The following is a 144,179-nucleotide window of genomic DNA, read 5'->3' on the forward strand; positions in this document are numbered from 1 at the left end:
TATTCATTTTACATAAGAAACACTTCTCTAGGAATCTCTGGGTCCTCCAGTGCAACTCTATGGTCAACATATTTCAGATGTCAACCATAGAATTATGCTGGAGGACCTACAAATGCCTAGAGGAGTGTTTTTTCTAGTAACCTCGATGTGCTCCAGCACAACTCTATGGTTAATTTACAGCAGAATTGTGCTGGAGGACTTAGATTCTTAGAGAACATATTAATCAAAACCACAAATAATCAAAGTCACAAAAGTCAAAGCCACAAATGTGGAGGGATAACTGCTTATATTGCTGGGAGGGTGGAAAGGAAAGGTTGTAAAATGAATTGTACTTTAGGATAACTCAAACTGACGTTTACCAGGTGTATTTGACTTCCACGTTTCCCAGACAATCATCATTATGGGCTTTGTATTGCAGCTGGGAAAAAAAAATCTAAGTTGAAAGAAGGGAATGTTCAAAGGACAAAAAAAATTCTTTTGAAGGAGCCAACAACAAAATTGGCCACTACATTCAGCTGTGACAATCACCACGTCATGCTCTACAAAGCCCCTGATATGTACCTAAACTAATTTTTTAAATAGCAAGATAACTTAGCTAATTAAATGATTTCATTAACTGGTGTTGATGGCAATGGATTAGTTCCCAAATTTCTAGCACTGAACATTATAAATTTTCAAACATAATTTTCTAAGTTCTGTTTCAAAGTGCCAAGAGAGTTTCCATTTGTTTTGGATATGACTTTAGCTGAGTGGTTCCCAACCTGTGGGTTGGGACCCCTTTGGGGGTCGAATGACCCTTTCATGGGGGTCGCCTAAAACCATTGGAAAACACCTATTTAATTACAGTTATGAAGTAGCAATGAAAATAATTTCATGGGTTTGGGTCACCACAACATGAGGAACTGTATTAAAGGGTCGTGGCATTAGGAAGGTTGGGAACCACTGCTTTAGCTAGTCATATTTATACCCAGGGCTGAAAGGTGATGTGAAAAGCAGTTACATCTTTACATAATAACTAAGCTTTCCAAACTCACTGTCTGTGGGGAGTTCTTCTACCAAACCCCATGTTATGAGGTTCTCACCAGTTGGCTTTGTATTTAATTACAACTACTTCCATACTACTTGACTGACAATATAAGCATCCAGCAGTTTGTGGGTGTATGGGGGGAAAAACACAAAAGGATCTAAAAAGTGTGGGATTGTCCAGCAATTAAGCCTGATCTGATTTAAAGTTTCTACTCTTGCTACAGACTGTGGAATGATGCACACCAGGACCACAAAAATGACAAAAAAGGTTTATTGATTGATGAAAAACTAGATCTAGAATTAGGACAAACTAAGTTTTGAGCATCATTGTAATATTAGTTTCCAGCCTCTCTTCTTTACACTAGAAGTACAACAGATTGAATATTCAGATTGTTAGTCAATCAAACTTTACTTCCAACCCCCTCCCAAAACTGCATAGTTAAGCAGTAATACAAATATACATTTCTGCAAAACCCTGAAGACTTTTTTTTGCTTTGCTTTGTATTGCAAGTGTAATCACCTGCACTGGTCAGACTCTGAATTTCTTTTTCCTTTTCTTCCAGCCTGTAAAAAAAATGGGGGTGGGGGAATAACAGGAAACATGTTATCAAAAATTAAGTGTCAATAAACAAAGCATTTTCCCTGTGAACAGGGTGGTTTCACAGAAGTACTGACAGTTTTTCTTTACTGCTACCTCCCACAAAAGCTGATGAAGAAGGAAGCCACTCCTTCAAAGAATGAATGGACTCTCTCTGCAGGGCTTTTGGAGACAGCAGAAGACAGACATTTGTAAAAGTGGAAGACAAAAAGAATCATCCGTGTTTTCCTCAGATTTGCACAGGAAAGATTAATATTTTTACAAACAGCTTTGTCAGAAAGCGGAGGAGCATTCATTGGATTAGAGAAGACTCAGTATTTGGCAGGTTGGCAAGTCAACTCATGGAAGCTTCAGCAGGATTTATATTACCCTCAGATACTTGGGTGGCTAGGTACTGTCCATTCATCAGCAGAATGGGGAAGGAGTGGTTTGAAGCAGTTCCATCTTCTCAATGCATCGTCTCTCAAACCTGCTCTAGAGAACAGGGAGTCTCCTCACATCAGATATTGCGTGTGAGTGTTGAAAAAAAGACTACAGTGAGGAGAAGGAACTGCTAATGTCTGCATTCTGATTATGGATGCCTTCCATCAGCAAAGGAAACCCCAACCACATTTTAGTGTAAATTATTGTATACATAAACACAAAATTTAACAGTGAATATAGATTAAGATCATTGAGAAAAAAATCAATATAGGGCCAAAACGGCCTGTTAAAGCCTGCTTCTGGGTATCTCAGGAGCACAGTATTTACATGGTCCATGCTCCAAAGGTGCCCAGAAGCCTCCTGGAAGCCAACCAGCTGCTCAGACATGGTGGCTTCAACACGCTCCAACGGTGTGGCGTTTCCACACTGCACACTGCTGGAACATCTTAAAGCCGCCCTGGGGCATCTTCAGCAGGGATGTCTCTTCCGGCCCATAGTTCAGGGACACAAAACATTCATTATGTGCTGAATGACATTCAGTATACAGTACACAAGAGAAATAGTTTTAAAGTATGCTTTAAAAGTACATTTTCAGAACACACAAAATACCCAAAATTATTTTTGAATCAGAATGTAAGATTTCTTTGGATCAATTCTGATCCTGAGGAGGTTCAGTAAAGAAAAATCTCCTGTAATCTCCAACTCAATTTTGGGCAATTCTCTCTCTTCCCAGCAATTCCCATAGTCCAGCCTATGGTGCTGAAGAGGACACCTGTGGCTTCTCAAAGGCACAAAGGTGGCTAGAAAGAAGTGATGGGGCAAAAACAAACAAACAAACAAACAAAAACAACAACCAACCATTCTTAACTGTCCCCCCTAGTCCCTCACTTTAGGATCTAATATTTTACATTAATTATTTTGGACAATTGTAAGTTACCTGATATTTTGTTAACTCTGCTTGGAGTAATTTCACTTTAGATCTTTCTTGTTCCAGTGCAGCATGAAGACTGGTAACCTAAAAAAGAAATATTAAACAGTCACCTTGGTCTGAGAAAGGTTTTAAATTATTAATAAATGTGATATTTTAAAGAGAATTAAAAACTACATGTCCCATTCAAAGCGTTAAAGGAAAAAGTAATGTTTTGTCTCAAAATTACAGGCTGATGAGATAAATGCTCACAGAAGTAATATGATACACTGTCACACATGGTACAAGTTATCACAATATTCTGACAATTACTGAAAGTCAAATAAAAAATAAAGATTTTAGCTGTCTTTTCTCCTAAAGGATTCAATCGTTCAATCCGTATCTTCAGAAAACTGCAGCAGTCTCTGCAAGCTGACACTAAAGTACTAGAGAAGAAGTGAGTCTTGCAAAAGAAACACCCAAAATGAAACTCTGAACATACACTTGTGTGCCTAAACAAAATTCCCTGTTTTCCTAAATGTTCTGAATCCATTGTAGATATGGATTTTACTCTAATCTTCTCACACCTGAATAACAATTCTTTAAACATAAGTAATGAGACATCTAAAAACAACAACCCGTTGTTGTTGTTGTTGTTGTTGTCTTGAGCTTGAGATTTCAGTACTGGAGACAGTTTAGCAGAAGTTAAATAGTTTCCCAAGAATGCCATATATGAACAAGATTACCTTGCTGGATGAAATTAAATGGCTGTTTAAGCCAGGGCTGTTTAACATCTACCTTCTTTTAACTAAGAAAGGATTTGCCCTCTATTAAACATAGCAGACCATTGCATTATATTTTCACCTCCTCCTATCTGTTTCAAATAGGTATGGGTGGGATACAGAAGGCCCACAAAAAAATGGATCCTCTCTCGTCCCCCCCCCCCAGGAAAAATAGGGGGGGAAACTAGACTATCAAAATATTTTATTTTAGAATGATGAATAAGTATTTAAGACAAGATATTCACATGTTTATTGCCTCAAAATTATTTCTAAAAACTTTTAAAGAGAAAAACATCTATGTAAACTATATACAGTATCAGATTATTAAAACTTCTGGCCATCATTTCCTTTTCCCAGTTCTATTAATGGGAATTACACTCATCCCTCCACATTTGTGGCTTTGACTTTTGTGGATTTGATTATTCATAGATTTTATTAATATGATTTCTCTAGAATAGCTAGGTCATCCAGTGCAACTCTGTGATCAACTTTAACCAAAAGGCACACTGAATGACCTTGAGATTCCTAGAGAGAACACTCCGCTAGGTCTTTGTAGCTCCTCCAGCACAAATCTATGGTCAATGTCTGGCAGATGTTGACCACAGAGTTGCACTGGAGGACCTAGAGATTCCTAGAGGTGTTCTCTCAAGTAAAAACTTTGTCTCCAAGAGCAGCACCCAGATAAACCTATAAACATCCATAAAAAAAGAGAACAATGAAGACGACAACTTTTGCACCTGAGATTAGGAAATCAGAAGCACAGACATTCAATTATTTTTCTGTGTACCTGGACAAGAACTTGCCTTTCAAATAAATATTAACCTCAATATGCTGCTAGCTCAGGAGGAAAAAAGCCTCATATGTTGGGTGCAAGTGAGTAGGCAAAATGAGTTGGAGAGCTTTAAAAATTAGGTAAAGCTAATTAAAAAGTACCACTATATCTATTTGTTTTATAAGGATGCTTTAATGTTAAGATTCTGATTACTAGGAAGTCAGTATCTTTAAAGTTACCCAGGATCCGTGAGCAGTAGGATCTACAGATACATTGCTTTATGAGGTAGTTCATCTGAAGTTCACTCTGCAGGCTTCTCTTCAATGTGAATTACACAACCTATCCATTTTAATAAAAGCTAAATATATACTACTGCTTTTCTATTTTCTTTGCAATATTCAAATTTTATAAAATATCACAGCATGGATCAGAAAGAGAATGGAGACATCAATACTGCAAAAAGTAGTAAAAAGGTTATAAAAGATAGGATAAATTTTTAAAATAAAAGTGGTTTTGTCATTATATATAATATGTTAGATTTTAAGCAGAATCTAATATATATAACGACAAACTAATTTTTGTTAAAAAAATATCCCATCTTTTTGTTTTGTGTTTTTTTTTTGTTTTTTTTTTATATACCGCTATTCCAAAGATCATAGTGGTGAACAGCAAGTAAGCTAATTAGCAAGTAAGCTAATTTGCCCCCAACAGTCTGGGTACTCATTTTAGCGACCTCGGAAGGATGCAAGCCTGAGTCGAGCTTGGGCCCTTTTGCTGGTCTTGAACTCGCAACCTTGTGGTTTCGAGTTTATGGCTGCAGTACAGGCATTTAACCACTGCGCCACCAGGGCTCCTTTTAATTCATGTGAACATTCAAGGCAGCTAATATCAAGCAGAGAAATTAGATTGTCATGCCTCCAGAGCATCTTTGATGTTCTTGAGACATATATTTAGTTAAGATTATATTAGGTTTTCTATGTATTAGTTTAAGAGGAAAATACAGATCTATAGCTTTAAGAAAGACAAGGATTGTGGGAAATCCCAGGGTCTCTTACTGTCTCCCTCTAGTTATTTTCAGTGTGTAGTAAGATTTCAGCCAAGTCAGACCTGGAGAGAGTATTTTCCTTTGACAAAAAGATAAGTCCACAAAAGAAGAAAGATAGTCCTCAGAAGAAGAAAGATAGAATCCATCAAGAAGAGAGCAAGGTATTTAGGAAGGACTATTGAGAAAGAAGAAATCAGTTTTGTGTTTTTTGTGTTATAACCAGTAAAGCTTTTGGAAACTTAAGAAATTTGTGGACAAGTCTTTTGTTCTGGCTGTGATCCCGAGAGCCAGAGGCCTTACTACACCCAAAGTCCATAGCATTGCTCTTGGGACAAAACATAGATTATTAATATCTGTATGAAGCTAGAATTTGTTTCTTGAGTTGCTACTTCTTTTCTTGAACTTTGCTGACTGAATATTAACTGAAAATTTGATTAATCTAGAAGCAAAGTGAAAGCCAGTTTCTAAAAATTCCCCTATCCTTGTTGCAATCTCCTACATATCTCATATTTCGGTCTCAGGAGCAGCCTCTAGCTGGCTATGGTAGAAGGAGCTAGAGGGGAAGTCCTGTTCCATAAAAAGAATTTGCATTTATTCCAACCTATATGTCCTGGTTATTATGATCTGAAGCAGAATTTTAAAAATTACAAAATCTTTACCTGTAAAGTCAGCTCATTCTTAATACTCTGAGATTCATCAACTTGAAGTAGTATTTCGGCTTTATCTTTCACTACAATATTAAAACAATGAAAAGATTAAACTCCTTTCAGTATCTTTAAAAATGAGGTAGGTGGGTATATCAAGCCACGAGCAATAGCAATAGCAAGTACATTTCTATACCGCTTACCAGTGCACTTAAGCACTCCCTAAGTGGTTTACAAAGTGTAAGCTAACTGCTCCCAACAGTCTGGGTACTCATTTTAGCGACCTCGAAAGGATGCAAGCCGGAGTCAAGCTTGAGCCCTTTTGCTGGTACTGAACTCGCAACCTTATGGTTTGTGAGTGAGTGGCTGCAGTACAGGCATTTAACCACTGTGCCACCAGGGCTCCTAGCAGAAAACGAAACATAGCCGGTGAGCTGTATTCAGCTTAATATATTTAAATATTTGCTTGTTGGCTCTCAGCTTGCCACAAGGCAATGTGGAACACATAAAACACTTTTTAAAAACTAATCAAAACTAAAAATAAACAGTTTTAGAATGCACACACAATTAAAACAGTCCCCAAATCCCTACTTTTAGGGACCAAAGGACTTACAAAACAGTGCAGTCTTGGTTACCCACTGAATGCACACAAAAGACTGAACTAGACTGATTTCCACAACCAAAGTGCAACCGGACCCCCCTAGCATACTTAAGCGTACAACACGATCTCCACTGGGATACTCAAATTCCAGGCAGACGCATGCAGGTTAAGTATGCCCTCTATGTAACCTGGTAAAAGCTATTTAGGGGATAATAAACTGAAGCAAAGTGAAAGCCAGTGCAATTAGTACACGACTAGTGACACCTACATTCAAGCTTTTCATGGCCTCCTTGACATCAAATGCAGAAGAGGAATAATGCTGAGTATTACCAGTATAGTGATGACTGCTAACCAAAAAACTCTGGATGACCTCCCCCAACACCATATAGATGTTAAAAAACACAGGAGGCAGGCGTGAGGGCTGTGGAACCCCATAGACTATTGGAAAGAAGGCTGAAGAACAATCCATAAGCACTACATTTTGGTAACACTGTAGTGCTGCAACCATTGCAAAACCGTGCTCGTAACTTCTGTATCAGCCAACCAGCTCAGAAGAATACCACTACCAATGTTATCAAATGAGAGGTCCAGCAAAACCAACAGCAGCATACACATCCCATCTAGTTCCTGACAGAGAGCATCTATCAAGGTGACCAAAGCTGTTCCTGTCCCATTACCAGGTATAAACCTAGAGTGGAAAGATTTGTTTCTTTCACAAAAGCCACAAGTTGTGCTGTCGACACTAGCTTTAAGACCTTACTGAGAAAGGATAGGCTAGCCAGTTTCAAATCTGGGGTGGCTGAGTCCAGTGAAGGTCTTATAACTGCCTCATTTGGATGAGCTGGAATATATTTTTTTTTCCAAAAAAGTATTTACATTGTACACTACCTAATCATGTGCCATTCCCTGACAGATCTAAAAAGCCAATATCACCATGGGTCTAAAAGTGGTTGACCATATCCAAGCAATCTGTCAAAATCCTAAAGCCAAAGAAACTAAAACGCATCTGACAAAAGTGGACAAGTCTATGCTTCAATTGCCACTTCAGAATCTATCCTCAATGTGGAGTCCAAGTTTGAATGGAATGGAGTTATTTTGTCCCCAAAATGTTTTGTAAATTCATCACAGTGGGTTTTGGAGGGCTTCTCAGTTCTCTGAGGTGTAGGATGTTGTAGCTTTTGACAATACGGAAGAACCACACTGGATGAAATTGTGTTAAACAACAAATACAAGCAGTGAGATAGGCTATAAAATGGGCTCCAACTAGTGTTTGACTGGAATTATCTTGAGTCTAAATAGAGCAGCCAATAATTTGTTGGCTCAATGACTCAGATGTTTCATAGACCTACCACATAAAACTCAACAAACATGTCTATTTAATTATTTCCCACACCCTTGTAAATAGATTTAATTATTGTAACAGATTTTTAAAAATAATCTTAAATATATTTTAAAAACACAAAATGGTACTTACTTTCACCTTCTTGTAACATTTTCAACAGTTGTGCATTTCGTGCTTTTACTTCTTTATACTTTGCCTAAATGTTTTCAAAAATCAAACACAAGTGGTTCATTTAACCTATCTTGTTTCAACGTTAAAGTTATACAGCAAAAAACTATGCCTGAATTCTCTACAGGAAGTCCCAATGTGATCAAAGGCAATTACTCCTCAGTAAATGTATCAAGGATTACAGCCTCAAAGTTTTATGTTCATTTAACAACCAGTGTGATACACTGTCATATAAATTATACTTCAAACTCCCATTTTTGGAGGTGGTGGTATGTGAATGGCTTTTACAACTGGCGGTGAGCAAAGCAGAAAGAAGAGAAAGTAATACATATTCCAATTTTAAGTCTGGCTCGCAATGCAACAAACAAGGTGTTCAACACAGAATTCATCTCAGCAGCATTTATAAATAAAACAAAATATAGTAAGATATTTGAGCACACAGAATGTCCATGGCTCCTCACTTTCCCACACAGTGGGGCAAAAAAGTATTTAGTCACCCACCAATTGTTCAAGTTCTCTCACTTAAAAAGATGAGAGAGGCCTGTAATTGACATCATAGGTAGACCTCAACTATGAGAGACAAAATGAAAAAACAAATCCAGACAATCACATTGTCTGATTTGGAAAGAATTTATTTGCAAATTATGGCATTTGCATCTTTCTGTAATGTGTAGTATCTGGTTAACTTCCGATTTTTCTGTGATGCAAACAGATCTATCTGAAATGGATCTAATACAGTGGGCCCTTTTCTTACGCGGGGATCCATTCTGGACACCCCCCCCCACGTAAGAGAAAAAACGCAGACGCTCAAGCCCCATAACAAGTAATGGGGCTCATGAGCCTTTCATCCGGCGTGGCTTCCAGCATATGGTGGAAGTTGCGTATGACGCGGGTGCACTGTAACTGATTCGACTGGTTGAATATGCCTGTGTGTAGAGTCCATTCTCTTGGGTGTATGTAGTGACTACTGAGGTAGTATGCCTTTGCATTCATCTTCCCTGGAATAAACTGAGCTATTATTGACGAGACATGTCGTTCTGCCCTTTGAAAGTTTGGTTGCTTCTTCCATTAGGGCGTATGACCTCAACCCTCCCTGTTTGTTCAGATAAGATTTCACTGTGATGTTGTCTATTTCTATCAATACATGTTGCATATATACTAGATGTTGGAAGCTTTGGAGTGCTAATCTCATTGCTTTTAGTTCTAGGAAGTTTATGTTCTGTTACTTATCTATGTTCGTCCACAGTCCTGTGTTGATTGCAGGGTGCTCCCCATCCTTCTAAGCTCGCATCCATAATTATCAAAGGTACTTCTTTGTTCAGATTTATATCTTTGGTCTACCACTTCATTTCTTGTTTTACTATTGGTGGTACATAAATTAAGACAGTCTCCCCCCCACCCCCCATGGCATGTTGATGTGGTCTCAGTAGTAATTGTAGAGATTTGGTGTGAAAATAGCCCTAGTTCACTAACTGGATTGATGAAATTATTATTCCCATTGTTTTGGCTAGCCACATTATATCCGCTTTCCTGGGTTGTATTAGTAGTTTTGTTTGCTTTTTTATTTTGATCTTTCTATCTGATGACAAACTCACAATTTCCTTTACAGTATTCTATTTTTGTTCCCAAATGTTTTATCATCATTTTTGGTTGTAACTGATTTTTCTTCTAGTTTATGTAAAAAAACCCATGTTTGTTCAATGTTTGAGTTGCCATTCCTACATTTGTTTTCAGTTGTGAGTATGACTCTGCAGCCAAGAATATATTGTCCAAATATGGATGGATTTGTAAACTTTGAGTCCTGAGATGTGCTATTATTCAAACTAACACTTTGGTAAACACTCTTGGGGCTGATGCTAAACCAAACAGGAGGGTTTTGAATTGGTAGTGGTTCCCTGGTAAGCAAAAATCAGATATTTCTTGCTTTCCACTGCCATGGAAATGTGTAAATGCCTTCTGAACATCTATGGAAACTATGTATGACTTCAGTCTCCAACTTTCTTTGATTGTGCGTAACATTTCTATTTTGAATTTGTAATATTTTAGATACCTGTTTAAATATTTCAAATTCAATACTGGTCAATATGTGCTGTTGGATTTGGGCATCGTGAAAAACACGGAATATACGCCTTTGAATTCTTGGTCTTTTGGTACTCGTTCTATGGCGTGCATTTTTATCAAATGATTTATTTTGTTTTGAATTATTATGCATTTGTCTTTTAAATATAATTTTATAAGTGAAATTTTAATTATTAACTATTGTATGCGATTGCTGTTTGTTGATGTTTGATCAATTGATCGTAATAAAATGAATTATGCATTTGCTTTTTTCTTTTGGCTCTGGGGAAGGTGGGTATCTTGATCTTGGTTTTCTGTTGAATATTATTTTGTAGCCTGTTGTTACTACCTGAAGTACCCACTGATCGGTGGTTGTTTTTTTACCACTGATTTGCATATCTGAGTAATCTTCCCCCTACTGCCAATTGTGAATTGTCAATATTGATTTCTAGGATGCCTTGTGGTGTTGACCTCCTCTTTTTTATTCTGTCTGATATCAGTACTTTGTTTACTAAATCCATTTCCAATCCTGAACCACGGGTATCACTGACCTCTGTATTGTGACTATTTTGGAATTGTTCTTGTGCCTCGGAAGAAATTATATGAATTATTAGTATTTTTGAATGCTCGTATGTCCATTCTCTTTTGTAATTGGCATTACACGTTTTTTGTTTTTGCTTTCAACAAGAATTTTTTCTAGTGCTTTTTCTCCAAAATGTACGTCTCCAACGTAAGGAAAATATGCCAAGTTATGAGATTTGCTATTGGCATACCAGTGCTTAAGCCAAAGTGATCTTCTAATTATTGTCATTGCTGTTATGCTGCAAGCAGCAAAAGCAGTGGTGTCATGGCCGGCATCTGCTATGTATTGTAGAACTGTGGCTATCCTATCTAATGCTTTATACAAAGCCGTCAGCTATACGTCACTGGTACTCTTTATATCTTGTATCCACATGACTCCAGCTCTCGCAGACAATTCCTCAATACTGAATCTGCCCTTTTTTCATCAATGTCTTTTAGAGTAGTGTCCCCTTCCTTTGGGGCAATTGCTCCAGAGATCAAAGCAGCAATTAGCATGTCCACAAGGGGCACTTTTAACATGTTCATACCTTCATTTTGTAAAGAATACAATCTTTGACTGTAACCTATGAATTTTTTTGATTGAAAAGAGGAATTCCATTCTGCCTCAAATCTTTAAATATTTCTGGCTTTCATGGGAATTTCTTCCCTTTGTATCTTTTGTTTTTGGATTAATTTTGCTATGTTTCTATTTGAAGATTTCTTTTCCTGTGAGTTTTCTTTGTTGTCATGTTGTAAGCCTAAAGTCTGAAATACTCTTTTGAGCAGATGTTTAAACTTTTCTATGGGCAACAACCTTTCTGCAATTAGCTGTTGTTCCTCATCTCAGCGCCTGAGGAGTCATATTCCTCCACTTCTTGTTGTTCATACTCTTCTGCTGTTATGTCATCATCAGAATTTAAGTATGATTCCTTCATATATTCTCTATTGTTGCCATGCTGCTCATCATTTAACTCTTAATCAAGTATGAGTTTTGTTTTCTTGGTATGCTTTTTCCTACTTTGATGTTCCATATCAATTTCTATTGGTCTTTTTTCATTTTTGTTACCTTTGTTGGTATTGACATTTGACTCTTCTTGCTGACCCATGGTATTCATTTCAAACATATTTGCTATTCTGCTTTGACTGTAACTTGTATTAAATTAGAAATATTCAATGACATGTATCTGTGCTCTTAACGTATTAAAAATTTCATTTGCTTGAATACTTATAATCAGCCCTTCTTATCCACGGATTTTTTATCCACAGATTCAAGCATCCACAGCTTGAAAACATTCAAAAAAGGTATAAATTTCAAACAGAAAACCTTGATTTTCCATTTTATATAAGGGAAACCATTTTGCTATGCCACTGTATTTAACGGGACTTGAGCATCCACTAATTTTGTTATCCACAGGGGATTCTGGAACCAAACCCCAGTGGATAACAAGGACCCACTGTATACTGTGTCTGATCTGCTGTTTTTCCCTTCTGTCAGTTGCACATTGCTAGCACTAGGGGTAGTGTTTAACAAGTTACCAAGCAAAGCTGACTGTTTGCTCTGGTAACTCTCCTCATGTTCTTTAGACCTCATTTCCTGAGTGCCTGTCATTTTGGATTGGCATTGTTTTGTTTCTTCTGTTTTTTAGCAACTGATTTTTTTTTGTTTTTCTCCTTTCTCTGCTGTGGTTTCTTCATTTCAGTCAGCGCTGGCTCAGCTGATGGAGCACGTGATCCGTCAACACCCCTAATGCAGTGAAATAGGTGTCCGCCCTAAGATTCAGCAGTAACTGAGCTTTCAGCTTACCTAAGACCTTTTGTCTTATAGGCTGCATTGAAACTGCCGTTAATTTTGGCATAGTCTCCTCTTCAGATTCATTTGTTTTATTGGGGGAGGAACCCTAGCATCCACCGGGACTCATTTCCTCTGCCTTGAAAGCCACTTGTGTCAGTAGAGTGGCCATTCACTTTCAGTTTCTTTTGTGTATCATTTTTGGAGTAGCTTTCACTTGACAACATAAATATTCTTTTCAATCCTTCTTGCCTATTATCTCTAGTTGTTATTATAGCCCTATGTCTAAGTAACTTTCCTAATTGTTAAATCCTTTCTTGCCCTAGTTAAATGACTCTTTTGCTGGCCATCACAAAGCATCAGTTCAACTTGTATTTTAGTTAAAATTAGTAAGTTGCTTGTTATTCAGTAAAAAGAATACATACCTCCCATTGAATGATCACACTCTTTAATTGGTGGATTTCTGCATCTTTCTTTTCAAGTTCCAACTTTAGTCTTTCTATTCTTCCATCTTTCAGAAAAAAATCCTCCAAAAGAAATACCATACAAGTAAGGATGAATCACATACACAGAATTGAAAGAAATGTAAACCATGATTCAAAATATTTTCAAATATAAAAATGTATAAAAGAACCCTTGATTTTTAAATTAATTAAACAGAGTAAGTTTGTGTCTAACAGAATAAACCAAAAGTTCCATCAAGAAAAAGAAGCCAAGGTTTGTTCTTGAGCCAGTATTCTACTCATAGAATACTACTTGGGATGCATCACATTGATAAATCACTAAGTTAGGGACTTCCGGATACGATGGGGAGGCGGCTGGTGGAGCGTTTGCTCGCCCAACTCCATCACTCCCATGGCTATTGCTATGGTTTTTTTTCAAAATAGGGAAGATTTGGATCCATTTGGGGCTCGTCGGGGGCTCACCAGAATTCTTGTCCAACACCTACAAGTCCACTTGGCAAGTTGGTGAGTGGAAAGGGGTGGAACATATAAGTGGGGAGACTGTGTTAAAATTAATAAAAATTAATATAAGAAAATTTGGGAGTTTTGTACAAGCACAATCTTCTGAATATCTATCTGAAACATCTATTTGTGGCTATACTATCCAAGAACAATCAGAAGAGAATTGCAGGACATCACAGATAACAAAGCACTGTAAACCACTTATCTTTGTGGGGTTTATATTTTGAAGGGGTGAATAAAATGATAAGCTATTACTTTGCTTTATTGTGAATTTAAAATAACCTGTCCCACCCCCCCCACCCACCCCCGGCCACTGAGCTCGGATCCCAGAATAGCTTACATAATATTACTAAAAATGTGGTTGTGACACCAAAGAAAATCGGTTGGGAACAGAAGAAAAGCAAATCCAAGTAGCATCATTAGCTACATAATTATTCTGCAAGACTCTTCTCAGGCTTGGAGAAATGTTGTGGCTTTTTGAATTCATAAGTTTGTTTCATTTTCCCTTTGACTACCCAATTTTGTCTTATTCAACTGCATTCTTCAAGATAATCATGTACTGTACAACCCTCATATCTCAGGATTGGCACCTGTGGTTTCACTTACTCTTGTCCATAAAAATAAGGTCTCTTGAGGCATCTGGAGGTTCAGCCTTTGTCACAAATATAAGGTTCACCATTACTCACAATTTTCACTATCAGCAGTAAGTTTGGGAACATATCCCCGCTGATATGGCAGTTGTACTGTACATAATTCATTTAAGAATTTCTGTTTAGAATCACAGAGTTGAAAGAGACCTCAAGGACCATCCAGTCCAATCCCCTGCCATGCAGAAATACACAATCAAAGCACTTCCAACAGATGACTATCCAGCCTGTTTAAAAACCTTCAAAGAAGGAGACTCCACCACACTCTATGGCAGCAGATTCCACTATCCAACAGTACTTAATGTCATGAAGTTATTCCTAATGTTTAGATGGAATCTCTTTTCTTATAGTCTGAATCCATTGCTCTGGGTCCTAGTCTCTGGAGCAGCAGAAAACAAGCTTGCTCCATCTCAACATGACATCCTACAAACATTTAAACCTGGCTACCAAGTCATCCCTTAACCTGCTCTTCTCCAGGTTAAACATACCCAGCTCCCTAAGCTGCTCCTCATAAGGCATGGTTTCCAGACCTTTCACCATTTTGGTCAATCTCCTTGGGACACCCTCCAGCAATTCACACCCTCCTTGTATTGTGGTGCCCAGAACTGGTTTAACATACCTGTGGGTGGTCACATGATGTGCTGTTATCCATTCCATTGTCTGTAATATGTTCTCTTCTTTTTTCTCTAACAAGTATTTTATGCACATCATCTTCCAGTCTAGTGAAGAATTCACCATCGTGCAATACAGTATGTGAGCCCAATTCCTGTCAAGAAACTTATTCTTAATCTCCAATAAAAATAATTAAACAGCTGAACAATAAATAAATAAGATAGTTTTCCTGTTTTTCTTTCCAAAATGATAAGTCCCTCTCCCTTGAAGACATCTAAACATGAAATATAACTTTCATTAAAGTTTAACAGCATATCTTTCAACACATAAACCAGTATCTACTATTAGCCACTACTTATAAAGGTTTTAGTTGTGTTTGAACATTATGGTAAATCAATGTTATCAAATACGTTATAGCAAGTCTTTGACTCAAGATCTCCTTACTCCTCCTCTGGCATGAAACTGATGACAGATAACAGTAGAGATGGCCTCCCCAAAAGGAGTTGGAGCATGTGGTGGTCTCTCAACTCCAGTGGTTCCTGGATGAGATGGATTATCTAGATCTATATCAGACTGGTTTCAGGCCTCGCTGTGGGACAGAAAAAGCTTTGGCCATCTTGGTGGATGACCTATGCAGGGAACTGGATGGGGGGGTGTCTTTGTTGGTTCTGCTGGATCTCTCAGCAGCCTTTGATACCATGGACCATTCTGAGTCACCTCTCTGGGATGGGGCTTGGAGGTAATGTTTTATAGTGGCTCCATTCTTTCTTGCAGGAGTGTTCTCAGAAGGTGGTGCTGGGAGGTTCCTGTTTGACTCTTTGGCCATTGGCCTGTGGGGACTGTAGGGTTCAGTCATGTACCCTATGCCTTTTAACATCAACATGAAACTGCTGGGAGAGGTTGTCCTGAGTTCTGGAGTAAGGTATCACCTGTATGCTGATTATATCCAGCTTTATCACTCCTTTTCACCTAATTCTAAGGAAGCTGTTCTGTCCTAAACCGGTGTCTGGCCACTGTAACGGACTTGTAATGAGGGCAAACAAGTTGAAGCTTAATCTAGACAAGACAGATGTGCTCCTGGTCAGTCGAAAGACAGATCCGGGAATAGTGATTCAGCCTGTGCTAGATGGGATTACACTCCCCCTGAAAACTCAGGTTTTTAGTTTGGGGGTACCTCTGGATTCAGCACTGAGCCTGGAAGACCAGGTTTCGGCAGTAACCAGGAGTGCATTTACACAGTTAAAACAAGTGAGCCAACTGCATCCGTTCCTCAAGAGGTCAGATCTGGCCAAAGTGGTACATGCCTTGGTTACATCCTGTTTGAATTACTATAATGTGCTCCATGTGGGGTTGCCTCTGAAAACTGCTCAGAAACTTCAGTTGGCCCAAAGAGCTATAACCAGGTTAACTGGAGCTGGCTACAAGGAGCATACAATTCCTTGTTGCGACAGCTCCACCGGCTGCCAGACTGCTTCCGAGCACAATTCAAAGTGCTGGTTTTGACATTTAAAACCCTATACAGCTTGGGTCCAGGTTAACTGAAGGACCGTATCTCCCTTATGAACCCACTAGGGTACTGAGATCATCGGGAGAGGCCCTTCTCTCTGTCACACCACCTTCCCAGGTTCATTTGGTGGAACAAGAGAGAGGGCTTTCTCAGTGGCTACTCCCAAACTTTGGAATTCCATCCCTAGAGAGGCCAGGATGGCTCCATCCCTGCTATCTTTGGCAGCAGATAGACATTCTTTGGCTGTCAGGCCTTTTCAAGCCAATAAGGACTGAATTTTAAATGATGTGCAATTTAAATTTTAAGGTTGGTATTTTAACACGTTAATTTCAATTTATAATTGTCTTAATTCTTAAAATTGTTTAATTGGTTTTTTTAAAATTTTATATTTATATATTTTTATGTTGTACTGTTTTTAAACAAAATAAAGAAGAAGAACAAAAGGTTAGAGAATACTACTTACGTAACCCAAAACAGAAAAAGATACCAACAGAGGAAGGCTGCCAGGACAAAATAAACCAAGGAGAAATAGAGATACTCCAGAGTCAACAAAGTAAAGACATAAATCAAGAATTAACAACTAATCTCAGTCAGAAAGAGAATCAAGAGTTAAATGATAATGAGGAGAACAAAGAAAGTGATAAAGAAAATGACGACAGTAGCGAGGAGGAGACCATTCTAGATAAAAACGATACTAAAAAGTCAGACTCAGAAGAAAACGTACAATTAGAAAATGAATAACAACCTGAAAATCATCTCATGGAATATCAAAGGTATAAATAGATTGGAAAAAAGGAAAAAAGTATTCCATTATTTAGAAACTTTAAAAACAGATATATCATGTCTCCAGGAGACACATATTAAAAAAGGTGAAACGCATTTTTTGAATAACCCTAAATTAGGACAACATTTTGTATCAGCCTTTGAAAAAAGAAAAAAAGGGGTGGTATTATATCTAAAAGCTAATTTAGAAGCAATAGAGGTATTAAATGATAAAAACGGTCATTATATAGGGGTTATAATAAATATGCAAGAACAAAAAACTTTAGTTTTGGGTATATACGCACCCAACGAGAAAAAAGATAAATTTTACCAGAAGTTATTGAACAAAATTAAGGAAATTGCTTTTGATAATGCCATTTTAATGGGCGATTGGAACGGGGTCACTGAACCTCAATTGGATAGACTCTCTAAAAAAAACAATCAAACTTAAACAAGGAAAACTGCCAAAATCATATTTTGATCTAATTGATTTTTGTAATGTATGTGATATATGGAGAATTAAAAATCCGTCAGCCAGAGAGTATACCTTTTTCTCCAGCCCACACAACTCGTGGGCCAGGATAGATTTTTTTCTAATCTCACCTATATTCAGTTCTAGAGTTAAACAAGTTGATATATTGCCTAACATTATGTCAGATCATAAGCCAATTATTATGGAAATATGCCTGGGCAGTAAAAAATACAATTGGAGATTGAATGACATATTGTTAAATGACGAAAAGGTCATTTTAGAAGCAAAAACTGAATTGAAGAATTATTTCAAGGATAATCTGAATAATGAAGTTAAAACCCATGTAGTTTGGGATGCAATGAAACCAGTCATAAGAGGTTTTTACATCAAAAAAGGAGCAGAAAGGAAAAAGGAAAAGAACAAAGAACTGGCAGAATTACAAGAACAACTAAAAAATAAAGAGAAACAGTTACAAACTACAGGGGAAAATAAAGATCTTGTGAAAGATATTAAATTAATAAGGAGTCAGATTGCTTTGCTGTTGGTAGAGCAATTAAATAAAAAAATGAAATATGCAAAGCAAAGATATTTTGAATCGGCCAATAAACCAGGCAAATTTTTAGCCTATAGACTAAGAAAACAAACTCAAAAAAGACAAATATTGAAGATAAATTATAATGGAAATACATATAGTAAGCAAACGGAAATTAATCAAATTTTTGTTAATTATTATAGTCATCTGTTTAGACAATCCCATATTGATGAAATAAAAGTTCAAAATTATTTGGGAAAAAAAAGTATTCCTAAAATTTCAGAAGAACAAAAACAGGCATTAAATAGAGAAATAACTCTCCAAGAAATTAGAGATGCAATACACCAATCCAAAAGAGGCAAGGCTACAGGCCCGGATGGGCTCCCAGCAGAGTTTTACAAAATTTTCACAGAAGAATTGATAAATCCATTATAATTGTCTTAATTCTTAAAATTGTTTAATTGGTTTTTTTAAAATTTTATATTTATATATTTTTATGTTGTACTGTTTTTAAACTGCATTGTTTTTAAGTTGCTGTTCGCTGCCTCCCTATACTGGGAGAAAGGTGGGATATAAGAAAACAAAATACTACTGATGCTGCTGTTAATGGAATAGTGTGGACAAAGGGAGAATGATTCTGACACTGGCTGCACACAATGCCTGTGCTGTATTGGCTTTGGTCTATACAAACTTTCCTGGGCTACAGAAGCTCAAACCTGGTCTTTCATCCAAGTGTCAAATGCAAAATGAATCCTGAAGTTTGTGCCTGGGTCAACATGGTGCCATCTGCCCCACAGCTTCTTCCACTTGCTATGTTCCATGGTATCATTTAACTTAGGGTGGGGGGTCATGAGCAAATGGGGTGGGGGGTCATCCGGCCACACACACTGGAATAACTTTCTTCACCCCGGGTTCAGCATGTTGTCCTAGCCCAAACCTGTTGTTAGGCTTATCTGTGGGCTTTGGTTGTGTGTGCGTGCGTGTATTTTAAGAAACAGTTCTATAATAGATCAGTCAAATGAAGTTGTCTTGGCTGAAACAAACCATTGCCTGTCAAATTGGGATAGAATACTAAATAGTAGTTAATGTAAAACAGAGGCAACAGCTTCTTAACTGTTCACAGCTGCGGCAGTAGGAGAATATGGAGTGCATGAGTGTAAAGAGAGACCAGGCTCATTCTGTTAAGACACAATAGATGGTTTCATAGTTTGGCTTAAGCCTGCATGGCAACCAGGTACCAATCCTTGTCTGGTTGAAATACTTTCATTGCCCTCTCAGCAAAGAAAACAAAGCTGTTTTGGTAATGTTCTTACTATCATGTAGAGTGAGGATACCATAAAGATTTAGTCCCCCCTCCTTAGGATGTCACCATGCAGCCACCCTGACTGACAATGTAGTTCTATATTGTAGTTCTGGGTTTTAATATTTGTAAACTTTTTAATATAATTTTAATTGATGATATGTGTTATTGATTTGTTTTATTGTCTCACATTTTTGTTTTGTGTTGTACACTGCTTTGATCAAATTTGGAAAAGCGGTTTATAAATAATAATAATAATAATAATAATAATAATTATTATTATTATTATTATTATTATTATTATTATTATTATTATAATATAGCCATTACATTTACCACTAGTACCCTATGATCCAAGCAGAGGGAGACATTTATCTCTCTATGGAAATATGAGGCAAACTCTTCCCCTGCTGAGCCCATGGGCAGCTGGTGATGCTCCCTGCTGTATGTCCTGATTAGTGATGAGCACAAAATCATTCTAAAACTAAGTCACATAACAAAGGAAAAAGAAATGGTTGTTAGATTAGGTAGTTAACACAAGATCAAAAGGAGAACACATCCTTCATGAGCACATTTTTTCTCTCTAGAAATATGTAGAGCACAGCTTTTGCTGGAGGTGCTGTAACACAGAGATATTATTCATTTAAAAACCCCACAGGTGCTGCCTTTATTTTAATAGTCCAAACCACTAATTTACAACATGGTTACTAACGCCTGAGTATTCTACAATCTAGCTCCATGCCTGCCCACATAAGGCCACAAAACAGAACCATGAGCATGAATTCATGTCACTTACCTGAAACAATACACAGCAATGCTTGTAATACATGTCAAAAATATGCATGTGCTCATTAGGAGATAAAGTTATTCTGAATAATAAACAGAATAGCTGTATCATTTAATCTATATATTTTTTAAGTTCTCTTTGTTGTTTAATCAAGTACTTACCTCCTGCTTTTTGGGAAGGTGATCTGAAAAATTAAAATGAGATTACTAATTATATTTCATTGCTTTATTTCTGTATAAAAACATGAAATAATGATTTCAAATATTTAGTGTGGCACATTTCTCTAAATGATAAAGTAAGATCGCCTAAGCAGAAATTTGCATCCTTTTTTCTGATCTCAAAGCAACACAGATCTAAACAACTGCTACAGGTGCGAAGTATAACATTTCCTTCTTAGAGCATGATGCTGAGATGTGAAACTGGAGATTGATGAAACTGGTTTAGGTATTTTTCAGTTTGGGATTTGGTCTGAATTTAAAATAGAACTGGTTTGGTTATCCAGGAGACTTAGGCCTGAAACAGATGGGCCAAAAGCACCGCCTTCAGGCCAATCCGGGGGTCTGCCATTCAGACGACATACTGTATGCTCCGATTGGGCTGAAGCTGCGCAGCGGCTGCCTGAGGTGGTCCAAACCCAGCCGCAAAAGCAGTGCAAAAAAGTGCTCCTTGTTGATGATCTGTTGTGAACAGCAGCGGCAGCCAGTCTCTGGACCATAGCATCTGGTTGCTATGGTACCGCGCTGCTCAGGGTGCGCTTGCGGTTGGAGCACCCAGAGGCTGCTCCAAGCCACCCGGCCTTAGTTACAGTTTCTCCAAATGACACATATTTTTGTCCTGTGACTCTTTGGAGCAAGATCTAATGGTTCATAGAAACATTTACTACAGAATAATAACAACAAAATTCCATACCTATGCTGGCATCACATTGAAAATCTTTTAAAGACACTGTTAGAGGCTTGTCTTTTCCCTGCTGATTTTTCCTTTTCTCTTTCTTATGCACAGTCTTTGATGGAGGAGAAGCATTTTCAACATGTTCATATTCCTGTAAAGGATTACATGTTTATTCATCTGTCTTTAACTTGAAATGGTAATCACAAATGAATCAGTAAATCAACTGAATAGAAACAAAATGCTTAAGAATGTAAGAATACAAGGAGTATCATCCTAGATCAAATTTAAAGCCTATCTGGTCCAAGATTCTGTACACATAAGTCACCTCTGGGAAGCCCACCAGAGCTAGCTTGTGAAATGTATCTAATGGCCACCATGTCAAGCATGGGCCTGTGGCAAATTATTTCTGACTGTTATTTTATTTGAGCTATCTAATACAACTCCAAGATCCCTTTTTTGGTCTGTCACTGCCATCAGTTAACACACGAAACCTGGATTTTTATCTCAATATGGATTCCTTTACATTTGCTTTCACTGAAGTTCTTATACCATTTTAATACCCATTGTTCTAGGCAGGTTACAGACCGCCCGTATGGGGCGGTGTGCACCCACCACTTTCCCCGCTGTATCGGGGCCTCAGCTGCCAGACCGGCAGCCTCTGAGGCCCTGATCCACTGCTTTCCAGGCTGCAGGGAAGCTGCAAAAGGCCGCTTCCTCACGGTCTGGAAAGGGGTGTCCTTGGGGCTTCAAGCCCCAAGGACACCTGGCGATGGCGGGGAGGAGGAGAAAGGTAACGTCCCTACCATCAGGTGACGTTAGAAAGTACTCATTCCGACACAGATCCTTATGGGACCTCTTCTCACATCCAATCACTATGGGAACTGCCAATTTATATCTAGTTGCTTTCTATTCTATTTCTATTAAACAATTTCCATCTTTTAAGATGACCACTCCTCTTATCCAAAGCTAACAATTTTGCTCAGGTGAGGAATTTTGGTGGGGAACTTTCTCCAACACTGTAGGAGATTCAAGTGAGTGATCTACCAGATCATTCATGTTTATACAGTGCACATGCGTCATACGCAGGCGCGCTATACGCAGCTTTGAGCCTAAGCTCAAAGCTGCAAGGGAGCACGCGGGGCGGCACATCCAATTGACATGAATGGGGTGTGCACCTGTGGCACGCGTGTACCACCACATGCACAAGCCCCATTCATGCAAATGGGTCTTGAGCATGCATGGAATTCAGCTTATGCAGGGTGTGTGTGTGTGTGTGTGTGTGTCCCGAAATGAATCCCCCGCATAAGCTGAGGGCGCACTGTATAACATAATATTTGTAATAATATTTATTTACTTATACCCCGCTCTTCAGCCAAAAGGCTATCAGAGCGGCTTACAAATTGTTAATTGGACATTTCCCTGCCCTCAGGCTTTTTTCCCTTATATTTTAGATCATTTCATTACTTCCAAAGGACATTCTCATGCTATCAAAGCTGTATATAACTACATTACTTACATTTGTTTGCAGAAGCATAAAAGTAGAACCTAAGTAATATTTGCAAGAAAAACAAATGGAAATCTTAACCTCTGTTTCCATTTTTTGCATATTAGGTGTTGCTTTTTACCCTATCTCACAGCTTTCCCCCCTTTTGTTTAGCTGGGAAAATGAAAAACATTTTTAAATACACAACTTCAAAATATTTCCTGTAGATTAATAAAATATCTGATCTTCTAACAGATCCAGGAATTGATAAGAACATTTGCTGTATTTTGATAATAATAAAAGCAGGAAATACCTTTCTATGTTCTTCATATTCCAGTTTGCTTAGAAGTAAAGCTTTCTCAAGATCTGCTTCAAACATTTCAGAAGTCAGCTGAAGAAACAGCAGGGAAGTATAGACCTTGTTAGAGGCTTTTATTTAAACACAATCTTAATATAACATATCAGAAACTTATTTTTAGCTGTGCTTTGGTTAGGTAATTTTCCACCTTTCTTGCTCTACACTGAAAATCAACAGAGTAAAAGAAATCAAGACATGTGCAAAATGCTGGTAGAATGATAATTAAGAAGACTTAGGCTCCTGTCAACTCAGTCTACAAAGCAGTCATCTTGTGCAAATAGCATACATGTGTTATATAAAACTTTTCTTGCCACCAATGACACATACTGTCCCAACAGTCAGCCTACATAGACTAGCAACTGCAAAAATTAGCAATAGCAAGTACGTTTATATACTGCTTACCAATGTACTAAGCGGTTTACAAAGTGTAATCTAATTGCCCCCAACAAGCTGGGAACATTTAACTGCTGTGGCACCAGGGCTCCAAAAATTCTGCTTAAGATTTGTATCCTTTCCCCAACAGAAAAAATGATCCATACTGCTACTCAAATCTGAAAAGATGGCTAGAACTCAGAAAGCTTTCCAAGCCAATCTGATGTTTAATGAAATGTTCCCCTCCATTTATCTGGAAATCCAACTGTTCAGCCTGACAGCTGTTTTAAAGAAACTATCCTTGGAAAACTGGACTAGAATCCAGAAGCCCACTACTATAAAAGACAATTAGAGTAATACAGTCCATTTTTGGGAGATGGTCTTTTGTTCCTGGGCTGTTTTTCTGAGTGGAGATTAAAAGGAGAGATTTCTTGGAAAATCCTCCTTAGCTCAGATTAAAATCTCCTCTGATGGAGTCATAACACTTGCCTCCCAATTGAGTCTAGCATCATCAAGATCTCAAAGCTCTTTTCTGGTCCAGTATTTCTACTACTTAGAACATGATAAGACATTTAACTAAGCATTTTAGTAGCTGCTTACAGATATATCTGGAGTGTGGTAATACTTACCTATTTTCACTACACTCTTGAATAACTTGTTATCCTTTGACTTTTTAAGTACTGTATTATTTTAGTAGAATATAGTTATTAAGTAAGGCATTGTTTGAAATTATCTTTGTTATTGTTTACTGGTTTATAAAAATAAAGCATCCTGCTACATAAAGTATCTTGTCTAACATTCATGAGTTGTGACAAGAATGAGCTCTGTATATCTGCATAATTTCAGGAAAAGGAACAAGAGTTATTCATTGATTTTGTTCCTCTTGGGCCAAAAGAAGTGGCTTCTAGCTGCTTTGGAGGTGTGGAGTTAAAACGATGCATGCCTCCAAAGCGGCCTACAGCTGCAGCAACACCACGCTCCAGTCCTTTTTATCAGAGCAAAAAGGAGTTAGGCTAATCTGGCTACTGGCAGTGTGGGTTGGGACCAGCGACATCAGGCTGCTTTTGGGGCAAGCCATGCAGTCACCATGGTCCCAATCCATTTGGGGCTAGAGTGGACTCGGACCACTCCTTCCCGCTCATCTGCTCTGGCCCTCTCTGAACACTTTGATCTTTTGTTCCTAATATTGTAATCCTAAGAGAGTAAGTCTTGCTCAGGATCTTTATCGGTTATAGCCTAATCTTATGTATATTTGTGTAGAAGTTACTCCTAGCATGTTTCATAGGGCTTTTTTTTTTTTAGACAAAGGCACACAGTTCTGTGCCTTCAGGTTCAGGTTGCAATCATGTACCAATTTATGCAGATGTAAGGCCAAATAAAATAAATGAGATTCACGTCTGATATAGGATTGCACTTTTACATTGTCTGTCCTACAATGTATACAGAACCACAGTGATGAAAAGTAATCACACATGCTTCTTGTAAGATCTTGAACTCAACCACGAAATACTACCTGTTCATCTCTCTGTCTCCACTCTTGCCAGTTTTCTTCCTGAGAGTCTTTTTGTGATGAATTGTTCAATGCCTGTTCAGGCTGAGACAAACCGGCTCCATGGGAAGTTTTCTGAGGAATTTTTTTAAATGCAAGATTTCTGAGCTACAAAGAAAAACAACCAAAATTTTCATTCTGTGATATGCTAAATTATACACACCGTAACATATAGTAACAACCATGTTGCTTCCATATAAATTGCAGTATTTTTGATACTTTGGTAAGAAATACTAATTTACAATACATACAGACTAAAAGAGATAGGCTATGATTTGTTTATTTAAAATTGTGACAGGATACCTTATAGAGTCTTTTCTTCCCATGGCAGTTTCCAATATTCATTGTCTAAAATCAGTGTTAAGTCTAAAACATCATACAAGCACCAGGGATGGGGAGCTAACAGTAACAATTACAAAATGTATTTGGCTCAGCAAATACACGTTATTTGCACTTTAGACTACTGAAGCAAGGCTAAGAACATTCTGGCTTCCACCAGTGGCCAGAGGGAAAAAAGATCTTAAGATATTTGCATCACTTTTGTACAAGTAAGAACGCTTATAAGGGAGTGTCTGACTCAAACTGCTGAAGTATTACATTAAAATACTTCATTTTGTTCTGGCAATTTCAATTTCCCTTCTCTTTTTAGTAAGTAAACTTGAAGGCAGAATTGTGTCTCATCTTCATTTAGATACGATGTCTGCTTTCAGAATTTCTGACAGTAAGATTTATGCCTCATGCTAAACATATCTAAAGCCCCTTCCAAACATTGCTGGAATCTCACTTATCTTGTATCTTGTATGGTTATATATGACACGCCTCATCATTGTTTGCCATCTCCTTTTATGTGCATATGCAGCAGGCACAACTTCATATTAAACATAAATGTCATTCTTACCTCATTTGCCTCACTCTGCTGCTGTTCCTTCTTCTTCCTCCTCTTTTCTTTTTTCTTCTCATTTGTAGATGACTTGCTGCCTGACATTTGAGACTTTCCACCACTTCGAATACTTCTTCCTTTTCCAGATTCTGAGTCAGATCCGCTGCCACTGTCAACTTGTAAAAGAGCAAACCTAGATGCTGTAGTAGGCACAGAACTAATTACTGCGGAGGCCATTTTCCTAATAGAGGTGTACTGACACGGACCGCTCAATCAAGGTGTTTCCTGAAAAATTAAAGCAATATAAAAAGAAGTTAAGAAGAAGAAGAAGAGCATTGTTACATTAAAATTACTTCTGGTTTAAACTCTGACAGAAGTTTATAAAATACAACTGAGCCAGTGTAGGGTGGTGGTATTAGTGGTGGGTTATGATTCTGGAGACCAGGGCTCAATTCCCAGCTCAGCCATGAAACCTACTGGGTGACTGGGCAAGTCACAGTCTCTCAACCTCTGGGGAAGGCAATGGCAAGCCTCCTCTGAACAAAGCAGTGGTCCCCCAACTGACCACCCCTTCAAGGGATTTTGGACTTCAGCTCCCAGAATCCCAGGCTATTGGCCAACATGGCTGAGGCTTCTTCCAGCTCAAGTCCAAAATCTCTGAAAGGGATCAGTTTGGGGACCACTGCACTAAAGTGAGGATAGTCCAAGCAAATTGCATCTGAGGAAGTAAACTGGACTCTAAAGGAATGCTCCTGCTGCCCCCCTCTTCCTTCCAGTGAGTCTCAAAGGAGCCACAAGGTCTCTATAGACACTACACTGAGGATAGTCCAAACTAAATGCATCTGAGGAAGTGGACTGGGGCGGAAGGGAAGCTCCTGCTGCCCACCTCTTCCTTCCAGTTAGTCTTAAGGGGAGCCACAGAATCTTTCTACGTACTAAACTGAGGACGGTGCAAGCCAAAGGCACCTGAGGAGCCTCAGGGAAAGCTGCTGCTGCTGCCTTCTTCCAGTTAGTCTTAAAGGGGCCACAAGATCTAAAGTGCGGAGGACGGTCCTTTCCTTCACTCTCAAAGCAAAGCTCCTCCGACAGCCCCCAGAATCCCACAGCCTCCAGCCCGCCTTCCTTCCCAGCCAGACCTCCCCTGGGCCTCTGCGCCAACCCTCCCTCCCTCCCTCTCTTCCCCTCGGAGCCAGGGCCCTCACCGCCTCGGCCTCGGCCTCGGGCTCCTCAGGGGCGGAGGAGGGCCAGGGGCTGCGAGGGGGCCGTTAAGAGGCGCGCGCGGGAGTCAGGAGGGACGGGGCGCGAGGAGGGACAAAACACCGGAGACAGGCCCTGCTTGCTTCCCCTCAACGGCGAAGGCGCGCGCACGGGCAGAGTTTGTTTATCTCTCTTTCGGGCGGCCGCGCTGGAGAGGGAGGGAGATTGGGCACGTGGTCAGCGCATGCGCATGCGCGGCGCAGGGGACGTTTGTGACGTAGGATCCGAGGTGGAGGGGGGAAGAGGAGGCAGAGCAAGCAGCAACACTGAGGGCTATTAGGACAAGGATGGTACTCATCAGGCTGGAGAGGAAGGGCCTGGGAGGCATAAGCCCAGAGAGGGCGACTTGTGTTGTTGTTGTGCCTCCAAGTCTGGCTTTGGCTGCATCCACACTGGAGAAATAACCCGGTTTGGCCCCGCTTTAACTCTTTGTGTGGCTCAAGGCTATGGAATTCTGGGAGCTGGAGTAAACTCCGACTCCCAGAATTCCATAGCCCTGAGCCGGACAAAGAGCTAAAGCGGGGCCAAACCGGGTTATTTCTCCAGTGTGGATGCAGCCTTTATTGCTGTGTCCTTGATTGCAAGTCCTTTCCAACTTAGTGGGTGACGCAAAAGCAGACTTGTCCCAGGCTTTTCTTGGCAGGTTTTCCTCAGAGCTGGGTTTGCCATTGCCTTCCCCTGAGGCTGAGAGAGTGTGCCTTTGCCCGAGGATACCCAGTGGCCCAGCTGGGAACTTTGCCCTGGTCTCCAGAGTCCTATAGTCCAGCGCTCAGACCACTTGGGCGACCCTCTCACTCTTTTTCCTTAGGGAGCATTTGCCTTTGCTGCTCAGAGGCTGAGAGAGTGTGACTTGCAAGAAGAAGAGCCCTCCCTCCAGTCCATCTTCCTTGGTCCAGGCCTCAGAAGAAGAGAAGAACCACTGGACCTGATCCCCTTCCCCATCACCATTCCCTTCTCCTTTTGTGTCATGTCTTTTTAGATTGTAAGCTGAGGGCAGGGAACCTTCTGAATAACTATCTGAGAGCCTTTAAGGCTGAAGAGTGGAGTACAAATACCATAAATATATACATTTGCCCAGGAATACCCAATGGGTTGCGTTGGTCCTCAGAGTCACAATCCAACACAGAAACAACCACACCACCCGGGCTTTCTATTTGTGTGACACATCTGCTGGGAGTCCCTCTCCTACGCACCCATTAAAAATGAAAGTAGTTGTCTCCAGTTGTGTTTCTGGCAGCCCTGGTTCCTCCTAAGCACATCAGATGGCCCTTCAGAGCACAGCTACAAGAAGCTCTGTGGCAAATGGTGCAACCAGACTTGGCCAAAAGCATGTTCAGTGCCTGACATACTCAGAGGTGAAAGGAAACAGCAGTGAGCTAAAGTAGAGAGGAGCAGGACCCTGTCACAGCAAGGCAAAAATGGATCAGAGCCATGGCAAACAACTTTATATGTGTATCAATCCATTCTGATTAAAACTAACAATGGTTACACCTAATAACTTTTTGGTAAACAAAGGCAATATGGGCTGAGGAGTAAGTGAACAAAGTGTGTGTGCATATCAAATTTGTATATCTGGTTGAGAGAAAGAGACAATACATTGCCCTACAAGGCTGTCCCCGACTCCTTATAGCAGTGAATATTTATTTTACACCAGGATTATTTTATGAAGTAGTGTTCTGATTTACACTTATGTGGCTCACTTTGACTATACAGACATTCAGTTACACACCAGGATAATTGGTTGTTGACATTAATGGGGGCAACTGGACTAAGCACCTACATGTATATCATGCAAGCCATTTAGCTTCCTGAAAGACAATGATTTCTCACAGAAATAAATATGCCTATTCTGACAATTATTTTGCAATAAATCTAAAGACATTGCTCTCCAGGAAAAGGAAGACTCACTGATTACAAATACGTTTTGTGTGCGATTGGGACTTGTATTCAATAGGATTGTTAGGAAACAAGTATTTTCTTCTTAAGCACTTTAGTCATGTTTTGTTTTACCTTTTTTGATGGCTGTGCCTGACATTCTTCATCAGGACTAAAGTCAAGAAGTAATTCCACATAAATAGGCATGGATTGAAAAAGGGTTTAATTTTTTTTTAAATTGGTAATGCTGTTACAAAAAACTTATCACAATGCATACAGTGTTTTTATCTGAAGCAGGAGTGGGGGAAGTGGGCCCCTAAAGATTTTCTATAGTTGCCCAGGCTTGTACTATTCCCCCTCCCAACTTTTTTTATCTACTAAAAACATGGATTAAAAAATAAGGCCCCATAAGGCTGAAACCATGGAGTTGTCGCTCCTGGAATCTTCCAGGAACAGTGGCTTAGAACTTTCAACGCTTCAAATCTGCAGAGAACGCCCAAGATCCATATCAGTCACTTGTGGTTTGGGGTTTTTAAGTGTTTTGAGAACAATGCAGGTCTGGGGAGGCAAAAAAAGATGACCCCATGCCTGCCAGAGTTACTCACTGCTGATGTGAGAACTCCATATTGCTCCGCCTACAGTTTTAGATTCAATCACAATGTGAGAAAATGACCCACCAGATGTACCATCATGTAAAAGGACAGGTTTTCTGCAGCTGAAGAATCACCAGAAATACCTCTTTTAATTGCCCTCATTATTTGCTCTAATAAATACGCCTAATAAGTTGAAAACTTCAGCTATTTCAAAACATGGCATCCAGATTTATTACTGGAACATTCAGGACTGGTCACATTACACCAATATTAAAATAAATATATTTTAAATTGCATTTAACTGATGTGGTGTGACTGTAAATTGTTGTGTTCCCCCGCCTGGATCCATGGGGAGGGGCGGCTAGGAAATAATGATAATAATAATCAATCAATGCTGATTGATTGATGATAATAATAATAACAGTGATAATAATATATGTATAGTATGGATTGCTTATGCAGACAAAGGAAGTATTACCAGAACCAGCCCCTATATTCTTTGGACTATAGCTGATAAAATGGGGAAATACTTTCAAAGTCAGAAATAATCCATGCTTATTCTTTAAATAAAATAATAAATTCTAAATGCTATAAAGGCAAAAGTCAGTTTTGCTTCAACCCTTTATAATATCACTGTGCCAGTAAGCATCACACGTTCCTATATGCACATGATATATTATCTACTGCATGTGGTACAGCAGCTAGAAATGAGAGATGATCATAGCTGCCTGAAATGAACAAGGAAATTTCAAAGATTAGTAACTACTTTCAAAAGGTTACAGGGTTAATTATATATCATTTGATTTTCTAGGCATTTCAGTGGAATCTGCAGGAACAGAATTTATACCAATTGCAAGGCCTGAGAGCCTAGAGGAAAGCTCAGACGCAGGGATGTGACGCAGTTCTTTGCGAGAAAGTTTTACTGTGGTTGCTCCTTGAAGCTGGGTCATAGTCTCTCTTGCATGAGAACGACAGATTCCTTGTGAATGAAATTTTGCAAAGTGTTGTACTTTTCCTGCTTCCGCTTCCCGACTACTGGATGTATTGGGTACAAGTTCTACAGCTTCTTCTTGAAATGGGTGTGAATTTTGCTGTTCTAAACTATCTGTTGGGTGGTTTGCTCCTTTGAATTTTCCAACTGATTTGGCTGGCCACCCAAGTTCTTCTGATAAAACACTCGATTCTTCTTGGTTTGGCGTACCATCACAAAAACCTAAAAAGAAATAGTCAAACAGTTGGCTTAGATACTTTGGGATAACTATTTGGGGGTATTGTCTTCTGTTACATATCCCGTATATACTCAACTATAAGTTGACCTATTTTGGGGTATTGTCTTCTGTTACATATACCGTATATACTCGACTATAAGTTGACCTCATGTATAAGTCGAGGGCAGGTTTTGGGGTAAATTATGGATTTTGATATGACCCTTGGATAAGTCAAGGGCAAACCTTACTGATGTGCAACAAAGGATCTAAATGATGAAGCAAAGGAAAACAATGCCAAAAGAATACAAAATTCTGGCAGGCATAACTTTTGGCTCACACTAAAGGCTAAATGGAAGAGAGAGTAGATGGAGGTCAGTGCTTCCAGGACAGATTCCACTCTTGCCTTTCACCAGGGGATGGTTCCCTTTTACTAAGTGTTAAAGTAGAGTATTTACACTGACCTGTGGACAAGTCGATCTAAGTTTTTGGGGGTCAATTTTTTGACTCAAATTTCTAGACATATTTATAAGTATATACAGTAGTTAGTCTGTTATTTGGTTCAAATGTTGAAATTATTTTTTAAATACCCAAATATACTGATTTTTTTTTAAAAAAATGAAAAGGATTAATAAAATGCAATGGCCTGGGTCTGGAGTTACACTCCTCTGCAAATGGGAAGGGCTCCAATGTAGTAGAAGTTCTGCAGGTGGGCAATGCACTGGGTAGAGAGATTACTCTCACCCATTTCTCTGAAGAATGCCAATGGCATCCCCCATCCTGTTCCAGGGAGTACAGTGAAAACTTCCTCTCCTCATGACCTTGGGCAAGTCACATGCTCTCAGCCTCAGAGGAAGGCAATGACAAACCTCTTCAGAACGAATCTTGCAAAGAAAACCCCTTTGTTTTCGCCTTAGATTCTGTAAGTAGGAAACGACTTGAAGGCACAAAGGAAGAACAACAACAATTTCCTTTAGTGAGAACTTTAGATGTAAGTTAGAACTGCACCAGAAAAGATACATCTTTTTAAATAAATAAAGGATAACACTGCCTTACCAATACTAAAGTGGTTATATCAGAACTTATTTAAGAAAACATACACAGAGCCAGCATGTTGTAGTAATTTGAGTCCTGGACTACAACTGGCAACCAGAGTCCAAATCCCCACTCAGTCATGGAAGCTCATTGGGTGACCTTAAGCATGTCACAAGCTCAGCCTCAGAAGAAGGCAAAGGCAAGCCCCCCACCCCCTGAACAAAACTTGCCAAGTGAACCTCATTATGGCCTGTTACAGACTGCCAAAATAAAGCTGCTTCGGGTCTCTTTGGAGGTATGCTATTTAAATGATGCATTGGTCCTAAGAGTCTGGAGGTTGCGCCAAAGCCACACTCCATTCCTAAGCACTGGAGTGCAGCTTTGGTACAGCTTCCGGATTCTTAGGACCCACGCATCATTTAAATAGCATACCTCCAAAGAGACCCGAAGCAGCTTTATTTTGGCAGTCTGTAACAGGCCTATAGGTTCATCTTAGGGTTGCCAGTTGGAGACAACTTGAAGGTACACGACAACTCAAAACATCACCATAATATAAAGAAAAGATGGCTAATGTACCTACTATAATGACCATATTTTAAAAACATCAGACCAATACATTCTATTACACATTTAGCTATGTATGGCTTATAAATGTAATACTCATACATTTATTTGGTGTCTGAGGATGATGTACTGATTCTCCAACCAGTTCTTTTAATTTCTTCTTTAATTCTCTGCTTGTTTTCTTGTAGAAGAACAAGTCTCTTTCCAATTGTTGGACTTTTGCCTCATAACCTTTAAGAGTTTCTGAAATACTTTCACTATCATGTTCTAGAAAGACAAATCTAATGTTAGATTCAGCATTGGTCTCCAGTTTCAGTTTCATTCTATAACACAAAAGCAATATCAGTGTAATCTGCATTTCAGTTGCAGTTTTTCTTGAACTCTGAGCATTAAGTGATGTATTCAAATATTTAAATGTAATAATGGTACTCTAGTGGAAATTTTCCAGAAAGATGGCCACCATTTGTACAGATTAAAATAGTCATAAATCAATTTAAGTAGTCTACTTAAATTGTGAGAATGAATGGGGGAAACCATAATTATTGAATTAGTACAATACCAAGAAATTGTCCTAGAATCCACACCTCATAGTAAGGGTTGAACAAACACAAAGAGAAGACAGTGAAATCACCAAATTTGAAAATGCCTTAAGAAATTATCAAGCAATATCTAAAAAGGTACAGTATCACAGAACATACTTGGTGGGATCCACATTTGCACTTCTACAAAATATAGAAGAACCCAGCAAGAGCTGTTGCTGGAGGAAGAAGGAGATTATCATTGGCTTTGTCTCCTTAGCCTTTTGCTCTTTACAACACTGTTTCACATTTTATTTGTAAATACATGACTGGCCCAGCCTTTGTATGCATACCTGAATCTGAGCAGTAATGGAGATGAGCCTCTTCTTTGTATTCATGCTCAGATGTTAGATTAATATTTCAGATGAAGTGACTATATAACTGTTTCAAAACGAAGAGTATTAAAACATCAGAACAACAGTTTCCTACAGTGGCAACCCAGATGTCACCAAAATCAAATACCTTTGCAGTGAAGTAGTATTAATTGCATCTTTTGTTCATGCTCTTTTTGTTGGAGGGTCAGACGCCTGTCACACTGCAGCATAAGATGTTCATGTGCTGACTCAAGTCCTCTTACTATGTTTTCTTGTTCCATTACCCTCATTCTATGTTCTTCAGCCTGAAGTTGCAATTTACGCTCACTCTCACGAAGGCTAACAACCTAAAGAAGCAAGTTTTTTGTTTTTGGGAAATCAAAACATTCCTAACAATGAAAACTAAAAATGTGGCATGTCAAAACCATTAAAAATGTGAAACAATTGTATTTTACTATGCTATCAGCATAGAAAGCCAATTCGTTATATCCTTAAGCTTAAAAAGATCAATTGGCAAGACATCCTGTGTCACATACTTTGACTGGATGTCAGAGGAGCTATCTATTTCTTTACAAACACAATAGGAAGCAGTGACATCACTGGTGGAGTGCAGGAGCTATGGCCTGCACCAGGTAATACCCAGAAGAGGAGTGAAACCATGTTGGGCCCCCCTCCTCCTAAGGTGCAGGAGAGGTGCATGCACCCTTGCCACCTGCTCCATTCTTGGGCTTCCTCCCAGAGGAGAAAGCCAGGGAACGGAAGAGCAGAGGGGTGCACTGGGTGACACCATAGTTAGTGATGCCACTAATAGGAAACATCTTTTATAAACACCACCACAGATTCCATAGCTCTCTAAGTTTTAACATATAATAACCAGAAACTCAAGATGTTTGAGTTTAACAATGCTGTATCTCATGAGATCCGTTACATTACCATCTGAAACAGCTTCAAAAAAGCTGTTAAGGTGGATCTCTTCCAGCAGGCCTTTCCTGAATTGATAACTGGCCACTAAATAAGCTGAACCTGTTATTCCCTGATTTCTGCAATAGCCATTGTTGATTTGTTATTATTTTAAGGTATATTTTAATCTGTAAACTGTTTAATTGTATTTTAGGGGTGGGTGGGTTATTGGGGTACAGGACTGTGTATTTTAACGTGTAAGCCACCACAGTTGTGTTGCACAGAGTCAGGATATAAATAATAATAATAATATTGAGAGGTAATCCTTTGTCACTATAAATTAATAGAGGAGATAAATGCATGTCTATTTGTACCCTCATGGTCTCCCTCTGAAGCTGAGAAAGTATGACTTGCCTAAGGTCACCCTGTGGTTTTATATCACTGAGCGAGGATTTGAACCCTGTTCTACAAAGTCATAGTGCAATGCTCACATCACTATACCACTGGCTCGCTATGTGCTATAGTGGTTTGAGCACTAGACTATGTCTTTGGAGATTAGGGTTCAATTCCCTGCTCATCCATAAAACCCACTGGGTGATCTTGGGGAAGTCACCTCTCAGCCTCAAGGGAAGGTAGTGACAAACCTCCTATGAACAAACCTTGCCAAGAAAACTCCTTGATAGGGTTGCGTTAGGCTTTGCCATAAGTTGGAAACAACTTGAAGGCACACATCAACAACAAATGCCCTGTTCAGAATTACAATTCTACACAACTCATTTTTACCATCAGAAAGCATCATAACAAAATGCATTAGTCAGTTGTTCTGTGCTAACAAAAAAAGAGAACCAAAAGATTTTGCTCTCCGGAACACTGCTCTGACAACATACCTTATTAAAATACTTTAAAAGAATTGCTCGCAGCTCAGAATTAGACAAGGAAACCAACTTTCCCATCACACTGGCATCACTGTGTGAAATGATTTCAGACGAAGCTCTGACTGAGTTCTGATGGTTTTGAATACTTTCATTCTTATAAGCTATGGCTGCTTCCAAAGTTTCAATCCCTTCTTCAAGCTGGAACAGAAAATGTTCCTCCTGAAAAAAGAATAAAGATAATGAAATCAATAGCTCAGGGGAAAGCTTCCAAAGAGGATGCGTTGTAAATTGCCATTGTCTTATCAGAACGTATCAATATCTATATCCCAAACATAATAATTAAGGATCAAACTAAGTGTACAAGATTCTATGTATGATAATCTGACTAATACTCTTTTTCTTGAAGGAAACACTGGATATATTCTACAGTATAAGACACTATCATACAAACACTTGATGCACTAAAATCCATCAATGATACCTCTATTGGCCAACCAAAATGCACAATATACTTGTTGCAAGCTTCTGAAGCTCCATGGGAGTCTTCATTAGGCAAGATTACAAACCAAACAAGAAGGAAAAAAAACAATTGAAGATGTTAGTCAGATTGCCTGCATGTTGTTTCAGTCCTTAGTAAAGATGGTATGCTCAGAAGGATATCTTTTGCAGGCAGGCTCCTTCTCCTTCTGGCCATGCTGGCAATAGGGAAATTTTCAAAGTCCATAATAATTAAACCATTCTGTTGCTTCATCGCTTAGATTTATTTATTTATTTATTTATTTATTTATTTAAAAAGGAACCAAACATCACACCAATAATGACAAGACAGCACTGGGGGGTGGGGAATGACATCTCCCCAAAAATGGGGAGGGATGGTAAACACCCCTCTGCCATTAGTCCCTCCCCTCCAGAATGCTGAGATTCCAACTTGTCATTCTCATTTGCTCAACAAGCTTGGGAATCGCATTTTTTCAAAAGAACCTCCTTTTAACTAGTGTCTGGAAAAACCAGTTCATTCTCTGAAGATGCCAGCTGGCTACATAGCCCAAAAAACTCACAAAAAACTATGGATGCTGGCCATGAAAGCCTTCAACTTCACAGTTCTTTTGCCTTTGCCTCGCTTCATCATGACAGATTCGATCACATCGCGACAGGAACCGGTTTCAAATGGGAACTAGGGTCATTTAATTCGCTCAGTAATCCGATTCTTTTTATAGTGGGAATGGGACCATAGAGTCATAGTATAATAACAACAACAACAACAACAGTTTAACCAGTTTCTTCAACTGAGTTGAAGACTATATTGTTCAGGAAAGTGTTCTCAGGCATGGTGTGATTGTTTATACAACTGTTATCTGAGATCTGATATTTGATTTGATATTTGATCTTTTTAATTTATTGTCTGCTTTTTTATCTAATTTTATCTTGTATTATTATCTATTGTTTTATATGTATTTTGTAGAATGTACGCTATTGGCAGGTTTCATTTTTATTGATTTTATTTTTTGTATGTACAGCATTGTGTAAAAATACAGCGCTATATAAATAAAGTATTACAATAATAGTAATAATAATAATAATAGTCAGTGTGAAGTGGTAAGGTTGGCACAAAGGGTTCACTCAAATGTACTGAATGCTCCTTCAGCCTATCAGAGAATGAGCTGTCCAAAAGTCAAAAGCTTTAAAGTCATTGTTCTAGCTGAACCCTAAACATCAGGATGAATAACATCATCTTATTACTCTTCCTCATAGAACCCCAGAAGTTCCCATCTTATAGCAGTATGAAGAAAAAAAAAATCTCCTTCAGTTTTCATAGCCAAGTGCTTCTTTTATTAAACTCTTTTATCAGATAAAACGCTTCCTCATTCTTCTAAAGCTGGGGGTGACTGAGGTCCAAAACACACCGCAGAAACAATCCAGTTTGAGACCGCTTTAAACTGCCCTGGCTCAATGCTAGGGAATTCTGGTAGTTTTGTGAGACATTTTGTCTTCTCTATCAGAGCGTTCTGGTGCCACAATAAACTACAGTTCCCAGGATTCCCTAACAGGGATTCAGGGCACTTAAAGTAGTCTCAAACTAGATTATTTCTGCAGTGTGTTTTGTAACCAAGGCGCTTTACAGAGCGCCCAAAAAGGGTGCTCTGCCGGCGCCCGTGTTTGCTGCGCGAGCGAGACGCAGCGGACAGACCGCATGGCTCCCCCGCGCAGCAAAAAGAACCAGCTAAAAACGGGTTCTTGTGGTGCAGTTGTGACGCCGCAAGGCGCCAATGGCACACTTGCAGCATCACAACCATGCCGCGACGTGCGGACGCTAAGCATCTGTCACGTCAAAATGGCACCATAGGCGCCACCATTTTTACGCCCCCAGTACGTACTAGGGGTGAGGCCTGATTGGATGCTGCATCCTCGGCCAACCCCTAGTACGTACTGGGGGTGGAGCAAAAGCCCGTCTATAACGGGTCCAAGATGACTAAATTGAGGCTTTTGTATTTTGGACCTGAGAGGCTACAAGGAATGCAGGGACACCTCTTTGACGATCTACCTTTCATGTCCATGGGTCCCAATGATTGTAAGAAATGGGGCAGAGTCATACAAATCCACAGGTGCTCACTGTCCATGTTCTAGTACAGTCGGCCCTTCTTATATGCGGATTTGCCATCCACGGATTTGAGCATCCGCGCATGGCAAACCTGGAAGTTGTCCCGAATGGCGGCCCCTCTCCACCCCTCCTCTTTCCCTCCCTCCCTTCCTGCCTCTTTCCTTACCAACTTAGCCTTTCGGAGAGGAGGCGTGGAGGGCAGCAGCGCCCTGCACCTTCACCCGGCCTCCTCGCCGCCGCGGAAGGGCCAGGTATCAGTACTGGGGGCCTCTTGGCCTCCCAACACCGGTATCCGGCCCTTCTGCGGCGGTGGAAGCATGGAGGCCGGATGCCGGCGCTAGAGGCCTTGAAGGCCTCCACAGCGCCTCTGCCTCATCGCCGCCACCGCGGGAAAGGCCCGGTGCTATTGGGGGCCAAGAGGCCTCCAGCACCACCATCAGGCCCTTCCACGGCGGCGATGGAAGCCTGTCTGCTTCTGGGCACAATACAAGGTGTTGGTTATCACCTATAAAGCCCTAAATGGCTTGGGCCCAGTGTACTTGGAGGACCGCCTCTCCCCATATAATCCGCCCTGCACTCTCAGATCGGTCGGGAAGCAATTCTTAAGGTTCCCAAGACGAGATATACCTCATCTTCCCAAAGGGCATTTTCTGTCTCCGCCCCGCAGACCTGGAACTCCCTTCCTGACGAGCTCCGCTCTGTCACCTCCCTCGACCTGTTTAGGAAGAAACTTAAGACCTATCTCTTCCAACAAGCATTCCCCCATGTGCCTTGACATCTGTTATTCTCCCCCGTTATACAGTTGCTTATCCAACTAGTTTGTTTCTTTGGTTTTATTCTTGTGAATTTTACTGTGTTTTATTATTGGGATGTTTTTATGATGTTTTTATATTGTATGTTTTTATATTGTTCATTGTTTATATTTATGTTGTACCCCGCTTTGATCATTTTTTTGGAAAAGCGGGTTATAAATAAACAGTATTGTTACCATTATTATTATTATTACCCGGCTTTTCCTGCGGCGGCGGCAAGGCCAAGCAGTCACGCTGGAGGCCTCCCAAGCCTGAAAAGTAAGTAAGAGGAAGGCAGGGAGGAGGGAAGGGAGGGAGGGAAGGGAGGAGGGGAGGGGAGGCCAGGGACTTTTGTTCCCAATGGCGGAGAACAAATGGGACTTGAGCATACGTGGATTTTGGTATATGCGGGGGGGTGTGTGTGTCCAGAACGGATCCCCCGTGTATACCAAGGGCCCACTGTATATGCTTTGGCTCGTACTGGAACAGAAATGTGAATGTCAGGCAGCTATATTTTTGAAAAGAAGGAGGAATGTAGGTCTGAACCTCATTGGTTTCTCTTCACTTGTACTATGGGGTCAGTTTAAAAAGAAGCAATACCTGATTGCTAGCAAATAATTGTATTTATTGCTATTAGAATATTACAGCTGTAATGAGTGGCTTCAATAAGAATGCAGAGTCTGCTGTCTTCAAATAACAAGAGAATGTGCTCTCAGATGGCAAACTTGGAATTCACTTCCCATAGAGAAAACGGGGTGCACTCTACTGCAGGGACTTCAAACTGCCCCCCCCCCCATATTATAAGCTATTAGAAGTTATAAGTGCAATTTAAATTGCTACCAATCCAACCTGGATGAACTAATGTTCTCTAAAAAATATTTTTTGAAATGAATTTTTAATTTCTATTTCAGCAGCTCCAAAAATCATTTATTTTAATAATCTACATATATTTTTCTATTAACAGTGGGTACAAGACAAGATCACAAAATGTAAATACATAAGTCTGAACACTAAAGCAAGCATCATCTAAGCCACTGTATTCCCCATCACTTACTATGCATGGATGCGACAGCTGGACAATTAAAAAAAAAACCAACAGGAAGAAAATCAATTCATTTGAAATGCGGTGATGGTGAAGAGTACTGAGAATACCATGGATGACCAAGAGGACTAACAAATGGGTTCTAGAATAAATCAAGACTGAATTCTCTCTGGAAGCCAAGATCCAAAACACACTGCAGAAATAATGCAGTTTGAGACCACTTTAACTGCCCTAGCTCAATGCTATGGGATCCTGGGAACAGCAGTTTTGTGAGACATTTAGCCTTCTCTGTCAAATAATAATAAACTACAATTCCCAGGATTCCCCAGCACTGAGCAAGAGCAGCTAAAGCAGTCTCAAACTGGATTATTTCTACAGTGTATTTTGTATCCAAGATGACTAAACTGAGGATTTTGTATTTTGGCCACATCATGAGGAAAAATGAATCATTAGAAAAGACATACCAAGAAAGGTGAAAGTCAGCAGAAAGAGAGGAATACTGCATGCTAGATGGATGGATTCAATCAGGGAGGTCATGCACCTGAGCCTACAGGACCTGAGCAAAGAGGAGGAGGACAGGGGACTTGGAGATGTCTAATCAACAGGCTCGCCATGAATCGAGATTGACTCAAGGGCAGTTAATAGTCACAATACTTGTGGTTATCTAATGTATAATTACTTACATCTGGTGACAATACTCTGCCATTCTTCAGTTTCTCATCAACACTGCTCCTTCTTTTCAGGAGCTGATCCCTCTCCTTCTCTAGAGCCTGAACTTCTTCAAAAATCTTGTCATGCTCATTAGTGGAGCTGCTCTGAAGCTGCATATTTTTGTCACATAATTCCTGATCCAGCAAGTTCAACCGACTTGATAATTTCAAAATATCTTTACTGAGAGCCTACAAAACCACAAATGAAAATACAATCCCTTTCAGGAAAATGCCATCCTTAAACATCCCAACGCGCACGCATACATCAAAGTTCACTGAGCATTGGTTCCAGATATAATTAGTCATATAATTGTCTCACTGAAATCAAGTCAATTATATTTCCATGAGACAATGGTACAATCAGCTTTATCTAGATCAGCAAACTTTGCAACTTAAGGACAACTACCTTAGTGTGATCCACCATCATACTAATAACATTGTAAGGACATCCATTATATGTTTTATTTTCATTTGTATTTATTCTTGCAGCTGTAGAGAAAATAAAAAGTAAGTACAGATACAAGAGCAGTCAATAACAGATGGATCCAATTATTTTCAGAAAACCAGAATTTCACGTTATGAAACCAGTAAAAGAAATGTTTCAAAGACAAGCAGCCTGAGCCTCAAACTTTTGACCACAGCAGCATATTGGCAATTTCCTTCTATGTTTCTAAATTCGGCTGTTAATCAGTAGCCTGGAATACGGCAAGAACAAAAGTACCTGGCTGGATCGGAGTTTTTTAATTTCTAAATGGCTCTTCTCTTGTATCAGTGCTTCCTTCTTAGAAATTATAGCTTCTCTTCTTTTCAAAACTTCTTCCAATTGAGCTAACTCTTGACGTTGATGCAAAACATTCTCTACCTCTTCATCTAGCCATTTCTTTTTCTCTTCTAATTTCTGTGCCAAGAACAAAAAGATGTACAAGGTTAGAATAAATTCATAAATACATCTTCAGGTCCCATCATTATACTACCTTTTTGTGGTGATGGAACTGAATACTCTTGTAAGGCAAGAGGCTATGCTGATGGCAGTACTGTTGCTGGCATGGTCTCCAATGTCAGTCAAGTTTTTGATGAGGAGCCAGACAAAATGTGCCAAACAACAGCAATAACAAAGCAAGTAATTTTCTATATGCTTATCAATGAACTAATACTCCCTATGCGGTTTACAATGTGTAAGCCAATTGCCTCTAACAAACTGGGTACTCATTTTACTGACCTACAGAAGGATGGAAGGCTGAGTAGATCTTGGAGCCTTCCTATAAATCTAATTTACAACTTTGTGGTTGCAGTGCCAGCATTTAATCACTGTGCCATCAGGGCTCTTTGTGCAGCAGCATTAGTGTGTGTGTGTGGGGGGGGGAACTGGTGGAAGATCTCTCAGAGACAACTACAGTGGTACTATAGCTAACACTTATTAGTACTGCACAGAAGGAGCCACTAGTAAAACACTTTTGAATGTCATTACCATGGAAACCCTATGATGAAACACTCCAAAATGAAACAAGAAATAGTGCCAGAAGATGAGACTTCCAGGTCAGAAGGCACTCAACGAGTTACTGAGGATGACTGGAGGAAATGCATGGGTAGAGATGTGGCTAATGACACAACTGGATTTAAGCCAAAAGGACAGTCACCTGTTGATGTGCTCAGAAAAGAAAGCAAAGTTTGAAGCTGCACAATGCACAATAATAGTAAAACTGAATGTAAGAAGCCTGAATCAGGGGAAGTCACACATAGTAAAACAAGAAATGAAACATATACACATTGCAATATTTGCGGTGAAAGAGCTAAACTGGACAGGAATGGGTCATTTTGAATCAGATAATTGCATAGTGTTTTGATCAGGAAATGAAAATCTAAGAAAGAAATGGGGTTGTATTAATAATGAGGAGAGATGTAACAAAAGCAGTCAGGGAATATAATGCAAATCTGAACAAATTATGTCAGGGAAAAGCCATCAGTACAACCACGATTCAAGTTTATGCTCCAGCTACACAAGCAGAATAGAAAGACGTTGGAATAGCCTGCTGGAGTCCAGGAGTAAACTGATCACATACCAAAACAGGACATGTTGATAATCAAAGGCAACTGAAATGCAAAATTAGGAAACAGATCAAAACCATTGCTGGAAAACTTGACCTAAGATTTTTTTTAAACTGTTGGAAAATTTGACCTAGGATGAAGAAGGAGAGCGAACAAATATCTCCCTGGCATACACACCAACAAATATTGCCAAGAAAATCCCTTGATAGATTTTATCTTAGGGTCACCATAAGGTAGAAACGAGTTGAAGGCATGTGACAACAATAACTTTTTGACTGTTAGCACTGCCTGAAAGCACCCTCACTGCCAGTTAAGCAGGTACAATACTGGAGTCTCAGGTACTGAGTAATGTTTAACTAAATCATCCGATAGTGAGGAATGTAAATATTGTAGAAAAAAAAGATATAAATTCCTTTTGCATACAAAATATTTAATTGAACTGTGACAGACAAAAAGGAACCATATTTTACATTTAATCTTATATATAGAAAAAGACGACAAATCTAACGCATCTCTATGATTAACAAAATATAAGTCATATTCACAGGGTCACCATGAATCAAGGTTGACTCGAAGGTGATTAACAACAGCAAAATGCACTCTATGAATCATCTCTCAGAGTTATTACTAGTGGCCCTAGCCATTAACTGATCATTTTAAAAATGTGTACTGAAAAACATAATTGTAGAAACAAAGGTACTAATAAAAAGATTCAGTTTCTTCTTATATTTTTGTCAGTGAATGAAACATTTTCCTTCTGTTTGGAATGCTGAGATCCTGCCTGGCCGAGTCAGCATGAAGGGTAAAGCCAGACGTAATGGATTGTGTTTTCAGCCTTACTGACGATGAAATGTTTTCCTTGATTTGCACAATTTAAAAAACTGGACCTCTTGAGCAAACCAATTACCAGTAGTTAATTTATTGATCTGTATGCTTTACCTTTAAAAAGCTGCAACTCTTGAACATACAAATTAGTTAGTTTCTATCACCAGGCTTTAAAAATTAGCTACCTGTAGTTGCTGTGGGGTTTCATGTGAGTTTTTCTTTTTAATTGCAGCAATTTCTTCATCTTTTAGTTTTAAAATTTTTGCCTGTTGTTCTGTCTTTTGTTGAAGCTCCTGTAAGTAAAGAAAAACATTTTAATATGTGTTACTGGAAAGATCAGCTATGCTATAAGATTAAAAATTTTGAGAATAAAAACTAAATTTTAGTTGCAAGAAATAGTTGTAAGATTGGAAGGCAGGATCCAGCACTAAATCTCTGCAACATAACACACGATTCCCCACAAGGCTGAGATAAAATTTAAACAGGGACCTCCTAGTTTCATTGATGCTCTTAACTACTAAAACAACATCAATATATCACTATTCTTGATTTTAAATATGAAATAATAGAAGGATAATTCCCATAATTATGTAATACTGCCAGTAAAGGACAAAGAATTAATTGGTTTTCCAAGTTCATCAAGAAGTGAAGCAGAAAAGAACTCTCTTGCCTTGATCTGCAGCTGATCCTTCTGAATTTCTTCCTCCAAGCTTTTCTTTTTTTCACTCTCCTCTTGCAATCTTTTCTGTAATTGGGCTTGTTGGTTTTTCATATGACTGACATTCTGTTCTACTTCAAAAACACGTTTCTCATTCTGGGTAGATAACAGTGCTAGTTTCTTGGTGTCCTGCTGTTTTTTCTGCAAGACCTACAGATCATAGTTTAGGCCATATTGTTATACTATTATTTTGTTGTTTGCACTGGTCAACTTTACAATTATGTTTTGGTTTTATTGTGATTTTTATCTATGGACTTATTGCATTTGTGAGCCACACTGAGCATACATTTTTCTGGCTATATATGTTGTTATAAACAAAACAAGGAGACAAAACGTAAAGAATCAAACAAGTCTTCTGATAAAAAGTTATTACTGTGTAAATTGCAACAGGGGAAGGTTTAAACCTCCCCTACACATGTAGTGACCCTGACCCAGATTAGGGCCCTATATGCTTATGTGTGAGTAAAGGAGAGGAGGAAAATACAACTACAGTAACTATACGCTATTTATTGACATATCACATAGTTTACCACTTACATACACCAATCTTCCAGTTTATATTAGCAATAGCAAGTACATTTCTATAAAGCTTAACAGTGTACTTAAACACTTTCTAAGTGGTTTACAATGTGTAAGCTAATTGCCTCCAACAAGCTGGGTGCTCATTTTAGCAACCTTGGGAGGATGCCAGACTGAGTCAACCCAGAGCCCCTGGCTGATTTAATCATGTCACAGTAGCTGGGCAATGTAATACGTTTTATTATAAGAGGTCACTATCACTATTACTACTGGTTAGCTGTACATGTTCTACTAAAAGTAAAGGGTTACAAGTACCTGCACTTTTAGCTTGGCTGCATCCATCTTTTTCCTAAATTCTTTCTGTAACCTAGCTTTTTCAGCAATGTCTCTTAGCTCTTTGTTCTCTAGCTCCTGCAACTGCTTTTGTGTTTCAGCTAAATCAGTTTTGGCCTGGTCTGCTTCATGTTCCAGTTGTGCTATTTTCAGCGAATACTGTTTGCTTACAGATTGAGCATCATTACCTTGAAGAAAAGATTTTTTTTAAAAAAGGAGACTTATTATTTGTAGCTTTCCACACTGTAACATCTTCTTAAAACTATCCATAATCATTCAGAAGTAATCATTTAAAGTAAGCCTCAATCTCCCCCCTCCCATGCACACAATTTTCCTCTAAACTGCTCCAGGTGATGTCTCCTCGTTCCCAATTTTATTCTCACTTCCTGTGAAATGTAGCTTAGCTTGAAAGAGAATAAACAGCACAGTCACCCAATAAAGTTTCATGGCTGAATGGGAATCTAAAGCCATTTCTACAAACTTAATGTGATATAGATCCTGTTAAAGCCCCCTTCGCTTTAAGCTGTCTCTCTGAATTTTTCATTATTTATATAGAAGTAGACTAAATTTTTAAATTTGTTTTTGGCCCTATTACAACTTATAATTGTATAAAGCATGAATTCACAAAATCTCGTTACCTGTTTTCACCAGTTCTTTAATAAGTTCTTCCTTCATTCTGATATTAAGTGTAAGTTCACTCATTTTTTGCTTAGCAGCAATAAGTTTTAGCTCTGAATGCTTTAACTTCTGCATATTTAAAATCTGACTTTTCTGGATCCATTCAATATCAGCGGAGCCTTGAACGAAAATGTAATGGTTTAGAGAACATTTAGCACCTTCCTAAACTAAAAGAGATGAAACCTAACTTTTTATAATGCAGTATAACAGAAGAGTTCATGTACAGCCTGATCAACATGGTAATTAAGCACAATTTCACAGATTGACTGGCCACTGACCAAACTATGTTCAAAGTAAGGCACAAAACTGTCATAAGCCTACTTAATAATGGCTTGGTACAGATGTGAGGGAAGCGCCGTACTCGAGCCAAAACTAGGGTTTGGGAGTGCACAGTGTTTGCACACTCCCAAACCCTAGCATGTAACAGCGGCGCCGTCATGGCAGTCTCCCCTCCACACTGTGATGTACAGCGTCCAGATGTTGCTGGCAGGAAGTGGCATCATCCTTTCCTGTTTGTAGAACCGCAAAAAAGAAGCCACTCTAGGCAGCTTCTTTTTGGCAGTGCATCGGTGCTGCAGGATCAACTCAGGGCAAAGACAGGAGGCACAGAACCGCCTGTCTGTCAAGCCCCAATATCAGGCTACTATATGAGATACCCCATTTCATGCTGTCTGGCACTGACAGCAATTTTCCTTATTGACTGTATCATATATACAATCATCAGATGACATGTTCATGTGCAGTACCTTCCATGGCTTCATGTAAATTTGCACATTTTGAGTGTTTATGCTCATTTAGTCATGCAGCTTTGCTGTGCTGCAAATTATACTCAAGATACACTGAATTTTAGTAAATTAGTTGTAAATAACAGTACAGGACTGCAAGCAAATGGTGTAATTCTATCCATTAATATCAGTAGCAGAAGGACAGGTTGCTTACCTGTAATGGTATTTCTTTGAGTGGTCATCTGCGAATTCACACAAATGGGTTAATTTGTGCCTGTGCAGTTATCTTCGGAGCCTCAGAGCTATTAGAAGTGTTTTGGCAGTAGCCCCACCCACTCCCCAACTGCCCTATTGGGCCAGTTTCCCGACTAAACCCTCAGTTCCATGGACGCCAAGCAGCATCTCAGAACCAAGGAGAGGCATGGCATGACTGTGCGGCGAGGATGGGCAGGATTTGTGTGAATTTGCAGATGATCACTTGAAGAAATACCTTTACAGGTAAGCAACCTGTCCTTCCTCTTTGTGGTCTCTGCAAATCACACAAATGGGTTAGACTGACAAGCTTCAGTCAGTGGAGGAGAGCGTGCCATGCCACACAAGAAAGGCACATTAATCCCAAACAAAATTATCATTTGTGAAGCCAAGCCCAAGGGCACGCAACATGGGAATGAACAGTCCTACTGATATGATGGCTCTACAGTCTAGTGGAAAAACTAGCACTGAGACGTAGTGGTAACAGTCACCAATGCAGGTGAAACATTACCACTGGCAGAAAAACAGGCTTGCCAGGTAACCATATGTTGCACAGACTGTAGGTGAACCTTAGTGGTCCATAATCAACAGCAGGTATAAACCAAGGCCAGGGCAAACCCTTGACCTAGATAGGATAGGGTTGTTGATAATGGAGACTATGCCAAAGCTATCAAATAGGTAAGTGGCATGAAAACGAAGGAAGCTCATTACTGTAAGATAGCAAGATAGAAAGACGGCAAGCAAGAAGGTCTGGTATACAAACACTGTCTAATCTGAAAGGTAAACTGAAGTCAACATGAAGGCAAAAGGCTTGCAACAATGTGAGGTTGTACAGGTCGAGACATTGGTACCCAAGAAAGAGGGGCTTACAAAGCCCTCAAATTTGAAGGTGAGTCATTCAAGGAATCTTGAAAATAATAAAAAGGGCAGTGACCTGATAAAGCCTCTTGAAGCCATGATTTGGAGACTATGGCATTGACAGACACAGCCTAGAATGCTAAGTAGTCTAGGGCTAAATGTCCTCTTTAACAGAGTATAAAATAGACAATCTGTGCTCAGCAATTAGATGGTTGGGAAGTCCATTCATAGAGAGAGAAAGCCTAATGACATCAAACTGGAGAAGAGCTCCAGTAACAATTTTTGGAACAGCGGTGGACATCAAAGAGGAGGATTATTAGCTCATCCACTCACAACAAATTTCTGACAAGAAAGAATTAAGAAGATTGCAAGATTCAATTGTTGTGACAAACAAGACATGCTGTATCTGAGCATAATGCTTCAGGCTATCAGCATGAAGCATGTAGATCCTGGCTGAAATGACAAGAAAAATCAAAGTGGTTGGTGTGATGCCAATAAGACTAGTCAGCACACTGTCAGGTTGTAAGAAATCCCTGTGGGGACGATATCCCATGACACAATGTCCTGTAGAAAGAAAGTTGTATCAAAGATATCATGACATGGCAGGAACAGCCAGAACTGATAGGCAAACAGTATAGCAGGAGTGAGATGTTATCAATCCATCATGAATGGGGTGTGGGAACAAAAGTTTTCGGAGCTGTGGAGATGGATTAGATTTCAAGCATCACGAAGTCTAATTCCTAGTCAGGTGGTGCAAAACACCACGCAATATGAGAGAAATTGTCATAGCGTTATCTCTAATGCTTAAGAGGTATGCCTCTAGCTGTATCATTAATCCACAGCAGCATGCCAGAATGAGCAGAAGGGCCAGGAAACCATATAACAGTGTCTCAAAATCCCTTATCATGAAGGTCCACGGCATGTAATGAAGCATGAGGTACACATGACAGGACATAACAATTAGGGGGAGCCCAGGATTCCCTTTACAGGACAGAACCCCTGGGAGATTTGCAGAATGCATAGTGAGCCTTGTCGAGGTTGTAGGTGGAGGTCTGAAGTATTGCCACCTAATCCCATTGATGCCTTGGACCAGAGGGGAGGCGGCGGCCCCAGCCCCTTTGGCTGTTGAGAACAGTTGATCGCAGCCACAAAATCAACCAGGTGGCGGCGAGGAGCATGCAGTGGTACCAATACCCACAGGTAGAAGCGGAGAAGTTGGAGAAGGCCCCGGCCCTTTCCCCTTCTCCTCGCGGGTGCCTTCGTTGGCACCTGTGAGGAGAAGGGAAGGGGAGGCGGCAGCCCCAGCCCCTTCTCGCGGGTGCTGCTAGCACTGGCACCCGCGGGGAAAAAGGGAGGAGGGGGAGGCAGGGGGAATCCCAACCTGGCGACCCCCAAGAAAGGTTCGAGGGACCCCCAAAGGGGTCGCGGCCCCCAGGTTGGGAACCCCTGGTATAGAGGAAGCAAACTAATTTACGAGCACACCAACTGAGGGGAGAGGCTGTTCAATTTAAAAAGTTGCCTCAGAAAAAGACAGGGCCTTGCCAAATGCGAAGGCGAGGCAAACTGCTGTTAAAACAACTTTACCTCAGAGTTTAAATTTACATTTAAGTATGCAATTCTCTTAAGAAATTGTAGCGCTTGTTTTAAAATATGAACATTGATGTTAAAAAATTACTACCAAAACACAGACTGTTCCTGTCAAAAAGAATGTTAAAGTCTGACAGGAAAATGGGTCTCTGAAGAGTTCCCAGATGCTGCTAGTGCAGTGGACAAAAGGAACTGAGGGTTTAGGCAGAGACCGGCCCAATAGGGCAGTTGGGGAGGGGCTACTGCCAAAACGCCTCTAATATCTCCAAGAAGGTACCAAAGCCAAGAGCACAGGCGCAGAATAACCCATCTGTGTGATTCGCAGAGACCACGAAGAAGAACTCCTATTACATTTTTAAAAGACTGATGATAAAGGAAGATACCTCTTGTAACTCCAAATTGCAATACACTTATATCACAACATGGGCATGGCATTAGGAGATTTGCAGTGCCATCTCCCTGCAAGACACCAAGTTGGAATAGGCTGATGTAGAGAAATGTAGGACTTTGGTTAGCATGTACGTGGAGTTTTGTTCCACCAGGAGCTGGTAGAAGGCATGTACAATATTATACATTGCAAGACATCTCATAAGTGAGCATCAATGATCTATACTTTTTGTATCTGATTTTTATATGGGTTTCTTGTAATATTCCATATAATTTTGCTTGTCTGTTATATACTAATTTTATTTTTAGTCCACCCTGAACTAGGAAAGGGAGGACAGCAGTGTCACAAAACAAAAAGTATATAATAGTTATGTGTTCTGTGAAGACTAAAAGACATTTGTATACCAGTATAAATGTTATGTTGCTTGTTGTTGCGTGCCTTCAAGTAGTTTCTGATTTATGGGGTTTTTCTTGGCAAGAGTTGTTCAGAGGATGTTTGCCATTGCTTTTTCCTGAGGCTGAGAGCATATGGTTTGCCCAAGGTCACCCAGTGGGTTTCATGGCCAAGCTGGGAATCAAACACTGGTATCCAAAGTCATAGCGCAACACTTAAACCACTGTGCCACACAATCTTATTAACTAATTGAACATTTACTTTAACAGCTAATTGAACAGATATGTTCTGAACCACCTTGGATACCACATTGAGTGAAAGGTGGGAGAACAAATTTCCACAAGGCATGTCCTACACTTCTATCTGGACCAGAGTTACTCTGTTATAAGATGATCACATAAAGTAGACACACAGTACTGTATTTTATATTGTAGCATCAACTGACGTTTCCTTACTTGTAACAGTTTCCATCTGTGAGATATTTATGTTTTGTAAATAGGAACTCTGTTGCAGTTCTCTTTGTTGAATTGCTAAAGAGTGAGTTGCCTGCTTTCGTGTCCATGTACGGTTTAAGGAACATCTAAAAAAAATTAAACAGCATACATAAATGTTTTTAAGTCCTAGAAACAACTGTGACTTTAAGACCTCTGTCATACACTCAATGGTCCCCTCCCCTGCATCTGCCAAGTAGGATGGAACCTCTAGAGATCATCTAAGCTGCAACCACCCACTGATTTTCACCCATGTGACCCAATAACTCAGTGGGAAGTTACTTTGGGTTAAATGTGCATTTCTCACCTCTGACTCTGCAGAGACTTTCCTACCCACACTCTTGTGGGAGCTGAGACTGAGCAAGACAAGCAAAAGTGTATGAAAGAGAGGAGGTTTGTAAAAGAAGCTTCATTCTAAGCAACAATCTACATTAGGAAAAAGGTATCTCATCCATGAGAGGCATACTTAGAAGAAGCTACAAAGTTGCAGAAAAGTCCAGGTCGTATGCAGCTGGGAGTCAAAATAAATATAGTTTCCCTAATGTACTTAGCTAAAACATTTTTCCTGAACAAAAAAGGAAAGAAACACTATGTTTGTTTAGAAATAAAGATCATAAATTAAATACAGATTAGGGAAAGCAATTTAAGGTTAAGAATAGGAAGTAACAAAGGAATCTGAATGGGTGAGTATTTTATATATGTTTTCTGTAAATTATATTTCCTTTTTCACCCTTTCTTCTTTTTCTTTTCTTTCTTCTTTATTTTCCTTTTCTTTCTTTCTTTCTTTCTTTGCTTTTCTCTCTTCCCCCCTTCTCTTCTTTTGTGTTTAGGTCTATGTTAAGAATTTTATGTCTTTTCTGTGATTAAGAATGTATATATGTGTTTTTAAATGCATTAATAAAAATATTTTTAAAAATAAAACATTTTTTCTATTCTACTCATGATACAGATGGAATTTGGAGTCCTCAATGCTCATGGGGGAGCTGAAAGTCCAGTCTTGACAGCTTCCCTCTTTGTTCAACTCTCTCCTTGTGGTCTTGCTGGGAAGGATCTCAAAGCTTGGCATGTCATCTCACTGATCTCATTGGGACATTGTCTCTCATAGTCTCTATAACTCTTCTATGATGCAACTAAATGCATCTAAACACTATCACATCATTAAACCTTTGTTTACCTGGATGGAAGCCTATACCCCTCAGCTGTGTTGCCCAGATAATAGGGAGAGCCCCTTATCACAACCTAAAGTATCTTAGGTTTAAAGATGAGCAGAGGGATGTTTTTATGAAATGCTATAATATTAAATACAAAGAAAGATCTCTGGAAATCCCACTGAATAACACTGTAGCAAACCCGCACACAACTTAATTTCAAGTGCTGAAAGAGCTAACAATGCCAGTCCTATTTATGCAAAAATATCTTTCTTAGTACCAATACTAGTCTAATGCTAGTAACACCAATTGTAGATGAGACTTATTATCGCTTATTTTAATACTGACATATCATGTATTTCAAGTCCAAATTGGTTGAAGAACAGAATAAATATGACCAAATAAACAGAATAAATATGACCAAAGATGTACCTAAATTGGGGTCTCTTTCTATTCCTGTCATTTTTTTCATCTTCGTCACTGTGATCAGAGAAGCAGCAATGAAGAACTTCATCTTGCTCTTCTATGTGATCCAACATGATCTGACTGCGAGTCTGAAATCCAGCCATTACTCTGTTTAAAGAATATGTAGGAGGACTTGTGTGTACCTTTAAAGTAATAAAAAGAAACTATTAACTCTGAAATTTTAATTACATTTATAACCCAACTTTTTATTACATTTCTATTACATTTGAATCCTATTTTAGAGGAGTTCAGAGCCAGCTGTATAGAGTTCACTTTGCTCACTCATTTCACCTTCCCAATGACTTTGAGTATAAGGTATATTACCACACTAAAAGAATATTAAAAGAGTACGACAGCTTTACTGGAAAAGATGGGACTAGAAAAGGATTAACACACTTAGGAACCGTACACAGGCCAAAATAAAGCTGCTTCAGGTCACTTTGGAGGTCTTAAGAGGCCAGAAGCTGTGCCAAAGCTGTGCTCCAGTCCTTTGGCGCCAGGCTTTGGCACAGCTTCTGGCCTCTTAGGACGCATGCATCATTTAAACAGCATACCACCAAAGTGACCCAAAGCAGCTTTATTTTGGCCTGTCTGTATGGGCTCTCAGTTAGCTACCAGATGAGATAGAAAATCTAGTGTCTTCCCCTGTTTCCTGAATGCAGTGGGAGAAGTCATCCATTCCAGGAAGCTTTTCTAAACTGAAGATGAAGCTGCAAATTTACATCCTGCTACAAACCTCTAAAATAAGACTGGTGTAGTTTCATTCAACAGATGATAAGACTCACTTACTATGGCAGAAGATGGACACTTTTGTACAATACTTGCAATAAATAAGAAAAGGAGGAAAAATATTCATCTCTACCTTTCGAGAGTTCAGACTCACTGCTGGATTAATGGACTGCACCAAACGTTTAGTGAGTGGGACACTGAATGGCCTCATAGCACATGTTATAGCAGGTGGTCCATCCCCACAAGCACCACTGGAAGCAGAAACTTTTTCCATTTTCTCTAATCTGTCATTTAGCTCATCAATTATAAGCTGTTGCTCCACCATTTTCTCATTCTTGGAAAAAGAAGAGTTTGCAATTATTAATTGCTGGAAGATTACAACATTGAATAAAAGATGCCCTCAATAACTCTGCAGATACTTTTTAAAGCATCTGATATTATTGGCACTTATACACATTAGAGCTTTTCCTTTTACTCATTTCAGTTCAGCAGAAAACTTTAAAATTGGTTTAACAACTATCTACAGTCAGAGTTAGTAGAATGGAAATGAATTTTGCTGTTGTTGTTGCTGTATGCCTTCAAATCATTTCTGAGTTATGACATTCTAAAGAGAACCTGTCACAGAGTTTTCTTGGCAAGATTTGTTCAGACAGGGGTTGCCATTGCCTTCCTCTCAGGCTGAGAGAATGTGACTTGCCCAAGGTCACCCAGTTGGTTTGCATGGCTGAGTGAGGATTCAAACTCTAGTCTCCAGAGCCATAGTCCAGCACGCAAACCACTACAGCACTCTGGCTCTGAATGAACTATATCACACAACTATATCACACAAAATTTAAGGAAAGCATTGCAGTTAATTGCCTTTGAGGAAAGCAAGAACTCTGTAGCCTTAACAACACAAGGAGAAGCTGATCTAAGAATTTTTAATCAACTTTTAAAATTACACTGTGAGCCTAAATACCCCAAAGGCACCAGATCCTGTCTGATCTTGGATGTTAAGCAGGGTCAGCCCTGGTTAGTACTTGAATGACCATCAATGAACACCAGGTGTTGTAGGCTATATTTCAGAGGAAGGAACTTACAAAATCACCTCTGAGTATTCCTTGCCTAAGAAAACCCTATGAAATTCAACAGGTGACTTGAAGGCACATACAGACAGAATTTTTAGAACTGTTCATATACATTTCACAGGAGACCTACCTAAGTGCTACTGATGTGGTCTTTGTGTAATATTAGAGTCAGAAACTAAACTAATTCAGCCCTAAAAATAAATGGATTTATAGAGTACTAGTCTGACACAACTTAATTAAATCCTACATGCACTTACATGGGGGCAAATGTCAATGGGACTTCATTTCAAACGAAGAGGCATTGGGTTGTGCTATATTTAAACTATAAGAGCAACTGCTTAAATGTCATTTTACACTGACTTATGAAAGTAACCTGAACAAAGTGGTTACCTGTAGTCTATTTGTATCCTGTGCCTCCTGTAGTGACTGCAGATATTCTTGATTTTCGTTTATCAGCATCTGTATTTGATCTTGCAGTATTTTTATCTCGAGTTCTTTCTCACTAAAAACTTCTTCATCTGCAGCAAGAGCCTGCTAGATAATAAAGTACAGTGCACAGGTGGAGGGGAGGGGAGAGGAGGGTAAATCACTGCAGACTGGAACTTGAGAGCAATTGAACTAATTATCTCATTAAATACATGGGTCCTGTTTTATCATCTTAATGGAAATGTCAAAAATTAAAGATACAATATATACAGAGCATAAAATACAAATTGTTACAAGACTGATAAACTATTATTTAGTCAGCTAAAATCAAGGACAGAGAAGCTACTTTAAAGGGGAGAATGCTTAAGTCTTTGTTGTTACTGTACTTTTGTTATGCAGGGAACACTGTATAATCAAAGCTGTTCTTTTTAAAGAAAAATCTCCTGCAAGGTAATCAAAATTGGCTCAAAAAACAGCTGTGTGTTTCACATGTGATTTTGGATGGGAAGGCTGCAATGACAACAGAAAGCCATGACTGGAATGAAAAATGAGTTGTTCTTTATAAGATGTGTGTCAAGAGCTCTTTTCAGCAGTGAAGCCTGACAAGCCATGTATGACCTAGCAGAAACAGATGATCAAGAGAGTTCCCCTCTGACTTCCTCTGGTGTAATACTTCTGCTGACAATTTTTTATTTCTCAGGAGCAGGACTGTGAGGAAATAATAATTAATTAATAATTTTTTATTTATATACCGCTATTCCAAAGATCATAGCGGTGAACAGCAAGTAAGCTAATTAGCAAGTAAGCTAATTTGCCCCCAACAGTCTGGGTACTCATTTTAGCGACCTCAGAAGGATGCAAGCCTGAGTCGAGCTTGGGCCCTTTTGCTGGTCTTGAACTCGCAACCTTGTGGTTTCGAGTGAATGGCTGCAGTACAGGCATTTAACCACTGCGCCACCAGGGCTCCTTTCTCTAATCACAGCATGTATTTTATCTGTGAGCTGCATTGGGTCCCTTTCTGGGAGAAAGGCAACAGAGAAATGAAACCAAACAAACAAATATATATCACTGAATCATAAGCTTGCAGTGAAGTAAGAACAAAAGAACAAACTTTTTAAAAAATCGCACCGAGATAAGCAACTGTGATTTCATTAATTATCGATAAATATTACAGTCATTAACCTGCTTGTTAGTATCAAAAAGACAACTTGCTCTCTTGACCCTTGCCCTTCATGGCTAGCTATCCAGGGGGGAGAAACAACAAGGATGCTTCTAAGATATATAATCAATGCATCTCTCAGGGAAGACCAATTACCAGCTTGTTTAAAAGAAGCGGTGGTAAAACTGCTTCTGAAAAAGCCTTCCCTAGATCCCCTGGATAAAAATAACTATAGGCCATTCTCCCATCTTCCTTTTTTGAGCAAGGTGATAGAGAAAGCAGGTGCCACTCAACTCCAAGTAGACTTGGATGAAACCAATTATCTAGATCAATTTAAAACCGGCTTTAGGACAGGATATGGAGTTGAGACTGCTATGGTTGCCTTAGTTGATTATCTCCATCTGGGTATCGACAGGGGAAGTGTGATCCTGTTGGTACTCTTGGAACTCTCAGTGGCCTTTGATACCATTGACCACAATATCCTTCTGGAACGCTTGGGAGATTTGGAAATCGGGGGCACTGCGTTGCAGTGGTTCCAGTCCTATCTCTCAAACAGATTCCAGTTGGTGATGCTTGGGGACAGCTGCTCCACTAAGAGGGAGCTTAAACCTGGTGTCTCTCAAGGTGCCATTCTGTCCCCAATGCTATTTAATATTTATATAAAGCTGCTGGGAGAGATCATCCAGAGACATAGAGTGGGGTGTTATCAATACGCTGATGACACCCAAATATACTTCTCCATGCCTCGAACTGCTGCAGTGACTAAGAATGGAATCTCTGCTCTGAATGAATGTCTTAAAGCGGTAATGGATGAGGAAAAACAAACTAAAATTGAATCCAGATAACACAGATGTACTCCTGTACGGAATCCAAATCTGGGTATGGAGATATGTCCACCTGTCTTAGACCTGGTCACACTTCCCCTAAAGGACTGTGTTCGCTGGTTGGGAGTACTCCTGGTCTTGTCGCTCCAGTTGACAGCCCAGATAGATGTGACGGCCAGGAGTGCCAGCCGCGACCCTAACTGGAACTGGGGGACCTAGAAATGGTGGTACATGCGCTGGTAACCTCTCGACTGGTCTTCTGTAATGTGCTCTACATGGAGCTACCCTTGTAGCTAGAGCAGAAACTTCAACTGATCCAAAATATGGAAGCCAGACCGGTCGCAGGAAAATCCAGAGGCGACCATATAACACCTATTCTAAAATCTCTCCACTGACTGCCAATCAGTTTCCGGGCACAGTACAAGGTGTTGGTAATAATTTTTGAAGCCCTTCATGGCTTAGATCCAGCTTACTTGCGGGAGCACCTTCCTCCATACAATCCACCGCACACACTCAGGTCCTCTGAGAAACCTACCAGAGCCAAAGAAGAATAGACTAGCTGCAGTTACCCAGAGGATCTTTTCATCTGCCACTCCCAAACTGTGGAACGACCTGCTGGAGGAGATCCGTCATATTATGACTCTTGATGCCTTTAAAAAAGTAATCAAGATGGATCTCTTCCTGCAGACCTTCCCTGACTGACCGTCCCATAATGTTGATATGGCCACCCTGTCTGCCCCAGGATGTCTTGTGTTCATCATATTTAATTTAATAATTTAACTGTAATTATAGTTATGTTTTAAGTTCTAAATAAGTGGGTAAGGGGATGATATGATTTTTTACTTATGTTTGTTTTATAACTGTTATTGTCTGATTTTATGGTTGTAACTCGCTTCGATCCTTCGAGGAGAGGCAGGCTATAAATACAATTATTATTATTATTATTATTATTATTATTATTATTACTATTATTAATCAAGAGCCCAACTGATGTGGTGAAGCAAAACAGCAACATGTTTTCAGCACAAGATTTAAGATTTTGAAGAAGATGCTATAGGCTGATAAAGATGAGTATTTTGTACAGCGTTTCATACAGATAGATAATATCACATTGATTCACATACATAAAAAAGTTTGTACAAGAGAAGGAGACATCCCATGATGTGTGAGCAAAATGGAAGCCCACACAATGGATTTTCCTTCACCCCGTCTCCCTCTCCCTTCCCCTTGATCCATTTGAAAATCTCCAAAAAAGAGGGGGAGGGAGGATGTACCAAATGTCTTGAGTGTTTCAGAGGGTTATACTGGAGAGGAAGAGTTGAGTGGGAAAGAAATAGGAACCTGGCACAACCCTGAAAAATTCCTCCACTGAATCTATAACAATTATGAGATCTGCTCAATATAAGCACCAATTGGCAGAGTATGGACGATAAGCAACTAACAATGCAGTTCTGCAATTCAGCTTTCACTGACCCCACAGCACACAATCTAGTAGTGCTTCACACATTATCCTAATGAACAAAATTTTGCTTCTGTCATCTAGCACATTTGATTTGCTGTTTTAATGAATGAGCAGTGTATAGTAGATATGCAATTTATGGAAGATTCCTGACAGGAGAATTAAGGATTAAGACAATTTTTCATGTCTACTTTTTCTATACTCTCATCACTTCCACTGCATTTGAAGTAAATACCTGATACTTTTTCAGCTCTCTCTTCAGTTGAAGGATTGTGATATGATATGGTCCTTCTTGGTTTCCATTTCCACTATTTATCTGAGGAATAGCTGGAGCCTCCCTTCTGAGTTCCTGAGCTGCAGAGAGCCAATCTTGCAGTCTGTCATGTTGACTTTTTGACAGACTGGCAATATTTTTTAGTTCAGCAAGGAAAATATAGGCTTCTTCTACACAATTTCTGTAGTTGTAACTTTCTATTTGAAGCTGAGCAAGTTGCTCTTCAAGAGAACGGATTTTGCTTCTCTCCTGAGACAAATCTTGGGACACTTGATTGCTAGCGTTCGGTCCGTTAACCTGCTGGTTTTGCAATGCTTCTCGAAGCAACTTGATTGTAAATTCCATTTCATCAATGCGATCCCAATCTGGGTTGTAGTTGACAATAGGTTTGTTTCTAATATTTTTGGCTCTGTTGGCATATTTAATAGAATTGAGTGACTCATCAAAATCAGAAGATGATGGGCTAATACAGGTTATCATGACTGTCTTGGCATTGCCTCCTAAGGAGTCCTTAAGAATACGTGTAATTTTAGCATCTCTATATGGAATATGTGCACTTTTTCTCCTTGGATCTCCAAGTGCACTTATCACATTTCCCAGAGCCAGTAAGCCACTGTTTATTTGAATTGATTCCTTGAACCTTTCACCAGTGTTCCCAGTTTTTGTTACTCTTTCTGAACCAGCAAGATCCACAAAGTGGAACTTGGATGCAATTAGCTGGCTTGAACTTCGTGATAAATCTTGTTCAGAGTCTGTGTCTTTCTGAGTCTGCACAGGTTGCCGTTGTTGACAAATGCTGATAGTAAAAACAGCATGAGATCGGCTGGAATGCTCATTCATTTGCGTCATGCCTGTATGTCGAGCAGCATTTCCAGTTTCTAACAGGCTCATCACTTCATCCACACTTTCAACTTGGCAATCTTTGGCACCAACAATTACTTGGAAAGAAAAAAATCAAGCCAGAAGAAAACGGTGAACATAAAATTGTCAGCTAAATGTAATGGGCTATTTAAAAATATAATTAGTTATTACTCAATTAAGACAGGATTCAGAAAATGAAATAAGATATTGGAAAGTATATAGTTATTTTTTAATTATAAACAATACTATTCCAAGTGTCACAGAAGATGGTATTTGCAAGGTGATATGTATATACACACATAGTGTGAAAATAACATGCTTTGAAATGAAAGGTTCCAGGTTCAACCTCTGGCATCTTCAGGGAGGTCTGGAGAAAACTCTGGTCTGAAACCCTAGGACAGCAGATGCCAGCCAGTATAAATAATACTGAGCTGAGTGAGCCAATGATATGAGTGAGTATGAGATAGCACCCCATGTTGAACATTATTATTTTATAATACTGATGGCAAAAAATAAAAAAAAATCATACCAGAATCAGCATAGGGGAAGCTGACAGTTCTTAATTTATTACAGTTAAGTAGCATTACAATTTCAATGATCTTACAATACTCCTCTATGAAGTACTACAACTGGAAAAACTTTTTAAAGCTGAAAATGGTTACTGGGGTAGTGATGCATAACATGCAAACACATTCCCAAGGATTACAAGTATACATTTGTCTAAATTTGCACCAAGACAAAAATAATAGTATCTCCAAATGAATGTTATAATTTTAAAACACAATTATATTGGCAACAGACCATTCAGAGCATATATACTATGCAACCGTTTTTTTTAATATTTTCAATACACATTTTTAAAATTGCTTATTGACAAGTAACAAACACATACTTTATGTTCAAATTCGTATTTATACCTGTATTGCCTTTTTCATCTTCTCTAATGTGCAGATCTTTCATAGTTGTTTCCAGTTCTAATAGATCTCTGACTTCTTCTTTGTAGACCTCTATGTAAGAAACTTTCACAGTGAAGTCAACATTATGGTTTTCAAAAATAATTTGAAATATTTCCTGGATCGCACGTGGAATTATACCTCTCTCTTCCTCTGCAACTAAAGCTAAAATGTAAACAAGAATGTGAACCAAGCACACAGCTCAAATCTACAACATAGACATACCAAAAAAGGAGTACGAAAGCCCTTAATATAATAGATCAGGGGCATGAAACTGAGGTTACCCAAGGTTGCACAAGTCAAGCACACTACTAGAAATATAAATTTGGTTACTGCTTGGAATAAGGCTTGATACCAAATCATCAAACATGACACAGATATCATGCTATCCAACTTCATGCTGGCAGAAGAGAATCTGCAGAAACTGATTTCCTCCCCCTTTATTCTACCAGCAATCCTAACATCTTCCCAAAAAGCCCCTCTTAGAAGACATCTAAAGAGTGAGGAGCAGCGGTATGAAGATCACACCTTCTGCAAACAAAAGATCCAGTTGCTGAAGACACTTTTGCCTGTTTCTTTTTTTCCAGAAAGATCCCCTGCTACTCCTTAAACCCTTATGCCACAAATGACCCCATTCCAGAGGATCCCCCAACCTTCAAGGTATATTTTCTGGGGGGGTTCCTGGGACTGTTTCTTGAAATACTTTAGTAATAGTGCACTAGTAGATACTGCATACAGTGAGTTGGTGCTTGAATATAACTTCATAATTAATATATTGGACAGTTGTCTCTCTGTATCCATGGATATTATTTTTTAATCCACGGATTCAAGAATCCACATCTTAAAAATCTTCAGAAAATATATAAATTCCAAAATTCCTTGATTTTGCTATTTTATATAAGGGACACCATTTTACTATGCCACTGTGTTTAATGGGATGTAAGCATTCATGGATTTTGGTATCCATGGGGGGTGCTGTTCCTAGAACCAAACCCCAGCAGATACCAAGAGCCCATTGAACTACAAAGCTGTATTTGAGCACCATTTTCTAGTCAATCCTTCAGCAGATTTCATGCATCCATTATTCCATCCCACAGATGTGAAACAGGTGCATAAGAGAATATGTTGCACATTCCTCCTTTGACAGAGGGCAACCACCAATATGAATATCACTACTATCCAAAGGCAGTAAATAGTTGTTCTTGTTAGGATCCTTAAACATAGACCCACAAACTCTACAGCAAAATGCCAAATTATGCAATCAGGCAACCAATTTGCAGTCCTAAAACTAGATAATTCCAAAGAAATCCTCCACTAAATTAATATTGAATAACTTTAGATAATTACATCTGGAATCTAAATAACACATATCAATTATTTTCAACACATACAAGTATTATACAAGAGCATTAGTATTATTACTACCCACTTGCTAAGTTTCAGTTCTGTAGCCTAAACTATCAGAAATAGAAAACAATATTTAGAGCAAAGGAAAAGAAAAAGTGTTGCTTTAGTACAGGATTAGGAGTTGGGCATCCCTCCAAATGGTGTTGGACTGCAACTCCCCACAGTTCTAGCCAGTATGGTGAGGAATGCTGAGAGCTGATATTACAGTTTAATGCTTTTATCAAGAAAACTGTATCAATATAACAAGAAAGCATACATCTTTAAAGACATACCAACATGGCCTCCTCCGATGGTGTAAGTCTTCCCAGAGCTTGTCTGTCCGTAGGCAAAAACAGTAGCGTTATATCCTTCTATCAGAGATGCCACTAATGGCTTAATGCATGTTGTGTACACTTCATCTTGGGTTGAATATTTGTCAAAAACAAAATCAAAAGTGAAAACACGGTCCTTTCCAATGATAATCTGTTGAGTATTTGGGATTAATCTCACACATGCTTGATGGTTGTGAAGTATTTCTTTTGAAAGCAAAGGTCTTATTCTCACTGCTACTTTAACTGGAACTTCTTCCATTGCAGTTTGCATGTGATTTCTTGTTTCACTTTGAGAGATTTCCTTGTATTTCTTTCTTCATGTTCTCAGTCTTCAGCATTTCAGGTATCATCTATATGAGGCAAAGACTATCATTTTAGAAACTATTCTTCACTTAGTTACAGAGTATTGCTTAATAAAGATTACTCTTCACAAATTACAATAAATTGACCTGACATATTTTCCCATTTTATACTGAAGCATTTCAGTCTTAATTCCCACCACAGATCTATGTGCAATGATTTTAACTTAGCCACCCAAGTGATTTGAGATTTTCTATTCAAGAGAGTATTCCTCTCAATCTCTTCTGAGTTCTCTCAAACTCAAAAGGATTTCAACTCACTTCTCAACTTACACTACTTTCTGGTATACACAAACTGCAACAAAAAAGAAGGGGCAAATCTCAGAAGGTTATGGTCCATTCCTGAAAGAACTACCAAGATATAGTTACATGTTTCATTCAAAAGCTATTAATATAAAGATCAGAAAGCAGTCACAATAGCATTATTGTATTGTGTGGGAAGGGGTTGCAAAGGAGTCAGGGACATCTGCTATACACTGTTTGTAATGTCACTAGTGACAGATGATGCAATTCTGTCCCCAGTGCCTTCTTTCCTTTCTGTAAACTTACTTTTCACTGGCTATTTTATTACCACTAAGTGCTGCATGCTTGACTGTTGTGAAGAACAGTCCTGAAATACTCACTCAGCCATGACTTCAGCATCACAAGGGATGCAAAGTTACCCTTCTTCTCTTTAGCTAACTGAACGGTTTTTAACAAACTTGTAATTTTGTTTTGCTTTTAAATTTATTTGGCAGTTGTGTGCTCAATCTGCATCCACACCCACAAGGCTGAACACACAACCACGCAGAGATGGACAGAGGACAATTACAATTCCCATTACATGGGAATGGGATCAGTGTCACTTTTTTCACCGTTGAGTTCTCTTGATATGTCATTCATTTCCAAACACGGGAGGGGAGTGAACAATAATGCTTTTTTTGTCTGCACAGTGCTCCATCCAATATGACACAGGATTCCCAACCTGAAATGACCATCGCGACTATTCAGCGCCATTGGCTCTGCAGCGTCTACCTACACAAGATGGTTTCTGTGATAAAATGGGAGACAGGAAAGCCATGAACCTCTGGGTGAAAAAGGATGGAATGTAAACACAATAAACATAACAACAGTGGTGGGCTGGGACATCTCAGGCTGCAGAAATAACGCAGTGTGACACCACTTTAACTGCCAAGGCTCAATACTATGTTACTCTAGGATTCGTAGTTTAGTGAGATATTTATAGTATCCTGGGGTGTGTAGTTTTGTGAGTTAGTTAGCTTTGTCTGTCAGAGAGCTCTGGTGCACAGTACTCTTTCCTGTACTCCAGCTACGTATTCTGAGGTTGGTTTCAAACTTGAAACAAGCTCAGTGGCTGTTTGGAAACAAATGCCTGGTGCCTTCAGCAGCAGGACAGAGAGACCCCCTACTTTCTCCTGCGCAGTTAGGGTCAAAGCAAAGGGATCTTGCAGCACCTTGAAGACTAATTGTAAGAAAGAATTCAAAGAAGTAGCCGTGTTAGTCTCTAGAATCAGAACGTAGAGAGATCTTGGGGTGTCTTTGAGACAAACTGAAAGAAAGATGTTGGCAGCAGGAGCTTTCGTAGACTTAGGGCCCAAATAAAGCTGCTTTGGGCCACTTTGTAAGTGTAGTGTTTAAATGATGCATGTGTCCTATGAGGCCGGAAGCTGCACCTAAGGACTGGATTGTGGCTTTGGCATGGCTTCCGGCCTCTTAGGACGCATGCATCATTTAAACAGCATACCTCCAAAGTGACCCGAAGCAGCTTTCTTTTGGCCTGTCTGTTTGGGCCTTTCAGTCTACTTCCTCAGATGCATTTGCGTATTCTGAGGAAGTAGACTGAAGTCTGGGAAAGCTGACGCTGCCCACTTCTTTCTTCCAGTTGTTCTCCAAGGTGCTACAAAACCTCTTTGGCTACTGACTTTCCAGACTCTTTGAATTCTCATGACAGAGGCTGCATTGGCCCTGCAGAATTAATCTGCTTTGACACCATTTTAACTGCGCTGGCTCTGTGATGTGGAATTCTGGGAATGATCATTTGTTGTGGCAAGAGAGCGGAGCATTCAAACTACCAAACCACAGTTCCCAGAATTCCCTAGTATTGGGCCAGGGCAGTTAAAGTGGTGTCAAACCGGATTATTCCTGAAGTGCGTCCTGGACTGTCCATCTAACAGGGAGGGTGCTGTCTCTGCTCCGCTCGGGTGCCACCACAACACACGACCACATTCCCAGAATTCCATAGCCTTGAGCCAGAAAAGAGTTAAAGCGGTGCCAAACCGGGTTATTCCTCCAGTGTGGATGCAGCCATGGCTCCTACTTCTCCTCCTCTGGGCGGGAAGGCTCTGAAAAAGAGAAGGAAGCGTTAACGGCGGCGGCGGCAGCAGCAGCAGCAGCAGCAGCGTCTCCTCCTCCTCCTCCTCCTCCCGAGCCTCCAGGCGCCAGGAAAGAAGCCGTGGGTCTTTCCAGGGCGTCTCCCTGCCCTTCCCTGCCTCTTAGCGTTACCCTTCGGGCCTAGGACCCTCACCGGAGCCCACCGACACCGCCTTCCGCCTTTAGTTTACACCCGTTGCCTAGGCAACGAGGAACTCCACTCGACAACGCCCCCCACTTCCGGTCCCTGGCACAGAGTCTGCACTCTCGGCTAGAGCGTCGCCGTCGTCGCCCCACAGCGCCACCTGCAGGTTTGCAGCCAAATGGCGCGCCCTATTCCGCCCAGAGCCTCTCTTTCTTCTTCTCCTGCCTGGAATGGCTCAGAGCCTTCAAGTCCACCTTCTTGTGCTCAGCCCTTCCAGACTCCCAGGGCAGCTCTGGCTCCTTTGGCTCAGGAGGAGCAGAAGGACAGGGCACCGCAGAATGGAGGGCATTCGGCCAGAGGAAAGCTGAAAGCACTCAGAGAAACTAGTCACTCTTTTTTGATAAAATCACCAGCTTGGTAGATGAAGGGAATGCTGTGGATATAGTATATCTTGATTTCAGTAAGGCTTTTGACAGGGTTCCCCATGACATTCTTGCAAACAAGCTAGTGAAATGGGGGCTAGACAAAGTAACGGTTACATGGATTTGTAATTGGTTGACTGGCCGAATGCAAAGGGTGCTCAACAATGGCTCCTTTTCATCCTGGAGAGAAGTGACCAGTGGGGTGTCCAGTGGGGCTCTGTCCTGGGCCCAGTGCTATTCAACATCTTTATCAATGACCTGGATGACAGAATTGGGAGCATACTTATCAAATTTGCAGATGACACCAAATTAGGGGGAATAGCTAATACCCCAGAGGACAGGATCAAGATTCAAAATGACCTGAATAGACTAGAAAGCTGGGCCAAAGCTAACAAAATGAAATTCAACACAGAGAAATGTAAGGTACTGCACTTAGGGTGGAAAAATGAAATGCACAGATATAGGATGGGAGACACATGGCTGAATGAGACTACGTGTGAAAGGGATCTGGGAGTCCAAGTAGACCACAAGCTGAACATGAGTCAACAGTGAGATGCTGCAGCTAAAAAGGCCAATATGATTTTAGGCTGCATCAATAAAAGTATAGTGTCTATCTAGATCAAGGGAAGTAATAGTGCCACTCTATTCTGCTTGGGTCAGGCCCTACCTGGAATATTGTGTCCAGTTCTGGGCGCCACAATTCAAAAAGGACATTGAGAAACTGGAGCGTGTCCAAATGAGGGTGACTAAAATGGTGAAGGGCCTGGAAACCATGCCCTATGAGGAACTACTCAGGGAGCTGGGGATGTTTAGCCTGGAGAAGAGAAGGTTAAGAGGTGATATGATAGCCCTGTTTAAATACTTGAAGGGATGTCATATTGAGGAGGGAGCAAGCTTGTTTTCTGCTGCTCCAGAGACTAGGACCCGGAGCAATGGATGCAAGCTACAGGAAAAGAAATTCCACTGCAACATTAGGAAGCCCTGACAGTAAGGGCTGTTTGACAGTGGAACAAACTCCCTCAAAGTGTAGTGGAATCTCCTTCCTTGGAGGTCTTTAAGCAGAGGCTGGATGGCTATCTGTCAGGGATGCTTTGATTGTGAATTCCTGCATGGCAGGAGGTTGGACTGGATGGCCCTTGCAGTCTCTTCCGACTCCATGATTCTATGATTCATAGAAATATGAATTCATGCTCCAAATGGAGGACCTTTTGGAATTCCTCCTGGACAGAAGGTTGAAATGGAGGACAATATAGGGCATCTTCATAGAAGTATACATTCATGGTTCAGAATGGAGGACATTTTGGAATTCCTCTAGGACAGAAGACTGAAATGTGGGACAACAGAGATGTCTTCAAAAAGAGGTCTGTCCTCTGTAAAAGAGGATGTGTGGCTATCCTAGCCTTAAGAAAGCTAAGGTTAAAACTGTGGTTCCCAGACTTTGTTCCTCCAGGTGTTTTGGACTTCAGTTGCCAGAAACCCCAGTCAGTTTGGCAAACAATTAAGGAGTTCTGGGAGCTGAAGTCCAAAACATCTGGGGGACCAAAGTTGTGAAACTATTTTACCAGTGATCCCCAAACCTTGGTCCTCCAGATGTTTTGGACTTCAGCTCCCAGAACTCCAGACAGTCAAACTGCATGGAGCTTCTGGGAGTTGAAGTTCAAAAACCTGGAGGACCAAAGAATATGTGTTAAAGAATATAGGGTAGGGAAGTGGTGGCAACAAGATAAACTGGGAGCCAGTCTCTCTTAATAGGCCCTGTCTCACTTTGTGTTGTAACTTTTGGCTCAGCTCCTCATAGCAAAGGAACACGGTCATCCCATAATTGTGTGTTAACCACACCTAAGCACACTTTCTTTTCATAGTGACCAGATGTCCTCATTTTCCAGGATATGTCCTACATTTCAGCCTTCTGTCCAGGAAGAATTCCAAAATGTCCTCCATTCTTAGCATGGCCAAGACACATGAATTTACTGTATATTTCCATTGGGTTTTTTTAAAAGCTTTTATTTGGGCATGTCCTACATTTTTCTTGAGTGGCCTACAATTTATGCTGCCTTGTCTTCCTTTGTGGTGAGGACATCTGGTCACCTTGTTTCTTGTGTGGGTTGTGAACTCAAGTCACATTTCCAAGTGGGGTAGCTGTACAAACATGTGGGAGGGGCTGTGCCCTACCATGTTCACTAATCACATGTCCATGTCCAGTGGATTTGTCATCTGTGTGTGAAGTAGCTCTGTTGATTGTTTAGTAAAGTTGTTGGGAGAAATAAGGAACAGGGCTCCTGCTCCTTCAGCAGCATAGAAGAGGGCATTTCAGCAGGTTTTGCTTGTGTAAAACAACAACCATTAAAGGTGCCGGATCCCTGTCTCCTTATCTCACCTGGCAAGCTGGCAACATTTAGGCTGATGAACATAAAGAAAACAAAACTAATGACAATGGAGAATCTAGACAAATTCAACCTAGACAATAAAGAAATAGAAGTAGTAAAAGAATTCCCATACCTGCGATCAAACATTGATAGAAATGGGGACTGCAGCCAGGAAATCAGGAGAAGATTAAGAATGGGGAGGGTGACTATGAAAGAACTAAAAAAGATTCTAAAAGCAAAGATATACAACTGAACACAAAAGTCAGATTTGTACAAGCCATTGTTTTCCCTATTGCCATGTATGGACGTGAGAGCTGGACAGTTAAGAAAGAAGATAGGAGGAAAACCAACTCATTTGAGATATGATGCTGGTGAAGAGTGGTGAGGATCCCATGGACAGCCTAAAAGACAAACATGGGCCCTGGATCAGATCAAACCAGAAATCTCCCTGGAAGCCAAGATGACAAAACTTAGGCTGTCATAGTTTGGACATATCATGAGAAGGAAAGGCTAATGGGAAAAAAACCCAGCAATGCTAGGAAAGATGGGGGAAAGTAGAAAGAGAAGAAGACTGCATGCTAAATGGACGGACTCTTATTAAGGTCAAAAGTGTGAGTTTGTAGGAACACAGCAGAGCAGTGGAGGACAGAGGGTCTTGGAGATGTTTCATCCCCAGGACAGCTATGGGTCAAGATCAACTCAAGGGCAGTTATCAACAACAAACGCAGCTTCTGTCCAAAGATGGAGGGAAGAATGCTGGCTGGTCCAAATATTTTTGTCTACCACTCTCTTTCACATTAGGAGCTTTATGTATATGTAAGTCTTCTTGCACCTTAATAGCACTGGATGTTGCTAGTCATGCTTTTGCAGAAAGGGATGGTGGGGCAACCTTGCTTTCCTCAACAGTCATAGGAACACCACATAAGATCAGTGACAGCAGTGTGTTCCTTTTATTAAATATTAAGTGTTCACCTGCAACCTTCTAATAAATATATTTTAACCTAAGCTTCCTAGTAAGGATGAGGCAAGAAACTGTATAGTGGTGGCAATATCAAATTATTTGCATACAAAAAGGTGCAGACTCAACTTCTGACATCTCCAGATGAAAACAACAGCTAACAAATTTAGTTTAGGACTCCAGAAAGAACCTTTTAATTAGCTTGGGTTTGTAAAGTTCTTTTGACTGCTTTTTAGCTGTAGGTTTCCTTTTTTAATTTGTGGTTTTAGATATACATATTTTAAGCATTGTAAATGACAGATAGGAAGATTGGTTGCAAGATCTCAGAGTGGTTTGCAAGAGATCCAGTTAGTCTCAAAGGTGCTACAAGATCTTGCTACATACTGATTCTGCAGACTAATATGGCTGTATATTTGAATTCTGCAAGGATAACACCCAATTGTTTAACAAGCAAAATAACAAAATTACTTCTGTCCAATTCTATCCTGCTTTATTTTGCTGTAACAGAGCTTGGGGCAATCAAGTAGATTTCTGCATGGAAGGACTGTGAGCTCCATCCAGTGCCGATAGTGGGGGAAATAAAACCCTGGGCTCCGAATTTTTAAATTCCAGGTGTATGCCTTTCCCATTGGGCACTAATTGTTGCATCTTGGGTTCCAAGTTAAAAACAAAACTAGACCACCCCACAAATCTGAAAGTTGCCTAGCAGTTGTTGTTGAAGTCTGCCTAGCCCTGTTGTAAACCACTATGGAAAGAATTCTGGCTTGCCTAAAACCATTCTAAGTTAAACTGAGGGGCTGTGCAGACTACCCCTAAGGGGCAGCCTGCAGCCACCTTCAGCTGTGCTGGATCAGGGCTGCAGCAACTACATGCCATGCGGCTCATTTTTGCGCCCTGGAAAGGGTGTGATAGCTGCAGCACTGCAGCTTTAAGGTGCTCCTTTGGTGCTGTGTTCTGTAGACACAGCGCCAGAGGAGTGCCGTGACGCCGTGCACCATCATGGCACCCTGGGGACAGAGTCGGGGCATGTGTCATATGGACACCATGCCCCAACTCTGCCCCCAGGCTGGCCTTAATGGTTGGTCTGCACAGGGCCTAAGTAATTGTAGTTAACTGCCAATATTTCAGGAACTATGTAGACCTGAAAGGGTGTATGTCCACGTGTGTGTGTGTGTACACACACACACACAAACATATGCACAAACATACATATACCATACACACACGCACATGGACACTGACCAGTTAAGCAGTTTGAAGATGCATTTTCTATTAAAATAACCATCTTTAGCCAACTTATAAAATCTTACAAAGATACAAGCTTCATATAATTATGATATAGACTCCAGATAATTTGTTGTGTGTGCCTTCAAGTTGTTTCTGACTTATGGTGATCCCATGGGGTTTTGTTGGCGAAACTGGTTCAGAGGAGATTTGCCTTTGCCTGCCTGGGACTGAGAGAGTGTGACTTGTCGAAGGTCACCCAATGGGTTTCTTTTGGCTGAGTGGGGATTCAAACCCTTGTCTCCAGAATCATAATCCAACACTGAAACTACTACATCACACTAAACGCCAGATATCTTATTATTTAATAAAATCTCTTTATTGAATATAAAAACCTCTTGCTGGAAAGCAAATAGCAATTTAAGAATATTAATAACAGAACCAGAAGAGCTTGATACAAAGTAATCAGAGCAGCAAAGGAACAGTATATAAAACTGTAAGCATGACAGAAAAATGTCTTTCTTCTGACAGATTAAGTGGTGATAGGTTAAAGAGTAACAAAAACTGTTTTGCTCATGTACTGTTTGCAAGTTTCAAACGTGTAGATAGAAAAATTTGTTATGTTGATACTACAGTATCATTCATAAAAATGATATTAATAGTATATGCATCGTACACGGTGAAAAGGAATTCCTTTCATGTCTTCCCTATGATCCCGAGCATAGTCCCACAGATAATAATCCAGGAGAACAGGATTGATTTTGTCACTCATGTCCTCGCCTTTCTTTTTATAAAGGTCCAGCAGACGTCTGCAAATGAGTTCACAACACCAAATAGAACAGCCTCGGATTTCCACTTCCTGCTTGTCTCTAGATTGAAACATGTACCCTACAGGATATAGAAAGCGCAAGTGAGATCAATATGAATTCATGAAGCAGAACAGAAGAGGAAGGATGTGCAAGATATTGAAACTTTGGGACAGTGTGTACTAGTTAGTGTCTTCAAGCTGCCTGTCAATTTATCATGACCTCATGAATTTCATATGGGTTTTTTAGGCAAAGGAATACTCAGAGGTGTTTGCTATTGCCTTTCTCTCAATATAACCTACAGCACCGTAATCCTTGACAGTCTCCTTTCCAAATACTAACTACCTTACTCTGTTTAGCTTCCAAAATCAGAGATAGATTAACCCTGAAATCTGGATCAGAAGAGAAGCCAACTGTATGGAAAAGTTGAACATTTACATCTATCTGCAGTTTGTTGCTTCTATTTTTTTTAAACTACCTTATCATTGGAACTGTAGAGGGATAATAAATTATGGCAAGCTCCTTAGAGGTATGTTTACAACCCAACAGAAAGTCACTGTTCAAATGAATCTTGGTTACTGATATACAAATACTGTTGGCGAAGAACAATCAAATCTACTGGACAAGTACTTTCCAAGAATGAAATTCTGGAACTATATAAAATTTTTGCAGACTAACTACCAGAGTCTTATGTCTTTACTCTTTAATTTTCTTAAAGAGAGTAACATGGAAGAAGTTGGTTTTTCTATTGCAGATTCAGTTTAGTGTTTTAGAACACAGTCATATGCATGTCTTCTTCGTAAACCCTACTGAATGTATTCTCAAACAAGTGTATAGAAAGCACACTGAATCTGTGGGCCTCCAGATGTTGGACTACCACTCCCAAAACCCTGCCCCCTGGGCATGCTCTAGCTGAGGATGATGGGAGTTGTAGTTAAACAATACTGCTGTATAGCAGGAATGGAAATTATGTGAGCTATGAATGGCACATGGCCCACTAAGCACTCCTGGGTGGCCTAGCCTTCCTCACCAGAAAAAAAGGCAATGCTTAAATGGAGAACTGCACCCATAAAAGTCCTCTGGAAACTTGATTCTCCATCTTACATGAGTTGGCAAACCTTTTTTGGGTCCAAAAGAAGCCTTTTTCAAAATTAGCAATGACCACCAATTACTGTTAGCTGGGTTGGTGTGTCTGGTAAGAGTGGAAAATTGGGCGAACACATACCCCATGTGTGGTAGTCCAACTCTGCTGCACAGAACTGCAGACGTCCACAGGCTCAAAAAATTTGCCTGTTGTAGCATTCAGGCAAAGACCATTGCTGAATCATCAAGCACCATTAGGATTTCTCTCTCTCTTCACACACACACACACACACACACACAGAGAGAGAGATAGAGAGAGGATATTTATGCAAACTTGTATGACATAAGAATTCATAATGATCCAGAATAATGTCATACCTTCTTTGAGCTTCTTCATCAATTCATCAGAATATTTCATTGCTCCCAAATGAACAAGGACCTGTGGTATCCTATAGTCAGCAAATATAGTCACACTGGAAATGTCACTGAAGCAGCCATCTCCTTTCCCCTCCAACACACCCCAGGTGTCAGCTACAAGGATTTGTGCCCGTTTGTAAAAGGCCACCTTCCTCCCCTGAGAAAAGGAAAAATACAAACATTGCAATACTACATTTATTTTGGCATGTTTTAGTATGGAGGCATCAGATCTTGACTTCAAAAATTGGAATGCTGTTGCCAAGAATCCTCAAAAGTTCTGGCTACAGTTATAGATCACAGCCTGTGTGAACATTTTATATATAATAAGCCCCCTGATTTCATATACTTAAAAAAAGAAAAGAAATTGCAGATGCATTTCTGATTATTGTTATTATTTTCAGTTGTATCTCACCTTTCCTCCAGTGAGCGCAAAGTAGCATAGATGGCTCTCCTTCACTAGAGAGTGGTCCAAAGTCTCCCAATGAATTCCATGCCTCAGTGAAATCATAGTCCAGTACTATAAGCACTACGCCAGACTGGTTCTCAAATTATTGTGTATGTGCTTAATTTTACACTAGTGCTAGTATTTCAACTGTATGTGGTATATTACTGTTTAAATCTGGAAGCATGATTATAGCTTGAACTGGATTTCTTTTGAAAAATGACTTTCAAAGATCAGAAAAGTACTGTAATTGTATTCTTTGGTTCTGCAGACATTCTGTTCTAAACTGGTTTCTCCACTGGCTAAAACATATGCTGCTTAATTTCCATATCAAAATGCCTTTGTTAAAATTATTCTCAGATATGATTTTATCATGTGTATTTTTGTCATCTTTCATGTGTATTTTTTCTTCTGCCATAAAATTTAGCCCCAAATTCCCACATATATACATTTTAAAAAACCTCACAATCAATACAATGGGCCCTTGGCATCCACTGGGGTTTGGTTCTAAGACTCCCCCGCCATGGATACCAATATTATGGATGCTGAAGTCCCATTAAAGACAATGGATAGTAAAATGGTATCAGTTATATAAAATAGCAAAATCAAGGTTTGCTTTTTGGAAATTTTTTTGGGGGGGAGGGATATTTTCAAGGCATAGGTGGTTAAATTTGTGGACACAGAGGATCAATTGTATTATAATGGGAAGTAATTCCAAACCATGCTGTTCTGGAGGGTCCCAGGGCCTCGTGGCACATGCTTTGGGGGAAAATAAGGTAATGCAGGGAGAGGCAGGATTCAGTAATCACTTCCTCAGTTCTGCCAGCAAAACACTACTGCAGATGAAAAAAAAGCCCTTTTGTCTTTGACAGGAAGTCTAGGTACAAACCCATCCTCATTACATATCATCAAGAGGTGCAAATTAAACACAATACTTTACTTCGTGTTATTTTCAATATCATTGCTCCTCAGATTAATATTAGCTTTTCTTGCTTGTGCTCTTGTGACAAAACACATGACTGACACAAGTTGAATAAGATCTCATGTGCTACCTTCTAAAATGTGAAAAAAAATGCTAAGGCTGCATTTCAAAACAGTTATTGGATATTTCACTGAAACCAACATGACTTATTTCCACACAATATCAAGACATTAAATTATTGTACATGAAATTGTTTTTATAAATGCATTTTTATTGAAATGTGTGTTATTAATTTTCAGCACTTTAATCCTATCTCTTATTTCTTTCTGATATTGCAAAGCTCTGCCTTGCAAGATCTCAATCTGTTGCTAAGGTAACTGAGTTGACAATGTGCATCAATTTTGTTAGAATGATGGAGAAAATTGGGTCTGCCTTTGGAATATGCCACTCAGTACAAGAAAACAGTCAAGGACCCTCTTTTAAAATTACAGTCCAATTGTATAAAAAGGCACAGCTTTATTTCTATCTTGCAGTCTGCTGTTGGTTACTGTGTGTTTCAGAGAAGCTTGGTTTTGGAAAACACTCTGCGGTTCTTATAAAAAAGATGATATACCAATGCATTTAAAAAAACTGCAAATAGTAAGCTTATTTTCTATTTATTAAGCATTAAGAGATATTTTTGTGGGTCTTATATATCTGTGGGGTTGCAGCTGAAGAGGCCACCTAGATGTTTCTGTGGCAAAACAAAAGTAGAGACCTTTTAGATCTGGCATAATGCATAAACCATGGCACTAAAAGCCTCTAGACTTGCAGAGGCTGATATGTAACCAATACAAACAAGATGCCACTACCACCCCTTCACCAACCCAAGCCAGACCTATTGAGCAGTGAATGATCACCTCACATTATAGAACTTAATATGTAGTTTCAAATAACATTAGATGGCTACTATTAAAGGGCTGTTTTTATAGGTGAAAACCTGTCAACTTGATTTCTGGAACTTTGTTAATATATATGCTTAGTTTTAATATATATGATGATATAAATGCACACAAGCACATAGACATATACTGTTTATAGTTATATACTGTGTATAGCTATATAAAGGGCTGTTAGTCACCTAACATGTTGGTTCCTATGAACTTTCACCCTTTTTCTTTATGATAACAGTCATGGTCCAGTTAAATGGAATATGACACGAATGAATGATAAGAGCTAGCTGATCTATGAAAACAGCCCTACCGAAGGATTAACTCTGGAGCAGTTGCAGACAATTAGGGGGAAAACTGTCCATCTGCTCTGTCAATATGAACACACTATCACTATTGAGAGATGATTTGGACATACTTTTGTTAGATCATTCTCAAAGGCCTGCAAATCTCTATTTTAAAAAATCAAAATAAAATATCACAACTCTAAACCTAATACTCTGCTATGATAATAAATTATGCAAATTAAATGCAACTACAAACATTTGCCCCCATGTGGATCCTGATATGCCATTTCAAATTATAATTTCTATAAATAATGACAAATAATAACAAAGGTACAGATCCAGGAGATGATACAGAGATGTTCATGTCCAAGGACAGTTTATACAAATTACATTTAACTACTGTATATACTCAACTATAAGTCCACATCTTGTATAAGTTGAGGGCAGGTTTTGGGGTTAAAGTTAGGGATTTTGATATGACCCGTGGATAAGTCAAGATAAAAATTTGGGTCTCAGTACCCTTCCTCTCTCTCTGGAACCCAGATGTCCTTTTGGGAGACAGCTGAGCTGGGGAGAAAGTTTCAGGGCAAGTGCTCACTCTTCCTCCTCCTCTGCAGCCCGGCTGTCCCTTTGGAGGACACCCGGGCTGGGGACCAGGAGGTAGGGCAAGCATTCCCCCACCAAGCCTTCGGGAGACAGCCAGGCTGGGGTAGAGGCTCCAGGGGTGAGCCTACTACCGTACTGACCCACGAATACGTTGACCTAGATTTTTGGGTCAATTTTTTTTAGCAATTTTCTCCCAATTTATACATGACTACATATATTAGAATATGCCAATGATCATCCAAATCATTGTACGCTAGACATGATAAGCAGAATAAAGCATGCAACCCACAGACAACATAGTGCAATCCTTAATGTACAGATACAGTGGCTGAGTTCAAGGATCACACTAAACTAGGAGAAGGAAATACGTGGCTTTGTAAATGTTGCTAAACTGCAAACACCAGCATTTCTTACCATCATCAATTCTGGCAGGGGTATCTGAGAGTTGTAGTTCAACAACATCTGGAGCACCTCTCAATTCCTACTCCTATACTAAATTTCAGTTCTGTACACATGTGTTTATCTGAGATAAAAGCATGCTGTATTCAGTGAGATTAACTTCTGAGTAGACAAGTCTAGAATCATCTAGTAAATATCGCTTCTGGAGATATGTGACTTGAGAAACTATTTGCTAAAAACTAGGAAACCACTATCAGACAGCATGGTTTGAAGTGAGTTTTTTAAAGAAACACAACAGGATTCATGCTAACTATAGATTGACATGATGGCTGAATTGACAAATCACAGTTATGCACTTGAGGCCCCACAAACCTACACCAGACAAGCAGCACTAAAGCATGGTTTTGTCAACCGTTTGGCAGAAATTAAAAGATAGAGAAAAACATGCTGCGCTGAAAAATCAGGGTGAATAGGATACTCCCTCTCAAATGGGTGCTGGCGACAACCATGGCCAAGAATAATTAAGCATTATTGTCACAGTATGTAATTATGCACTTTAGTAGGTTACAATCAGTATTCCCAAGCACTAAAGGCTTACCTGAAATGTAGCCTCATCTCTAAAGGATGGGAAATTTTCTACTATTATCTGTAATAATTTCTGGGCACTTTTTTCACTTTTTTTAACACATGTGAGGAAAGATCCTCCAAATTTCTCCAGGAGAACTGTCCCAGTCTCATTCAGTACGCGGTGTCTTTCTTCAAGTAATGGCATGGGAACAGCAGTATCTGAGCGAAATACATGCTTCACCTGCTCCAGTGTCATAGTTGCATAGTACGAAGCACTTGTAATGGGCACTCCTTGAGGTGAAAAAAATAACATCATAAACAGACAATAATGAAGAGTTTCATTTATTTATATCTCATCTACAGTGTAACTAAGGTCTAATCTGCACTGCAGAAATAATGCAGTTTGAACTGCCATGGTTCAATGCTATGGAATTCTGGGATATATAATTCTGTGAAATAGTTAACCTTCTCTGTCAAAGCATTTTGGGGTCACAACAAACTACAAATCTCATTCTATAGGATGGAGCCATGGTAGTTAAAGTGGAATCTCGCTGCATTATTTCTGCAGTGCAAATGCAGCCATAGTTTACAGTCACAAATTATAAGAGCAAAAGTCTACTCCTTTGTTAATTTACAAACTGATCTTGCTTCAGTTATACTTCAATTGTATTTTTATTTCTTGTTTATTGCTTCTATGTGCAAGATAAACTTCTCAGTTAACAAAAATTAAAAATAGATGACAATAAAACAACCGTTACCAATGGAATGTATTAATAATATGTAATGGCCATATGAAGAATTCTGGTGAGGAGGTCACAGCTGAAGAGGGAAAAATGTAGCCCCACCTAAACACGTTGCAATTACATTCTGAAGTGGTCTCCTATGGTTACTTTTGAGAAACATAATGGCACTTCACATTACATAAATGTAATACAGCTTGATCCTTGGACGTTATGGTTCACCATCTATGTTAAGTATTAACAGCCAAGCATTACTTCTGAGACCACAGGGTCTGAATCTAAATTCAAATGAGAAACGAGCAGTGCAAATCTTCCAAAATTTTGCCTTGAACTGATTTTTGCATATCCCTCAATATCAGGGGTAAGAATTGTGTAGCTGTCCAGATGTTATACTGCAACCCAGGATAGCCAACATTGAGGAAAACCAGGAGCTGCAGTTCAGCAACATCAGGAGCTGCTTCAAGCCCCCCTCCCCAATCCCCATGCTGGAAAAAATTGAGTATCAAATAAAAACAACATCTTGGAGGTTTGCAATTGTGCCCACCACTGTCTTAAGTTTACTGATCCACGGGCTTTTAATTAATTCAGAAAGTAGGAACTAACCCTCATCAAGTGCTCTGTTGATGGCAGCACAAAAAGACCAGTAACCACTGTATTCTTTGCCTTTATACTTCACCAGACATTTATGGTCTTCATGTTCAGACCAAAAGGAAAAATTGAGGGTATCTGCCAGGAATACCCAGTTGACTGCATCTTCATTTGCTGCTTGAGGATTCAGCTCATGAGATTTCCAGCCACTCACACCAAAATCCTTCTCCTTGACTTTATCAAATAACATTTCAGCAACCTTTTGTACACCATCATCTTCAATGCACACATCTTTGCTGTTTTCGGCGATGAACTTGGCAGACTCTTTTGGGTTCAAGAACGCTTCCATATTCTTTGTTCTATTTCTGAATAAAGATAACTGGCTGTTACTCCATGAGACAATTTGTCACAGCTCGACACAACACACAAAACAGAATATGTTTGTGACAGGACAATCAGGTGCACTTCCCGGGTCATTCTAAAGCTTATAGCCCAGTCATTATGCTATAACAAGTGTAGTGGTGTTTACTTCCAAATAAGTGTACAATGAATAAGACTGCAAGGAATGGATGCTTTTGTCAAATATTGCATGTGAATGATATGCAAAATGGACACAAGCAACTCAGACATACACTGACCCATGACTGAAGCACTATGGGTTACTCTTAACAATTAAACAGGCAGTATAGATCCTATTCTATAAATAACATTTTAAAACCATTTCTGTCACAGTGCTTTTCAGAATAGATGATTTTTCAGTTGTGATGGATTACAGTAGTTGGTAGGAATGTTTTTGCTAAGCATCTCACTAACCCGACCAGGAGGGATATAAACTGAGCTATGTAGGGGATGGAGACAGTATTCTTGAGGGCAGGAGTCCATGAAGAGCTGGAGATAATAGCCAAACTGTTAGAAAGAGAACAAGGCAAATAGTACAAGAACCTAACATTGTGAGGGAAAAAATTAAACAAGCAGCTAGGAGATGTGTCTACAGTAATCCACAGAGAATAGGAAATAAACAATATAAACCAGAACTCTTAGCGCAGCAAAGCAAGTATGACATATTAGGCATCACTGAAACTGTTAAGGAAAATGCAACATGGGACATACAGTGAAAGAAATAAAACATGTATGTGAAAGTCACAGTGACTAAGCAAAAGCAATTAAGAAGCCACACAGGTGAAAAAGCTAATGTAATTTAGAAGACTTGAATGTCAAGGACAGAATTATGGAATGTACAATTGGAAACACCTGAGATTCATTAAGTGTACAAGGTGAAATGATGAAACTCTTAAGTATGGGTTGAACTATGTGAACCAATCAAAATGGATGTACACGGCCACTGGGTGGAAACTGACTAAGTGGGTGGTGTTTGACAATGGCTATAATAATTGCTATGTTTGCCAATGTATTTTGTGGGTAGTTGGAGTATTGGAGATTGTAGAGATTGTGATAGTTTTTGTATAGTAGAATAAAGTAGATCTTTTATATAAGACTACTGAGTTGCCTGGTGTCTTGGGTGAAGATACAAGTGTCAGCAGAATCCTGGAGAAGTTTGGAGACATCTGAGGAAGAAGAGTGAGAAGGCTTGGAGAGCTTGTCAGGGTCTTCAGCCTATTCTCTGAAACTCTGCTGCTTGGAAGAAAAGCATTAACCACTGACCAAAGCTGGTCAGCTCTGCTGCATAACAAGATGGTGAGTTAGAGCCAGAGGTGAAGAGCAACAACTCCCATCATCCCTGACAGAAACTTGGTGAAATGAGTTTCCTGATTGGAATGTAGTAATAGAGGCATATAACATATTTCAGAGTAATAGATGAAACAGGAAGGGAATAGTAGTTGCATTATATGTCAAGGATGATTACACCTATGAAGAGATCCATTACTTAACTCCTGGAAGACAAGTTGGGAGCATCTCGGTAAAAAAATAAGGGGGAGAGAAACAATAGGAATGTCATTGTGAAGGTCTACTATAGACTTCCAAGCCAGATGGAGAATTTGGATGATGCCTTCTTTGAATAGATGAGTAAACATTCAGAAAGGAGAAATGTAGTAGTAATGAGAGATTTCAACTATCTTGATATTTGTTGGAATTCAAACTCTGCAAAAAATATAAGGTCCAACAAATTCCTCACTTGCCTTGCAGACAATTTCATTGTCCAGAAAGTGGAAGAGGCAACAAGCTGTTTTAGACCTGATCCTAACTAACAGTGATGACCTGGTTAATGGAGTGGAAGAGGTGAGATCCTTAGGTGGGAATGGTCATGTTCTCCTGGAGTATGTTATACAGCAGAAAAGAGAAGTGAAGCATAATAGACACACATCCTAGACTTTAAGAAAGTGTTTTTAGTAAACTTATTGTTCCCATGGTCAAGCATACTAAAAGGGAATTCATGATGGATGAGAGTTTCTTAAAAGTGAGATGTTGAAGGAACAATTTCAAATAGTTCCAATGAGAAGGAAAAATGGGAGGCATCCAAAGGAACCAGGATGGATGATTAAAGAACTCTCAAATCAGCTATAATTTAAAAGGAAAATTTACAAGACATGGGAAAAAGGGGGAAATCACCAAACAGGAATTCAAACAAATAGCCAACACAAGTAGAAAGAAAGTCAGAAAAGATAAAGCACAGGATAAGCTTGTGCTTGTTAGAGAAAGGTGAAAAACAATAAAAAGGGATTTTTTTGGTTATGTCTGTAGCAAAAGGAAGAATAAGAAAATGGTAGGCTACTGGACTGAGAGGATGATGAAAAGCTAACAGGGGACAAAAAAGGCAGAACTACTCCACACTGTCTTTGTCGCAGTCTTCTCTCAAAAGGAAAACAGAGCTCAACCTGGGGGAAATGGACAGGATCAAAATTAAAAATGACCTTAACAGGTTAGAGAGCTGGGCCAAAAGTAACAAAATGAGTTTCAACAGGGAGAAATGTAAGGCAATACACTTAGAGAGAGAGAAAATGAAATACAGTTACAAGGTGATAACTTGCTTTACAATAGTTCATGTGAAAGAGATCTAGGAGTCTTTACAGATCACAAGGTGAACATGAATTAATAGTTAGATGAAGCAGCTAAAAAGTCAATGTAATTATAGGCTGCATCAATAGTGTCTACATTGAGGAAAGTAATAGTACCACACTATTCTGCTTTGGTCAGACTCCACCTGAAATACTGTGTCCAGTTCTGGCCACCATAATTCAAAGATATGGAGAATCCAGAATGGGAAAAGAAACTAGAACAAGAAGGGCAACCAAAATGGCAAAAGGTCTGGAAATCATGTCCTATGAAGAATGGCTTAAGAAGCTGGATATGTTTTGCCTGGTTGAGAGGTGGCATAATAGCCATGTTTGAATATCTGAAAGGATGTCATATTGAAGATGGAGCAAGCTTGTTTTCTGCTGCTCCAGAGACTAGGACACGGAGCAGTGGATTCAAACTACAGGAAAAGAGATTCCACCTAATTCTCAGGAGGAACTTCTCAGGAGGTCAGAGGTAGTGGAATATGCTGCCTTGGAGTGAGGTGGAGTCTCCTTCTTTGGAAGTTTTTAAACAGAGACTGGATGGCCATCTGTGCTTTGCATGGCAGGGGGTTGGAATGGATGGCCCTTGTGATCTCTTCCAACTCTATGTTTCTATGACAGTGTGAGTGATAAATTATTGAGTAATATATGTGAGGAAGGGGAGGGAGATGGCTCAGAAGAAAGAAGAATAAAAAAAGCTTTAAGGGAAATCACATTGATCCCCAACATTCGCAGACAGTCAAAAACAAGGATTCCTTTTAAATGTACAATATCCTGCCTGGAGAGATTTCAGCTGTTAAAGTCAAAGCATTGACCGACTCCTGAGTTAGGTGATTGGTACAACTCTAGGCCTACAGGATTTTATGTCTGGGAAAACATGCTCTTTAATATTTATTTTATAGGTTGTGTCTCCTTTATCCAAAATACTTGGGACCAGAAGTGTTTTCTGTTTTGGATTTTGGAATACCTGTATTTGCATTTCTTGAAATAATACGTTATCTTGCACATGGAACCCAAGTCTAAATACAAAATTCTTTTGTATTTTGTATTTAGACTTGGGTTCCATGTCCAAGATAACGTATTATTTCAAGAAATGCAAATACAGGTATTCCAAAATTTGTACATGATACCCAAGTCTAAATACAAAATTCTTTTATGTTTCATATACACATAGCCTAAAGGTACTTTTATGCAGTCACTATCAGCTACCCATGAAAAAAGTTTTGGTTTTTTTAGTATTTCGCATTTTAGCATTCTGGATAAGGGAGATTCAACCTGTAGCAGATTAAGCAGATGTTATTCAACCATTTAAATCCGTAACCAAACATACTTACACACACACACTATTCTAGTTTTCAACTAGAGCAGCAGCCTGCTGCTGTAAGCATGGAGATCCTCTCTGTATGTGATCTGCTGCTGAAGTTGCTGATCTTCAAATAAAAGATTCTAGTCTTTTATACCTTGTTGCTGTATAATTCTTGATAACAAGACTAGTAACCTCTGTACTCAGTCAATGACAATCTTTGCCTGCTCTATTCTGCAACTAACAAGTGGCTTTTATTTCTCTTCAGGTGGCCTCTAAAGTAGGGGCTTATCTATCAGCTTTGATCTTCCGGATCACTTTAATGTAAGAGATCATGCAGGTCTTTTTGTTAAACTCTTGGATTCTTTTTATGATGATGCACTGATAATTTGTTCTTTCTTTATCAGAAGTCACCGTTACTTATCAAAGTCTCAAAATCCTTATTGATCTAGCCACCTGTTATTTCCACATTTATCTCTTCCTGGTAATTCAAGACTTTTATTGCACATGAGTCACGTTTCTTGAGTGTTTATGCCTTCCTAGGCATTTTTAAAGACATTATTAGATGTCATTTAAAAAAAAATAAAATCAAAGGGTTCATACAGAGAAAGTTTTCCACCACATATAATGCTGCATACCTCTTTTCTCCAAAATGCATGGGATTAATTTGAGCAATGTCATACCAATACTAAAGTGAGTCACTACTAATATTGTTTCTTGGGACACTCCAAGACAATTGAGGATCACAAAACTTGTGGTCTTTGCAACAACTCATACATTTTTCTGAGCCCCAGGCCACTAGTAGACCCCTAATTAAAAATTGGGTGCCTCTCCTGGAAGTAGTAGTGATTATTCTTTAGAGCAAGGTGCAAGCACACCCATTGTTGTTGTTGTTGTGTGCTTTCAAATTGCTTCCAACTTATCGTGACTCCTAAGGGTAGCCAATTATAGGGTTTTCACAGGGGTAAGATTTGTTCAGAAGGGTTTTGCTATGGTCGTCTTCTGAGGCTTGCCCAAGGTCACCCAGTACTGAATGGGGATTTGAACTCTGGTCTCCTGTGTCGTACTCCAACACTCAACCACTACACACAGTGGCTCTAATCATGCTTGTTGTTGTTGTTGCCTCCTACCCCAGGTTTTCCAAAACCAGAAGTGGGATTCTGACAAGGCTCAGGAAAACCAAACTGGCCTTTGAATCCTAAGAATTTGCACACCTGTGCTCTTTTGTGCCTCCAGGTAAATAGCCAGAGATACATCTGTACATCAGAATAAAATTAAACAGCCTCTCCAGTGCAAACAGCATCAAATTTTTCAGCTTTGGCATTTTCCATAGGATTTTAGTTCTAGCCCCTGATGCCTTGTTTGGTCATCTGTTAATACAAGTCACAGCACTCCATGCTCACACATTATAATCAGAGTAATCTCATATGTACATGCACTGAAGGGTTACATGGAATAAGTGAAGGTTTATCGCGACTTGACTTCATGATACATTAATGAAGGCAGCATAAGCAAATGAATAGCCTAACACAGTTTCTCCCCAATTACTGTATTGATTGTATCATTAATATTCCCTACTTTGGTCATCAAGATTGCCCTGCATTTCTTCTTCAAGGATAGCTCCATTTCCACTGATTTGCTTAGGCTGAGAGTAAATACTACCTATCAGGCAATGGTGGCTGGCACGCACTGGAACTGATGTGACAGGTCCCAGGTCATAAAAGGCAGAGCCAACTTTATCTAATTCCCTACCCAGCTTCTCCTGCTACAAGGTCTTAGTATACAACTAAACTGAAGAATAGTGTCTTACCTTGATCCAGAAGGGATACTTTACAGTTGATTCTGGACTGTCGAAGAAAAGGCAGACAGCTTTCAGAAGAGTGGTTTATCTGCTCTTGCAAATGAAAGAAAAACAAAGCCTTGAAAAGTCAGGCTCTCTTAGTCTCTCAGCAGCCCTAGCCAGTAAGGAAAGTTGCCATAAGGAATGCTGTGAGTTGCAGTCTAGCATCTGGAAGGTTGTATGATTCTCTCCCAACTATTCTCAATTCATGTTTGAAAAAAGTTATGTTGTTTATTTATTTTTGTTGTATTTACATTGTACAACAGGCCTTTATAATGAAAGCTACATAACTAACATAACTAAAAGGCAAACCTGGGGGTCATTCCCATTGGCAGTTTGAATCATTCCAACAGTTGCCCCGCTTCAAAATACATGTCATTCATTAGTGACATAAGCAACAGCCTGGACTTACAAGTTGGGGAGGGGGGTTTGAAATGGAGGGCATGTCCTGGAGAAGGAGGACCCATGGGCTCGATCCAAGCATGGCAGGGGCGAGGCAGATCCCCAAGGGTTTTATCTAGCCCCGTGCCATGCTTGGATCGCTCAATCCAAGCACGGCAGGAGCGAGGGAGATCCATAGCCCCCGCTCCAAGACTCCTGCTATGCTTGGATCGTCCGAGCCAAGCATGACAGGGGTCTTTTTTAAAAAAAAATACAGTACATTCATTGAAAATTCAATTGATTGCTTTAGCAACTACATGCCTTAGCAAATAGTTGTAAAAACAATCAATCAAATATGTATTCAATTTTTTTTTTTTAAAAACAAAAACAAAAACCCACCAAGTACAATGTCAGCCCTGGAGGGGGGAATGGTGGACCTGTCAAAGAGTGAGGAGGGATGGTCAACACCCCTCTGCCACCTGGCCCTCCCCTTCAGAATGAATCGATTCTGATCTGTCATTCCACTTATGGAACTCGCTTTAGAATCAATTTTTCTGAAAAGAACCTCTTTCCAAGTACTCTCTGTAAACACTTTTTTTTTGGCCTTTGTTTTGTTTCCTCATTATTATTATTATTATTATTAACCTTTATTTATAAAGCGCTGTAAATTTACAGGATTTGATCAGGAAGCGATTTCAAATAGGAACAGGGTCCATTTAATCCGATTGGTAATTCAATTCTTTTTATAGTGGGAACAAGCCCCTAGAAAACAATACAGAAGCCAGGATCTAGGAGATACCAGTAATTTAAAAGAAGAATCTAAGAATCAAAAATTAATTGAATTTTTTTTCAAGGTTTTCAGTACCATAGTGGTTTGAGTGTTGGACTCTGGAAATCAAGGATTGACTCCCAGCTTGGTCAAGAAACCCACTGGGAGAACTTGGGCAAGTCATATGCTCTCAGCCTCATGAGAAGGCAATGGCAAACCTCCTCTGAACAAATCCTGCCAAGAAAATCTCATGATAGGGTCGTCATAAGTCAGAAACAACTTGAAGGCACACAACACCAATCCTTTCTAAAAGACACTTGTATGTATGCAAACCGAGGATATGACTTTTGCCAATGTCTACTTACAAACTAGTATATACTCTTTTTATGTAGTGATATTATTTGCATGGCATATTTAAGGCAATATGGATCTCATAATAAGAAACCAACATATTAAAGGAAAAGATAAATACAGTGGGCCCCTGGAATCGACTGGGGTTTATTTCCTGGACACTCCGTGAATATCAAAATCCATAGATTTCAAGTTCCACAATATACAATGGACAATAATGCCTGGAGAAGTAAAATTGCACCCCATATATAAAATTGAAAAATCAAGATTTGCTTTTTGGATTTAAATATATATATATAAGCTGTGGATGGTTGAATCCATGGATGCAGAATGTGCAGATACAGAGGATTGACTGTAATACAGACAAGTAGGTTTCTGTCCTAGAGAACCTCACATTTACATCGCTTAAGGATAAAGGCTAGGGCTAATGATTGTGTAAAAGATACAAAAACTAAAATTAAAAGAAGAGTCAGATCAAATCTCTATTATTGTCTTTGTAATACTGGACAGATGCTCCTCCCTAGGCCAAGGTAAAAACAGCCATCTTCCACTTGTTCTCAGTATTTGACAAAGCCGTAACAACCATTGGTAAAACCATCCTTCCCAAAGCTGTCTTAATATCTATTATAATAGTTAAGTGAGTAATTATAGCATTATAAGGCAATAAACTGAGACCACAGTGTCAGGATATGACCAGAGGCCAGATGCAAACACATTAAATAAAACCACTCAGAGTGCTGGTAATATGTTAGGAGTATTAATTTTTATAGCATACAACTGATTTTCTGGTGCTTGATTGATTTATGTTCATGAGAGTTTTCAGGGTATGGCATGGCCCAGAGCCACAGGAAAGAAATCGAATTTGATGCAACAAAAATAGTGACGAAATGGGGGAGGGGGAAGAGAAAAGTAAGAGATGGGAGAAAACAGTAAAATCAAGTGTATGGTAATAGGGGTCTACAGCCTGAGAAGGGATCGAGGAAAAATCAGAGCAAAGATGCACAGAATGGAGGTGGCACAGAAGGGACTGCATATCTGAAAACAAGAAGATGAACGGAGAGAGTATGAACTGGGTCAGATCAATCTGTAGTTTACTCATGGGCATGCACAACAATCCTACACATGTTTACTCTGAACTATGGACTACTCTAATAGAAATGGGTGCGCCAAAGATTAGATTGTCCTCATGGATAACCTACACTCAAGACAAGAGGCTACTGTTAGCAAATGGTATGGAGAAACAGAATAGTTTTTATTGGCAACAGGGCCAGGCAAGGTTGCATTTTATCACTCTGTTTACTTTATACACAGGATATATTGTACAGAAAACTGGATTAGACTTGTAGGAAGCTGAGAAAGGAATATGAACAATTTAAGATATGCAGATGCTACGAAGGAATGAATGTTTTATTCGGTCAATGACCAGCAAAATTTAAAAAGATGCACAACATAATATAAAGTGTAACAATAAACTTCAAGTGATACACAATAAAATAAAATGGGGCAATATAAAAGTACACTCCTGTGATTTTATACATTTCATAATTACATTATTTGTGCAAGATTTTAAAAGATTTCAAAGCCCAGTACATAAGTACAACAGTGGATTTTGAAATGATTCAGTACAATAGAGTACTATAAAGTAAAATAAATTAAAATAAAGTACAAAATTTGTATTTCCCCTGAAAATTTTCTTTAAAATTTTAAAATCAAAGTAATACTATTAAAATAAAATATGAATGTATTTAAGATTTTAAATCTGGTTTTGTCTTGTTTTCATTGCAGCAACACAAAATTTAGCAGCTCTATACATAATACGAGGATTTACGTCCTGAAGTAGATATTATCTGGATACCCCAACCATTTTTCGACTAAAGGTGCAATATATATTGACCTGATATCTTCATAAAATTTACAACGTAACAGAACAGAACATGTGAAATAGTTTCTACAGTACTTCTATGCAGATGCTACCATATTACTACCAGAAGACAGCAGACTCGGGATGACTATTGTGGAAAGTCAAGCAAGAAACTGCAAAAGCAGGGTTACAGTAGAACATTAAGACAACAAAAATAATGACCATAGATGATTGATATATATATATATATATATATATATATATATATATATAAAACTTTAAAGTAGATGATGAAGACTTCAAAATAGTTCAAAGATTTCCTATACCATGGCTCAGTCTTGGAGTCAAGAAATCAGAAGGCTTAGACTTGGAAAGATAGCCATGAAAGAACTAGATAAGATCCTTGAATGCAGAGAGCTATCATTAAATGCTAAAGTCAAGATCATCCATGCCATATTTCTGATTTCTATGTAGGTTGTGAAAGCTGGAAAGTGAGTCAGCTCATTTGAAATATGGTATTGAGGAGGGTTACATGGACATCATGGCAACTGTACTGTAGAAATATCATGAGGGTGTGATTCATCAGAAAGGACACTAATAATAATAATAATAATACAGTAATAATAATAATAATAATAATAATAATAATAATAATATATTTATAGCCCGCCTTTTCGAATGGAATCAAGGTAAAGTATTTATAAAATATTTGGTAAAGTAGGAGGCAAACTGGTGCTAGGAAAGGTGAGACATGAAAAAGCCAAGAGGGCATCTAATGTGTGCAAGCATCTGTGTGCACAACAACTTGATTTTCCAAAATAACCTTCCTTCCCTGCACTTTCATGATCTTGTTTCCGTGAGAGTAGCTGTATGACTTCTGTATGCAGTTACACAAATTCACAAGTTGGAATTTTGAAAACTGATGGGACTGGAAGGAAAATCGACCCTTTTGTGTGGCAGGGTGGCAAGGGTTTAAACCAGGGGTAGGCAACCTTTTTGAGCCGGGGGCCAGGTTACTGTCCCTCAGACAACTGGGGGGCCGAAGCCGGGGGTGGAGCTTCCACCCTCTGGGGGGCGGAGCCGCATGCTGGGGGTGGGGCTTCCACCCTCCAGGGCAGAGCCACATAACAGGGGTGGAGCTTCCACAGAAGCATCATCATAATCATCACTACCACCACCTCCACTGCTATCATTGTTACAGCAGACCTTTCAGCAATAAATGCACCAAAAATACACAGAAATGCACTTTGGAAAGTCACACTCCTCCTCCTCTTTCTCATTGAGAGGGGATTTTGCACATAGAACACCAAGGGCAAGTGAAAATAATAATAATAATAATAATCAGTTACAAGCATGGAAACTACTAAAATGCAAATCAAAATAAAAGGCAGGAAACATGCACTCTTTCAACCCAGAAAAGCCACAAGGTACTACTGAGAGGGCATTTTGAAAGAACACCAGGGCAATTAAATAATAATATTAATATTAAAGTTACAGGCATGGAGATTACTAAAATGCAATTCAAAATAAAAGGCAGCAAGCAAAGAAAAGCCAGAAAGTACTACTGGGAGGGCATTTTGCAAAGAACACCCACCTAACCCCCTCCCCCAATGAACCAAGCTGTGGCTGCAGCTGCTGCTCTGGCTCCGTTTCTCCCTGGCTTTGCCCTCCTTCTGCTGCCTCCTCCTCCTCCTTTCCCTGCTCTTGGGAGGAGGAGGGCGGAGGGCGAGGTGGAGCCTGCTGCAGGCCCACTGCAGCCCCTGGAGCCCTGTTGGAGTGCTCTAGGGGCTGCAACGGCCCTGCTACATGCGCGCCGCCATTTTGTTTTTCAAAATGGCGGCGAAATCTCATGTGACCTTTGCCATCCTGAGGTCTTGCGAGATTTCGGCCGCCATTTTGAAAAACAAAATGGCGCCCGGAGTGGCAAAAAAATGGGGGAAATCGGCGGCAATCGGCGGCAGGAGTGCTCGGGGGCCGCTTGGAAGGCCTTGGCGGGCCGGATCCAGCCCGCGGGCCGCAGGTTGCCTACCCCTGGTTTAAACCCAAGAAATGCATTCACTGAAGAGTATCTGACCTCAGAGATTTTCACACGGTTAGGATCCTTCTCCCACCACATGGCTTTTACCGGCTCCTGCCTCTGACTCACTCTTCCCCTCTAAACACTCTGGCCTTTCTAAGGGTGTTTCTGTCCCATGACCTGACCTTTTGTTGCTTCTATCCTGCAACTTAGCTTTCTTTGTCCGTGTCTTCTTCTATCCCTCCTGCACATGCTGGTTTTGTAAACCCTTCTATACTGTTTTTCCCTCCCCTTTCACTTAAACCCTCCTGATGTTCTTTCGATCCTCCATCTGATTTTCCTCAGACTCACACAAGCATCTATCTCTCCCTAAACTTAGCTCTGTTTCCTCTCCCTGAATCTCCCAAGCCCCCTGACATTATGTCCAAACTCTTCCGATCCCACACTCTGGTCTGTTACAGACTGCCAAAATAAAGCTGCTTTGGATCTCTTTGGAGGTATGCTATTTAAATGATGCATGGGTCCTAAGAGTCTGGAGGTTGCGCCAAAGCCACACTCCATTCCTAAGCACTGGAGTGCAGCTTTGGTGCAGCTTCCAGATTCTTAGGATGCATGCATCATTTAAACAGCATACCTCCAAAGAGACCCGAAGCAGCTTTATTTTGGCAGTCTGTAACAGGCCTCTGTCTGTCTATAGTGTAATCATCCAAAGAAAATATAGGATTACTTGAGAATAGATAGACCAACAAATGGACTGCAATTCCCAGCAGCCCTAGCCCTAGATGTTGAGGAACAATGTGAGTTGCACTCTAACAACATTTGGGGAGGTGGTACATTTTGCTCAGCCCTGATCTGGACTATGCTATTGCTTTCTCTTGTGCATCATGCAAGGCCAGAATGTCAATGGTTTCATTGGGGCAACTGCTCTGGACACCGCCACAGTTGCATGATTCTTCTTCTTCTTCCCATGTCATCTATGCTGCATCTATGCTGCAGAAATTATCTGGTCTGGCACCACTTTAGCTGCCATGGCTGAATGCTATGGAATCCTGGTACCTGTAGTTTTGGGTGACATTTAGCCTTCTGTGTCAGCGAGCTCTGGTGCCACAACAAACTACAAATCCCAGAATTCCATAGCATAGAGCCAGGGCAGTAAAAGCAGTGTTAAACTGGATTATTTTTCTAGTGCGATGCAGCCCCGGGGGGGGGGGGTACTTTTCTTTTTCTGTCGGGTGAGCAAATTTGTGTGCGTTTTCTAGGGAAGCTGAGTATTTACATACTCAGGTTCCCTAGAAGACAAACACAAATCTGCTCACTCGCCATAGAAAACACACAAGCAATATTTCTCCACTACAATGTGTGTGTGTACATGTGGATTTCTTCCTGGGAATGAACAATTTCGGTATGAGCCCCTCCCGCCCATTCCCCACTCATGAGTTTAGAATCCCTTCATTTTTCTTTCCCTGTGCATAAAAATGTGACAAATGTACAGAGAGTGATTCTCCTTGCTCCCGCTTCTTCCTGCTTTTTGCCATAGGGATCCTCTGTGCAGTTGTGAACGTGTGCCACACTGTTAAAACACACAGCAGGCCAAGTGGAGCATTGCAGCTGCTACTCATAAAGGGAAGCAGCAAATGGAATTTATTTTGCTAAATTGTACTCATGGGAAGGGAGCGGACTTATTGCAGCCTTCTGTAAAGTAACAGGCTGACTGCCTTTGCTACCAGGACTTGGAACAGTTACTTTTCCTACTAGGCCACTGACTATGCTAGTTAGGGGATTCTGCAGGGTTCGGTTTCAGAAAACTTCCACAATCTGCCGCCCATCAGTTTGCTCCATCTTTCTTCTTAGGAAGCCTGCACCAAAGCATTTTTTTCCTCGATTTGATGGAGACCTTGTGAATGATGAAGACGGATAACTTTTAGCAAACATGGTGCAAATGCACCTGAGGAAGTAGACTGAAGTCTATGAAAGCCCATGCTGCCAACTTCTTTCTTTCAGCTAGTCTCAAAGGTGCCACAAGATCTCTCTACATGCCTTACAATACAGTGCTGTATGATACCCCATTTCAAGAGTGGGCCACTATGTGGACCACTGGAAGCCAGTTCTGCCCTGTGGCCTTCCCCCCCAGTAAGGCCAAATACATCATGCCACCAAACCATGTGGAAGGTATATAGTGCTGTTTTCACTTGCTTTTGGAGGCTTGCTGCCCTGGTGGGCAAAACTGCCTGAAAAACATGGCCATCATTACTGGGGGTCCCCAGGGCCCACTCCTTCCCTGTTCTGTCCTCCTTCCTGATCCATCCAGATACCCTGAAAAGTGGGAGAGGAGGGTAGTGGTCCCCTAGATGGCAGTGGCTGTGTTGGACTATGACTCTGGAGACCAGGGTTCAGTTCCCTGCTCAAGCACAAAACCCCTTGGATAACCTTGGGCAAGTCACACTCTCTCAGCCTCAGAGGATGGCCAAGGCAACCCCCCCCCCCCCCCGAAGAAACCTTGTAAAGAAAACCCAATGACTGGGTGGCCATAAGTTGGAAAAAAGGCCCACAACACAGAGAGGCACAGGGGTAACCCCAGTGCAGCCACTGGCTACTTCCAGGTGCGGGACTGGGGCTACATCTGCCCTGGCTCTGGGCTATGGCATTCTGGGAAACGCAGTTTGTTGTGGCACCTGCTACAAACTGTAATTCCCAGAATGCCATAGCCTGGAGGGCCCAGGGCGCTGTCCAAACTGATTGGTGTCTCCAGTGGGATTCTAAGTGAGGCAGGTGCCCTGGTGGCGCAGGGGTTGAAAGGCCAGTGCTGCAGCCACTCCCTCACAAACCAGGAGGTGGTGAGTTCTAGCCCAGGCAGGGCTCCAGGGTCCACTCAGGCCTGCATCCTTGGGGGGCAGTTGGCTTTCACCTTGTCAACCGCTTGGGGAGTGCTGAAGTGCACTGAGAAGCGGCACAGAAATGTCCTTGCCCTTGCTCTTGCAGAGACATGGATCCCAGGCCCATGGGGAAACCTCCAGGCCGTGTGCCAGGGGCGCCCACCTCATTCCTGCTGCTGCTGCCGCCTGCCCCTCACCCCCAGGGTACACTGGGGTAAATGTCGCCCTGTTCCCAGAGAGGAGCCCCTTTTCCTTCCTTCCACGTGGCCTGGCCCCTTCCCAAGCCAGGCCTGAGGCCTCCTTCCCTGGGATGCCTAGAGCCTTCTCTGCAGAGGGAGAGATGCTCTCCTTCCTTCCTTACCTCTGCTGCCGCCAGGGATCCTCTCCTCCTCGCGCCCTTCGCCCTAAAGCCCCCTCTGGCGCCCACTTGGCAGGAAAGGCCCCCGGCCCCGCCCTCCCCCTCCTGGCCCTCCAATCAGAAGGGCCCCTTGGCCTCCGTCGAAGGAGGACGTCAGTGCAGCCAGGCGCCAACCAGGGCGCGGCTGGCCCCTCCCAAGGCCCCCAGTCTGGCATGGCGCTCTCCCGGGGAGCCCAGGCCTCCGTCCCCAAAAAAGGAGCCCTCCTCGGGGCTCTCTACTGCTTCCATCGCCCTTTTTCTTTAGGAGCAACCTCTCCTTACTAAACTTGCCAGGAAGAAAGGCTGGAGCCATTGGGCCTTTTTGAGTGTCAAGGGAATCCTAAGCCACAAAGGAATGAGCTGGAGCCTCTTTGGAAGACAGTTGCCTCCTGCCTCCACTTCACGCCCTTTGGGTTATAAAGCCTCTCCTTTCCTAAGCAAGAGCTCCCCAAATCAATGATACTCCTCAGCAACAATGGCAGTTGCTTTATACTTGCTCTCAATAGGCTCCCTCCAAAAGGCCAGGGCAAGATTTCCTGTTAAAACGTTCTGCTCAACATTAGAAACTGGCCAAAGAGGAAAGAATCAGCTCTTCGTGGAGGGTCTTCCCAAAAGGAGTCAGCAGCAGGAAACACCTCTTCAACAGCAGCACAGCTTAACAAGGTTTTGTCTACAACACCAGAGTCCGCCTCTCATTTCCCTGCTATTAAAACGAAAGCCAACACGGTTTGAGTGTAGGACTAAGACCCTGTTCATCAGGATTCGTTTCCCATCAAGCCATGAAGCCCACTGGGGACCAGTCGCACTCCCTCAGCCGCAGGGGAAGGCCATGGCAAACCTCTTCTGAACAAATCTTTGCCAAGAAAACCCTGGGTAAGTTCACCTTCAGACAAACTACCGGAAGGCAAACAAGACTGGTCAGAACGCTTTCGCTTTTACCAGGAAAAGATAAATGAAAGGCCTTGCAGGGGTTTCTTTATTAAAGAGGGCTCACAAACACATTTCAACATCTGGCTGTGATCAGGCTCAAGCTCCTGCTGATCCCCAGCTTTCTCTTAAACTTTGGAGGTACAGAAGGTAGATAAATACAAGCATTCTGAGTTTCCCAATGGATTTTACACTGAGCATTCGCTCCAGCTGAAGAAAGGTATAGATATGCAACGAAAATGCTGTTAGATAAGGCAGTTTTTGGAGATCCAGTAGGGTGTAGTGTTGGACTAGGACACTGGGAGACCAGGGTTCAAATCCCTGCAGGGCCATGGAAGCCCACTGGGTGACATTGGACAAGCCACACTCAGCGTCAGTAGTTAAGGGCAAATCCCCTCTGAACAAATTCTGCCAAGAAAACCCTGTGATGAACCTTAGTGCCGTTGCCCCAAGTCAGAAGGGACTTGAAGGCATACAACGTTTTCTAAGAGGCTCTATGAACATGTGTTGCGCTTGCTGCATTTGGGAAACGTTTTCACACAGCTTCTGAGTGATGGACGACTTTGGTTTAGCTTGTGATTTGTTGTGAACCTAAAGTACTGAAAAATTGCAGAGAATTAGAACATGAGCCAACGTTGAAAACTGGATTTGTTCCATCCAGTTGGACGTTATTACAATGTTTATTCAAGAAGAGAAATGAACTGGTAAACTATCAATACAAATGCTCAAATTGTACATGAAACATCAAGAGGTTCTTTTGATTTTGCACACAGAGTTCCTATGCAAATAAAACAGAAAGGAGATACAATTATTTCATCCAAGCCTTTATACAATGGAAACATATTTAACAGGTTACAGTTGGATATGGGCAGGATTGCCAAGGATAGAAATCACTAAACTTCTGATATTCTCTACAGTTACTTGCTATTCATTGACAAAGTTTTGCAAGATTTTTATTCAAACCAACATGTTGCAGTACAATATTAGGGGCATACATTTGGAGTAACCAAGAAAAAAACCATTCGTTATATTTTCTTCAGATATACCAAAAGTTTGGAGTCAGCATGTTTACTATCAATATTCCTCTAAAAATTGCCAAAACACGGAAATGGGGTATTCTGCTTCTCTGGTATAAGGGGGGGAAAAAGCCAAACTCAGTGAAAGATGTTGAAGGTGTTATTTTATAGCTAACAAAATGTGCATAAAGAAATGACTGCAATAATTGGTTCACTAAATTTATTTTTAAAATCATAAAACATCTTACAAAAGGGTATTACATTCTGCACACTACTTTGAATGGATGCTGGGATAAGTGGCCTATCAGTACTCCTTCCCCTCTTCAAACCAAAAAAAGGTATAAAAGCAGATGGCTCACAAGTGACAGAAAAAACATTACAGTTTACAACCAACATAGAACAAAAATAAAATCCACCTTCTCTGCTGCTGTTTCAAAATACCAATGTTAGTTTTGTAAGCCACCCTACTCCCAACCAACTATATGTAAAGAACTAAAACGTTACATCTGGTGACAGCAAAAAATTCACTACACCTCAAATGCAGAACACCTATGAAGCAGAGGAATGTTGGCTTTTTAAACAGAAGCAGATTTAAGAAAAAAAAAAGATGCAGGACTCCTTCAGTTCTTCACTAGTCTTAGAAAAACTTTCCAGAATACTGCTTCACACTATAAAAAAGAAAAAATATCTTGCATTAGAATCCTTCAACATCTGCATACTGCTTCACACTATAAGGAAAAAGAAAAAAAAGGCATATATTAGAATGGTTGAACAAACATCTTGAATCAATATTTAAAAATACATTTACAAATTTAATAAAAATTAGACAATACATATTGGTTAAATTCAACAATTTATCATTAGTAGCTATCTACAGTTCAGAATTAAAGTTATACATTGTAATATGCTTTCTAGGCAGTTTTTGTTAAACAAGATAAAGCAAGTAAATATCTATAGCTGTTATACATGGCAGAAAAGAAAACAACGCCAGTAGGTGTGAAATGCTGCATTAACAGCAACAATAGATTTGAACTTGTCCTGTAGAGGCATGGCCTGTGCCATATGGCAGACTGCGATTTGTTGTCGATTTAGTTATCTAAAAACAACAAAATCACTAGTCTTCCACACAGAACTAGACCAACATCCACTGAAATCTTCTACATTTTCTACAGGCTCTATGTAATAGATTACAAGTCGATTTTTATTTTGTTTTATTTTTTATATTTTGCAGCAGTTTTCACCACAGAAAGGAGGACTGCTTGGTTAAGATCATTTCCAGCATGATTAGTTTTGAGGGTGTCTTCATTGAGTAAGAATGGAGAATAGAAGAGAAAAAGCATGCTACCAAGTGCAGAAGTTAGTATAACTATATAACGTGTTCTTTTTAAAAGCAAACATTCTCTTTAAAGACATGTACAAAGAAACATTACATATGCATGTAGGTAACAGATGCAGTAGGGTGAAAACTTGCCTGTTTTGCAGTAAATACTGTGCATTTTGAATCTGGTCCTGTGTGCCTGTAATAGTTATTATCCGATCTTCCGAACCCTCTAAGGGTTCATCAATTTTGATTGAAGCTCCTGATTCATGGCGTATCTGTTTAATCCTCTGACCTCCTTTTCCGATAATAGAACCAGCCAACTGAAAAGAAAGATCATTTTAGCCACAGCTCATAAATTCATTATTCTAATACACTAACAAGCTACATACCTCAGTCCAAATAATTACAGTATGACAAATAAGACAGCCAACCTGGTTAATATATTCTTTAAGAAGTGGAGGTAGTGGCAAGAATGAAAAATTGCAACTTTTATAATCAAAATTAAAATGCAAACCTAATCTATGAACTTGGAGAATAGGTCTGACTCCCTGAACTAATATGAAAAACTATTTCTAAAAATTTATTTGAAAAGATTTTGGCTAAATTATTATTATCATTATTATTATTATTATTAAACTTTATTTCTAGAGCGCTGTAATTATACTCTTTATAACTAAAGAGAAGTTAATGTATATACTTACATCTTTGGGTATTGTTACTTGTGTGGTAATGATGGGTCCGCCGAGATCACCATAAGAGCCACGACCCCCTGCGTAAGAATAGTCTATTTTAAAAGAGATGCATCTAGTTCTTTTAATGAATAAAACAAAAAAAATTGTACAATAAATAGGTATGAAATCTTACCATATCCTGATCCACCCTCGAACTATTTAAAAAAAGAAAAAAGAAAAAAGTCTTATCTTCTATGTCAGAACTGAGTATTAACCAACCTAAGTAACTCAAGTATTCTAGATAGTTGGAAAATATTTGACTTCTGCTTTAAAACTACAGGTTTACATACATAGAATTTTTAAGATCTCAAAAGGGAGGGCTTGTTTCGAATGCTTTCTATCTGACAAACCTGACATTATGGCAGAATACAGAATAAGTTCTTTTACAAAATTCCCAGAACACTGTAGAATTCCTTGGGGGCTCCAGAGGCTTGAAAGCACTACCACAAAGCAGAGATTTTTCAAGAACTTTTGAATGGCGTTAAATGACAAATAAGTTATTAACTATGAAATCAAAGCTAGCAGTCATAAATTTCAGAATGCCAGCATCAGCAATTACCAGTTAGTGCACAGCCCACAACACTGGTTGACCTGCTGCTACTATTGAACGTGTATTAATATTCTGACAATCACACAGAAAGGGGGAGATATTAAGTGCACATACTACCAACTCTTACACAACTGTTATAATGCATGCCCATTAAGCTAAATAGAAATACCAGCCAATCCATACAAAGAAAGTTATGTAAGCATGCATATGCGAGTCTACACATTTGTGCGCATACACACACACACACACACACACACACACACACACACCCCTCTTTCAAAATTGAGCACTGAAACAAGCCTGTGCAAACATAATTTAAACAGAATATAGAAAGTGAGTATTTTAGTTTTCTAAACCTGGAACTCTATGTGGCTGTATTTCAACAAACATTAACTCAAAGAATGCTTTGCATATTTAAATAAATCAATCTTCATATAAAATAAAATGCACTGGCATTCTGCAATGGGCAGAACGCAAGGCATGTTTCCATACTAATCAGATGAGCAATCCTGTAGAGCCCCTATTTAGTGAGCACTTTACCTTTGTCTCAACAAAATATACATTTATGTATCAAATAATAAAATATATGTGTTTACATATCAACACAATTATCAGATGTAGGGTTACCTAACTTGTCGCCCTCAAAATATAGTTGGATTGCAACTATGAGCATTCAGCATTAGCTATGCTGGTAAGACTAATGGGACTTGCAGTCCAACAAAACCTGGAAGCCACACTTCAGCAACTCTTGCCTTCCATACCAATGCCAATTTTTGGTTATCTGCAACATTTGAACAAAACTAATTTATTTCCTGTCCCTTTGCATGAAAAGCTAAGAAAAGCATGTAGACTCTCTTTTAAAAAAGCAGTAACAAATTAAATGTGACTTTAAAAAAACAGAAAATGTACTCACCATCTCTGGTGTTTCTATGTCATCACAAGCATTGACATGACACTGCATCATCTTGCCAAATAGAGTACATTACAAAGAAAGGAAGGGAGGGGGGACATTTTGAGCCAGTCACTATCTTCAAGCAGATGTGTAAGTAACCCAGAAACATTCATGCACCCACATACCCAGATTACAACCATGAGAGAGAAACTGCAGATAAATCATAGATCAAATTTACATGCCACAATAAGCCAAAATGCTGTCTGCTTGTGCACTCCCTTAGAAGTAGGGGGTGATAAGCAATTCACAGATGTGTCACCTTTTGCTTTGTTATTCTGAAGTCCAAAGCATGCATTCTGGTTTCTCGCTCCCTTCCTATAATAAATTAAGCATAAACGGAAAGTCTTGTGACTTGCCTAACTCCTGCCTTATGCAGTAGAACCAATTGGGCTGCACACAATTGACACCTGTGGTGCCTGAATTATACTAAATTTCATATCTGACACAGACCACACAAACCCTAATTTTAAAATACTTGCAGATTCCAAGAATGCCTGTTCTCCCTGCTCTGTAAGTGCAATTTCCAAAGGTTTCAATCTAGCCTACTCTTTACTGTCCACATACATTCTCTTTAGACTGAACACAACACTGAGTCATTTCGTCTTCCGTCTTGGCACACACCTCACCTACGTACTTTTAAATTGTCAACTTATGGCAACCCCATGAATGCCACAGGGTATTCTTAGGCAGAAATTACTAAGTTTCTTCTTCTGTTACAGAATATTGTGTTGGCTGAGAGCCCCATCCAAGCAACAACCAGGGCTGACCTTGTTTAGCTTCCAAGGTCAGACAGGATCTTGTGTCTTTAGGGTATTTTGGCTGAACTTGTCATTCTACACAGCCAGTTTTGTCCAAGACAAGTGAAATGTCATTGGGACAGAGGAAAATGATAAAATCACTTCTTCTCTTATCCCACTTGCATGCACCCTCTGAGCCAAACTCTGCTCAGGTCATGCTACCATGAGTAAGAACAAAACTCTTGATTCAACACTTTAGTTTTTTCATCAACCAAGTGACTGAAGAATACACTGGATTTCTGAAGCAATGGACTTCAAATAAATTGCAAACACATTTGAAGTTCAGGGTTGACTGCTTTATAAAACGGACAACACAAGCTTCACTAAATTTTCATCATCTCAAAAAGTTTTGTCCCTGTCACTGAAAGAGAATTTGATGAGCCGGTCCTCATTCCTAAAGAGATAAATGAATTAAAACCAGCCTTACAGCAGAAGTCAAGATAATGCTTAAGATCACAGTGCTTATGCTTGATGTTTATCCAACTTTCTGTTCCAGAATGACTATGTTAGTAGTTGGTCATGAGAATAATGCTCACTAAAAACTAATTTTGTCTTCAGAGTATTCCAACTAATCTGGGACCAACTATTTGCAACTTTATTGCTTTACATGTTGCAAGTAGTAGCATCCCTCCACAAAAGCAAAATTTTGATCTCTTCATAGCGATTCAGCAAAAAGAAAAATGAAATGCATACCCCAGTATCTACTCTTCTACATACGAAGTCTCTTAACAAATAAAAGGCTACAATAGCACCAAAATAATATATGTAGGACTCTCCAAAATATTGAACAAGGGCATTTATATCCAATAAGGGACTGTAGTTTTAAGACATCTAAAGAGGAATTTTTGTCCCTTTAACAGGAAAAGTGTATTTGTGCAGTCAAATTTCTCCTACTGAAAAAAACTTACCATGCCATCGTAACGGTCACCAGGTCTGCCTCTTCGATCATAAGACATAAGATCCCTTAAGAAAGCAAATTATATATTCAGAGTATGCATTTATACTGAACTGAAATTTTTACATAGCCCATCCAAAACTCTGTACATCATCCATGTTTCAAGGGAAATGCAACTTTCTCTAAATAAAGTTGTGAGATAAAAAAGCATACTAATGTTGTATATGGAACATACAGTTACCTCTAATTTATATCAAAAGAAAAATAGCCTGACCATAAAATGCATTTTAAAAATTCATCATATCTCACTTCAAACTCACAAAACACAATCCTACTATTTAGAACGTTTGCATTCTCTCCTCCAGTAGTCTACACCTTATTGCTGAAAACTACGCAATTCAATACTGCTCTAAGAAAATATTAATAAGGGAAGTACTCATGAAGTTTACTCACCCGCCTCGAGGAGGAGGAGGGGGAGGAAGAGGAAGATTGCGAGCTCTGCTACCACCTCTACCACCACGGCCTGGAGGAGGGGGAGGTGGTCCTCTGCGAGGGCTCATATCATCATAATCTCTTCGTGGAGGCATGGGACGACCACGACCTGGAGGCATTCGATCAAAGCCCCCCCTGCCACGCATTGGGAAGCCTACAGGACGTCCCCTTCTGTCATCAAACATCATTGTAAATCCACCATAATCATATGTTTCATCATAAAAATTGGGATCATAGGGCTGTGCACGTCCTTTGATTGGTGACTAATACGAAACAAAAAAAATCAAAGTTAGTAATTTGAACATTATCATCCCAATGTAAAAGACAAAACTGGCTTTGTTAAAATTTATACCAACTGTGCCTTAAAAATAGCATTCAAAGTAGCTAACAGTTAAGTTGAGATAAAACACAAAATTTTGAGTTAAACCTAAAAATAAAATTAAACAGTATCAACCAAGTAACACTTGCTTCAGTAAAGAAATCCTCTTAAAAATCTATCTGAATATACACATCTTTGCATATCCAAATCTAAAGGCAATATGCATTGGTTCTCTGTAACAATGCAAGTTTCCCTCAAATTGTGTTAGTACTCTAGAAAATGCTGCTAACAGTATGAACATTACTGTATCCACACAAAAAGGACCACCTGGAAAATTTAAAGAATTTAATATTTTTTGGATTACATTACCTCTGATATAAGATCCAGTATTATTTTGATGCATTCCACAACTCTATCAGGCTTTCCACCAATTAGCACCACTCTGTCAGAAGAATGAGGACAACATTCTTGGAAGAGTTTAATGGTGGTTTGAGTGTTCTGTGAAAAAAGTTACACACAGAGATGACTGATTCAAAATGAGCTTTAACCAGTAACTAAGTTTAAAGTTATTTAAAACACTATCTGTTAAGATTTTCATGATGAATAAGAGGCAAAGTTAAGCAGATAGAAACACACAGGTAGCTTCTTAAGAGATAAGATTCAGGAGTCATTCAACCTCAGGAAGTGGTATAACTAGTGTAAAACTGAAAGGGAACTGATCATGTGCTGCATCATAACCTCAGCTAGATACCAAAGACTTGGTTGGACCATCACAAGCTGTAAATCTGGAAGTAGCAAGAACCCATGCTAAAACAGTCTATGTCATTACTTCTAGGGCCACCCATAATAATTAGGTTCAAATTGTATGGATGTCTTTCTATTTATTTATTCTTATCCAGAGTAATTTTAGGACAGAACAACAGAACTGGTATCATTCACTCATCTCAAAACTCTGAAGGATCTGTCAGCAGGATCTTACAGATATTAAGGCTATGGGAAAGAATGTATACCACTGTAGAACCGCACAGGCTGTCATGGGGAAGAACAACGTTCCTCCAGTGAGGTAGGTAGTTAGTACAAAGCAGAATATCCTAAAGAATACTGTGAATTATTCAATTAGGTTGATGAGGATATTCTGAATAATTCAATTAAGCCCTTTCCAATATCTCCCATGGAGGCAGAGAAGATGAAAGTTAATCCCACTTCCCAACCCGTCTTTAAAATGAAATTGTATGTCAAGGCATCTGTGGCCCGGTACAGACCGCCCCAAAAGGGCCGTCTGCCAGCGCCTAGTTTTGCTCTGCGGGGAATCGCAACTTCCAGATCACGGGACTTCCCTGTGGAGGAAAAAGAAGCCGCAAAAAGTGGCACTCGCAACATCATAATTGCCCCATGACGCATACGTAACAATGGCAGCGCCCATCTGTACAGTTACGCCATCGTCACGTGCTAGGGTTGAGGCACATGTGGGTGGAGTGCCCTCTTCCAACCCCTAGCACGTAACAAGGGCGCCTCAGAACTCTACTCGGCCACTTTTTTTTTTAATGACAACTAGCACATAATGTCTCCCATATTCTTCATGAGTGGCCTATCATCTAAGCTAAAGGGACTTGTAAGCTAACAATGCCTCAAAAGCCACATGACTGCCACAATTGTTTTCTAGCTTTCAATGATTTGAAAGAATGCTATCATTAGCATTTTTTCTTCTATGTTGATGGCCAATTTTTCCAATGACTTCCCTAACCACGATAACTCCAAGCTACATGTATACATGATTTATAAGTGCCTAAGTACTGAAATGTACTATTTTGTTTTAAAACACCTTTAAATTGGCTCTTGTTTTATTAATCGTTTTGAATATACAGTGGACCCTTGTTATACGCTGGGGTTTGGTTCCAAGATTCCCCATGTATAACAAAATCCATGTATGCTCAAGTCCCATTAAATATAATGACATAGCAAAATGGTGTCCCTTATAAAAACTGGAAAATCAAGGTAAATTTACACTTTTTTGGAACATTTTCAAACCGTGTATGCTTGAATCCGTGTATTAAAAAATCCATGTATAAGAAGGGCCGCCTGTAGTATCTCACAAGAATTCCAAGAGTACCTCTTTAGTCACAGCTTCCCTACTGTTCCCCTTGACTAATGTTCACTCTCCTGACTTTTCAGAAAGAGTTACACTTGCATCTATAAAAAAACGAGCTCTACAAATTTGGGTGACAGACATCCTCCTGTCAACAATGTCATAAACTGATTCATGGGCTCTAAAGCTGTGTTAAGTTGATTTGTTGCAAATCAAAAGCTGCCTTGTTGCTTGTAAATTTTCACTAAGCCATAGGAGGCCCAGTCATTAGAAACTGGGGGAGCTAATATGGGTTGTAAGAATGAGCCTTGAGCGAAGGAGATGATCTTTTTTAAAGGAATATCCTGCAGAACGTTTTACAGTGCTATACATTCAAATTAGGCTGCCTGCATTCCACTTATTTATTGACCCTAAAAATAAATAGAATCGGGAACCTGTCAGTTCTGTTTAAACTTTCCCAGTTTCCCAAAGAAAAGATAAATCGCCTTAATAAATTTAAAAATGACTGCTTCAGCTATGGAAGAAAATGTAGTGTTTACATATACATTACATAAATATTGTTTGAATCCCCTGCCCCTTTAGTAACTAGAACTAAAAGAAATAGAGCAAGATCAAAACAAAAAACGATATTCTTCTCCTTTTTCTTTCACTGGAAGGAAAATGTGCATTTCCAAGTAAACCACCCACTATTTGGGGTTCTTAAAGTTTTTATTTATATTTCACCTCAACTCATTTATATTCTCATCACTCAATATACAATTAAGGACTGATAATATTTCCATATTTAAATGACACTGTGCCTGATCAGATTTTCAGAGAATGTATTTTCTAGCTACCTAATGTTATGCTGGACATGACCTATGAAGACCTATATGGCTTAGGTGCAGATTATCTGAAAGATTTACAAGGGAAGATTTTCTCAGTCTCACCATGCATGCATTATGAGGACATGAGAGAATCTTCTCAGTGGCTGCTCCATCCTCTGGAACTCCTTTTCGCAAGAGTCTAGGCTGGCCTCCCCCTTCCCGATTTCCTTTGGCAGCAGGCAAAGACCTTTTTCTTTAAACCGACTTTTAATGGGTAAATGGGAGCTTCTGACTGAAACATGTATTTTATTTTTTTTAAACTTCCGTATGATTTTAAATGATTTTATATTTTTAATGTGTGGGTTAACTGTTTTTTAAATAGTTAGGTTTTGGGAGCTGCCTTGGGTCCCTGCTCTGGGAGAAAGGTGACATACAAATAAAATACTAAATATGATAAATATCAAAAGAACAAAAATGTTACCTCTCTGAGTTCTTTGATTTTAGCACCCTTGACACCAATTATTCCTCCAGCCAGACTCTGATGAATCAACAATCGTAACTCACAGTCAAAGTCACTTCCTTTGTAATGCTGGTACTGGGCAAATTTGGGGAGAAAAGAGTAAGAGAAAAATTTTCTTCAATTAGTACCCATTTAAACCATGATAATATAGTAATTTCTACTGTTAATCCATATTAGTAATACTATTATATGCTGCTACTTTTGCTGATCTCTAATCAACATTTATCACACATTAAATCCAAATTCAGTTCTTTAAAGATATAGTATACCATGATTCAAAGAACTGTGCAAACACTGATCCAAGAGTTATCAAAGGGAAACATTCCCTTAACCTGCATAGTATTCATAATAAAATGTTTCTGACTTCAAGAAATTTTTCAAGCAGACGTGAAAGATGCAGAATCAGATGTTCAAAGTGGAAAATCTTTCTTGTGTGTATGTGTATATACAGTGGACCCTTGTTATACGCTGGGGTTTGGTTCCAAGATCCCCCGTGTATAACAAAATCCGTGTATGCTCAAGTCCCATTAAATATGACATAGCAAAATGGTGTCCCTTATAAAAATGGAAAATCAAGGTAAATTGATACTTTTCTGGAATATTTTCAAACCGTGTATGCTTGAATCCGTGTATAAAAAATCCGTGTACAAGAAGGGCCGACTGTATGTGCCTTCAGGTTGCCTGTCAATTTATGGTGACTACATGAATTTCAGATTAACCTAAAATATAAGTCCACTTTGTGAAATCCTGGGGCCAGGACAGACAATAATGCTCTCTATGATTCTGAGTTCTTATCATGAAGCTTCCTATATCTTACATTGAATTTAAAGTTATTATGTAATTTGATTATGCACACAAAACATATTTATTTCATTTATACCCTGCCCTTCAGCCAAATAGTCCCCAAGCAGTTTACAAATGGCTAACTTGACAAATCCCTACCACCCTCAGGCTTGCAATGTAAGACACAAAACAGAAGGAAAAGGGGATGGAAGTGGGGAAGGCATTAAGTCCAGTAGGTGCTGGCTGCTGTTCTTTTTCTACTCAGAGGTCAGAGTAATGGCAGTTGGGAAGAGCGAGGGTCTTTCATCAGCTGCTGGAATGAAGTCACACCCAATCTTCAAAAACTACCGTAACGGGCAAGTTTGCTCACCTACCCCTCTAATCTCCCCAAACAAAAAATAGCAAAATGACATAATGCCCCTTGATACAGAAACGTGGTGGTTCAGCCCATCAGAAAGGAAAAAATGGCTCAACCCTGTTTGCAATTGCCAACCCCTGATCAAGTGCATGTACAGTATGGGGAACTGTATCCTTCTCAGTTTTGGTGATGAAGATAGTGCCACTAGTAGAAGACCTTCACTGGATTCCACTCACAATTTTTGCACAGAGACAAAAAAAGTAGCACAAAATAGAATTCATTATGAGTGACATTCGGATGAATCATCTCAAATATGCTGAACTCTTACCTCCTCTAAAGTAGGGATGATTTTCTTCAAAATTTCTCCAATTGTTTCAATATCTGCACTTATGCTCAGTATGCTGTCACATCACATTATCGCAAGTCACAAACAAGATGGGAAAAAGGTAAAGTAAGTTGTGTATTCATAATTATATGGATTATAAGTCAACTCTGAGTAGAACTTAAGATAATACTCCCCATTTAAGTAAGCCTGCTTATTGAAGTTATAGCACATGCACCTCTTTGTATGCCCAATAATATAGATGGTAAAAGTTTAAAATAAGATTTTGGAGATAGAGAACGAAGTTCTTGGAAGGAGGCAGATTAAGTGGACAAGAAATTGACGAAGAACTGAAAGTAGGAGTGAATACTCATGTTCCCCGCTACCATTAATTTAGGACACCCTCACTATTACATTGTTAAAACTGGCACACCTTCTCCTAAGAGACATGGGAATATGCAAGTAGTGAACATTGTATTCGGAATAGGGTTATGAGACCAGTTAGAAATTAGATTACTAATGGGCTCTGCAAGAAACAAATACAAATGCAAGACAATAAAAAAAAAAAAGACAACACAAATGAGAAGTGAAGGAGAGTGAACCAGGAGTTAGCATTTCATCAGAAAAAAATTATTAACAGGCAATGCTTGGGGAGCAAGGTGGGCCACAAAGACAGAGCAGAGCAAGATAGTATTTTGAAACAATCTGATTTACAATTTACGATGCAGCAAATATACAACAATTGAAGCTGTGCTCCTTCCATTGAAATAAAATTAGTGGATTGTTGGGTGGGCAACTCACGTAAAAGTTCAGTGACAAAAATAAGACTTAATGGGGAAAATAAGACAGAAAACTTAAAAAAAACAATACACCGTCTAAGGGGATACTATTTAATTATATAAAAGGCAGGTAATAATATACATTTCTCTCTTTCTAATCAGGCAGTGAGGCATAAACTGTTGGGACATACCGCTCGGGGCCACTGCTGTCTGGGACTGAAACACTGGCATTGTACTGCATTGGTCATTGGCGTTCGTGGATGTTGGCATTGGGCATGGGCATTCAATCAGAAGTTGTCAAGTAAGGCACCCGTTTGGCAACGAGCACATTTTTGGGCATAGCCAACCAGGGTTTTCACATGGGCGTTCAGGGGCGGATGGGCCAACGTCATGGTGGGCAACGCAGGGGCAAGTCGATCCAGTACATGGGCAACGGAGAGATATATGGCCAAAAAAACAAGGAGAGGGAAGAGGGGGAAAAGCAATAAATTTTAATTTAATACAAACTATACTCATTACTCTCAATGAAACAAGCTTAAGTTGTTCTGAAGACTAACACAACAACGGATAGCTACAATGACAGTGGCTTAACTGTTATGGACTGTAAAAATGTGTTACTTGGCCTAAACTACTTTTAACATTAAAAGTTTAGTAGCAGGCTGGCTCATGAGGGTAGACACAAGATCTGTAGATTCAGATTACTGAAATCCTGGGAAAACTGGGAAAGCCACTAATCCAGGAATTATATGTATGAAATCTGTATTTAGGTTGGTGAATGTTTAAATACACTAGCTTCAGAAAGGTCTGTTACTACACAAGTGATTGCTACCCAGGTTCTTCCTTATACCTCAGATCTAGTAATTAAAGTTGACAATTGTAACATTCTGCACGAGTTTATTTTACAGTATCATGAAAATATCAAACACAATGTGAAATGATATATCGCCAAATATTTTATTAAATACCAGTATCACTACTACTTTAAAATACTGAAAATTATACACAATAAAGAAATGGCTTTTTAAGAAGCATAGTGTTGAACTATGGAGCACAACTAATACGTGTCTATTCACAAGAGTCAACCCACTATAAAAAGTAAAAATCTTTAAAGTCATGTTTACTGAGAATTCCTTCCAGGTTACAATTCATTTACAATGCTCTGCTCCCATACACAAAATTATGTCAGTTGGAACACTGCCTAAAGAGAGACTTTTTAAAACAAGGATCATTCCATGATCATCTGCAATTCAGAAACTGCATTATACAGGAAATTTAAGTTCTCCAGAAGCGCAAGTTAACAGAAAATCCTATTTAGTGTAGTGATTCTGTAAAATCAGGGAAAGGAATATTTTCTCATGACTTGTTCCATTTTTAAAAAATTAAAAACTATATATATCAAATGAACGGAATAGCCTGACATCTGAACTTATTTTTTTAAACAAAAGAGGTGCAAATAAAATTTCCACAGTTGCTAGAAGTATACAATCTGCCTAAAACGTCAGGTTCTGCAAAATGGTGTTTAACTTGTAAATACTCACGTCTGTACGAAGCGCCTTAATATTTTTGCCACCTTTGCCAATCACTGCTCCAGCATTCTAAAATAGTAGAAAGTTAGATTAGTTTCTCAAATACAATCAACCAAAATAGAAGGGGCAATGAATTAAATCTATTGCACTAAATTTGACAGCTTTGCAAGTTTAGTGTTTTATTCTGGTGCCTTAAAACATCAGCAGTCTGCAATTTTCAAAGTAGTAGTCGTGACAGTCTCTTGCAGCATAAAAAGGAGGGAGATGGGAGGAAGAGAAAAATAAGAAAATAACCGTGGCAGCACCTTTACGACTAATTGGTTTTTATTTTAGCATGAACTTTTGTGGCTACAATCCCATGTCTTTAAATGCAGTACAGAGTGATAATCAATGCTCAGGTATAAAGCATATTTACAGAGTTATGGGAGTGGGACACAATGTACCAGGAGTCAGAAAAATACAAACCATGACCTTTGTCCTACATTTTCAAAGGCTGAATAAGGTGATACAAGTCTTCTTTATAGTAGTTAGTTAGTGTTGATGTATGAAAAGTATAAATCTTCTTACTAAAAGTCAGTTTCTCCAAGAAGATTCCTTTTGTTATACGCGCAGGACTGATGACTCTTTATGTATTAAATATATAAAAGCCATTGTCTATGTTCATACCTCTGCTAGTGGACTGCAATTTGTGAAGATAATTCAATTCAGCAGTTTCTCTTTCTAGTCTTGCTTTGTAATTTCCTTGTTCGAGGACAGCAACCAGTAAACAACTTACTGTTTGCCCAGGAAATGTTCTACAACTGATTTTTAGGTACTGCCATTTCTAATGCCAAATTTATGTTCATTAATCCTCTGTCATAGAAATGGTCCTATCTGTCCAATATAGAGGGGCGCTCCTGGCATAGGATGGCATACATGATATTGGAGGAAGCTAAGTAAGTGTACCTCTGATGTTGTGAATGCTATTACTGGCCCCTGTAATACTGCTCCCAGAGAAGTTGTGGGGGCACAGTTAGCATCTGGGCTTGTGGCAAGGTCTTGTTTCTAAATTGCCATCCACGTTATATGTATCCTGTTGCAACTGAGTAGTTACCTAGACTGTCTGTAGGCCAATAAAGAGCTGCCTCCCAGAACTGCAGAGTTATCACTTAGAAAAGTTTTTAATTCTAGAGGTCAACAGGGCAACCAATATTTAAAAAAAAAAATCAAAAGCTTATGCTCAATTATTTGATTCAATTATTTAATTCAAAATGTACAACATTTACGCCTGACTCCTGATACGAAATCTTGGGCTTTGTAATAATAATTTTGTGGAAAATTTGTAAATAAAAAATGTTTACTGTGCAAGAGTTCACTGATCATTAAAATTCTGAACATCTTCCAATGTTAACTTTTATAAGGCAAGAAGGTCCCCCAACAGGCCGCATGGTCAAGAGGGAACCTTAACATAAATCCCCTGTTCTAGTTCAACTCTGATGTTTCAATTCAGATACTTATGGAGTGCTGAAATATCAGAATGTTCTTTAGTACTGTAAAGACAAAGTAAACCAACAGGCTAAATCAGACCATATTTTATTCAAGGCACCTAAAATATTTCTGGTAAAGATTCCAATTCAGCTTTCCTCCATAGAAAACCCATATCATGTCCCCATATTTGGACCTCCTGAAGCAGTTTTGTTTCTCCCACTATAACCACCAACACTCTTAAATTGCTTATACAAAGTTCAACGTAAATAGCCAAATTAAACAAAATAGTATATACAGAATTTGAAATATATATTGACCAAAAATGAAACATACTTTGCTCTGAAGCAGAATGCGCAGTTCCACCATTTCATCAGTGTTCCTAGACCTTTTGAAGGCCTGTTCTTCTTCAATATCTTCAGCTGGCCGTTTGCCTAATATTGTGGGTAAAAATAATGAAAACAAGAGTGTTGTTTTTTCAAGCAGAAGATCACAGATACTTTCATTAAATGACATACGTGAAGCAACTAATAACTGAGAATGAAAATCCAGTATTTAATCTTTAAGCCAAGCCAGTTCAAGCACAAGTCATTACTACTCAAACAAGATTTATAAGGAAAATCTACACATTAGTTTTAGTAAAGCACTTCAAGGAACATTCAATGGATCTCAAGAATCTTATTGCCCATGTTTACTGAGAGGAAGCCACAACTACTTACTAGCTAAACTGTATTTTTAAAATTTATTAACAGCAGTAATGTCATTTGTGTCAACTGCTACCCAACCAGTATCAAACCTCATTTGTTAGATTTCACAGAAACCACAAAGAATCCGCACTATATGGTTATTATTATAATTTATAAAGGTCTTACCATCTATCAAATCACAAATTATAAACATTCTGAACTCCATAACGCTCTGAGATTCAAGTGTTTCCATTTTTTAAAAAAATTAAAACATTTCAAAATGAGGATAATGAAAATTCAATGGTGGTAGCATTCTCTTTTCTCCACCAGTAAAAATGCACTGCTGGTAGAATCCATTTCCCCTCGCCTGATGCAGCTTGCAAATCTGCCCTACAAAACTGGAAACCCCTCTGAAGCAGATTAAGGGCAAAGGGAAGATGTCTGCATTGCATTACAGTGAATGGATTTTTATTCGATATGCACACATCTGCCAAGTAACAATGTTTTACAGAAAGTATAGGATGCACAGCTGACAAATCAAGTTTTTATTAGACCAATGACTACATTTTGAAGCACTAATGAATGTCATGGTCAAGTTCTACATACATTAGTATAGCCCATTACAGGTCTAATTTACATTATACAGTATACTCTAAAACTTACCATTAGTTTCTGTATTAGTAAAAGTCTCCTCTTGCTGTTCAGTCTCCATTATTCTAAGACTTGTAGGTAAAACCTGTCAAATAATAAATACAACTGAAGAGCTTCAACCACAAACTGGGCACCTTTGTTAAGTAAGTGAAGAGCAGCAGGGGAATGTTGGGTTTACAACACTTACCAATATTATATAGCTTTGCTCCAAGCAAACCTTAAATGTTCTGGGCGGGATCAAAGATCAGACAGCCTATGAAAAGCAACGTACATTAAGTATTGGTCTTGCTCTTTTACACGATTAGATCAAGTTTAGACAAGCAAACATTTATCAACATGTATATTTCTATCCCCTCAAATAGCCAACTTTTCTCTGAAATGCAACCCCAGGACATATGCCATTTAAAACCAGCATTGAATGTCTATTTTAACTAACTCCTTAATTAAATGAATCTCTTTCATTCTGAACATGTCACTTCTTTATATTAAGGGAAAAAATGAACGCACTACTTTGGTTTCCCACATGAATGCTAGTTTCTACATCTGGTTAGCTCTGCAGCCAACTAAGGTCACTGTGTAAACTTTACCATTTCATTTACTCTGACGATCTTCTAATTTGTACCCCCCCAAAACACACTTTCTGTATCTATTTTTAAAAATGCAGCCCTATTTTTACCTCTTGCAACAGGACAAGAATCCATCCTAACCCCAGACAACTACACAATTACATGAAGCATTTTGCAGTCTTGCGTTAAGTGCTTACAACAAAGGTTTAAAATACAGTGTGATAATTAGCTAGCTATGGCCAAAACACACCTCAAAAACAATACAGTCTGCGTCTGCTTTAGCTGTCCTGGCTGAATGCTAGGGGCTTCTGGGAACTGTAGTCTTGTAAGACATTTAGCCTTCTCTATGTGAGACCTCTGGTGCCACAACAAACTATAATTCCCAGGATTCCCTAGCACTGAGCCAGGGCAGTTAAAGAGGTCCCAAACTGGATTATTTCTGCAGTGCGTTTTGGACCTATAGCAGAAGTGGCTTCATTTCCATCTTCAGCAAGCTTCTGACTGCTGGGAAAAAACCTAACCTTAATCCTTCTCCCTTCCATCTTTGTGCAATTCAACCACCCCCCACCACCACATAGATATACATACACAACCACCACGATCCACCCTGAAGAAGCCTGCTCTTTACAATGTTGTTAGCAACGGAGGGGAGCAACGGCTGCTCCATAAAGGCAGCAGCGCCCAAGGCACAAGCGTCGGTTTTGAATCCTGGCTCCATGTGGGCAAAGCATGGCCCATGAATTATAATAATAATAATAATGATTATTGTTACTATTATTTTGACACTGCTTTACCAAAAAGGGCTGCAGACAGCAGAGGCTGAAAGGTGGGCAAAGTGTGGCCTGTTCAGTTAAATTTCTTTATGTAGTTTCTATCCCGCCTTCCTTCTTGAAGGAGCCCAAGGCGCGTCACAATAAGGTTGTTACTATTACTATTATTATTATTATTATTATTGCCACAACTGCTATAACACAAAGGCCCGCCCAAGTGCAGACAGGGCTGACTCCGTGGTTCCCAGTCTTCCTTCCTTCCTTGCTAAGGCTTTCATGGCCCTTTAATACCCGCCAACCCTAGAACCCTGTCCGTTGAGTGCAATTCAAGCGCGTGCTTCCCGACAGTCTTGGGCGGCCCCTAAGGAAGGGTCGTCGGCTGAGAACCACTAAGCCATGGCAAGAGCCTGCTCTCAACGGCGGCGCGGTCCTTAACAGCAGCGACTGACGGATTGCAGCCGTTAACGAGGGAGGGAGGGAGGGAGGGGGCCAGAGGAGGCCCCCAGTTGCGTAAGGCGACCCGCCTGACGGAAGGAAGGAGAGGACCCAAAAATGGCGGCGGCTGGGAGAGCAGCTGGGGCTCTGTAATGGCGGTCACGAGCGGAAGGAGGAGGAGGAGGAGGAGCACCGCCACGCGGAGCACGAGCAGCAAGATGGGGCGCCCCCTTCCTTCCTTCCCTCCCTCTCTCCCGCCGCCACGGGCTCCGAGACACAAAAGAGCGCGGCCGGAGGAAGAGGAGGAGAAGGCAGGGAGGGAGGGAGGGAGGAAGGGGAAGCTTCCTGGGGCCCACGAAGGGCAGGAAACGCCTCTCTCCCTCCCTCGTCCGCCATGATGCCTGCGCCAACGGACCGTTTCCTGCCTGGGCGAAGAGGGAGCCCCGAGGATTTAACACATCCAACACAAGGAGGCCTCCCAGGACACAACGCCACTCAAACACACACAGAGAGATAGATAGATAGAGAGAGATAGATGCCTGCGCAGATGTATGTATGCATGTAGTATATATCTATCTATCTCTGTGTGTGTATGCTGTATATGTAAAGATATATAGATAGCTATCACAGACTGGCGGAGCTGGAAGAGACCCCGAAAGGTCCCTGGCCCAGTCCAGCCCCTTCTTCTGCCATGCAGGGACTCTCCCTCAAAGCACCCCAGCCTCTGCCTAAGGGCCTCCAAAGATAGAGCAGTATCTGTAGGTCATGTTTATGTGTCTATAGATGCACAAGTATTACATATATATATACACACACATATCTCTATGTAATATGTGTGAGAAGATGATATACACGTGCATAGAGGGATGTCTATCTATCTATCTATCTATGAGCCTGTGTGTGTATAATACTTCCGCGCACCCCCGTTCGAAGCGTCCCCGGCCTAACGGTCGCAGCCTGCTCCCAAGCCCCCTCCTCTTCCTTCAACGAAAAAGGAGGCCCCTTTTAAAGCCCTTACGGCGCACTTACTTCCCCCGACGCCGCCCGAGTCCGCCTCTTCGGGAAATGAGGGACGACGAGAGCGGAGGAGAACGGGCCCTGTCCCTCTCTCGCTCTATCCGGCGCGCGCACCCAACGCCGCCGCCGCCGCCACCGCCCCGCTCCTATTGGCTCCCCGTCCTCCCCGCCGCGCTCCCATTGGCTGCCCCACCCGTCCGTCTCTCTCTCTCTCCCTGAAACCCCGCCCTCCGTGGCAAAGCAGGCCCCTTTCTCTCTCTGCCACCGAAGAGGAAGGAGGCAGTTGCTGCAAGGCGCGCCTGGCTCCCTCAGCGCTCCCTCCCTCCCTCCCTCCTCCGCAGCCCCATCTCTCTCTCTCTCACACACAGACCGACCTCGGTACTCACTAGCTCTAGCGATGAGGATAACGATAAAAAGCACTACAATACAATAAAAGATGGCGGCCGTCGAGTTCGTTGTGGTTCTTGGGAAGCGGGGGGCGGCGGGGCTGAGGGCTTGAAGGAGAACAAAACTGACCTCGAGCCGTCTCCGTCAGGAGGAGAAAGAGGAGAGGGAAGGGAAGATGGCGCCCGGGGATCGGAAGCTCCGCCTCGCCGCCCCTCGCCAGCCACCTCCCTCCCTCCCTCCCTGCCCGACTTCTCGCGAGCCTGGCCCCGCCGCCTTCGCTTCAGGCCTCTTTTTCAAAAGTCATGTATTTATTTAGTCCCGCCCGCCTTGGCGCTTAAAACGAAAGCCGAGGGAGGACTAGGCGGGAGAGGAGAGGAGAGGACAGGAGAGGAGGCTGGTAGGCGCCAGGGAAGCAAGCGCCACACGCGCCGAGGTTGGGAGCAGGATTTGAACCCAGAACCCCCCTAATGCGGAATGGTGGGAGGGCGGGAAAGGCTTAGGCTCCCCTCATCATAATAATAATAATGGGGAGCAGGGTTGAGCTCGAGGGGAGCCCTGTGCGATTTCCTCATAAAGCAAAGGCTACAAAATGATTTTAACATTAGTTGACGTTTAAGGCTGCTTCTTTATTAGGGTAGCTTTGGTCCAAAACACACTGCAGAAACAATCCACTTTGGCTCAGTGCTAGGGAATCCTGGGAATTGTAGTTTATTGTGATACCAGAGGAGGCTAAACATCTCACAAAACTACAGTTCCCAGAGTTCCTTAGCATTGAGCCAGGGCAGTTAAAGCGGTCTCAAACTGGATTATTTCTTCAGTGTGTTTTGGGCTTTTGTTTCTTATGGTGTGTGGATTCTTTTTTGCTTCTGCTTAACAGGCCTTGGGCAAGTCACACTCTCTCAGCCTCAGAATGGCAATGTCAAAGCTCCTCTGAAGAAACTTGCCAAAACAACAACAACAACCCTCCATAAGTCATAAACGACTTGAAGGCACACAACAACCAAGATTTCAGTTGAGAAAAGGTTTCCGCTTTCTTCCTCCAACCTCTGACAGAGAAATCCTGCAATTTAAGTCCAAAACACACTGCAGAAATAATCCAGTTGTAGACCACTTTAATTCCCCTGCCTCAGTGCTAGGGAATTGTGGGAACTGTAGTTTATTGTGGCACCAGAGCTCTCTGACAGAGAAGGCTACATATCTTGGGCTATTGCCTAGCATTGAGCCAGGGCAGTTAAAGCAGTCTCACATTGGATGATTTCTGCAGTGTGTTTTGGATCTTGGTCGATTAAATGTCGCTATTTCGCAAAACAAGATGCCTGCCCAGAGGAAAGGGGGTTGGGAAGGGAAGCAAGGCCCCTACAATTTCCAGAATGGAAAAAGCTCCTCCTATTCTCCCTATATTTATTTTTTGTGCTTCTCCTGCTTAATATATGCTTTTCAGGTAAATTTTTGCAGTGTCTCATATGAAGGAGTGCCCAGAAGAATTCTGGAAATGCATGGCGTTGTTAGAAGCGTTTCTCAACCTCTTCAGTGTTTTGCTCCTTTTCACAATTTGTTTGCCTGTTATTGTTTGTTTTTTGCATGTGATTTCCACAACACACCTTCAGACTCTGATCTGCATATCATTGAGGCTGGTTTCACTGAAGGGCCTGGATCTATTTCAGAATAAATACCTTGAGAATGTGGGAAAGCTAACCACAGTCCTACTAATAAAGCCAAGCCCCTAAAACTAGTGGAGCAGGCAAATCTGCTTTCTCCTTTTATCTCCATTTTGCTCCTAACGCATGCTCAATAAGTGATTTTGGAGACAGCTGCTGTTTACCTTGCCCCTTGTATGGAAGCACACAAAGTTGCAGTAGGATCTCTTAGAGTAGACTCCCTTTTTCCCCCAGGGAGAAGCTTTGTTGCACTGTTTACTATAGACACACAGCTGCTACTACACACCATGGTCCAAAACACACTGTGGAAATAATCCAGTTTGAGATCACTTTAACTGCCTCAGCTCAGTGCTAGGGAATCCAGGGATGTGTAGTTTATTTTGTGTGCTTACATACAAGCCACCGGAGCTCTCTGACAGAGAAACCTGAATCTCTCACAAAACTACAGTTCTCAGTATTACCTAGCATTGAGCCAGGGCAGTTAAAGTGACCTCAAATGCTTCTTTCTGCAGTGTGTTTGTCTTTCTCAAGGCCTTGTTCACAATCCAAATGCCCATGCTGCAACTCCTCTTCCAAAAACAAAACAAAACAAAACAAAACCTAGCTAGAGAGAAGGCGAGAAGTGGATCTGGGCTCCACTAAAAAGACTTTGTAAAAAGGAGCTTCTTTGTCAGAGGCTTTGATAACTGACATATGCCTGTAGAAGCTGCCAAAAACAGTTTGCCTCTCAGTTGCTGCCTTACAGGCTACTGTAGCTTGCCTATATGAGCCTATACTGCCAGATTACTTGGCTAGTTTATCACTTGGATTGTAGTTTTGAATTAATGTTTGTAACAGTCTGTAGAGCAATTTATTTTTCCTATGAGCTTCTTTAAGCAATAGCTTATCTGAAGATGTCAAGTATACTTTTATGCTTAGTCAGATGCTATTGTATTTATTTTCAGGGCATTTACAAATCTTCCCTCTACCACAAGAGAAAATGACTACATCTTGTCTTGCAACAAGAGTGGAAACTTGGCTTTCCTCTACTTGGCATGTGAAGGTTCCAGCACAGTGGCTAGAAGCTTGCATTGACTGGATTCAACAAGAAAATGGTGGTTTCAGTTTGGCTCAGGCTTCTCTTAATAAGCAGGTTTTTGAGCAATGGCTTTTTACAGATCTCAGAGATCTCGAATATCCTGTTCTTCCTGACTGCCTTTTAAATTATCCAAAAGGAGAACTGAATGGCTTTTATTCTATACAGATTGATTCACTTGTTGATGTGAGCCAACCTGCCTATTCTCAGTTGCAGAAGTTAAGAGGGAAGAATACTGTTAATGAGGAAATCACTGCTAATACAGAAAGAATTGTGAGATCCTGGGAGGCAAAGCCTTCTCGAATGTTAATGTTGCAACTGACTGATGGTGTACATCACATTCAAGGTATGGAATATCATTCTGTTCCTGTTCTCCACTGTGATCTCCCTCCAGGTACAAAAGTTATGATACAAGGGAATGTTGTATATCGTTTAGGTGTTCTCCTGCTTAAACCAGAAAATGTGAGATTGCTGGGAGGTAAAGTGGATAATCTTATAGAAGAAAATGCTAAGGAAAGAATTCTTACTAGGCTACTTGGAGAAGGGGATGAAAACAGTCCTAATGGTGTTGTGTCAAATAATGGAGAACGTGTGATTCCACAACCTATTGATGAAATTAGCCAAGGTCTGGGTCCTTCTGATGAAGAGCTTCTGGCAAGTCTTGAGGAAAATAATGAATTAATGATCAGTGAAGCACCTGTTGAAAGTGGATATTGCACCAGAAGTACACGTTTAAATTCTACCACATATTCTCTTCCTCCCAACACTGGAAACTACTTGCAACAAGGCTCTGCAGTGTTCACTGAAGAACAAAATATGCAAGGGGATTTTGATGATTTTCCATTAGATGATGATTTGTTTTTAGTAGAAGAGATCCAGCAAGAAGAGAGACAAGATCTGAACAGAAATACCAGCATAAAGAATCAGCCTACTGGAGAAAAAAAACCTGGAGAAGGAACGTTTGCATTTGCGGAAAGTACAAGAGATTTCTCTACAAAACGTAATGTGAAATGCACTCAGAACTTGGATGACTGCTTGGAAAGCAGAAGTATAATAAGTAATAAAGGCAATGAAAAGTCCTCCAGTATCTCTAACAACAAATTAACAGACATTAATGTGGAATCTCAACAGTCTTCTGAGTGTGTACAGGCCTACAAAATAAAGAACAAATGCCTTGCAGTTGGTTTGGATACCCCTCCTTTTACATATTTATCGTTGTTATTAAGTAACAAGCCCAAGGATATTACAACTGTAAAAATTAAAGCATTTATAGTAACTCTTACTGGAAATCTGACAAGCAGCAATGGTTTCTGGAGTGTTGCAGCAAAAATATCCGATGGTACAGCTTTTCTAGAAGTTGATTTTGCTGATGAAATACTAACAAGTTTGATTGGATTTTCAGTACCTGAAATGAAACAATTACGGAAAGATCCTGTCCTATTCCCAAAGCTTAAGGAGGGTTTACAGAATTGCCAGAGAGAACTGATAGACCTCTGTTGTTTGATGACCATTGAATTTAATCCCTCTCAGACAAAAGCAAGAGTAATAATTTTGCAAGATATTAATGAAAATGATTTGAATAATCTAAAAAGACGCTTACATGTGTAACATCTAAATGCCAATTTTGATTGTAATCCAAAGAAAATTAAATAGTCTTTGGTTATGACTGCTGTTTACAGTTAGACAAATTTATTGGGGACACAGAAAATGTTTTAATAATTTCTTTCACTTTTCTATTTCCAAAGTTCTTAATGCTTCCTAAAGGTATCAGCAAAATAAGGTTCATAAATAAATGCAAACAATATATTATGGAGCACATTCTCAAGAATTTTACAGTTCAGAATTACTGAAAATAAGATGATTCATAAACAGTTAAAATAGGCAAGTCATGCTTGTTCTTTATATGTTTTCCTGCTGCATTTAAGATATTTTTATCATATTGGTATTTTCATTTATGCATTTTGGAAAATAATAAATAAAGGAAACTATTCATAAACATAGTAGCCTAATTTGACTAAGCTGAAAGGGTAACAAATCAGACTCAGTTATATTTAATTTATGTATTTATGCCTTTAAAAAACACCAAACAGGCTTGCAAGTTTAGAAAAAGAATTCTTCACATAAATATTGTTTTTCCCCCCATTAATTTTAGATAGTAGTATATACTGGGAGCCAGCATGGTGTAGTGGTTTTAGCATTGGACTACAGCTCTTGGAGCACATGGTTCAAATCCCTGCTCTACTGTGGAAACCCACTGGGTGACCTTAGATGAGTCACATTCTCTCAGCCTCAAAGAGAAGCAAAGATAAACCTTTCTGAACAAATGTTGCCAAGAAGACCATATGTTCGCTTTAGGATTGCCATAAATTGTAAACATACTATCTCTACTAGCTATAGTCTAACTGAGAAGATGGTCCATTATTGTTAAACTGACAATTTAGACTAATAAGACAGTTCAGCAGAATCTTGCCACATTTATATTTCTCCATGGTTTACAGTAGTTCTAAAAATGCATATCAAGACTGAAGTCATATGTGTATTTGCTGAAAAGTCCTGTAAAGGTAATTTGGACTTACGCAGATATTGGTTTGCAAGCTCCGATTACAGTCCTATACTAATGACCTGGAGTGAGCGCTGTAAATAGGCACATATAGGATTGTCCTTCATAAAATTAAAGTGAGGGTACATTAATTTTCTCTATACACCACATAGAAAACATGAAATATTTCCATGTGTTAATATATAAAGTTGGAATATACTATTCAATTTATACACCTCAGGCTTATACTATTCAATTTATACACCTCATCTGATTGTATTGAAGCGAAACAATAAAAGGCAAAGCCCTAGTTACCATATCCTGGCACGCAGCAGTGGGATCTGCATGTTTTGTCCCATCAGTGATTTCTTCATTTTATGGAACATGTGAAATCTCACAGTATGGATCACTTGATGGAAGTGGGATCTGACTCCATTCTCTTTCGCCCCAGAGAAACAGATACTGGCGTTAAATGGGATAACGGTGCATGGATGCAGTCCAGCAGTTACCTACGTTTTTCAGTGAAAAGTTTGTGGGTGGAAATCTTTCAGTCAAGTACAAATATCACATTTACAATTAAGAGTTGAATAATATACTTCAATCTGAAGCAAATAAATCTATTAAAATTAAGGATGCACCTACACTAAAAATGTTGCAGTTTGACACCACTTTTAACTGCCATGGCTGCATTCTACAGAATCTTGGGGTTTGTAGTTTGGTGAGGCACCAACACTCTTTGGCAGAGAAGACTAAATACCTTGTAAAACTTCAAATCCCAGGCTTCCATAGGTTGGAGCTACAGCATTTAAAGTGATATTAAATTATATTATTTCTACAGTGTAGATGCACATTCAGAGAGAAAAGTGAGTGGGAATGCTTTAATAACTTGTAATATTAATTTACTATTAAACTGTGAAGACTATGTGAAAGGAAGGCTTACAGGTAGCATGAAAAGATAATTGTTTCTGCTTGGTCTGTAATTAGTTTTGAAATGTGAGTAAGGATGTACATGGATTTGTGATCCTTCTGAAAATGGAATATTTTGGATATTTGCTTTGAAAAAAAAATTTAATTGAAAAAAACAACAGTTGCCACATATTTGGGATAAATGAACAGGTTAAATTTGGATTCACTGGGAGTATGCCAGAAGAAAAGCAAGTATATTTTGTAGCAATTAAAAAGAAATAGGTACAGGTGCTGGACTACAACTCTGGAGACCAAAGTTTGATTCCCTGCTCAATCCATGGAAACCCACTGGGTAACCTTAGGTGACTTATACACTCACCTTTGGATCACCATAAGTCAGACTTGAAGGCACACAACAATACATTTTGAACAGCATATAATTAATAATTGTAGTGACAAGTTAATGATGTGTTTGAGCAGCTTATTAGTTTAACAAGTGTTTTAACATGTACAGTTAGAGTAGTTGTCTGTAAAGGTGTACACTGAACTGTGGATGAATAAATCTAATTATATCCTTATTTTATTTTTTTAAGTGGAAAATGATATATTAACAACATTTGGTGAGATCTTAGAAGGTTTTAGAGCCTGGGACAAAAGGAATACAGTAGACCCACTTTATCAGCAGTTTCAATTACTCGTGGTTAGCCACAGTCCAAAAATTTAACATAGTTCGCTCCATCTGTATCTTTGCTCTGTAGTTTCAGTTACCTGTAGTCAATCGCTGTCCAAAAACATTACTGGTGTACTGAACCTTACTGGGTTTGGTACTATTCATGGCGTTAGCCATCTATTGGAACGTATTTCCAAGGAAGGATTACCATACTTGGATTACACAGCTTTATGCAAAATAAACAAGACACAGTTATGAATTATATTGATTATGAGAGGCTTTCCTGATCTGTATGAGTTAATTGAATCTAATCTTTGTCATACATAAAGCAGATACATTCAGATCAGCAGAACTGAAAATTAGTCACAACCAATATTAATTCCGTTATTGCAAAGGATTTGCTATATGTATGACTTAGGTCTGGATCTAATCTGGGGAGGAGAGACTGTAGGCTGCATGTGGCTCCCATATTATTTTTAAAACCCCAGTTTTAAAAATACATGGCTCCTTCTCTGGGTACTTTTTAACATCATGTAAATTCCAATATAGTGGAGGATTTTAAACACACACACACACACACCTCTGCCCTTCTGTGGGTACAGAATCAGAGGTATTCCACAGTACCCAAACACATAGATCCAGAAAAAAAACATTTCCACAAAAAGTATGTTTATTTTGAGTATGTAGTTCTTTCACGATTTCTGTTTTAAGATACTATTACTGTTACTTCCATTTTAAAACAATGAAAACCTTGTTTTCAATATCCACATTTAAAAAGCAAACCACTTTGTGCCAGCCTGTAGGCAGAGCCATGGTGCAGCATCCACGTGCTGGATGCCTTAACTCTGCCCCCATCGCATCATGACACCGCACACCCTTCTAGATGGCATGGCACAGCCATGGCACTGCATCTAGATGAGGCAGCGCCTAAAGGGCATCACAAATCTGTGCTGCCACAGTTATGACGCCCTTTAGAGGGCACAAAAAAGAACTCGTTTTTTCCAGGTCCTTTTTGTGCTCTCTGGAGGCTGGATCGGTGCCGCGCCATGTGGTTGCTGCGGCACCGATGCAGCCACTAAAAGGGCAGCTGGATGCCGCCCATCTGTACAGCCCCAAACTCTGAAGGAAAGAAAACAGTTGTTTTCAGGAAATGAGAAAATAGTACACTTGGCGTTCTGTATCCATGGATTCAACTATCCACTGCTTTAAAATATTCAAAAAATAATAATTTCAAAAAGCAATCAATTTTGTCATTTTTTTCTATAAGTGATACCATTTTACTGCATCATTGTATACTGTATAATGGGATTTCAGCATCCATGGATTTTGGTATCAGTGGGAGGGGTGTGTGTGTCCTGGAACCAAACCCCGGTGGATGCCAGTGGCCTACTGTACAGTATCACACAACAATTTTATGCCACAGTAACACAACAGTCTGCAGATGGAAATGTTCTTCAGTGAAGGACCATTCCTTGTGTCTGCTACCCTAAAGAAAAGCAGAGCATGTAGTTCTGACGCTGCAGTGGTCGTTTCAAGTGAATTGCCCACCTGGAATCCACAATGTGTAGCCTTTCCTATCTGCTGCTGTACTGCATAATAGCATGGGGCTGATGTACGGTTTGTTTTATAAAATGACAATAACATATGTATATTTAGTAAACGGACCTTCCTGACCTAAGCGAGTGAAAAATTGTCCCCAAAGTTTTGCCTGGTGTTGAAATATAATTCAGCCAGTGCTGTAACCTTACTGTATATCAGACTGCCGTTCAGAGGGTGTGCTATCTTAGCACAACTATGCTTGGGCCACAGGCCAGCACTGGTCCACCACCATACTGAGTAGCAATACTCCATGGGACACTGCTATTAAGCCAATGGATAACTTCAGCTCACATTATTGAGAGACTTCCACACTTTTGAGTTTAGTAAGGTTCATCTTATTCCATGGTCTGAACACACTACACAATTACATTGCTACGATCCACTTTGTACTTGGGCAGCTTTTATTACGAAATAGTGCGTTGTTTGAATTGATGCCTTTTCACCATCTCTGTGAGTCTTAACTGGAAGGCAGGCAAATGCAATACTGAGTTATGTAAAAGTTCTGTCAAAAGTAAAGGCTGTTCATTCCCTACATCCACAGAACTCTGTAAAAAAAATCTGGTGAGCTATACTGAAGAAGGGACGAAAGAAGTCTTACTGCATGGAGTTAATTTTACTGTGTCATTAAAAAAAAAAACACCCTTGGTCTACAGCTCACCAGTGAAAATATGTCACACTGTTGATTTCACAAAATAAATAAATACACATGTGCGTGGGATGTACAACTGAACACTCTGTTCACTTGCATCGTTATTAGTTTCAAAAGAGTGTGAGTAGAATTTATTGTAGTTTTGATTTACAAGGCAATGAATTCACTTTACTCTGATGGAAATTGGAGTTAGGCTACTTTGTAAGAATAATTTTATTCTGGGGGGGGGGAATCAGAAGTGCGTTTGCCTCAAGTCACCTAGCAAGGAAACGGCACAGGTCAGCTCCACTATATAGTTCTCCAATATATATCTTTAAAAATCTAATGCAAACTGTTGTTGCATGCCTTCAAGTCATTTCTGACTTATGGTGATCCTAAAATGACCCTGTCATGGGATTTTCTGGGGCTGAGAGTGTGTTACTTGCTCAAGGCCACCCATTCGGGAACTGAACCCTGGTCTCCAGAGTTGTAGTCCAACACTCAAACCACTACACCACACTGGCAATCTAAAGCAGACTATGGCACATTACAGACCGCCCAAAACGGGCGGTCTCGCGCCGCTGCCGGTTGCAGCGCGGAGGAGCCCCAGCATCCAAACCACGCGGCTCCTCCCTGCTGCAAATAAGAAGCGCCAAAATGTCGCTTCTCTTTACGGCGCAGTTATGACGCCGCGACGTCATATGCGCCACGCGACCTGCGGATGCAAAGCATTTGCTACGTCAAGATGGTGGCCCCCGTGTGGAATGGGCGCTGCCATTTTGTACGGACTAGGTCCATATTAGGGTTAGGGGCATCTGGAAGTGACGCCCCTTTCTAACCCTAGTACAGAACCAGTCCGTACTTTATGCCCATCTGTAACGGGCCTATGGCTGCATTAACATAAGTATAATAGCCAAACGAAAAAGCTGTATTCGAGTATTCTGATCTGTTATAGTCTAAGCATGTAAATAGGTGGTGCATGCCTGTCACTTTTTCCATGCATGTCAGACTGCATCAGAACACTGTGTCTAGAACTGGGACTCAGGTTTTAAGACAAACTGGAATGTGAATGACTGACAGTGAGGGTACTGGAAACCAAGTCGTATGAAAACAAATTTGAATGGCCTGAGTATATTTAGTTTAGAAGGGATTAAAGGAAACACAACCACTCTCCTTAGATGGCAGAATAGCTGTCTCACAGAATATGGGGTAAACTTGTTCTCTCTGTTGCTCTAGAGAGTAAGACTAAGACAATGGCAAGGCAGCAGGTTTCAGCTAAAAGCCAGGGGAAATATCAAGTGGGGGATATCCTAGTACAAGTTGAGTCTCCCTTATCTAAAATGCTTCAGGCCAGAACTGTTAGGTTTTTTCAGACTTTGGAATATTTGTATATAAATAAGGAGATACCTTGGAGATGGGATTCAAGTCTAAACATGAAATTAATTATGTTTTGTATAAATCTTATAAGTATAGTCTGAAGATAATTTTGTATATTTTAAATAATTTTATGCATCAAACAAAGTTTGGGTACACTGAACCATCTGAAAGCAAAGGTGTCACTATCTCAGCCAACCATGTGGACAATTTTGGATTATGGAATACTTTGGATTTTGGAATTCCAGATAAGGGAAACTCAACCTGTATAGTTTGTAAACTATTTAACAGTGGATGAGGCTGTCTCCAGAGATAGTGGTGTCTCTCTCAGGCCTGGAAAAATGTCAGCATACTTGGTTGAACAAAATTAAGGGAGCTACTGCTAAAGAAAAGTGATTATATTCAATGCTGAATTTTCCCATTCTGTTTTTAAAACAATATAGTTATCCATTCTTCATTCTAAAGCATTTTGCCCTGCTGTGCTGTTATAATTTAAGAGTATTATGTATTGTCACTTCTCCATTTGTAAACATCCAAGACCTGCTGAGTAATTACTGAATAACCTTCTAATGAAATGCGGTAGAGGATTCTAATTAAATTGTAAAGTCGCTTAACAACTATACCACTTAAAATGAGATTTTACCGAGCATGGGTCTTAATGAGTTCTCAGAATACATTACTAACATGTATAAATGCTAAGGTCAACACAGAATATTGTCTCCTGGGTGTATGAGAAGGGGTTTTGTAAACAAAATAAGTATAATACACAAAATTAGAATGATATTATAATGCCAGGAACAGAAATAATATGAATTTCTGTAATTCACATCAGAAAAGTATACTTATATGACTTAGATATAGTGCCTCGTTATTACAATTACAATATTAATGTATATTGTTCAAATCAGCCTTTGAAAAAATAAGTGAAATGTGCACTAAACTTCATATTTCTAATTAGCAACCAAAGCAAAATTAGTGATATGCAAATTAGTGTAAGGCTACATAAGATCTCTACAAGTCTCAGGGGCACTATCCACACAATACTTTGAAGACTGACATTTTTAATATTGCAAGTTATAGTTGAGAGAATTGTTCTAAATGTGTCCAAAGACCCAGTCAGCAAATGTGAAGGACAAAATGGCGCCTGCCCTTTACACAGGCAAAAGCCAGCCAAACTGGATTCTCCTTACACAGGTAAGATGATAGCAATCTTCATCATAGTTTATTGGGTTTGCACCTTACATTTCTAGCTAGTTTTCTCAGCCTCAGTTTGGGTAAATATTCACACTGAAGCAATATTTAAAAAAAAGCACCAGTACCTCAGGCATCTTATTTGCCACCCATTCATTGGTTATGGGCCAAAGAAAGGGCCAGCACTGGCAAGAAAAATAATTTTCTTTTAGGACTGAACAAGCAATGAAACACATTGGTGAAGATTATTTCATGGAGGTCTATGGTTCTGTTAAGACTCCTTAACCAAGATCCAGTGGTGTACTTTCATACCCATTGACTACAGAAGTGAGACTTTTCCTCTGCTACTTTTATTCCAGTCTTCCATGTTGCCAAAGACCTGCTCTAGAGGAATTCCTTGGGCTTTGAGCAGAGGAGTTGGAGGGTGGGGGGTCACTGGTGATGGCAAAAGCAGCAGGGTTTCATGGATGTAAGCCATTGGAACATGGCCTGAAAGCCCATGCAGCATGGTTTTATACATGCAGGTTAAACATTAGGAAGAGGAAGGCTGCATATATTGCACACATAATGAGAAGTCATGGCTCCCTAGAAAAGACAATATTGTTTGGTAAGGCAGAAGGCAAGAGCCAGCATGGTGTAGTGCAGTGATGGCGAACCTATGGCACATGTGCCAGAGGTGGCACTCAGAGCCCACTCTGTGGGCACATGTGCTCTTGCCCCAGCACAGAGTTTGATGGAGTTTGTTACTAGAAAGCCAGAGGAACATGGCACTTTGCAATAAATAAGTGGGTTTTGGGTTGTAGTTTGGGCACTCAGCCTCTAAAAGGTTCACCATCACTGGTGTAGTGGTTTGAGTGTTGGACTATGACTCTGGATAGCAAGGTTCAATTTCCCGCTCAGCCATGATACTCTTGGGTGACCTTAGGCAAGTCACATGCTCTAAGTATCAGGGGAAGGCAATGGGAAACCTCTGAATAAACCTTGCCAAGAAAACCCCATGATAGGTTTGCCTTAGGGTTGCCATTTTGGAAATGACATGAAGGCACACAACAACAATGTAGAAAGTAGTAGGAAAAGAGGAAGATACTGTTCCGGATGGATAGTCTCAATCAAGGAATCAGTAGTTCTGAATCAGTAAGACCTGAGCAGGGCTGTTGATGACAGCATGACTTGAAGGTCTCATTCATAAGTCATAAGTCAAAGTTTACAACAACAAATACAGTATATTGTATCTTTGGAAGCTAAATATTTGAACCTATTGGAGGAAGATTTTTAAACAAAAAAGACATTATGTTGAAGTATTTAAAGGAACCAAAATATAGAATATTTTAGAAACAAAAGAATCCTTTGCAAATTTTGAGATCTGAGACAGAGTTTGCATGGTTGCTTGCTAGGTGGGTGGGTGAGTTTGTTGGGGGCCAAAACATGATTTTCTGAGTCTTCAGAGGCTTGTGCTATTATGTCCCTTCAAGTTGACTCTGACATATGGCCTGTAAACCCTGATCCTAGGGTCTACTTGGCAAGATTTATTCTGAGCAGGTTTGTCATTGCCACCCACATAGTTTGAGAGAGTATGACTTGCTGAAGATTACCCAGGAGGTTTTTATGGCTCAGTAGGGATTCAAACCCTGATCTCCCAGAGTCCTGGTTCAATACAGACCACTACACTATGCTGTCTCTTCTGTGGTGTCCGATAATTGTTAGAAGTTGCCCACCAAGAGAGGGATAAGCAAAAACAAACCATTCAGTACTAACACAGAAAGAAGGCTTGTTCTAAAGAGACACATAAACGAAATCAGCACAGGCTCTGGATGTCAAGGGTTCTTTCACATTTCACAGTTATAGTACTGTGATTCTACTTTAACTGCCATGGTTCCATCCTATGGAATCCTGGGATTTGTAGTTGAGGGAGGGCTACTCTGTATAGAATTCTCTGCAAGAGGGCTTCAGTACCTTACCAAAGTACCAAAACCAGTCTTGCATAGGATGTAGCCACAGCAGTCAAATGGAATTAAAATGGAATGGAATAGTACTCTGTGTAGTAGGAAAGGAGCCTAGTTTTGAAGAATCCTTTCTTCAGGTATCGAACCCACAGCAAGAGCTAAGAGACCCAGAAAACATGAAAAGAATAAAAGGAAATATATATCAAACTGGTGCTGTTGGAGAGAGATTTTGAGTGAATCTCTTGGTTTAGAATGGAACTTTAAAAATTTTTGTATTGCAGGGTTTGATTCCTGAGCATTATGAGCAAAGTAAAGCAAAAAACAAAGTACATAAAACAATTCTGTAACATTGACTGAATAATGTTTTACGATGTTAAACAATGTGGAAAAAGGAAGGCTTCCACTTAATCAGTGGAAGTAGTTCTGCTCTTGGATGCCAGAGATGACCACAATTACTTCATTATGACAGTGCAATAATGAGAAATAAATAATTTTCACAATTAAGAGATACTGTGCATTTTACAGAATTTTGTATTTGTTTGAAAAACAAATTCTTACATGGTGTTTTTTAAAACTATAATGAAACCATCTAATCTTAGTTTTGATGGGTTTTCTTACGTTTAAATAATCGTCTCCACTCCACTTTATTCTATGGAGTGTGCATCATTCATTAGAAAGTAATCCAGTATGATCTTTCCACTGTCTCTTTTCTGTGTATTTTTGTATACCATAGTGTACAAAATAGCCATGGAATAATTTTGGTGCTCCTCATTTCACTCTCAATGTTATGATGACAGACTACACAGAAAGAGTCTCTTTTGTTTTATATAATATATACATATCATTAAATTTCCCAATGAAACAGTTTTGTTCAGAAATCCCCCTTCTTCCAATTTTTTCTTATTCTTCCAAATGAAATACAGTAGCACATTTTTGCCTTAATTTTTGATGTGTATGTTAAAATTTTGTACATGGCTAGTTAAAGTAACTATGGAAATCCTCCTAAAATCACAAAGAAAACCTGATCTAGTTCTCACTATAGCAGTGGTTCCTAACGCCCCTTTCACAGGAGTCACCTAGGACCATCAGAAGACACGTGTTTGCATGTAGCAATGAAAATAATTGTATGGTTGGGGGGGTCACTACAACATGAGGAACTGTATGAAAGGGTCATGGCATTAGGAAGGTTGAGAACCACCGTCATGTAGTAAATGAAGCTTGATTCTGGTCAGGAAATTCTTATCCACTTCTGTTTAGGTTGCCAACCACTATTCACATTGGCACTATAGATCAGCCATTTATTTTTCTGCAATCTGAAACCTATCCGGCATAAGATATTCTAGTTAGATATATTAGATACAAAATATACCTCTAAATTAGATTTATATTAAGTTCAGCAAACTTCAGTCCATAGAAGCGGGCATTAGAAAGTCACTTTGATGGTAGAGTAAAAATGGAGTAGCCAGATTTTAAACTTCAACACAAACAAGCTGCCATTGTTAAACCTTTCCGCAGGTGCAGTTTCCCCAGTATCTTCTTTCCCTCACCCTTTAAAATGGAAATGGGGGGGGGACGCTAGGTGGTTAATCAATGGATGATGCAGAATTGGTTTACAGGATTCTTAGTGTTTATTACAGATTGTGAGTATTGTTCCCTTGTTTGCCTCTTGTTGTTTAAACTGATAGTAGTCTTTACCTTGTGTTCTGTTTCTATACGGAAGCAATTTAAAAACAACAACAACCCACACTGCTTCTCATAAGCTCTTTTACAGCATTATCCTAAACATGTTTGCTTGCAAGCAAATCCCAGTAAGCAGAATAGGGTTTAATTTCTAGTCAGTACATTTGGGGCTGTATCTGGCTTCAATTATGACCCCCCCCCACCTCCATACTGCTTCCACTTACAGAGCCATCCTCCAGTAAGTACATGGTCAAGGGGAGAGACAACACAAATGTCAAACTGTAGCCAGATGTGGGTGGTCACTGTGCTCTTGTAATAGAGGAAATGCTATTTTCTCTTCCTGAAGATGTGGATTTATTAGACCTTTTATCAAACAATTTGACTTGACAATGCATTACCAGAAATTAGTGAGATTGGCTAGGCCCCTAATTATGTTTTTTTCCCCCCTTAAAAAATGTTCTTGGTCTGCTCTGAAAATTTTTAAAGTGGGCCTTTATTATAGTTACAAAATTGTATAAAAGAGCACTGCCCTCATAAAATGAGGGTCACAGATGGAGTGTAGCAGGGCTAATAGGAAGGGTAAATAGAAAAACCCACTACTTGTGCGCCCTACTTAAATGACATGGTTGGGTAAATGGATTTCTCTACTTCCTAGGAGTGTGCTTCTACATTAGTCTAGCAGCAATTAGAGAAAAGAGGTTGCTCTGCAAATTGGCTCCGCCAACCCTGGAAGCTCATCTTTTTATTGTGCAAAACATAAAAATTGCTCCTAATCAATCCACTTCAGTGCTGGGTCTAAAAATTATTTATCATCCCTTTCATCCTAGGGTACTTTGACAATGTTTTCTTTAAATTAACTAAAAGGGAGGAGGTATTTGTATCAATAAGTAGATTATATTCATGTGGCCCAGATCTTACAGGGGCAGGAGTAAAGAGATCTGCATTATTGCTCAAGTGTTCTTAACAAATTGATTAATGCTTTTGGGGATAATTAGTCCAGATTTCAAGTGTAATGCTACTCAGTTAATTAAGGCAGGGTGCAGTACATGATGCACACTATGCCAAAATGGCTCATCTTATTTTGAGCCACAAGAAGTCAGATATGTTGAACTTTCTTTTGCTAGCAAATTTTTAATGCTGGATTTGTTAACATTTATCCCTGTTAAGAGACTTCTCTGGACAGTAACAGTTGTTACAGTTATGAGTGAACTGCAGGTGCAGTTCAGATTCCATATATGTTGATGTCTCATTATGATGATACTATACATTGTAGGAATATTTGTATTTCTAAGTAAGGAAGACCTATTGAAGTATGAGTCAACACTTGCATTGATTCACTGGGGGTGTATCCACACTAGAGAATTAAAGACATTTGATACCACTTTAACTACCATGACTCTATCCTACAGAATCCTGGGATTTGCAGTATGGTGAGTTATTCAGCTTGGTCTGTCAGAAACCCCACCCAACTACAAATCCCAAGATTCTGTAGGATAGAATTTAAGACAGTGCTTTATTTCTACAGTGCAAACAAGGCTATTGTTGCTGGATGTCCTAAGAAGTACAAGTACTTCGCCAGACTGATATGCTCATCTGCTGTTCAGCCTGTGGGACTGCAAACAATGCACAGTCAGCCATTAAAAAAAAATGACTATTTTAAAGTGCACCTACAATGTGCACCTACAAAACACTGCAACTGTGCAGAAATAATTTAGTTGGGGAAATGGGTTGTTCAGAGCTATACAATTCTTTAGCTATGCATGGGTATGGATTTTAAAAAAATAGCTAATGAAGAACCACATCAGCAACAATCAGGAACTAGAGGACAGATCCTTTCCAGACTCTTCTTCCTTTCCTACTCTTTCCTACTGAAGATGAAAGATGGAGGGAAGAGGAAAGCAAGGTTTCCAAATTGATACTGTATGCAGAAACCATTCCTGTCCAGGTAAGTTACTATGCCACAAGATTAGCATGTTCAAATATTTACACCTCATGGAAACCACAAGACATAGCATGATATAAGAGAAATCTGGGATTTGTAAAAACAAAAACAGGACTAGAGTTTTGGACATTGCAATTGACCCTCCATATCCACAGATTCTTTATAAATGGATCCAACCATCAATGTTGTGAAAATACTTAAAAATGGTCCAAACACACTGCAGAAATAATCTATCTTGAGACCGCTTTAACTGACCTGGCTCAGTACTAGGGAATTCTAGGAGCTGTAGTTTTGTGAGACATTTAGCCTTCTCTGTCAGAGAGCTCTGGTGCCACAACAAACTACAATCCCCAGGATTCCCTTGCACTGAGCCAGGGCAGTTAAAGCAGTATCAGACTGGATTATCTCTGCAGTGTGTTTTGGATCAATGTATAAATTACAAAAAGCAAACCTTGATATTGCCATTTTATATAAGGCACACCATTTTATTATGCCATTATATTTAATGGGAATTTAGCATCCATAGATTTTGGTATACACAGGGAGGGACCAAACTTCTGTGGTTAACAAGGGCCCGCTATACTTTTGGAAACCATGACTGGCAGAAATGTACAACCAACATGAACAATCACTATGCTGCCTAGGAGATACTGAAACCATGTTCCAAAAAAGTAGCATTTCTAAGCTGTGGGGAAGAGAACGGTTTTGGAGGTGTGTTGTGTACCACACAAGTAAGCCAGCTGTTATAATGAACCAGATGTTAGAAGTAAGCCAGGTATTACAAACTCAATTGTTATTTGGCCAAAGGGACAGGGAGAGAGAATCATGTCATCAGCCTCAGATTTCTGGTTGTTCTCATGGTCTAGAGCTCTTTTTAGGATATGTCCTTTAGGAGTGTACAACACCTCCAGTGTATAACAGTTTGGAGAAAAAAAGTGTCCTTATGTGGGTGTATATTTATGTGTAGTATATATCTGGGTCTGGAAAGAGAGAGAGAAGAGAGGGAGGGAGGGAAGGAGAGAGAAAGAGATTTCCTCAGACAATTAAATTTCTTGTATTCCTTGATGCTGGACCATAACTATTATAGAAAGAGCATGATGTGATAGAAATAGTCCTATAGTGCTTAGTTCACCCATTTTACAATGTGATATATTGTTTTTCTGCAGGAAACACTCAAAAGTTTTAAAGGGCTCAGTATGCAGAAGGTCCTATGGTTCAATCCAATGTTCTAAGGTTTTTCCCCTGTAACATTCCAAAATATCTGAAAGAGTGTAGTTAATCAATACAGTGTCCAACAGACTATAAAATGACTCATCCAGGAGCACAGCAGCACAGACGGGACCTCGCTGGTTCTTCCTTCGTGTAATTGCTTTCTGATTTGCTACCTTTCTTATACAAGTCCTTGAAATGCAAACTAACTTTAATGACCACCTGAGTCTTCTAACTATACACAATGCATGTGGACAAGAAAACATTATTCTCTGACATTCTGCTATCATTAAAGAAACTATTTCCTTGAATTCAAGGGTAGCTAGAGAGTGGGGATCAGTTGGTGATTCTTTGATGAAAAGATTACTCAACATCAATTGAAAAACGGAACTCCTAAAGGCAAAATACAGTATCCTAGTCAACTGCTTGCATAGGAAGGGAGGCTGGTTTTCTTTCTTTCTTTTTCCTGTGAATGCAAGTTATTACAGGATCTGTCTATCCAGCAAGAGTCTCAGTTTTGACAAAGCAGAATTTTTACATTGATATACTATCTGCAGTAACAGTATTAATTTTCATTGTCTCATACGGTATGGACTTCTATCCCCCTTTGTTGAATTGCATCTTATGCACACATAGGGTTGGGTTCTCCTGGCACAACTTGCTTTGATTTGCCCATGTTTGCCATCTTTCTATTCTTTAAAAAAAAATCAAAAGGCACTTAGTCTGGTAGCCAGTATTGTAAAGTGTCCAGGAACCTGGACAAGACTTCTTCCTGACACTTTATTAATTTTAAAAATCTACAAAGAAATATTCATAGGGAGAACTAGTTGGTTTCATCAAAGAATCACCAACTGATCCTTGGTTGTAGTCTAAAGTGACATGGCACAGAGATCTATTGCCCAAAGTAAAAAGTAGTCCTTTTCTAAACAAATTTTGCATGTTGTAGAGCAGCATGTTAAATGGCATGGAAGAAGATATGAAAGTCAGAGCAATGTTTTCTCCCATTGGCCAAATCTCTCAGCACCACTTTCTGAGGACTATCAGAAGTGAGAACCAGCTCAAAGCTGTAGGCCTTAGGTGGACAAAGAGCAATCTGTGGGCTGCAGTCAACCCCCAGGGTCCCCAGTGTGGCACTCCACCCCTTTTGCCCTACCCATTTTTTAAATGAAAAAAAAAAGTTTGCATGCGTTAGGGTCTATGAGTGATAATTTCACCAAGTGTCCTCCCCCACAGAACTGTTCTAGGTCCAGAAAGCTCCCCCCCCCTTCAAAACTGGAAGTTGACAGAAGACCCCTACTGTGCCTGAATCATAGTTGTGGAACAAAAACCTGGCAGGATTGTTCCCCATAACTGCTAGAGACATTTATTTTTTTCCAGTAAAAAGTGGATATAGTGGGTATGGGAGAGACACAGCCTTCTCAGACTAAGTAAGGGATATACGCAGCCCATAGACCTCTGGAATTTATTTCTGCCGTAGCCCAAAAGTTAGACCAGGAAGGATGTATAGATAGCCATTTTCATCTAGAATTCATCAGAGCTGTAAAGCCATGCCATGTAAAGAGGATATTTGAAACTGAGTGATTGTCTAGAATTAATATACATCCTCATTTTCCAGATCATCTTCTTGTTTTAGAGCTAAAATGTCTGTTGGGGCAAAATTTTAAACGGTCTGGGTTTTCTTACAAAGACCGAACTGGAGGAAGCAGTTGATCATGTACCATAGCTCTGAGGAGAAGGAAGAGAGACATGCCAGGTTAAAGCAGCATGAGGGAAGCTCCCCAAACTAACCAGCCTAACACCCACTGGGGCTACCAAGTGGCTCATCAGCTTCCAACTGGGTTTAGACCACTGCTGCTGTTGTCATTGCCAGGGTGGCCATCTTCCTTCATCTTGAGGGGAAGGTCCATCAAGAAAGAAGAGCATGAAGAAGAGGAAAGCAACCTGATGCCATTGCAGAGAAGGTGCCCAACCACAAGGATGGTTTGTCTTTGAATATATGTATATGTATATTCAGAGGTAGCTGCATTGGTCATGTAGCAAAATACAACAAAATCCAAATGCCTCAAGCAGCAATATCTTTATTGGGTCAATAAAGGTGGCTCAATAGAGGCATCATGCTTGTGGATCATAGATTTTGTTGTCTTTGTTTCAGTGACTCAACTAGGTAGAGTCTTACAACTGCCTGGAGATTGTAGGGTATTTAAAGTGTGAGTTTTCATAGCAATCAGTGGTTTGAAGCAGTCAGTCAGTAAATCTGGCCTCTTTTTTGCTTTTCATAATATGGTAACTCTGTGATAGAAGAATTTAACACCCCCCCTTTACATGCACATTCATAAGAAATCAGTTCACTAATTTAGAAATCCAGTGTAAACCAATTATAGATTTCACAGGCCAGGGTGCACATGGGGCAGGCATGCAGTTGGTAGGTTTCAGAACTCCAAGGATCTTGTTCACATCCTGAAAACCAGAGGGATGAAAGGGATCCAATCGAACAACATTCCTGGGTTCCTGCAGAATGGCAACTGAGAAATTGGAGTCCAATTCTGCATAGAACTGAGCAATCTATTCAGCAAAATTCTATGCAATCAAAGCACAACAATCTTCCCAAGTAATATTCTCCACTCTATTGGAAAGCACTGCAAAAATGCAATGGTTGTAGGAAATAAGAACCACAGAACAGGCTCAAAAACGAGCTCTAAGTAGAATTTGGTCAGACATTATATGAGTGTCCCCCAATGTCATTCTAACAGTCTACTCACATTCTTCATTACAGATGCCTCATATCTGTGAAAGGGAGAAGAGAATGCTCAAGATGGATTATATTAGATTAATTTTTAAAAGTCCATGTTAAATCTTTTTGTGGATAACATAACTGGGACGGTGAGTAGGCCAAATCAAGGGCTTCTGAATATAACAGGAATTTTACAAGCTTCTGGAGCAGTATCAAGTTTGGTAACAAATTAAAATAATTCTGAAATCTTACATTTGAATGTGAATACTAGCTTTAGAGAGTTTCTAGTTGATGTTAACTGCTCTTCAAGCTCTCCCATCCTCCACTACTCTGGTTAGGTCCTGTAGGTTCAGGACTGTGACTTCCCTATCCATCTGGCTTGTGGTCTTCCTCTAATTCTACTATTTTCTACCTTTCCTAGCCATCCACCATCTTGAGGGAGAGAGAGGCAGGCTAGCTCCACTAGGACTGCCTGGAAGAAGACAAGCCCTCCCTTCATCCTCCATCTTAAGGGAGAGGGAGGCAGGCTAGCTCCATCAGGCCTGACTGGAAGAAGACAAGCCCTCCCTTCATCCACCATCTTGACAGAGAGAGAGGCAGGCTAGCTCTAACAGGCCTGCCTGGAAGAAGAAAAGCCCTCCCTTCAGCCTCCATCTTGAGGGAGAGAGAGGCAGGCTAGCTCCAAGAAGCCAAGTCCTCCCTCCAGTCCATCTGCCTTGGTCCAGGCCTCAGAGGTTGAGAAGAACTGTTGGACCTCATCCCCTTCCCCACCACCACTCCCTTCTCCTTTTGTGTCATGTCTTTTTAGATTGTAAGCCTGAGGGCAGGGAACCGTCTACTTAAAAAGATTGTGTGTACAGCGCTGTGTAAATTTACAGTGCTTCATAAATAAAGGTTAATAATAATAATAATAATAATAATAATAATAATTGTCTTTTTCAATGACTTGTGCCTTCACATGATGTGGCCAAAAGTTTAACAACCTCAAGTTAATCATCTTGGCTCCCAGGGAAAGTTCATGCTTGATCTGTTCTAGGACACTTTTGTTTGTCTTTTTGGCTGTCCACAGTATCATAAGCACTCTTCCTTCTATAATAACAGGTATTAAGAGAATAACAACATTTATCAAGTATAAAATACCTGGGTGTCATGATTCCAAGCTCTTTAGTAAAGACAATTCACTTAATTACAAAACTTCAGTTAGATCTATTAGGTCTAAAATAAAGAAAAAAGAAGGAAAAAATTAAATTTATCTTGGTTGGGTAGAACTGTGTTGTATAAGATGAACATACTGCCTAAGTTAAATTGCTTCTGTCAAACAATACTAGTAAGCATTCCATAGCATATGTTGTCATGGCAAAGGTTAATTATGGACTTTATTAATAGGCCCAACTACCCTAGACTCATGAAAAAAGTATTAAAGTATTTCAAAATACAAAAGGAGGAGGGAGGATTTGGAATCCATACTATGATGCATTCAAATTGAAACAAATGGTGATATTTATACTGAATCTCAATGTGGATGCCTGTGGGGTTTTTTTTTAACTAAAAGAGATCATCTATTTATTTATTTTTTACTAAATTTTTACCACATTTACTAAAAAAAAATCATCATTCTGATTGGATCAGAGGGCTTCCATATGTATACCCATTAAACCTAAAATACTTGCAAAGCAAGTACATACTTTTTTTTTGAAAAATATATTTCAAATATGGAAAAGATAGCAAAAAAGTTTGATCTCACCAATATCACCACTGAAACCATTCTTATGCTACAATCTTATTTGTTGATAGAGGCAATTTTTCTCCCTTTTAAAACTGGAAAGTCAAAAATCTTATCATTTCCAAGAATTATTTATAGGACAACAACAAAAGACAGGGGCTGAAATAAGACAACTGGGTACTTTGATTTATGGTTTCAAATGCACCAGGTTTTACATTGGACATTCCATTCCGAATCATTCATTACATATTCTGTCTTGACAATATGTAGGAGAATGTAATGGATTAAAAACTGGTCTGTACATTATATTTTGTTCTGTTGAATTTTTTTGAAGTTATATTTCTTTCAATAAAATGTTTTTTATATATAAAAAAGAGTCTGATTGTATCATCAGTTCAGTATTCTGGACTAAGCAGATAACTGACAGATTAACCAACCATTCTAGTGGAATATGTCCCACAGCCCCTGGGAATCCATCTGGATCCAACAGCTGTGAGACTGAACCATCTGAATTGTCTCTCAACCCCAGGAGTCTAAACCTAATCAAATAATTATATGTCCGTGATGAAGGGAAAATGTCTATTTTCTGAATCTGCAGTTCATCCTTGCCATGTCCTGAATAAAACATTGGCTCAAGCCCTGCAACATGATAGGTCTAATTAGCAACTAGAATAGGTTTATTTTGTCATTGTGGCTGTGCAGTCTTGAACAATATCCACCAAACTGGATTTAAGGATGCCTCAGGGTGACTTTTTCATACTCTTGCAGTTCTCTGACATGTCCTGAATTCTCCTCCAGTGCTAGCAAAGCCTTGCCAGAAGGATAAAGAATATATCTCTACAGTGCAGGTAGAGAGGTCTTGTAGCACCTTTGAGACTAACTGAAAGAAAGAAGTATAGAGTACACAGTTATATCAGTTTGATAGCCCTTTGACAGCTATGGCTCCATACAACATAGTCTTCAGATTTATAGTTTGACAAGGTACTTAGAACTTAGCTGGAGAGAACTAGTATAATGCTCTGAACTGTGGTACCAGAGTTTTCTAGCAGAAAATTGTAAGCACATCAGACTACAAATCCAAGGATTCTATAGGATTGAGCCAACTGATATAAGTATATAGTGTAGTCTAGATATACTCTTGGACCTAAACCCAGTTGCTAGCCCCAGCTAGCATTGATGGATCCAATCAATCAATTGCTGAATGGGAAGTCAATGTTTGTGAAAATCCAATATTTTATTTTTTTAAAAAAAATGTTTATTTCAGTTGTAAAAGAGCATATACAGCTATGGCCCCCAGGTTATGGAACAATCTGCCGGAGGAGATCCATCTCATCACGACCCTAGATGCCTTTAAGAAGGCACTAAAGACGGATCTCTTCCAGTGGGCATACCCACCTGACCTTCTCTAAAGAACTTTAGGAAACCCCGCTTCCAGTCATAACAGCATAACTGCCTGCTGCCCTGCGATTACTGTAATTGAAATTTTTATACTTTGTGATGTTTTTATGATATGTATTTTAGACATGATTGCCTGTATGGAGATTTTTGGTTGTAATCCCACTTCGATCCATTGGGAGAAGTGGGAAAATACAAATAAACTTATTATTATTATTATTATTATTATTAATGATGGCATCCACCTGATTGATTTCCTTCTCTACAGAAACAGCAGCACATCAGCTACATTGAGAGCTTGGACAGTTACTTTTTTGGGACTCCGGTCCTGGAATGCCACAACTAGCATGGATAGAAGGGTAAAATGACAAAGGTCTGGATGCACCACAGGGCTCTTTAGCCAGCCTTCAGTCTGTGACAGGATTGCAACATTTTTTCAGTAATTCTGGGGCAGAAGTATACAGCTGCTCTCAATACATCTCCTCCTTGAATTTTTGTTTTATTATGTGGGAAGGGGGATCATGCCATATCTAATATATGTATATATAGTATACGTAACATGGCTACATAGGTAATCTCCCATGAATGACATCAATTTTGGATTAAGTAAAAAAACTATTTTAAAATAAATAAACGAAGCCACAAAAACAAATGCAAAATGCAGATTCTAGACCTTTACTGAAGAATGAATTTTGAAGATAATAGGTACCATAAATGAAACATTTATGTCCATGAAAACAGGGTATTTATGCATCTAAGAGTGAGCTGTTTGTATAATCAAAATGAGACGTAATTTACTTGCTACTTGAAAAAAAAACTGTTTCCATGGCAACTGTGTAACAAACAAGAATGAATTGTGTATGGATGAATCATGACATTACCTGCAAGGCAAATCTCTCTCTCTGTGTATGTGCGTATGTCAGTGCACTCAATCCACCCTCCCACTGATATGGCTTTAAAATTAGAGGAAATATTTTAATTCACTTTTTCTTAGTTTTTTTTTTTACTGTGTGATAAACAAGAACAACAAGCTTAAGAAGGCATCTTTAAGAATAATAAAACGGTGGCTTGTCTCTTTCAAAAGAGGTTACATGGATTATTATTAATTAGAAACAGGGAACCTAAAATCTACTTCTTCAGAGCAGGAATGATCCTGTTCATTTAATATCCACAATATCTCCTTGATATTTCCAAAGGTGGATTCTCATAACCTGTTCATTGTTGTTGTCGTTGTGTGCCTTCAAGTTGTTATGGACTTATGGTGACCCAAAGGCAAACCTATCATGGGGTTTTCTTGGCCAGATTTGTTCAGAAGTGGTATGCCTTTTGTTTTGCTCTAAGGTTGAGAGAGTATGACATGCCTGATGTTATGGCCAAGTGGGGATTTGAACCCTGGTCTCTAGAGTCATAGCCAATGGTCAAACCACTACACCATAACATGAAATAGTCCTTGGTATCAGAAGATATTTTTTTTTTAAAAAAATAGGAAAATATAAGGTTTTGTCAGGAATTTTATTATCATTTTTCAACAAGAAGAGGGAAAAAATGCATCAAACTGTTGACCCTCCCCAGATACAACTAAATCTAGTGCTACCTAGCGACTAATCTATATAATGCCACTACCCACACTATTGTTCTTTAATGAGTGATTATTTTCTGTATGATTAAATGTCTATTATATTGGTACTATATTAATAGTGTCCAAGCATGATTAGAGAGCATATGCTTGTAGCCACTGGCGTAAGAGAAACAAATTTGGGTCTCATGGTGAATCGGTAGGAAATTCCATTTATGCCATAAGTTCCATGGTGGGAAAAATGTGGAATATAAATGAATATTTGTTTTAAAAAGAGTCTGAATGTTTGAATTCATAAGCTTTGGATATGCTAAATCCTTGACTGAAAAATATTTTTGTGAATAAAAATGGAGTTGAAGGCATAGGAATCATTGGTCCCCTCCTAAGAGAGCATTGTTCAGTCTGCAATTCCTGTCTGATGTCCTCCAAGCGACTGGTTGATGGTGTCAGGAGAGATACAGGATAGTTGTCACTCAAGAATGTGCAAACTTGGGGCAGGCCAAAGATTTTGGCCATATATTGGGTGTAACATGGTACTTCTGCCTCTGAAAAACTTGTTTAAGTGAAGAATCTGGTGGGTTTTCTACCCCAGTATCCCCCCCCCAATTTAACCCACTTTGAGTCCCAGTTTTTGGGGAAAAGTGGGATACAAATAGATATAATTATAATATAATAATGATAACCCCATGAGTCTTTTAAGAACTGAGTTTGAAAACTGTTCTTTTTGCAATTCACACTATGAAAAAGATTACAGACAAAATTAAATTTAACTTTAGTGTGTTTGTGTACTTGATTGAAAATGGCCTTATAATACAAGTCTACTGTCATTCCTCTGCTCCCTGCATCTCACCAATGCACACACATATATTCCACAGTTGCCGTGCGGTCCCTTAATCCTAGTATGCTGCCAGCATGGTGCATTTGGCCTGTCTGGACTGGGCCATTGCTACCTTCTTTCTACCTCCCCTTATCTCCCCCACTGCTGTTCCTCCTACCAACTTCCCTCCCCTTGCTTTATCTTCTCCTCTTCCTTGTCTTGCAACAGGAGCAATACAATTGCCCCCTTCTGCCTCCTTCACCTCTCCTCTTTCAAGATGCCCTTTATTTAAAGGTCTTTGTAAAGCAGGCAGCAGCAACATGAAATGAAGCAAGGTGGGAGAGAAAGTTGGAGGGCCAGCTGCAAGGGACAGAAGTATGGCACAGAAGCAGGTTGAAACAGAATGAGGGGGTGGAAAGAGAGTAGGAGATGCCTTAAGTAAACACAAGGTGCAGGAGAATAATGGTATTGGAGCATGAGGTGAAAGGAGAGGAATGAAGAAGGGAAGAGAGAATGAAAGGTGGAAGTGGCGAGTGCAAGGATGAGGCAGAAGGAAGCACGGCAAAGGTGAGGTGAGGCAAGAGAGGGAAAGGCAGGGTTGAAGGAGCAAGAGAAGTAAGCATAAAGTAATGCAAGATCCAAGAGAGGGAGTAGTAGTACCGCTTTAATCTAGAGGAAAGGCGGTATATAAATAAAACTTTTATTTTATTATTTATTTATTAGTAAAGGGAGAGGGAGGGTGGAAGATGCAGGCAGTAAGTACAAAAAAACTGAGGGAGGGAAGCATGGTGAAAGTACAAGAGGAAGCCAGGGCTGCATCCATACTGGAGAAATAACCCGGTTTGGCACTGCTTTAACTACCCTAGCTCAAGGCTATGGAATGCTGGGAGTTGGAGTTTGCTGTGGAGTTTGTTGTGGGCCCAGAGCAGAGTCCGCTCTGGGCCCACAACAAACAACAACTCCCAGAATTCCATAGCCTTGAGCCGGGGCAGTTAAAGCAGTGCCAAACCGGGTTATTTCTCCAGTGTGGATGCAGCCAAGGAAGGGAGAGAGGTGTAGTTGCAAAGCAAGGAAGGGAGGTATTGTCAAGGCATGGCATGAGTTAAGAAAGGAAAGAAGAGAGTGTGTGATGTCATGCAGGCAAAAAGTGAGGTAAAGTATAAAGGGAAAAGGTTTGGTTTTAAAATTTGTCTTACTTTTGGCTTAGTTTTCCTTGTGAACAATCCTATTATATAGATTTTTGGAGAGGACGTGATAAAGGATGGTCACAATGATCAAGCAGGGATTTGAACTTGGTTCTCTCTGTTCCCACTCTAAGGATTTAAACATTGAACTAGTTCTATCAGAATAGTAGTTATGGTAAAGACAGGTACCAAGGCTAGAAATTTGTAGTTTAGGGAGGGACACTTAGAATTCCCAGTCAGAGAGCTCTTAGGCCTCACTAAACTACATACCCAGAATTTCACAGGAGGCAGCCATAGCAGTTGAAGTAGAATAGCGTTAAAACAATGTAGTGTGATATTGACTAATGATGTCTGATGTGCGTGTATGTTGTGTGAATAGAAAATTCAAATGCAACAATACCAGTAAGCTATCAGGCATAGTTAGTATAACTTCCACCCCATTTGGGTTTGCCTTGTGTCACTGTGTCTAAGGACTCTTTCACACAAAGGCACTTACCATTGCTAAAATGTCCCACTTCTCTCCTGTTGTCAAAGTGTTCGCAGAGCAGCCATTTCTTGAATAATGGAAGTTCCTGTTATTCAAAAAATGGCTGCTCCATGAACGCTTTGACAGTTGGAGAGAAGCGGGATGCCTCAATGACGATTAAGAAGCGCGATTGGCTATCCCACCTTTGTGTTTCAGGAATGCTTCAGGAACCTTTTGCCCGTGGTAAGCCTCAGTGTGATAAAGGCCTAAGTGTCCCTCCCTAAACTACAAATCATGCTGGAAAAGTGGTAGCAAAGATCCTGAGTTGTCAAACTTAATTGTGATTCAGAACTCTTTCATTGTAGCTACATCTGATAATACTACCCTTCCCCCCCCCCAAAAAAAAAAAAAAAAAAAAAACCCTGGCTGGTAGCAGTCAAAGTGTTATCGTGGCACTAGACAGTGATGCCTGTAACACCCTTCTGGTTGTGGGGCACATTTGGGACTGGCAGCTGGAGATAACCCCTTGAGATCCTGCCATGTCTGCTTCTCTCAATGTATCCCATGACCACGAAAGTGCTGCAGATGTCATTTTACAGGAGTTTATCACATGGGAGGAATTTCTCTTAATTTCGAATGAAAAGAAAGTGGGGCCAGAATGCATTCACGTGAATTCGCTAGTTCAGCGAATTTACGTGAATTCGAATTGAGTTCGAACTGACTTACCATTGTTTGAAAATAGCTTACCATTGCCCGAAATTGTGTGTGATTATCTCTCACGCAATAACATGAAACCCCATGATGTGTTCGGACAGACTTATCATTGCTCGAAATTGCGTGTAGTAGTCTATCACACAATAAGATTAAACCCCAGGATAGTGTTCGAATTGCCATTGGATTATACTTCCAATTTCCCTTGTCTGATAAACTCCACAGTGTCCCAGTAACCCTTCAGCTGGGGCACTGCCAGGCTGAGAGGGTAGGTTTTGAGGCTCATGTTCATTCATTAACAACTATAAACATAAATCTCAAGCAGTCATGAGATTGCAAGTCCACCTTATGATCTCGGTACTACTGAACAGGATGCCAGCCACAATTACCAATCTACTAAATTTGCATAATTACAATGGAGATAAATAATATGCATAATGATAATAAATCTGTATGATATGCCAATTAGCTGTCTGATTTTTGAGGGGGTGGCATCTGGCAAACCTACCCTGTCTCAGGCTTTGTGTTATTGGTGGTGGTGAGAATAAGGCTTAAAGAGTTAAAGTGCTAGGAGATTTGCTTAGCAGAGATAACATCATTATCTGCTGCTATCGCTCTCAGATTGCATTTTCTTGTTGAGTTTAGCTGCAACCTTCATATTAGGTGAAGTGAAAACTGATTGTACATTTTGTGCCCTTATCTGAAAGCATATATATTACATGTTCATCTGTGTGCGCAAAAGCAGAAGAGAAAAATTGGGAAGGATCAGCAAAACTGCCTGCAATTTGGACTTTTAAAAAAAAGAGTATAGTTATGAGAACTGTTAGGACAGCCTGAACCTCTGATGTTACCATGCTGCCACCACTCAGTTGGCAAAACTGGAAAAGATTCCTCTCTAAAACTGGAGAGCTACTGCTAATCAGTGGAAACAGTTGATGGACCAGTGTTACTTGTATGTTTTCTTTTCATGCTAGAAATTCCCTGTATTAATCATACCATTTAGAGTCAACATTTTTGACACTATTTGTATGTTTTTCACTAGTTTGAAACACAGCAACATTCCATGTCTGGCACCAATCTCTCCATGTCTGACCAAGGAATATACCCAAGGTAGGATCTTTGCTTGGTTTGTAGCCCATACATTTGTACAAAGTTAACACTGAGAGTCACAATTTCTAAAATGTAAGTGGCTTGTTTTGGGTTTTTTTTTTTGGTTTTCCACACCCCCACACCTTACTAACAAGGGGAAATTGGTATACACAGTGGTGTCTGTTGAGCAATCAGCATTAATTCAGAAGGGAAGCAAAGAGCCATCTCACTTTCCCTACACCAGGTGTTCACTAATTGTAGAGCTGAATAATGGATAATAGCACATCCTAGTGTATTTATCAATCCACATATCTTTTTTCAATGCAAAAGAGGTCATTTGAGATTGTATCATTCCCCCCCCCTTCCCCAAACTATTTCTATTCATTAACAGGGATCTGTCTGTAAAGGCTGTTGCTTGACAAAGAGCAAGAGAAAGGCCACATTACCTGGAAACAATAATGGAGTGCAATATTGCATGAAATTGTAATTAGGTTTAACTAGGGCCAGGCTACAGTTGCTGTAATCAGTATCACTCAAAATTCATTTCACACTTATGAAAGGATGTGAGGTGAGATTGATTTAACGGTGACCAAAGCTGCCCGGTCTCTCATAAATCCACAACCTTTTGAGTGGGAGACAAAGATTGGGGGGATCATTGCATTATTAACACCATAGTCAGCACCCTGTCTCTTTCAAGAAACAATGCACTGCCATTTTAATGAGCTGTATGGAAATAATAATGGGCTGACTATCACCTGAACTTTCAGACTTCTGTATTATCCCTAAGATTTTGAAGGAGCTAACACCCAAAGCAAATGTTAGAAATATGTTTTTAACCTTTGAGTAAAATTCACATTTAATCAACAATGGAATGTATTCAGAAAGCACCACGTAACATCTGGAATGCAAGTGACACAGGGCAAAATCAAATTGAGTGAAAGTTACACTAACTGTGCCTAATAGTTTACTGGTATTCTTGCTTTTAAATTCTCTATTCACACAACAGATACACAAATCAGAAATCAGAAATCATTAGTCAATACCACAGTACACTGTTTTAGCACGATTATTCTACTTTAACTGCTATGGCTGCCTCCTGTGGAATTTCGGGTATGTAGTTTAGTGAGGCCTAAGAATTCCTGTGCAGGAATACACCTGAACCCCACAACTAGTTTGGCATCACCATCATCATTTTATTTCCTTACTGATTGCCATGTCATGCCATCAGACAGAGTAATTTTTAAAAAGTGGGAGAAAGATTGCTTCAGGCTATTCCACAACTGAGGAGACTGAAGATGGTCAAACCAGCTCCTCTAACCCTGATGATTTTCCTGCACCTTCTCTCAAATATTAAAATAATAGAATCCTAGAGATGGAAGAGACCACAGGGGACATCCAGTCCAGCCCCTTG

At 39.8% G+C, this 144,179-nt stretch overlaps 5 protein-coding genes across 21 annotated transcripts; 1 reads left to right on the forward strand and 4 right to left on the reverse strand.

Moving 5' to 3' along the window:
* Positions 1 to 1,283: 1,283 nt before the first annotated feature.
* On the reverse strand, positions 1,284 to 27,241 carry GKAP1 (G kinase anchoring protein 1). 2 transcript variants are annotated; one of them, XM_089494532.1, is made up of 12 exons: positions 27,036 to 27,241; positions 25,852 to 26,118; positions 24,918 to 25,061; positions 22,988 to 23,065; positions 21,210 to 21,342; positions 20,462 to 20,484; positions 14,948 to 15,094; positions 13,142 to 13,243; positions 8,273 to 8,336; positions 6,213 to 6,283; positions 2,985 to 3,062; positions 1,284 to 1,590 (listed from the first exon to the last, which is right to left on the reverse strand). In XM_089494532.1, exons 2-12 carry the CDS (start codon positions 26,068 to 26,070, stop codon positions 1,543 to 1,545), a joined length of 1,107 nt encoding a protein of 368 aa, XP_089350658.1. In that variant the 5' UTR covers positions 26,071 to 26,118; positions 27,036 to 27,241; the 3' UTR covers positions 1,284 to 1,542. The 2 variants fall into 2 exon arrangements, with proteins under 2 accessions (XP_089350658.1, XP_089350657.1); XM_089494531.1 differs by lacking the exon at positions 27,036 to 27,241 and adding an exon at positions 26,770 to 26,946.
* Positions 27,242 to 29,185: 1,944 nt separating this feature from the next.
* On the reverse strand, positions 29,186 to 64,031 carry KIF27 (kinesin family member 27). Of its 8 annotated transcripts, XM_089494516.1 has the most exons (20): positions 63,929 to 63,997; positions 63,704 to 63,768; positions 62,391 to 62,456; positions 61,029 to 61,417; positions 59,314 to 59,514; positions 57,497 to 58,473; positions 53,784 to 53,927; positions 52,460 to 52,660; positions 51,565 to 51,740; positions 49,949 to 50,073; positions 45,251 to 45,409; positions 44,595 to 44,800; positions 43,713 to 43,910; positions 43,228 to 43,335; positions 40,893 to 41,069; positions 40,145 to 40,360; positions 35,042 to 35,248; positions 33,403 to 33,601; positions 32,465 to 32,629; positions 29,186 to 30,771 (listed from the first exon to the last, which is right to left on the reverse strand). In XM_089494516.1, exons 4-20 carry the CDS (start codon positions 61,336 to 61,338, stop codon positions 30,347 to 30,349), a joined length of 4,194 nt encoding a protein of 1,397 aa, XP_089350642.1. In that variant the 5' UTR covers positions 61,339 to 61,417; positions 62,391 to 62,456; positions 63,704 to 63,768; positions 63,929 to 63,997; the 3' UTR covers positions 29,186 to 30,346. The 8 variants fall into 8 exon arrangements, with proteins under 8 accessions (XP_089350642.1, XP_089350643.1, XP_089350641.1 ...); XM_089494517.1 differs by lacking the exon at positions 62,391 to 62,456 and having other exon boundaries at positions 63,951 to 64,029; XM_089494515.1 differs by lacking the exon at positions 62,391 to 62,456.
* Positions 64,032 to 69,284: 5,253 nt separating this feature from the next.
* Positions 69,285 to 91,552, reverse strand: QNG1 (Q-nucleotide N-glycosylase 1). Of its 5 annotated transcripts, none has more exons than XM_089494551.1 (6): positions 91,471 to 91,552; positions 82,828 to 82,906; positions 76,713 to 77,062; positions 75,401 to 75,660; positions 71,179 to 71,374; positions 69,285 to 69,799 (listed from the first exon to the last, which is right to left on the reverse strand). In XM_089494551.1, the coding sequence occupies exons 3-6, from the start codon at positions 77,044 to 77,046 to the stop codon at positions 69,567 to 69,569; spliced, it is 1,023 nt and encodes a 340-aa protein (XP_089350677.1). In that variant the 5' UTR covers positions 77,047 to 77,062; positions 82,828 to 82,906; positions 91,471 to 91,552; the 3' UTR covers positions 69,285 to 69,566. The 5 variants fall into 5 exon arrangements, with proteins under 5 accessions (XP_089350677.1, XP_089350679.1, XP_089350676.1 ...); XM_089494553.1 differs by having other exon boundaries at positions 82,828 to 82,911; positions 91,471 to 91,506; XM_089494550.1 differs by lacking the exon at positions 91,471 to 91,552 and adding an exon at positions 87,814 to 87,874.
* A 1,511-nt stretch (positions 91,553 to 93,063) lies between these two features.
* On the reverse strand, positions 93,064 to 112,860 carry HNRNPK (heterogeneous nuclear ribonucleoprotein K). Of its 5 annotated transcripts, none has more exons than XM_089494594.1 (16): positions 112,792 to 112,860; positions 109,675 to 109,740; positions 109,500 to 109,572; positions 108,487 to 108,584; positions 106,699 to 106,755; positions 105,352 to 105,395; positions 104,388 to 104,460; positions 102,880 to 102,993; positions 99,876 to 100,004; positions 99,149 to 99,450; positions 98,709 to 98,763; positions 96,965 to 97,015; positions 95,635 to 95,656; positions 95,472 to 95,554; positions 94,921 to 95,090; positions 93,064 to 94,177 (listed from the first exon to the last, which is right to left on the reverse strand). In XM_089494594.1, exons 3-16 carry the CDS (start codon positions 109,546 to 109,548, stop codon positions 94,144 to 94,146), a joined length of 1,281 nt encoding a protein of 426 aa, XP_089350720.1. In that variant the 5' UTR covers positions 109,549 to 109,572; positions 109,675 to 109,740; positions 112,792 to 112,860; the 3' UTR covers positions 93,064 to 94,143. The 5 variants fall into 5 exon arrangements, with proteins under 5 accessions (XP_089350720.1, XP_089350719.1, XP_089350721.1 ...); XM_089494593.1 differs by lacking the exon at positions 112,792 to 112,860 and adding an exon at positions 112,662 to 112,767; XM_089494595.1 differs by lacking the exon at positions 112,792 to 112,860 and adding an exon at positions 112,288 to 112,394 and having other exon boundaries at positions 93,064 to 94,117.
* RMI1 (RecQ mediated genome instability 1) lies at positions 112,828 to 117,195 on the forward strand. Its single transcript, XM_089494590.1, has 2 exons — positions 112,828 to 113,095; positions 115,265 to 117,195. Exon 2 carries the CDS (start codon positions 115,300 to 115,302, stop codon positions 117,001 to 117,003), a length of 1,704 nt encoding a protein of 567 aa, XP_089350716.1. The 5' UTR covers positions 112,828 to 113,095; positions 115,265 to 115,299; the 3' UTR covers positions 117,004 to 117,195.
* The last annotated feature ends 26,984 nt before the right edge of the window (positions 117,196 to 144,179 follow it).

This window comes from Sceloporus occidentalis, unplaced genomic scaffold, assembly GCF_023333645.1.
Source record: "Sceloporus occidentalis isolate IW3139 unplaced genomic scaffold, rSceOcc1.0.p SCAF_73, whole genome shotgun sequence".
In the NCBI taxonomy this organism is placed as follows: domain Eukaryota; kingdom Metazoa; phylum Chordata; class Lepidosauria; order Squamata; family Phrynosomatidae; genus Sceloporus; species Sceloporus occidentalis.

What these genes read in the sequence shown, in the direction of transcription:
- GKAP1 (XM_089494532.1), bottom strand. Translation starts at nt 26,070, where the DNA reads ATGGCCTCCGCAGTAATTAGTTCTGTGCCTACTACAGCATCTAGGTTT. An exon ending in AATATGAAGAACATAGAAAG is followed by an intron (nt 21,343 to 22,987) that starts GTATTTCCTGCT and finishes AATCCTTTACAG; the next exon opens with GAATATGAACATGTTGAAAA. An exon ending in GTGTGATCATTCAATGGGAG is followed by an intron (nt 8,337 to 13,141) that starts GTATGTATTCTT and finishes GAAAACATTTAG; the next exon opens with GCAAAGTATAAAGAAGTAAA.
- KIF27 (XM_089494514.1), bottom strand. Translation starts at nt 61,338, where the DNA reads ATGCAAACTGCAATGGAAGAAGTTCCAGTTAAAGTAGCAGTGAGAATA. An exon ending in AGAAAGAGACCCCAATTTAG is followed by an intron (nt 50,074 to 51,564) that starts GTACATCTTTGG and finishes AATTTTTTTTAG; the next exon opens with ATGTTCCTTAAACCGTACAT. An exon ending in TAAAGAACTGGTGAAAACAG is followed by an intron (nt 44,801 to 45,250) that starts GTAACGAGATTT and finishes CTTTTCTTCAAG; the next exon opens with GTAATGATGCTCAATCTGTA.
- QNG1 (XM_089494551.1), bottom strand. Translation starts at nt 77,046, where the DNA reads ATGGAAGCGTTCTTGAACCCAAAAGAGTCTGCCAAGTTCATCGCCGAA. An exon ending in CAACAGAGCACTTGATGAGG is followed by an intron (nt 75,661 to 76,712) that starts GTTAGTTCCTAC and finishes TTTCACCTCAAG; the next exon opens with GAGTGCCCATTACAAGTGCT. An exon ending in GAGATGAGGCTACATTTCAG is followed by an intron (nt 71,375 to 75,400) that starts GTAAGCCTTTAG and finishes TCCTTTTCTCAG; the next exon opens with GGGAGGAAGGTGGCCTTTTA.
- HNRNPK (XM_089494594.1), bottom strand. Translation starts at nt 109,548, where the DNA reads ATGGAGACTGAACAGCAAGAGGAGACTTTTACTAATACAGAAACTAAT. An exon ending in GACAGCAGTGGCCCCGAGCG is followed by an intron (nt 104,461 to 105,351) that starts GTATGTCCCAAC and finishes GTGATGTGACAG; the next exon opens with CATACTGAGCATAAGTGCAG. An exon ending in CGAGGGTGGATCAGGATATG is followed by an intron (nt 95,555 to 95,634) that starts GTAAGATTTCAT and finishes CTTTTAAAATAG; the next exon opens with ACTATTCTTACGCAGGGGGT.
- RMI1 (XM_089494590.1), top strand. Translation starts at nt 115,300, where the DNA reads ATGACTACATCTTGTCTTGCAACAAGAGTGGAAACTTGGCTTTCCTCT.